This window comes from Solanum lycopersicum, chromosome 2 (genome assembly GCF_036512215.1).
Source record: "Solanum lycopersicum chromosome 2, SLM_r2.1".
Lineage (NCBI taxonomy): Eukaryota > Viridiplantae > Streptophyta > Magnoliopsida > Solanales > Solanaceae > Solanum > Solanum lycopersicum.
This window is the reverse complement of record NC_090801.1, coordinates 57,727,316-57,839,814: the sequence shown is the minus strand read 5'-3', so window position 1 is coordinate 57,839,814 and position 112,499 is coordinate 57,727,316. Positions and strand designations below refer to the sequence as shown.

Below are 112,499 nucleotides of genomic sequence, written 5' to 3'. Positions count from 1 at the left end.
CTCTTCTCATAAAGCAGAAAAAGTTGCATCAAAAGAGATTTATATTATTTGGAGATTCGTATATCAACAACTCTGACAAATGAGGCTAGTTTTCTTACTACAGACAGCAACTCAAAGTACATATTTTGGACCATTACTAAACAATTAAATGCCTAAGTTTATGACAGATTCAATACAGAACTATCATAGAAATGTTTATGAAACAGTAGAGACAAGGAAAAGTAGAATATAATATGTTGGAATTGTTACATTTACTTCAGTTCAATCTTGCTCTTACTGGATTTGAATCCTTCCTCTTCCTTTTCAGTTGATTGCCGATACGCCTGAACCCCTTAATTGATACAAGACTCTCAGTATAGTTGAAAAGTGACAGAAGAGGATTTATTCCCAATGGCCGCATTTGTTTTGTAGTCAGGTTGAGCAAGAAGGGCGTGCGTGGAGCATTTTCAACTACTATATCTCCACCGATAAGACCCCAATGCATTGAAAAGCCAAAATCCGTTTGAAAGGTGTACTTCTTTGTCCATTCGTACTCCATTGTAGAGAAATCGAGTTCAACCATCCAAACGTCAAGACACGCCTTGAATTTTCTGTGTGTAGAGTATGCAAGCAATGCAAATGACCCATGATGGTTCGTGGCCTCAAAACTTTGAGATTTAGTTATCACTTGTTTCGGTAAAGCTATTATGAAGAACTTCTCTTTACTCCAAACAAACGAGGCAATAACAGTACTTCCATTCAAGTCCTCTGCAACCCAGTAAGTAAGCCCTTCAACAATTACATTACAGAAGCAGGTATTCATTTTTAAGCGACAATTAGACTTCACTTCTTTCCAAGACTCCGAATTGGTTGAGTAAATCTCAAGTATAGTCAACGGCCGGCCTGTTTTATAGCTTAGAATCCTCATGACCTTGTAATCATCAGAATCTTTATCATATCCAAAGCCCATACTAATATCACATTTGCGTTTCTCTTGAGGGTTCTCATGGTGCACACGGAACATCTTGCATTGATTTATGGAAGGGTTCCAAAGGAAAATCATTCGACGGGAAGCAATAGTAGTAACTAAACAGATCAAGCCATTGATTGAACCTATAACAGTATAATTGGTGATACAGGGTTCATTAAGCTTTATCAAGTTGCCAGGATTTTGTATACGGATCAAACGATTTATCTCCCCAGTCTGAACAAAGATACAATGGTTATCAGGGTCTGAATTATACCTCTTGTGATGCAGAGTGATAAACCAGGGACTTGAAATGAGTTTGCAGCAACTCTTACTTAAACACTTCAATCGCAGAAGAGTTCCAACTGGTAATCTTGAAAAAATAACCCCAAGAATCTCATTCTCAAGACCCGGAATATTGCTAATTCGTCTTGCATTATTCATCTTATAAGGAAAATGGAGATTCTACTTCTGGTTGAGACAATCAATCAAACAGTTTTGAATGCAGAAAGTAGAGTATAATTCGCCCAAGTCTAACTAAAAATCTTCAAGAAATTACTGTGATTGAAGCACTCACCTTGAAAATCATGAGAGGCAGAAATCCAAAACCCAAATGAAGAAGAAACACCAAACACTTTCTCTCTCGTTTTAACTGATATTTTTGCTTCTCAACTGATTTTTTTCTTTATTTATATATAGGGGTAGAAAAAGTTTTGAGATGATGCTGAGCTACTTTGACATGGAAAGCCAACTAAGCATTTTTTATGACGTTGAATGCCAATTAGGATTTCCGATTCATAGTTATATTTTTGTTTGTTTTATGAGTATTTTCATTTGTATAATTTGCTTGCTAATATACAAACACGATAAGTATATATACAGTATTTATGCATTTAGGAAATTTTTAAAAGTTATACAAATTAAATGTATCAATAGGATAATTATATACAAATTAGGGTAAACATATATAAATTTTGGATCTATAACATTAGAATTTTTTAAATTTATATCATTAGAAATCAAATTATGCAAATTCTGAATTTATACAATTAGAAACCGAACTATACAAAATTCTGGACGTGGCCCGTGTACTTATGATAGTAAGTTAGTGGCAATTGGTAATTTAATTAAATTGTAGGTATATTAACTTATTAACTATCGTATATGTTTGTTTATCCCCATTATTTTCCCTTTTAATTTTTAACCCTTCATTTTGTCACCTAATTAAACAAGTAAAAATCATTTAAAATGACAAAATAAAATAATAATAAATAAATAGAACCCCTATATCAAAATATTTGATATGGGGCTAACAATAGAATTTCAATTGACATTTAACATGTAAAATGTGTTCTTTAAAAAAAATAAATTTTTTTCCTACAGTGAAATGCAGCAGCGCGCTGATATTCTGATAAGAAACTCTCTCTCTCTCTGATGGGAACGATTCATTTTTTATTGAACTTTTTATTTCTTATTTCTCTATTAATAGGGTGCAAAGTCTTATATATTCGTATATGCATCAAATATTATTTGAAAAGTACGTTAAAAATAATAAACAATAAAAATATTTAAGAATTTAATTAATTCTTTAATTTTATGTGTATCAAATAAATTTAAATAAATAAACTAATAGATATTGGTTCTGGGCTTGTCCGTGCTTTTGTATCTACTTTGATACTATCTACTATGTAAATTATCTGGGCTTGTCCGTGCTTTTGTATCTACTTTGATACTATCTACTATGTAAATTATTTGGATGGGCAAATTACAAAAGTCATATTTTAAGGTAAAATTATAATTTATCTCTCAAAAGTTTATAATTAGAGAAATTTTTTAAACAGATATAATTACTGATACATTAAAAAGAGAGGTCAGATGCATTAATAGCCAAAAAAATCAAAGCGCTTATACATTAAAAAGAGGTCGGATACATGCGGTGATACATTAAAAGAGGATCGGATACATTAATCGTCAAAAAATCAAAGCGTTATACATTAAAAGAGGGTCGGATATATTAATGTATTTTTGACTTCAGAAAAAAATGAGGAATTTTATAAAATTTATAGGGGATAATGATAATAAGTAAACTATAAGGTGATATTTCTTTAATTAATTCGATTTTAAAGATAACTTTTTTTTAATGAATATTTACAGCAATATTATGTTAAATCTGTAATATGTATTAGAGTAAATTTTGTATGCAATACATGTGAGCCATAGCTGTTCTTTTAAATATATTATGCTTGTTTGAAAAGAAATTGACACATTGAATTATAAGTGCATTAAAATGTGTGATAATGTATTATTTATCAATAAAACTTATATTATATGTGAATAGTAAAAAAAAAATTGTAATATATCTTAAAACTGAATTATAAATATATTAAAAGTGATCAAATAAAAAAAAATATTATTACTATAAATGATAAATATTTTCTTAGTATAATATATATTTAGGTAAGTTTCCTTTGCAGTACTCATTATGTATAAATTACATCCCAGTAAATAATATTTAGGTATGCATATTAGTCTAGTGTAATATCTGATTGAGAAACTGACAGTATCCTGCAAGAAAGTGCATATTAGTCAAAGAATGATGGCATCATTTCTTCCTCTGTATGAGTTGATATGGCCTGAGTTCAAAAAAATACTAAGTGTGATTACAGATACACCGTACTGAAATGCCAATTGACACACTATACGTTTTACTGGTCGAAATTGTTTCGCCTATCTTACTCAAAGAAGTAAAACACTAAACTCAGGAGATGCAATTCACATTCACTATAAAAAATAGAAGTTCTCTTCTGATCATAGAGCAAAAAAAGTTGCATTAGCAATTGGAAATTCCACCATTGTGACAAATGCACATTAAACTGGCTAGTTTTCTTACTACAGATAGCAACTCAAAAGTACATATTTTGGACCATAATGAGGCCAATTGCTAAACATTAAAATTTCTAATTTCATGCTAGATTCGATACCGGACTATCATAGGAATGTTTATGGAACAGTAGAGACAAGGAAAAGTAGAATATAATATGTTGGAATTGCTACATTTACTTCAGTTCAATCTTGCTCTTACTGGATTTGAATCCTTCCTCTTCCTTTTCAGTTGATTGCCGACACGCCTGAACCCCTTAATTGATACAAGGCTCTGAGTATAGTTGGTAAGTGAAAGAATAGGATTTATTCCCAATTCCCACCTTTGTTTTGTTGTGAGGTTGAACAAGAAGGGCATGTTTGGAGCATTTTCAACTACTATATCTCCACCAGTAAGACCCCAATGTGTTGAAAGGCCAAAATCCGTGTGAAAGGTGTTCTTCTTTATCCATTTACACTGCTCTGCAGCGATATCAAGTTCAATCTCCCAAACATCAATACGCGCCTTGAATTTTGTGGGTGAAGAGTATGCAAGCACTGCAAATGACCCATGATAGTTTGTGGCCACAAAATTTTGAGATGTAAGTATCACTTCTTCCGGGAAAGCTATTATGAAGAACTTCTCTTTACTCCAAACAAACGAGGCAAGAACAATATCTCCATCCAAATCCTCTGCAACCCAGACAGTAAACCCTTCAACAATTACATTACAGAAGCTGGTACTCATTTTTAAGCGACGATTAGACTTCACTTCTTTCCAACACTCCGAATTGGTTGAGTAAATCTCAAGTATAGTCAACGGCCGACCTGTTTTATAGCTTAGAATCCTCATGACCTTGTAATCATCAGAATCTTTATCATATCCGAAACCCATACTAATATCACATTTGCGTTTCTCTTGAGGGTTCTCATTGTGCACACGGAACATCTTGTATTGATTTATGGCAGGGTTCCATAGGCAAATCCATTGACGGGAATCAATAGTAGTAACTAAACAGATCAAGCCATTGATTGAACCTATGACAGTATAATCGGTGGTACAGGGTTCATTAAGCTTTATCAAGTCGCCAGGATATTGTATACGGATCAAACGATTTATCTCCCCAGTCTGAACAAAGATACAATGGTTATCAGGGATTGAATTAAACCTCTTGCTATACAGATTGATAAACCAGGGGCTTGAAATCAGCTCGGAATAGTCCTTGTATAGGCACTTCATTCGCATCAGAGTTTTGACTGGTAATCTTGAAAAAATAACCCCAAGAATCTCATCGTTAAGACCCCGCATACCACCGGTAATTCGTCTTGCATTATTCATCTTATAAGGAAAATGGAGATTCTATTTCTGGTTGAGACAATCAATCAAACAGTTTTGAATGCAGAAAGTAGAGTATAATTCGCCCAAGTCTAACTAAAAATCTTCAAGAAATTACTGTGATTGAAGCACTCACCTTGAAAATCATGAGAGGCAGAAATCCAAAACCCAAATGAAGAAGAAACACCAAACACTTTCTCTCTCGTTTTAACTGATATTTTTGCTTCTCAACTGATTTTTTTCTTTATTTATATATAGGGGTAGAAAAAGTTTTGAGATGATGCTGAGCTACTTTGACATGGAAAGCCAACTAAGCATTTTTGATGACATGGAATGCCAATTAGGATTTCCGATTCATAGTTATAGTTTTTTTTTGCAATGAGTATTTTCCTTTGTATAATTTGCTTGCTAATATACAAACAGGGTAAATATATATATACGAGTTTTTTTATTTATATATTTAGGAAAAATTTAAAAATTATACAAATTAAATGTATCAATAGGATAATTATAATATATAAGTTAGGGTAAGCATATACAAATTTTGGATCTATAACATTAGAATTTTTATTTATTTATATCATTAGAAATTGAATTATGCAAATCCTGAATTTATACAATTAGAAACCAAATTATACAAACTCTCGACATGGACCATATACTTATGATAGTATGTCAGTGGCAATCGGTAATCTAAATTGAATTGTAGGTATATTAACTTATTAACTACCGTATAGCTTTGTTTATCCTGATTATTTTCTCTTAATTTTTAACCCTTCATTTTGTGTTCTTTAAAAAAAATGTTTTTTTTGTATTGTGAAATGTAGCAGCGCGCTGAGAAGAAACTCTCTCTCTGATGGGAACGATTCATTTTTAATTGAATTGAATTATAAATGTATTAGAAGTGATCAAGTGAAAAAAATATATTATTATTATAAAGAAAAATTGTATATAATAACAAATATATATATATATATATATTCGTTCCCCTATCTCCTCTCTCCCCTCTCCCAGATTTCACTTGCCACTCTCTCATATCGCGCTCGCCACCTTCGCCTTTATCGCTTATACAAACAGAAACGAAATGTATAAATTGCGTTTTTATTTGAATAAAGCGAGAGAAAATTGTATGTATTATCTTCGTCCTATACACTTATAATTTATACAATACAAATATTCTCCTGTCCAATTATCTTTTGTCTTTCTCTCTTTCTCATTTTATATATACACAAATTATACAATTGATTAGTATACAACTATTTTCTTTTGTATATGTATAGCAAATTATACAATTGGTTTCTTTGTATATGTATAGCGAATCATACATATTCATGTTTGCTGGAGCATAATAAAACAAACTTTGTTAACATACAAATATTAATTTTGTATTTGCTATATGTGAAAGTTGCTCTACTATAAGTGATAAATATTTTCTTAACATACTATATTATTTAAGTTTCCTCTATAGTACTCATTATGTGTATTTTTGTCAGAAGGTTTCTTATATATGTAAGGCAAAAGATACAATTACTCTTAGAACTTATTCCGAAAAGTCAATTACTCGCTAAACTATTACGATGACCTACTACACACCTAATTTTGTTTAAACTGATATTAATATCCCCTAGAATGTGACATGACAAAGAAAGTGTATTCACCTTCCTTAAGGTGCGTGAGAAGAAAAAATATATGTTAGAATGAAAAATTTGAACATATGACACTATTTTTTGGTCTTTATACAATTATGTATTACAATTTTTAATTTATCAATTATTTCAATTTTCTTTCTTTTTAAATCTTTTTATTGGTGGCCCCAATTTCTTAAAAACATTTGCATTTTTCTTAATTTTGAGTTCTTCTTCTTCTTAGGAATCACTAGATTTATCACCATTGATTGTTTGATGGAAGCACATCCAACACTTTACCCTTAAAGAGGAACTTATAAAAAGAAATAGAAAGAAGTGGAGAATATGATGACTTCAAAAGAAAAGTTAATAATTTTCTTCTTGAAATTCATGATTTTTCCGTTCGATCTTACCGGAGGATTCACAGGAGAAGATTACCGAAAAGTAATTAAGAGAAAGATAATGATTTCTATTGAAAATCTTATAACATTTATGCATAAATTTCATAATTATATTGCCCAAATTTATCAAAAATTCATCGAAGAAAGTGATTTCTCCATCTTTGTCTTCTCTATTCTCGCCGGAGCATTACCTACAATCACAACAATGTCATTTTTATGTCTCAAATCGACAACAACATATTTGATTAATCATTACCCACAAAGAATACTAATGAAATGCTTGATTTACATGTTAGTTATCAAGATTTTTAAATAATTTTACAGATCTGAAAATTTTATTTGTTCCATCGGCAACAATGGTGTTGCCCATCGCCTATCGCCTGCCAACATCTCTCAACTTCATAATTGACTTATTGACTCCTATTTTATCTTCAATTTTTCCTCCTTCAATTTATGAACAATGAAGAAGAAGAAGAAATAGATTTTAAAAAGAGAAAAGTATGGTGTGAGGAGGAAGATGTCCAAATATTCTTTTGAAATATTTAAGAAAATATCAAGAGATAAATGTTTTTAAAATTTAAAAAAAAATGCACAAGTACCCCCTCAATCTATGCCCGAAATCCCAGAGACACACTTATACTATACTAAGGTCTTATTACTCCCTGAACTTATTTTATAAGTAATTTTCTACCCCTTTTAGGCCTACGTGGCACTAGTTTGAAAGAAAAAGTCAACTAGTGTTGGGCCCACAAGATAGTGCCACGTAAGTCGAAAAGGAATAGAATATTATTAATAAAATAAGTTTAGGGGGTAATAGGACTTTTGTATAGTACAAGTGTTTCTCTGAGATTTTGGACATAGGTTGAGGAGGGTTACTTGTGCATTATCCCTAAAAAAATATTATTTATACATGAAAAAGTGTGTATAACACTTCATTTTACAGAACTGAGATAGTTTTTGAAGGGGAATATTAATATCACTTTGAACAAGATTAGGTGTGTAATAGGCCGCCACAATAATTTGAGTATGTAACTGACTTTTCGATACAAGTGGAGGAGGTAATTTATGTTTTTTCCCTATAAGTAATGAGTGGTGCCAATAGTTATATAACAAAACAAAAAATTCCATAAAACAAACATTTTTATATTAATAAGTCATAATAAAAATAGGCAAAATGGTTTGGGACCTTTATACTTGACTCGAATTGTACACTGGACCCTTCTACTTCATATAGTTTCATCTGGACACTTCAACTCAAACAAAATAGAAATTTCAAGCTCCTTTTACCATTGACCATCCTTAGGTGTCATTAATTTAGGGCGAAATGGTCGGATGGACCCTTGTACTTGTATCAGTTTGTATTCTGGACTATTCTACTTACACTTTTGTCATCTGTACCCTTAAACTCAACATAACACAACATATTAAACCCCTCTGACCATTGACCATTCTTATGTGACATTAATATAGATGAGTTGGCAAGAGAGTGTAGTCACGCACATGTAAAAGCTAGTGAACATAATATATAAAATTTTAACTTTAATTTTAAATTATTAAAATTATTTTTTTAAAAAAAGAAAATAATAAGTTTAAAAACAAAAAATTTCATCTCTTCCCCACACTACTTTTTTCCAGCTACTCCACCCCCCCACCCCAACCACAATCCCTTTTTTCTTTCTTACCCACACCCTATCGTTATCGTTATTTTTATTTTTCTTTCACTTCTTTCTTCTTTCCCCCTCCCATCCTCTTCAATCATTGCTTTCCCTTTCTTCCCCTCCCATACCTCAAATTCTCTCTTTCTGCCTTTCCTCGCTCCTTTCCAACCTTTCTTGTTTTTCTTTTTGTTTTTTGTTTTCTGTTACCCCAATTTAAAAACGAAGTTGGGCAAAAAAAAATTGAACATAATCAGCACAGAAAAAATCAGAAAATTAGTGGTGCTCGTCCGAAAATTGGGTATTTTTTGTTATGAAAATTACCTATTCAACAACGGAGGTGGAGATGGTGAGTAAGAGAGTGTAGGTGGGGCAGTGACGACTTTCTTTGATGGTGGCGATGGCCGTTTCATGACGGAAATGGGGAGAGGAGAAGAGGAGAAAGACGACGAGCTTAAGCTTCAGTTCCTAACTTATATTTGAATCCATTTGTAGCTTTTTCTAAGTTCAATCCCGAGGTTCTGAAATCCATGAACTGCAAGAGGAATAATTTGAGTAATTTTTGTTGTGGGTTTGAGTTTTGGGGATTTTCTGTTAGGAATTTTGGGTGGAAAATGCTGGAGGGTTTTGGACGGATGCAACTGTTGCTACAACTGAGTTTAACAGTGACGTTACAAGGAATGATGCTTCTCTGGTGTGATTTCCCTGAAAAAATGGCGACGACGCAGGGTGATGGCTTTTTTTGTCGTGAAATAGTGAAAATAGAGAGAATTATAATGACAATAATAAATTAAAATATTATTATTTTACATTTTATTGAATAATTTTGGTTAATAATTTTTAAAAATTGCTATGAAATAATTATGATGTGGTATTAATTTATCTTATGTGGATATGACTTGTCAATAATATAAAGGAGACTGAGCTATACTAATGCTTGGAGGGGCTTAAAAGTATCATTTTAATTGAGTTTAAGGTTTCAGATGACATAGGTGTAAGTAGAAAGATTGAAAATACAAACTGATACAAGTATAAGGATCACCAGACCATTCCGCCTATTTATAAATTACATCCCAGTAAATATTGTTTAGGTATGCATATTAGTTCCAGTGTAATATCTGATTCAGAAACTAGATGACAGTATCCTGCAAGAAAGTGCACATTAGTCTAAGAATGTTGGGATCATTTCTTCTTTTGTACGAGTTAATATGGCCTTAGAGTTCAAAAAATACTAAGTGTGATTACATATACACCGAGATGCCAATTGGCACACTACACGTTTCACTGGTCGAAATTGTTTCGCCTATGTTACTCAAAGAAGTAAAACACTAAACTCAGGAGATGCAATTCACATTCACTATACAATAGTACTTCTCTTCTGATCATAGAGCAGAAAAAGTTGCATTAACAATTGGAAATTCCACCATTGTGACAATGCACATTAAACTGGCTAGTTTACTTACTACAGATAGCATCTCAAAGTACATATTTTGGACCATAATGAGGCCAATTACTAAACATTTAAATTTCTAAGTTCATGTGAGACTCGATACAGAACTATCATAGGATTGTTTATGGAACAGTAGAGACAAAAAGTAGAATATAATATGTTGGAATTGCTACATTTACTTCAGTTCAATCTTGCTCTTACTGGATTTGAAGCCTTCCTCTTCCTTTTCAGTTGATTGCGAACACGCCTGAACCCCTTAATTGATACAAGGCTCTGAGTATAGTTGGTAAGTGAACGAATAGGTTTTATTCTCATTTCCCACCTTTGTTTTGTTGTGAGGTTGAACAAGAAGGGCATGTTTGGAGCATTTTCAACTACTATATCTCCACCAGTAAGAACCCAAGGCATTGAAAGGCTAAAATCCGTGTCAAAGGTGTTCTTCTTTATCCATTCACACTCCTTTGCAGCGATATCAAGTTCAATCTCCCAAACATCAACACAGCCCTTGAATTTGGTGAATGAAGAGTATGTAAGCAATGCAAATGACCCATGATAGTTGGTGACCACAAAATTTTGAAATGCAGTTATCACTTCTTCCGGGAAAGCTATTATGAAGAACTCCTCTATACTCCAAACAAACGAGGCAAGAACAAAATTTCCATCCAAGTCCTGTGCAATCCAGCAAGTAAGCCCTTCAATAATTACATCACAGAAGTCACTAATCATTCTTAAGTGACGATTAGACTTCACTTCTTTCCAACACTCCGAATTGGTTGAGTAAATCTCAAGTATAGTCAACGGCCCACCTTTTTTATAGCTTAGAATCCTCATGACCTTGTAATCATCAGAATCTTTATCATATCCAAAGCCCATACCAATATAACATTTGCGTGTCTTTTCAGGGTCGTCATTGTGTACAGGGAACATCTTGTACTGCTCTATGGCAGGGTTCCATATGCAAATCATTCGACCGGAAGCAATAGTAGTAACTAAACAGATCAAGCCATTGATTGAACCTATGACAGTATAATCGGTCGTACAGGGTTCATTAAGCTTTATCAAGTTGCCAGGATTTTGTATATGGATCAAACGATTTATCTCCCCAGTCTGAACAAAGATACAATGGTTATCAGGGATTGAACTAAACCTCTTGCTATACAGATTGATAAACCAGGGGCTTGAAATCAGCATGGAATAGTCCTTATATAAGCACTTCAATCGCATCAGAGTTTTGACTGGTAATCTTGAAAAAATAACCCCAAGAATCTCATCGTTAAGACCCGGAATACCACCGGTAATTCGTCTTGCATTATTCATCTTATAAGGAAAATGGAGATTCTATTTCTGGTTGAGACAATCAATCAAACAGTTTTGAATGCAGAAAGTAGAGTATATTTCGCCCAAATCTAACTAAAAATCTTCAAGAAATTGCTGTGATTGAAGCACTCACCTTGAGAATCATGAGAGGCAGAAATCCAAAACCCAAAGAAGAAGAAACACTCAACACACTCTCTCTCCAGTGGAAACGATTATTTTTAACTGATTTTTTGCTTCTCAACTGATCTTTCTCTTTATTTATAGGGGCAGGAGACGTTTTTGACATGGAAAGCCAACTAAGCATTTCTGTGGATTAGTATATATAAATTCTATATTTACATCTTTATATGATTTTTTTTCAAAATTAAATATATTAACAGGATAATTATATAATAAGCATATATAAATTTTGGATCTATACCATTAGAAATTTTTTGGATTTATACAATTAATAGGGTGTACATGACCGGATTCCTTTGAGTTTTTTAAATATCAAATCAAATCATTCCTATAAAATTTAAATTTATAAATCAAATCAAACTAATAAATTCGGATTTTTTTTTGAATTTTTCAATCTCGGGTTGGTTCGGGTTTTTTAAATACCAAATCAAACCATTGTGTCGAATTTTTTAATTTATAAACCAAAACAAACTAATAAACTTCAAAATTTTCCATATTTTTGGATTTTTTCAGTAAGCTTGCATACAAACATATTATTAATTAACGTGTGCTCCAAATATTTCTTTAGTCCAGTCAAAATACAATTATTCAAAACGTTTCTTAAAAAAAAATATGAGATGAGTATTGATGACACAAAAATATTCAATAAAAAAATAATAATGAAATCATCGTATAAAATAAATATTATAAAATCATAATGAAAATAATCATAATTTAAAAGTACTAAATCATGCTAAAATAAATTTATACGTATTAGTTACATTACTAAATATTCAATGTTATTGTCATTCTTAGTGTTGAATTGATTTTCTTTTTTGCATTAGTATTAATTTGATTTTGATTTAAGTTTTATTATAATTATCAACATCTATGAACTATAATCTCTATTCGATCATTCCGAATTCTAAGTTTTAATTTTAAAAAAGAAGATAAAACTATGAAATAGTATAAGAAATATTTTAAAATGATATCAAAATAAATATATTTATGTATAAAATAAAATTTTAAAAATTACATATAATGTCGGTTAATTTGGTCTCGAGTTGTTTTTTTTATTTAAAACCAACTCAACCCAAGTATAGTCGAGATTTTTTCATACCAAACCAAGTCAAACCAGACCATTATTTGGATTTTTTTGATTTGACATGATGTCTGATTTGATTCGATTTTCGGTTCAATTTTGTACACCCCTAACAGTTAAGCATCGAATTTTACAAATCCTAAATTTATACAATTAGGAGTCAAATTATACAAATTATGGACGGGTGGGGCACATAATTATGATTGTAAGTTGATGACGATTGGTAATTTAATTAAATTGTGAGTAGTTATATTAACGAATTAACTAATATATATTTGTTTATTCACTTAATTTTTCCTTAGTTTAATCCCTCCATTTGTCGCCTAATTAAACAAGTAAAACTTGTTTAAATGACAAAAAGGTACTTAGATGTATAGGTGACAATTTCAGTTCATAGAATTGAATTGAAACCATTTTGTTCATATTAAATTAAATGAATCATTCATATATTTTTTTCATTTTCTTAAATGGGTTAATATATTCTTCAACATATTTAAGCTCATACAAATATGAAAAAAAACGAGTTAACATGAGAATCCATATTCAACCCATATAAGTAAAATGAAATAGATTTTTATTTTTAGAAAATAAAAAAATATTAAAAATCGATTGGTGGAAGGTGTGGGGGAGGGGAAGGTGTTGTGCTCGGGGTTCGAGGTCGGTTGGTGAAGGGGGGACGGGGGGGGGTGCCTGGTGGGAGGGGAAAATTTTTTTTTTTAAAAAAAAACAAAATTTTGGATCTATACCATCTGAAAAAATTTAGATTTATACAACTAAAAACGAATTATACAAATTTTAAACGTGGACCACGTAATTATGATTGTAAGTTAATGACAATTGGTAATTTAATTAAATTGTGATTAGCTATGTTAACTAATTAACTAATAAATTTGTTTATCTACTTAATTTTCTCTTAATTTAACCCCTTTACTTTTGTCGCCTAATTAAAGAAGTAAAAGCCGTTTAAAATGACAAGAAGGTACTTAGATGACCCTGGGGCAAATATTTGATATGGGGGCTAACATTAGAATTTCAATTGACATTTAACAGCTAAAATATGTTCACAAAAAAATCGTTTTTTTTCTATTGTCAAATGCAAAAGCTGAGAATGTACATTATATATACATCCTTGATATATGTTGTACATCTACTCATGATTATGTATATTTTTGTTCGTAGGATTTTTATTTTTTTTATATACTCTGGATATGTTTGGTAGATATTAAGTGAATTTTCTATTAAGTTATATGTGGTTTCTTAAAATTATTCAAATTTTCGCTAAGACACCTAAATACAGTCTTGTGCTCATTGAACACTTAATCTTAACAAATTAATATCTAGTTGATACAAAATAATAATAATTTTGTTTTCCCTACTTTAATTAGAAAGCTCATTTTTAAAATATTTGACTAACTAAACATGAAATGATTAAAAAAGAAATTCTTTTATACCAAACACACACTTCATATTCACTTTTCATGCAAACGGTTGAGATAGTAATTTTAAAGGAAAATGTACAGAAGATAGAGATTTTTCTCGCTAAGTATTAAGATGAATATGAATTAGTCAGACCAGTAAATTTTAGATATCGATGATTAAATAGAAAAATAAGAGAAGATATTGGAAGATTATTATAAGCGTGGTTGGCAAGTTGGGTTCTTTTGGTACCCCAAAATTTCAAAATTGGATGGCACCACCAAAGGGAATGTAATGGCAAGTTGTGTATTTCAATGCTCAAGTGAAAAGTTGGCTGCATTTATATAAAATCTAGTAGATCTTGAAATCCATAAAAATAAGTCAATCTGAATAAGATCACATAGCCTAGTGCGTGACCCTACTTGAGTTGAGTTTTGATTCCTAAGCAATCAATGTCTATATGCCAATTATCCTTTTCACATTTACAATTCAGTCCATACTAGACATACGATATAAAATCGTGATATGAATATGAATAAAGTTAAAATTTTATTTAAATATATAATTTGAATTTTTTAAATTATAGAAATATTAAACCTTACAAATTATGAAAATCATCAAAATTTCTTTTAAGTCTTGCAAAATTTTACCAATATGAACAAAATATAGTTCATAAAATATCAAAATATCCTACGGCGTCTCGTTGATTCATCACATATCTTCATATTTCTCTTATAAATAAATATTTGTGTTTATAAACTTTCAAATACACATAATTTTATAAAAACTCACTAGTCAACAATAGTAAATGAAAAAATGCACAAGTACCCCTAGACTATGATCGAAATTTCAAAAACACACCTTAACTAAACTAAGGTCCTATTACCTTCTGAATTTTTTTTTGTGTGTAATTTTGTGCCCCTTTTTGACTTATGTGACATTCAAATATCTCCTACGCACCTCAGTTGCGTGGAGTCTTGGAGTGTACCATATAAGACAAAATATGTATAAAATTACAAAACAAACAAGTTTAGGGGGTAATAGGACATTCGTTTAGTTAATGTGGGTCTCTCGAATTTCGGTTATAGTGTAAGGGTACTTGTGCATTTTTCCTAAACTAATTATTCTTCAATATAATCCTTTAACAATATGAGTTACTCCCTCCGTTTCACAATGAATGATCTAGTTTGACTTGACACGGAATTTAAAAAAATAAAGAAGACTTTTGATCATGTGATTCTAAACTAAAGTTATGTCAAATGTACAAAATTGTTCTTTAATTTTGTGGCCTTAAATATACCATGCGGAAAAATTGTTACAATTACATGATACACTTTTTGAAATCATGATTTAAAATAGTAGATCGTTTTTGTTCGTGTATAATTAGATGATCACAAATCTCATGTTGAAAAGACTGATTTGAAATTTTGTAATTTCATATTGCACAAACTAAAAAAGTGAATGGGAATTTGCTCGTCTCTTTCCTTATTTGTGTCGTGAATCCCTGTTTTATAAAACATTTTCTCCCATTCACTCAGAAAAAATGAGGATTTCATCAATGGAGAAATATCCCTCTTTTCAGCTTCTAACAATTTTGTTCCTTCTTCTTCATGTTCTAGCAACTTGCTTAGCCATGAATATTACAACTGATCAAACTTCTCTTCTCGCGTTGAAATACCAAATCACTTCAGACCCTTATCAAATTATTTCAACAAACTGGTCTTCTTCTGTCTCTGTTTGTAACTGGATTGGCGTCACTTGTGGCTCTCGTCATCAACGAGTTACTGTACTTAATATTTCAGACATGGGATTTTCGGGTACCATCCCGTCACAACTTGGTGAACTCTCTTTTCTCGTTTCACTTGATCTAAGCTACAACAGTTTCCATGGTGAACTTCCACCTGAGTTTTCTCGTTTGCGAAAATTGAGAGCTATTAATCTTAGTTTCAACAACTTCACTGGAAATATTCCTAGATTTCTCGGTGATTTTCAAGACCTTCAGATTTTCAACATTGAAAACAATAGTTTCAGTGGGTTCATTCCTTCTTCTATCTCAAACATGACGAATCTTGGATTCCTGAATCTGAGGTACAACAATTTGGAAGGAAATATTCCAGCTGGAATAGCCGTTCTTCGGAGTTTGAAATGGTTGAGTTTTGGATTTAGTAAACTCAATGGTTCCAATGTGCTCACTATGTTCAACATCTCGATACTAGAATATTTAGATCTCAGAAATGCAGGATTAACTGGTGATTTTCCATCTGATTTGTGTCGTCGCCTTCCAAGATTGCAAAAACTTGGACTTAATTTCAATAGGTTAAGTGGAGAGATCCCAAGACGTATATCAGAATGCTCGCAGCTTCAAGTCTTACTGTTGATGGAAAATAATTTGATTGGAACAATTCCAGGAGAACTTGGGAACTTACAACTGCTGCAACAATTAGCTCTCGGAAATAATAAGTTAGAAGGTATGCTGCTTCCAATCTTAATAATATTGTTCTGAGCCGAGCACATGCATTCCCTTTAATTTCCAGTTTCGACGAGAGGTTAAGTGTTCAATTTTCCGCTCCTAAACAAGCATATGGATGCTTTTGACCTGGTGTGAGAATTTGTTCAACTTAATTCCTTAGGACTTTCATTTGATAATTTTGCATAATGATTTGACAGGTACAATTCCGAATGAGATTGGTCATCTTTATAACTTGAAGCAATTGGGATTGGAACAAAATGCATTAACAGGCTCGATCCCAGTAAGCATATTCAGTATTTCATCACTTCAAGTTTTATCAATGTGGGACAACAAGCTTGAAGGGCCTCTACCAAGAGAGGTTGGAAATTTGACTATGGTTAACGTACTTGATCTTGGAATGAATAGCCTGATGGGTATGGAATAATATGTAACCACATGATTTCAGAATGTTAGTTCTTTCAATATTTCGTCTAATGTAATCTTACTTCTTTCTGCAGGCGTACTTCCAGATGAAATCGGTAACCTTCAAGAGTTGTTGATGCTGAAGTTGGATTTCAATGACTTTAGTGGGTCGATCCCTGTTGGTATATTTAATGGCTCAACTCTTGTATCTATTACACTCACACAAAACCGCATTTCAGGTAATCTTCCCAACACTATAGGCAGGGGGTCACCCAATCTTGAACGAATTTTTCTAGGTGCAAATAACATTGATGGTCTTTTACCTAGTTCCATTTCAAATTTGTCTAAGCTTACTGTACTCGAACTTAGTGCAAATGCACTCACAGGTTCAATTCCTGACTTTCTAGGAAACTTAGGACTTATTGAAATTCTCAACTTGCAAGGTAACTTCTTCACTAGTGACTCTTCAATGTTGAGTTTTATTACTCCTTTGGCCAATTGTAAACACTTAAGAGAACTGATATTGTCTATCAATCCCCTAAATGCAATACTTCCAAAATCCATAGGGAATCTTTCTTCTCTTCAGACGTTTGAGGCAATAGGTTGTAATCTCAAAGGCCATATTCCAAATGAAATTGGAAATTTGAGAAATTTATCTTATTTGAAGCTGGATAAAAATGACTTTACTGGAATTGTCCCGACGACAATAAGTTCTTTGGAAAAACTTCAACAGTTTTCACTTGGTACAAACAGAATAAGTGGTCCTTTCCCAATTGTTGTATGTGAGCTACCCAACTTGGGCTTGCTAAACCTTTCACAAAACCAAATGTGGGGAAATATTCCTAGTTGTTTAGGGAATGTGACTTCTCTAAGGGAGATTTATCTTGATTCCAATAAATTCACTGCCAGCATACCTTCAAGTCTATGGAACCTCAAAGACATTTTGAAGCTGAACTTGTCTTCTAATTTCTTCAATGGCTCTCTACCACTAGAAGTTGGAAATCTCAAGGCAGCAATAATTCTGGATCTTTCCAGGAACCAAATTTCAGGGAACATTCCTAGTACATTGGGAGGTTTGCAGAAATTGATTCAGCTATCTTTGGCTCAAAACAGAATTGAAGGATTTATTCCTGAAACATTCGGGGAACTCATAAGTTTGGAAGCATTGGATCTTTCAAATAACAATATTTCCGGTGTGATTCCAAAGTCATTAGAGGCACTCAAGCAACTACACTCCTTTAATGTCTCATTCAACAGGTTACACGGGGAAATCCCGAGTGGTGGACCTTTTCTTAATCTCCCTTACCAGTCTTTCTTGTCGAATGAAGGATTGTGTGGTAATCCTCAAAAGCATGTCCCAGCTTGTCGTTCAAATTCAAAGAATCATTCCAATTCAAAGAAACGAAGAATAATATGGATTGTAGTTGTCTCTTCAGTTATCTCTATTATAGGGCTTGCTTCAGCAATAATTTTCGTGTTAATGCGACGTCAGGGTAAAGTAATCAAAGCTGAAGATGAGTGGTCTCCTGAGGTAGCACCACAGAGATTTTCTTACTATGAACTTCAAAGAGCAACTCAGGGGTTTGATGAAAATAACTTGCTAGGTAGTGGAGGTTTTGGTTCTGTTTTTAAAGGGACGTTGGCAGATGGGATGATACTAGCTGTCAAAGTTTTTAATGTGCAGATGGAAGGTACATTTCAAACCTTTGATAGAGAATGTGAAATCTTGAGGAATCTTCGTCACAGAAATCTCACAAAGATCATTAGCAGCTGTTGTAACTTGGATTTTAAAGCATTGGTACTTGAGTACATGCCAAATGGGAGCTTAGACAAGTTGCTATATTCTCGAGAGTATTCTCTAAATATAATGCAGCGATTGAATATCTTGGTCGATGTTGCATCCGCTCTGGAATATCTCCATCATGGTTACTCTGTACCTGTTATTCATTGTGATCTGAAGCCTAGCAACGTCTTACTTGACAAAGACATGGTAGGACACCTAACTGACTTTGGCATTGCAAAACTTCTAACAAAAGAGGAATCTATTGCTCACACTACAACCTTTGCCACAATTGGCTACATTGCTCCAGGTGACTTGTAATAAAGTTTTTGATTAACAGTACTTAATCAGATGTATGCCTTATAAGCTCAGTTTCTGACGTGTTTTGATTTTTCTTTTCTAGAATATGGGTTGGAAGGCCTTATATCCAAGAGGTCTGATGTTTTTAGTTATGGTATCATGTTGCTGGAAACTTTTACAAAGAAGAAACCTAATGATGAAATGTTCACGGGCGATTTGGATTTGAAAAGCTGGGTACATAGTTCACTTCCTAATAAACTGGATGAAATCATAGATGCCGACTTACTAACAGTAGATGAACAAAAGCTTAATGAGAAGTTACAGAACGTGTTGTCTATCATGGAGTTAGCCATGAATTGCACAGCTAAATCTCCGGTCGAAAGGATGAAAATGACTGATGTTGTAGCAGCACTGGAAAAGATCAAGCAGCAGCTTTCTTCATGTTACTGATCGAATGGCTTAATGACATGACATCAGGTACTTTTTCCATATCACTTTTGGGAGGTAAAAAGGGAAGTTGTAAAGTTCACTAGTATTGTATAAGTAATTTTTCTTCAAATGCTTTTGCTAGAGACTGTTTGGCTATTGCAATTGTACTTCATTGAGAAGAGTGTACAGGCTATTGCAATTGTACTTCATTGAGATGAGTCTCCTGTACAATGTATTGCAAATTAAGGATCAATAAAATGTAATGCTTCTTAATTTTCAGTGAAGTGTACCTATTCTGGCCTACGTAAATGATCATCCACAAGTGTCATTTACCCGTTGCTTTAATCTTGTATCCAGTGAAATTGCGTGATTCAATCAGCACGACATCATAGAAGAATTGAATCATTCAGCACTACACTCTGTTCAGAAAATAATACAAACATAATTTTTGTATAAAAATGGTGCTGTAGAAACATTTCGGAAAAATGTTGAGATCGCAATTACCTGGTGCCATTTATAGAGTGTCATTGTTTGAGTAATAGATTGATTTGTCGATGATTAACAGTTTGAATACATAAAGAAGTGGAGTTAGTCCACACTACTTCAACAGGAAAAGTAAATTTGGAAATCATAAAGTTCAAATGCCTTAGTAGAATCTCACCAAAAGATTCTTCTTCAAGAGAGAGATCCAGAAACACCAAGCTTATCGATCAAGATAACCAAATGATCTCGGGATTGGACCTTTTAGTCTGTTATTAGCTAATCAAAACATAATGGAACCTGGTTTCTCGAAAGATCTAATTAACTTTTTGGTGACCCTCTAACTTCCCAACTCTAGTATACCAGCAAGAGAACTCGAAGTCATATATAAATATGAAAAAGAGTTATCAAATGGTTTCATAAACTTGATGTTTATATCAATTAGAGGCTCACAATCAATGCAGGAAGAAAACCATTTAAGCGGATAAATGTAGTCCCCAATATCTTCCCAAGAGGAAGCAAGGATAATTTCTAGATCAAAAGTCACTTCATTTACAAGTTCTATTACTGTGATCAGGGAAAAAAAATATGTTGGCGACATCAAAAGTAAGAAGGATAGAACATAAAAAGACCTTATAGAGATTTTGCATCTTAATTTCACCACTTTAACATCTCATTAGCAGTGGAGATTTGGTTAAGTAATTATATGTTCAAGGTCATTTTAGTTACTTAGCTAATAACTTATTACTCTAACTGATTGAAGTATAAATGAAGTTCATAAACAAAAGCAGGCACATGTTGATTGGCAAAACAGCTACAATAAGTTTACTGGGGGAAGATGCTTTTTCATGTGTTAGCATTTATTATCTACCAGATTTTGACTCTTTTTTCTTTTGCAAAAAAGTTCTAGCAAGATGACTTGCACAATTAATTAAGTTAATAACAACTGGGCTGTTTAAAACAACTAAATTATCTTCTCCTTTACTGTAAATCTAGTCAGTTCCAAGTTACAACCAACAAAAACATGTCCTTTCACATTCTATTAACAATGGAGAAAGCCTCGCCTTTTCAGCTTCTCGCATTTTTATTAACATCTCTTCACCTTTTAGCAACTTGCAGCTTGGCCATGAATATTAGCACTGATCAATCTTCTCTTCTTGCCTCGAAATCCCACATCAGTTCAGACCCTTTTCACATTCTTTCGACGAACTGGTCTTCATCTACCTCTGTTTGTGATTGGATTGGAATCACTTGTAGCTCTCGTCATCAACGAGTGATTGCACTGAATATTTCAAACATGGGTTTTTCGGGTACTATCCCGCCACAACTTGGCAACCTCTCCTTTCTTGTTTCACTTGATCTAAGCAAAAACAATTTCCGTACTGTAACTGGTATTCTTGTAATCGGTTTAATAGGTATTTTCTTTTATGGTTCATATTCCGGATTGGGTTCATCCCTGTAGTAATCGAATGAATTGAGTTGTCAACATGAAAGCGTGAACTTCCATCAGAATTTTCTCATTTACGGAGATTGAGAGTCATTAATCTTAGTTACACCAACTTCCGGAGAAATTCAATAGGAATAGCCACTCTTCCGAGTTTGATACGGTTTTCCATGGGATACAATAAATTACTCAATGGCTCCAATGTGCTTTCTAAATTCAGCATCTCAACACTTGAATATTTGGATCTCAGGAATTCTGGTTTAACTGGTGATTTCCCTTCTGATTTATGTCACCGTCTTCCTAGATTGCGAAATCTTGCACTCGGCAACAACATGTTAAGCGGAGAGGTACCAAGAAACATATCTGAATGCCAGAGCTTCAACTCCTAATGTTGTTTCAAAATAACTTTATTGGAACAATTCCAAGAGAAATAGGTAACTTGCAGCTGCTGCAACATTTAGATCTTGCAGTTAAAAGGTATGGCTTTACCATTTTTTTCTCGGGATATTAGATTTAAGTTATTTAAAAGAAATGTATTTTAGAGAGTTGAAGTGTTTGGACAATTTTTGAAAAAATGTAAGTTTAAATAGTAGCATGAGAAGATTTATTTGTTTTCACTAATTGCTCTGTCACTTCTCCTCTCGCTTTGTGTACTTGTAGCCAGTTTGACCAAGCTTCTGGCATATTCATTTGGGTTTAACTCTTGTTAAATATATGGATTTTATGTGATATTTCTATTTAACAATATGACAGGTACAATATCTGATGAGATCGGCCATCTTTATAACTTAAAGAACATATTCATGGATAAAAACTATTTAACAGGCTCAATCCCTTTAACCTTGTTCAACATTTCATCACTTGAAATGCTATATATGAACGATAACAAGCTTGAAGGACCTTTACTGAGACAGGTTGGAAATTTGACTATGCTTACCTGGTTTGATCTTTCCAATAATTACCTGGCAGGTACCCAAAAAAATCTAATTCAAGTCATGTTAGAATTTTTAGTTTTTTGGGATATGTCTACTGATCATAATCAGTACTGAATTTTTCAGGTATAATTCCACATGAAGTTGGTAACCTTCAAGAGTTGAAAGACCTTCCATTGTCTTACAATGAATTTAGTGGGTCGATCCCTATTGGTATCTTTAATATCTCATCTCTTGTAACTATTGGACTTACAGAAAACCACATTTCAGGTAATCTTCCGTCCACTATAGGCAATGGGTTACCTGATGTTGAAAAAATATTTCTAGGTGGAAACAACATTAATGGTGTTTTTTACCTGGATTTGAGTACATGTCAAATGAGAGCTTAGAGAAGTTATATTCTCGAGATTACTGTTTAAATATGATGCATAGATTGAATATCATGGTCGATGTTGCATCTGCCTAGCAACGTGTTACTTGACAACGACATTATGGGACATCTGACAGACTTTGGCATTGCGAAACTTTTAATAAAGGAAGAATCTATTGCTCACACTACAACCTTTGCGACAATTGGTTACATTGCTCCAGGTGAATTCTTTATTTAACTAGTAAAAATGTTATGGTTTAGTGGATTAAAAATGTTGACTTATTTCCTTTTTTCTTTTTAGAGTAGGGTCTGGAAGGCCTTATATCCAAGAGGTCTGACGTTTATAGTTTTGGCATCATCCTGTTGGAAACTTTTACCAAGAAGAAACCCAGGGATGAAAAGTTGGCAGGAGATTTGAATTTGAGAAGCTGGGTGCATAATTCACTTCCTTCCTGATGAATTGGATCAAATCATAGATGCTGACTTACTAACAGTAGATCATGAACAAAACTCAAGTCAAAAAAGCTGCAATGTGTGTCATCCATTATGGAGTTAGCCATGAATTGCACAATTAGTATTCCAGTTGAAAGGGTGAGCATGACTGATGTTCTAACAACATTGAAAAAGATCAAACAAAAGCCTTCTTCCTGTTATTGAACAACATGTCATCAGATGCTTTCTAATATTATTTCTTTTGGAGAAAGAAAAAGGTTTTGAAGTTCAGGACACAAAAACAAAAATAGGTTTTATGGACTCTTTTATCTGTTTGGATATCCACGTCAAAAATTGTTGTATGCTAATTAAATTATTACATATGACTTCTCAAATTTGTAACTCTTTGGGTATTAAAGAAAACTTTAATATTTATCATTTAAATGTTGAATAAAATGTATGTGTATATTATACATAGATAGAGAGATGAAAAGTCTTTTCAATTAAGTTGAGTTATGATTACTTTTAATAAAAGAATAAAATGATTGATCAACTTGTAAAGGATATTTTAGTAATTCAATAGATTTATCTACCCATTGAAATTTTTTATTTCAAAATTTGCATGACACTGTAGCTGTAATTTGTAAATATCAGATTCTGCAGAAATGAATTATATTCCATAGTTGTTACTCTGTGCATAAAATAGATGTAGTAATCATCTTTAAATAAAACTAATACAAGTATATACTTTTATAAACTTTAAAACAAGGCTTAGATTGTTATTAACTAGGAAACTTTTATTTCTATGCAATGAGAAGATGAGTTGTAACCCAAAGCTACCGAAGTTACCAATGTTCTATAAATAAGTTCATGACTAATAAAATTAAAGTAGGACATAGTTATATCAGCTGAAAAAAACTATATATAACAAAGTTCTACAGAGGAGTTTTTACTCCATTTCAAACACATGGCGTTGATGGCTTTCCTGATTACGCTCTTGTTCGTTGTAAGTTCTCATTTATCGTTCATATTAGCTGCTGATCATCTTTCTCAGCAGAGCAATTCAGAAATCTATATTGTTCGCGTTGAGTCATCTGATAATTTACATGACTACCACCAGTATTCATTATTTTCTGATGTGTCCTCGCGTGTAATATATTCCTATCGGAATATCTTCAATGGTTTTGCGGCTAGATTATCACCAGATGAAGTGAAGGGACTGGAAACGAAAGATGGCTTTATTTCCATAAGACCTCAAAGGGTATTACGAGTACAAACAACTCACAGTGCTAGCTTCTTAGGATTGCACCAGAATTTAGGCTTCTGGAATACGTCTAACTATGGTGAAGGTGTGATTATTGGTCTGTTGGATACTGGAATTTATCCGGAACATCCTTCGTTTGATGATGAAGGAATGCCTCCTCCTCCTGCTAAGTGGAAGGGGAAGTGCGAGTTTAACTTCACAGCGTGTAACAACAAGCTCATTGGAGCAAGAGACTTTTTGAGTGTTGAAGATGGGACGCCTTTAGATGAAAATGGGCATGGTACACATACTTCAAGTACGGCTGCTGGAAATTTCGTTGATGGAGCGAATGTGTTTGGCAATGCTAATGGCACAGCGGCTGGCATTGCACCCCGTGCTCACTTGGCTATGTACAGAGTTTGCAATCCAAGTGGCCTGTGCTCAGAAAGTGACATGTTAGCCGCGATGGATGCTGCAATTGAAGATGGTGTTGATGTCATATCCATTTCTATTGGTGGACTTTCTACTCCTTTTTGGGATGACAATGTTGCACTTGGTGCATTTAGTTCTATGGCAAAGGGAATTTTCGTAAGTTGCTCAGCTGGAAATGAGGGTCCAGGTAATGCTACCTTATCTAATGAAGCCCCTTGGATTCTCACTGTTGGTGCTAGCACGATAGATAGACAAATAAAGGCAACCGTGGCACTTGGAAACGGCGTAGAATATGACGGTGAATCAACTTCTCAACCAAATGATTTCCCTCCAACATTACTACCAATCGTCTACCCAGCATTGAACAGCACTTATTATGGTGCTTTTGCTTGTAGCCCAGAATCACTTACAAATGTTGAAGGCAAATTAGTGTTGTGTGGAGCGGGTGGCGCAACAGCAATTGCGAAAGGACAGCCTGTGAAAGATGCTGGTGCTGCTGGCATGATTCTAATGAACGAAGATATTGAAGGTTACACTATACCTGCACACGATTATGTTCTTCCAGCAACACGCATCAGCTATGCTGATGCACAAGATCTCATAGCATATATAAACTCGACATCAACCCCTATGGCCAGTATTTTATTTAAGGGCACTGTAATTGGAAATAAACATGCTCCTTCAGTTGCTTTCTTTTCGTCCAGAGGGCCAAGCAGAACAAGTCCAGGCATATTAAAACCAGATATTATTGGCCCGGGATTCAATATCCTTGCAGCTTGGCCGACCTCCATAGAAAACAATACTCATACAAACTTGACATTTAACATGATCTCTGGCACATCCATGGCTTGTCCTCACCTTGCTGGAGTTGCAGCTTTGCTTAAAAGCGCTCATCCAGATTGGTCTCCTGCTGCTATTAAGTCCGCGATTATGACAACTGCTGGTCTAGTTAATCTCGGCAATAATCCAATCGAGGATGAAAGACATTTACCAGCTAACATCTTTGCAATTGGAGCAGGACATGTCAATCCATCAAGAGCAAATGATCCTGGTCTAATATATGACATCCAGCCTCATGATTACGTGCCTTATTTATGCGGCTTAAACTACACAGATCAACAAGTTAGCGCAATTTTACAAAAGAAGGTAAATTGCACAATTAGTATACCCGAGGCAGAGCTAAACTATCCTTCATTTTCGATCAAACTTGGATCAGAGACTCAGGAATATACCAGGGCTGTGACTAATGTCGGTGAGGCTAGTTCGACTTACACTGTAGAGATTTCACCACCAGAAGGTGTTGAGATAACTGTAAGTCCTACCAGTTTGCACTTCTCTGAAGTAAAGGAGAGAATAACCTATCAAGTAACGTTTAAACGTTCAGCATCTAGTACTGTCAGCAACGCGAACTTTGTGCAAGGATATTTGAAATGGTCATCAGATAAACACTCTGTTCAAAATCCCATTGTAGTTATTTTGGAGTAGTGAAAGCACCATCAGGCTTCTCAATAAATTCCAGAAGATAATTATGTATACCTGCTTGAGATTTGAACTTGACTTGGTAACACAAATTTCCTTTTCTTCTTGCAGCAACTCTCTTTAATAATTTTATGATGGCATAGAGTGAACTTCAATACCAAAATTGAATTTGAAAAACTTAATAAGATCAGTGGGTGAAATTTGAATACAAAACCACCATAATATTATATTAAGTGATTACTTTCCCATATGGTAGGTATACTGGGTAGGTTTCTCTAATTAAAATTGAATTCTCCGGCAGAATTTGATAGTAGTGTTAAGAGTTAATTACATAATATCAGTACTTTTTTTTAATTACAAAAGTTCTTTAAATTTGATGGAATCTGGATGCGTCACAAAATGCCCCTATACATCGTATCTTAATTTTAGATATATCCCTTAACGTCTCGATATATCGCATCTCGATACAATTTGAGAGAGTAGGGATTTAGTAATTTTTTCAAATGGAATTTTAGAAAATAAGTTGTGTATTAGGTAATTTTTTTAAACCGAATTCTTAGTGTTAAGAGCTAGATACTTTTTATCCCTACTCTTTTTCAAATTACAAAAATTTCTTAAATTTGATAGAATTGGAGTACATCCCATAACATCCAAATACATTGCGTCCTGATTTTGAATATATTGTTTAACATTTCATACGTCGCGTCTTGATTTCAAATACATCACTTATACTTCGTATGTGTGTCAATACATTGCATCGGACCTATACATCACATCAGGATATATCAGAGAATAGAAGGGAGTAAAAATTCTTGTAGTTTCTTAAAATGGTATAAGAAAATTGTAAAAAATTTAAGTAATTAAGTAATTTTTCCTCTTAATAAACAAATGGTAGGAAACTTAAAAGATGATTGGACATAAGGGAAGTATGTATTTGTGTGTTAAGGTGATTAGCTTGTAAAAATATAATTCATTTCGTTTCGTCCATTTAAATTTGAGTAAATCATTATGGAAAAATATGCATTTGTATGTAGAGGCCATTTCAGTTTAATCCATCAAAAATTGGAGTGCGGTGTAATCTGAAAAATTTTGTTAAAATATTTATAAAGAAATATATTTTTATTTAATATATTATATATAATTTAAATAAAGAAAAAATAATTTTATTAGATACTAAAAATTATAAAAAGAATAACTTAAATAATTAAAATTTAATAAGAACTAAGCAAGTTGAGCCGCATTTTAACCTTTTTAATCAAACTACTTCTAAACGGGTAAATAATCCATTCATTTATCAATTCAACTTAGTTTTATCTACTCAATTGAGTTAACTCGCTTATTTAACATCTCTATTTATGCTACGTGACAAAAGTCTTTAGCCTGCAAATGATTGGTTTATACAAAACAAAAAAATACTATTAATTTCTAGTCGGCAACCCAAAAGGCTCCAGATGCCTACGCCTCTATGTGGCGTTTATTTCATAGCCCAAAAGGATTTTTAAATTAATCCAATTGGAACGTCGATACTAATTTAAAAAACAGTTACTTTCTCAAATAAATAATAGTAACTACTAAACAAAGAATATATAATAATTATCGTTAAATAGAACACCAGAACAACATCCACTAATTGATGAATGGTTCAAAGTTATAGGAAACCAAAATTGTTAATTAGTAATAATCTTATGTTATGCTTTTTAAAATTAAATATTCAAAAATTATACGTAAGTATTATAATTTTCATTTTTTGCATATTAATATGACAAAAAAATACATCGTAAAATGATAGTCAAAATTATTATAATTTGACTCTGAAATCGTGACAATTAAAAGCAGACGTAGGTAGCTCAAGTCAAAGTAACTTTTGCACTATTATAAATAGACGTGATTTAACATATTACGTTGCAGAGAAAAATTATTGAGTTCAGAAGAATACTTACAGAGTATGACTCCCACAGTAGTTTATCCAAGTGTTGTTTCCATATTTTTCCTTCAATCCTTGGTTATATTTGCTAGTCATGAAAACAACAAAGAGATTTACATTGGAGCAAGATATTTCCATGAATTTGGTAATGGGACGCCACTAGATGAAAATGGTCATGGTACACATACTTCAAGCACTGCTGCTGGAAATTTTGTGGATGGGGCCAACTTTTTAGGCCTGGCTAATGGCACAGCATCTGGTATGGCTCCGCTTGCACATGTTGCCATGTGTAAAGTCTAAATGCTAGTCTTATTTGTTCTGAAAGTGATATATTGGCTGCGATTGATGCTGCAATTGAGGATGGAGTCGATGTATTATCATTTTCCATTGGAAAAAATTCTACAAATTTTTGATCAGAGGTTGTTGCACTAGGTGGATTTACTGCTATGCAGAAGGGGATTCTCGTCAGCTGCTCAGCTGACAATGCAGGTCCCATACCAGGCTCTGTGTTTAATGGAGCTCCATGGCTTCTCACAGTTGGTGCAAGTACTACTGAGAGAAAACTAAGAGCGACCATACGTCTTGGAGATGGTAAAGAAATTGACGGGGAGTCAGCTTTTCAGCCCAAAGACTTCTCCGAGACCCCATTACCACTCATTTATCCTGGAACAAATATCAGTGATCCGACTGCTGAATTTTGCAGCGCGGAGTCATTGAAGAATATTGATGTCAAAGGAAAAGTTGTGTTGTGTACATCTGGTGGTAAGATTACTAGAATTGGCAAGGGAAGTTTCGTAAAGGATGCTGGCGGTGCTGGAATGATACTCATATATAGTGAACCCTTGGGGTTCACTATCTTAGCTGATCCACATGTTCTTCCAGAAGCACATGTCAGCTATGCAGATGGACTAAAGATCAAAGCCTACATCAATTCAACATCAAACCCTCTGGCCACATTTTTATTCAAGGGAACCATATTTGGAGATGATCATGCTCCAGCAGTTGCTGGCTTTTCAGGCAGAGGCCCAAACTTGGCAAGTCCTGGCATTTTAAAACCAGATATTATTGGTCCTGGTGTTAACATGCTTGCTGCATGGCCAAAATCCATTGAGAACAGTACCGACACGAAATCTACTATTAACCTTTTATCTTGCACCTCAATGTCTTGTCCTCACGTATCTGGAATTGCAACGTTAGTAAAGAGTGCAAACCCTGATTGGTCTCCAGCTGCTACCAAATCAGCAATCATGACAACTGCTGATCTTGTGAACCTCGGTGAAAAAACATTTGAGGATGAAAGGGGTGTTCCTGCTGACTTCTTTGCCACTGGTGCAGGACATGTTAATCCGTTAAGAGCAAGTGATCCAGGCTTAGTATAGGACGTTCGGCCCGAGGATTACGTTCCTTACTTGTGTGGTTTAAACTACTCAAACAGAGCAGTTAGTATGTTTATATTGAGAAAAGTGAACTGCTCATCAGCCATTCCTGAAGCAGAACTAAATTATCCTTCCTTTTCAATTGGACTTGGATTAGAAGCTCAAACATATACGAGGACTGTGACTAATGTTGGTGAAGCTATCTCGTCCTATGTTATGAAGATTGTGCCACCACAAGGAGTTGATGTGAGAGTTGACCCTCCTCTATTGAATTTTTCCGAGTTGAACCAGAAGAAAACATATCAAGTAACATTTAGCAGACAAGTACTTCAACCATCAATGCCACTTCTGTTCAAGGATACTTGAGACGGACTTCATCCAAGCACTTCGTTAGGAGCCCAATCGTAGTTACCTTAAAGTAGTGAGGAGGATTAATTTTCATAACAGTTCTCCATACAACAATAAGGAAATCTTACTTCTCTTTCTTAGTTAGTAGATCAGATTTACCTTCATGTACTTTTTGAAGCCACTCAATTTGGTTTCAAGATTTACTTGTCCATCTATTGTACGCCCCTTCGAATGCATATCGAAATGAGTATCTTTTCGTTAAACTTTACTGAAGTGCTGTAAAACTATATACAAATCAATACACGAAAACGATAACTACATGTAAGCTTTGTCATGGGTAACCTTAAAATAAATGGCAAATAACATGATTTAACTAGACAAACTACACCAACAGTGCAACAGCTATTCAAACCTGGCTATTTTAAAAGCCATTCGGAGGTGGATGCAGCTTTAAGTTATTGGGTTCATCTAAATCCATTACTTCCAATGCGGAGCATAAATCTGTGTGCATCCACTAAAATTCCAACAAATTTGTAGAGACAAGCCTATGAGCTTAAATCCTGAATCCGCCTCTGAAGTCAATACCTAGTTATTCCCAACTCATAGATATGATAATATGAACGTTTATCATCACAGACTAAATGTCAGGTGACACTGTAATAGATCATTTTCTAAATATTTCCCAGCCTGGGAAATTAGTTGACAATGAGCTGCCAATGCCTAGTCCTTAGTGATTAATGACACCTCTAAACTGTGTCCATAAGAATATGTTAATTTTAATTGCATAAATTTCACAGAAAAAGGTAGAAAAATTCAATGAAATAGAACCGTTCAAGTTTTAACAAATGTTACTTGTGAAATCTTCCTTTGTGCTTATTGTTTCGTTGGACTTCATGCTTTTGTAATTTCATTAACTCTAATCATTGTGCATTCACATGAACTTATCATTCATAACAGAATGCAAATCCTTTGTTGAAACCGAGCAAACCCCACGAATATTTTACTTTAACCACAAAGCAGAGAAGTGATTCTTGAAGTCATCCACAGTGCTTGTAAGCAAGTCCTTGGATTTATTTCCATCACATAAGATTCCTCCTACAATAAATACTCAGCCTGCAAATCATTGGTTATTCCCAAGTGAAACATGTTAGATAATCAAAATTAGTTTGCAGCCGCCTGGTTGAAAAGATTTTTTAATTGCAATAATAACCAAAACAAGCTCCAAATGGCTTGTCTTAGGCTTTCATTTCTTAGCTCAAACAGAGATTGCCTTTCAAGCCAATTGGAGAATTCAGAACCAATCACATCCTTCTCAAAACTTCAGTGTCACTCAAATTCTTTCGATTACTTGAATACTGAAGACACTATTAAAAAAATGATGACAAAACCAATCATAAGAAATTGACACTATATATATGTGGTTTACAAGAAATGTGGCTCATTAATTAGCACTGATAAACATGGATTTGGAACTTCTTTTAACTGTCATCTTTACTCTCAGTCTTTATTCTTCATCCATACATGCAAGTAATACCAATCAGCAGAGCAACAAATCAGATGTTTACATAGTCCATCTTGAGTCATTTCATGGACAACTTCTCTCTGACTTGGATAGTTTACAAATGTGGCACCATTATTGTCTGCCCCCAAAGAAAACGAGTCCAAATGATTCTGCATCCTCCCACATAGTTTACTCTTATCGCAATGTCCTTAATGGTTTTGCAGCTAAACTAACACCAAATGAAGCAGAGCTTCTGCAGGAGACAGAAGGGATCATATTAGTGCGGCCACAAAGACTGTTGCATGCACGGACCACCCACAGTACTCATTTCATGGGCTGCACCAGAACTTAGGCTTCTGGAAAAGTATAAACTATGGTAAAGGTATGATTATTGGTTTTTTAGACACTGATATAACACCCGATCATCCATCATTCAATGATGAAGGAGTGCCTCCTCCACCGGCAAAGTGGAAGGGCAAGTGTGAATTCAACTTTACTACAGCCTGCAATAACAAGCTCATTGGAGCTAGATATTTCAAGGAATTTGGAAACGGGACGCCTTTGGATGAGAATGGACATGGCACACATGTTGCTAGCACAGCTGCTGGGAACTTTGTCAGTGGTGCCAATGTTTTTGGACTTTCTAATGGAACAGCTTCTGGCGTGGCTCCCCTTGCTCATGTTGCCATGTATAAAGTCTGTGACGCTAGGCTGCTTGTTCTGAGAGTGACACATTTGCTGCTATGGATCTGCAATCAAAGATGGTGTTGATGTAATTTCTATTTCCATTGACGATATCTCTAGACCTTTCTGGGATGACTCTATTGCACTCTGTTCATTTACTGCAATTCAAAACGGCATTCTAGTGAGCACCACAGCTGGATATATGGGCCCCGAACATGGCATAGTAGCAAATGGAGCTCCATGGCTTCTCACTGTTGGTGCTAGCACCACTGATAGAAAACTAAGGGCAACAGTACTGCTGGGGGACAGTGAAGAAATTGATGGTGAATCAGCTTTCCAACCTGAAGATTTCTCTCAAACTCTGCTTCCATTAGTTTACCCTGGAAAAAGTTCTAGTGATCTGATGGCCCCATTCTGCAATGCCGAGTCTTTGAAAAACATTAATGTGAAGGGAAAGATAGTCTTTTGTGAAGATGGTGGTAAGATAAACGGACTTGATAAAGGACATTTTGTGAAGGATGCTGGGGGTGCTGGAATGATACTCATGAATGAGGAACCACAAGGCTTCACTACACAAGCTGAACCTCATGTTCTTCTAGCAGCAGCACATATCAGTTTTATTGATTTGTTTAAAGGAACTACATGTGGAGATGATCATGCTCCAGCAGTTGCAGCCTTTTCATCTAGAGGCCCTTTTCCAGAAAGCCCTGGCATATTGAAACCTGATATTATCGGTCCTGGTATTAGCATCCTTGCAGCATGACCAACATCTGTGGAGAATAATACCAACAAAAAGTCTACCTTTGACACACTGTCTGGCACTTCAATGTCCTGTCCTCACCTTTCAGGAGTTGTAACATTGATCAAGAGTGCACATCCAGAATGGTCTCCAGCTGCTATCAAGTCTGCAATCATGACAACCTCTGATCTGGTAAACCTTGAAAATAATCCCATTGAAGATAAAAGGGGCCTCCGTGCTGACTTCTTTGCAACTGGTGCAGGCCACGTTAACCCATTAAGAGCAAATGATCCGGGACTGATCTATGACATCCGACCAAATGAGTATATACATTATTTATGCGGATTATACCCAAGTAGAGCTGCTGGTTTGATTGTTTTGCAAGAAGTGAACTGCTCATCAACCATTCCTGAAGCAGAACTAAACTATCCATCCTTTTCAATCAGACTTGGATCTGATTTACAAGCATACACAAGGACTGTGACCAACGTTGGGGAGCCTGTATCATCTTATACGCTGGAGATTGTGCCACCCCAAGGAGTTGATGTGAAAGTTGAGCCTTCCACCTTACACTTCTCAGAGATGTACCAGAAGATAACATATCGAGTAACGTTTAACCGATTAATTCCAAACATTAATGCCACGCTCGTTCAAGGATTTTTGAAATGGACCTCATCCAAGCACTTAGTTAGGAGTCCAATGGTAGTTAACTTGGTACCATGAAGAAACTCTACAAGCACCTCCTCACTATTCTGTACTCTACAAGCACCTCCTCACTTGCTTCAGCTATTGTGTTAATGAAAGACAATATTTCCATAGGTTTGTTCTGAGTATATTTAAAAGTTCAATATGGAAATAAGTTGCATTGACTTAACTCCAAAATGAACTCTCCAACAGCCGCTCAAAACGTGGGGAGCATATCCTCAATCTAGATTCTTGTTTATCTCACTACAAAATACTAGTAAGAATCAAACTTCTGCAACGCATAGACCTGTTGTCATCACAAAAGTTCAACCAACACAGCAGAACTAATATGAAAGTTTGTCATTTTTAAAGAATGAAGTTCCAATGTGAAGTTAGTCTAGCTACTTCTAACACAGGTTGTGAACCACCAAGAACTAGTATAATGAATATTTTTGCAACAAAATTTACAAATTACAGTAACTTACAGAGTGCTAGGGCATTGACTTAAAGCAACAATATACTCATATGTATGGCTGAGCTAGATATATCAAGATTGCACGCACGCTTATTATGAGTAGGCCAGTGCAGGCTACTTATGTTATCTGGGTCCTGAAAGCTCAATTGGTTCAAAGGTAAATGAGGATTCTTCATGAATATCACTAAAATTCCTAGAGAAGCTGAAAGCACTTGTTTGACATATGTTGCTTCCACCTTGTGATTCGTCCACATGCCCCATTTGTTCTGTAATACCTTCCAGGATTCTCAAGACTTCCGACATCTTAGGCCGATTATTGGGGTTAGATTGAGTACACTGTAGAGCCACTTCAACTGTTTTCTCTAGTTCCTCTGCATTAAAACATCCTCTAAGATCCCTATCCGCAAGCATCTCCACTTTCTTTTCCTCAAATAAATTCCGGACCTGCAAATTGGACAGGTCGTCAGAATGAATAGGCCCGAATAATAGACATAACAAACTCTGAGCTCTATCATGTTCTGAAAATCTTTAACCCACATAAGACAGCCTGAGAAGGAAGAAAAATCATAATTGAAGAAGCATAGAACTGGTACCTTTTTTCATACATGGTAGTTCCGACTTCATGATAACATAATAAATATCAACCAAATAAGTTAACCAAGGGCTTAAATTATGCAAGTATAACATTATATGTGATAAAAAATCAACCAAATAATTTATATTCGAGGGCTTAAAGTATACAACAATGAGGTAATACACAGCAATAATGTTGTTGCACTGATCAGCAAGTGATTCAAAAACCTTGAATATGTTGTCATAAGCCCTATAGATCATGAACCAGATAATGCAGTCAGCAAAATGAACAAGATTTCGAGCAATGATTCAGAATTTAGAAACCGTACTTCTCTCATAAGATGTGGAGCAACACTAGTTATTGCATCAATTTTAGTGAAAATTTCAAGTCAAATATTGATTATGATTATGACTCAAACAAAATCCTGTTTCAAGATTAGCTATTAACCGGTTGGTGAAATAAAGTTAGAAATTATATGCACAACTATATAAAGCTTCAAACAGTAGGAGGGTCGAAGCTACAAACCCGGTCAAGAATAGTTCCTTTCTGACCCTGACCAATTCCTGCATCTAATGCCTTGTGTCCTGTAATGAGTTCCAAAAGTAGTATCCCGTATCCAAAGACATCCGTCTTCTCAGATGATTGGCCAGTTGATAGATACTCTGGGGCTATATGACCTATAGTACCACGAACTGCAGTTGTAACATGTGAATCTCTACAGTCTAAAAGCTTAGCAAGACCAAAATCACCAACAACAGCTTCAAAACTTTCATCAAGCAGAATATTAGCTGCCTTAACATCTCTGTGAATTATTTTAGGATTACACTGTTCATGCAAATACAGAAGACCTCTGGCAGCTCCAAGAGCTATATGCATGCGCTTTCTCCAATCCAAAAACGGTTTATCCCGTCCATTGTCTGGTAAATAACAAAAGATTATGTGAGAACAGAGCAAAAGATGACACAGTCACTACATCAAGCTAACGTGTTTGCGTTCCAATAATTCCAACTTGATTTTGTGTTCATACACCTAAAAATTGACTTGAATTGGTCATGCTAAAAGTTAATGACAACACGACTGTTACCTTACTGCCAAATAACAATTTATTTTGTTCATGTATATTGTAAGTTGATACCATAATTGACATTAGCGTTTCAGAAGGTGGATAGAAACTGTCACAGAAAAATTAAGCTTAATAACACGTAAGGTGGCAATAGATTGCTAGAGGCATGCCTACTTAGGTAATGCACTACATCAGGAGTCTTAATTGCAATGGATACAAAAAAAATCATATAGTCAACCCCAACTAATTTGGGTTTGATGCATTGTTGATTGAATATGTTGATAATAGATTTCATTCCACTTTCACAAGAAACATTGACAATGGAAATCCAATCTAACTATCTCAGATAATCAATCAAAAGTTGAGGTGTTTAAGATGTACAGTTAAAATATAGCACAAAGTCCTGGATTTCCATAAACCATGACCTTTCAATAGTTTTTGCCAGATTAACATTGAGAGCACTAGGAATAATTGAAATGCATATGTTAGACTTGATCAGTTAAGCATTCCATTGTGACAAGAAAAAAGAATGCTTCAGCAAAAGCACCAAGCAAATATACTTCAAAGCAAACCTCTCAAGCAATCGGCAACGCTCCCATTTGGCATATAAGGGTAAATAAGTAATCTTTCCTCGGGAGTCGTACAGAATCCATACAGACGTAGAAGGTTCCGATGCACAGCCAAGCCTATCATCTCAACTTCTGTTTGAAACTGCACTTCTCCAGTGAAAGTTGGATCTCTCAATCTTTTGACAGCCACTACTGTCCTATTTGGAAGGTATCCTTTGTAGACCACTCCAAATCCACCTTGTCCTAGTATGTTCTTAGAGCTGAAATTTGCAGTTGCAATTTGCAGTTCACGAAATGAAAATCTCTTCAGGTGGCCAGCAGCGAACTCACAATCGTGTTGCACTGCAGATAAAATGATCAGAGACTCAAAATGTATCTAGTCTTAATGTGCAAGAAATCAGAGATGTGTTTCCAATCTTGTAATTACCATATCCTGTGAGGACACGAGATCTGTACCAATGCACCCAACAAACAAGAAGCATGACTGTAACTATGAATGTGCAACTGACCCCAACAATAACAGAAACAACCCATCGATGATGATTGCTAATCCTCCTGTCTGAAGATGTTTCTGCATGGTAAAAATAGAGTTTGATTAAAAAGCATCAGCCTCGATATAATGACAAGTTCTGGTAAAATTTCAACAGTACCATTTACTGCTTTTGGCACACCCCCACAAATTTGTGTGGTCAATGCAGAGCAAAGAAATCTGTTTCCTGCAATACTAAGGCAACAACCAAAATATAAGCTGAAATAGAATACAAAAGAACATGAAAGGTTGCTAGAATGATGCCAAGGGGAAGATAATCAACAAGCATTGCAAGCAGGACAAGAAAACTTCTATAACCAGACAGTATCTCAAGGCAAATATTCTGCTTGACATTAGCATATTAGCAATATAGGAATTATACCAAACATGCATCATGGAAGTTCCATTAGACCAGGTAAGAAGATAATACTTCAATAATAACATTTGAGATATTATTTCTTTTTTTTTTTGATAATGAGATTTGAGATATTACTTTTTTTATTATTATTATTGATAATGAGATTTGAGATATTACTTTTTTTTAAATTATTATTGATGATGAGATTTGAGATATTACTTTCAGGTTTGAAAGAACTGACTGCTGGTTTCCAGTGAAGGGATATACCTCAACAACAAACAGGAATGCAAGATTACAGATGCTCAAACTATAGAAACCATAACTTTATTACGAGAGAAACACTATGTGTGGCACTGCGCCATATGGCATGTCGCAGATGCAACAATATTGAATCAAGCTTCTATTTTGCAGTTAAATTTAAGATTGAGATAAACACCATTAGTGAATAAGATTCTGGCACAGTACTGTGGCATATACCATCCTCCTCACTGTAGAGTGAAACCTGAATTCCTTGATTCATCAAACTAGATACCTGAAGGATTTTTCAGGTTCACCGACAATTGAGGACCAAACATTGAGACGATAGAATAATATTTCCTTGTATCTTACCTGTAGTCTTTGGCCAAAATTTTAGGTGTTGGACCACTTAGGTTATTGAATGATAAGTCCCTACACAACACCATCCACAGTTTATTTAACTCTCATCTAGACCTTGTATTGGACATATAAATGTCATGGATGGAAGACATACAAGAATGAAAGACCTGAAAGGTATGCCACAGGTTTAGGAATTTGACCAGACAATCTGTTCCTGCTAAGCCTCCTGAGAATTTGACACACCAGAGGATTACATACACAGCCAACAAGGGAACTGTAACATACGAGTAATAAAGATAGAACAAATCAAGAGTTTAGCTACACTCACAAGTAATTTAAATAAACCAGGCGACCCAACGCCCTAGGAATTCCTCCATCAAACTGATTACCAGACAAATCAAGGGTCAGCAGTTCAGTGAGCTGTCCAATTTCAGCAGGAATCGGACCAGATAAATGATTATTCTGCAACAACCTACAATAAAACCAATACAAAAATGACTTTATCAATCATATTAAAAGATATTTTTCAATATATCTTACAAATAATAAAGCACTTAATGTGACTCCTAACAGTATTAGTAATTACTAAACTAAGTACTATGTGATTTTAACTTCAAGTATCTCCAAGATATATGTGAGCAGCATCACATCAAAATAAGAATAAAGTGGGAAATTCATGTCAAATTAGTCTTACATCGTCCGAAGATGAGTTAAATTCCCAATACTAGGCGAAAGTGTGCCAGATAATCCCATACTCGCCATTTCACTGCCAAGAATTATATAACCAAAGCATAATAACAAATTATTTCCACAGTAAGGGAAAACAAATGGACAAAATGTAACAGAAAAGGAGAAAACTCACAGAGAAATAACAAAGCCTTCTGAAGAACAACCAACCATGTACCATGTACAAGGATCAACAGAATTTATATCCCATCCATCTAACACATGATATTCATCTCTCATTTTATTCTTCATAGACATCAATGCTGCCACTGCTTACCCCACAATAAATTTAACAAATCTTTAAGTAAAGTTTCAATCTTTACCACTCTAAACTATGAAAACATAAATAAATAAATGCTTATAAACAATGCTAAGCAACAAAGTTTGGATTTTTCTAGTAAAGTTTTAATCTTTTACCACTCTAAACTATGAAAACAAAAATAAACATATGCTTAAAATAGTGGTAATCAACAAAATTTGGATTTTTAACAGCAAAAAGAAAAACAAGAAATGGTTGGATTATAGTAAAGTTTTAATCTTTACCTTCATAGTTGACACCTTTAGGTGAAAGAAAACCCATGGAAACTGGAGTAGTGGCCACCCAATGAAGAAATGAGAAAACGAGTAGCAAAGTTACCATTTGGATCCAAAAAGCTAATTACCCAAAAGAAAGATTTTGGTGCAGAGCTTTCAGAAAAAGGTCCTTTTTAGAATTCATCATTGTACAGCACAGTAGAGTAGCACAATAAAATATATTTCCCTCGAGCTTATAAATGGGTGAAAAGTCTTGTTTGGTTTTTTTAATTTTTATTTAATTAAGAAAAGAGAATCCGAAGTACTAGTACCAATTTAACTATAAAAAATTGTTACTTGTAAAACTCTTCAGATTCATCCTACAAAGAGACGTAAATTTCTACTCTTTTTTTCTTTTTTTCATACTGTCATTTTCCTGTTTGTTGAATTTTTCTAAATGTTGTTGTTGTTTTTCCTTACTGTCATTAATAGTCCATTGAATAAATAGTCCCTCAACAAGCCAAATGGGAAACCCCACGAAATCATTGCAGCAACTAGCACCTTTTTAGTATATCATAAATGGATATGATATGATATGATGGAATTCTATAATTTCAGTTCAAAATCTTAAAATTTGTATTCAAATATGTATAAAATTTAGAACCCAAATTACTAATCGTTAATATCTCTATGATGCAAATTTGACTTATTCGGATAGATAAAATATATTTTCCTCAAAAAAGAAAAACTTTTGGGAGGAAAATAAACCGAAAATAATAGTCTTACTCATAATACAAGTAAATTGTAATACGGTAAAGATATACGTTTGGACCTAACATAACTTCAAAAAGCTAAAGATAAGCTACTAAATATATGACGTCTGAACTTAACTTATGAGGAGAGGTTAATCCAAGTCTATATAAGGAGATTATTTTCCATCCCTTACTGATGTGAAAATTCCTCGACGAGGATTCAACATCAGTAAACAATCATGTAAAGATATAGCAATCGAACTAATTCAACTTCAAATATTATCTTTTAAATCATAAAAAAAAATTGTCTAAACTCGTATAAAAGACGTCCTCTACCGGCGTGAAAATTTAGTAGTGATTTTAAAAGTGGGGTTGGAAAAGAAAATTAAGGCAAAGTCTTGAGATCTGGGGAGTGTCCCCTTGTCTTCCGTAAGAGGAAATCAATAGTAGTGTGTTTTCCGTATGAGATAAGCAACACTGTAAGGATAGTAAATCATTGGTTGGGACTGTATTTTAACCAATTAAAAGAGAAGGTATTGTGGGGGAAGAAGCACCGAATCATTTCATATAATATAAGTTTTGAAGTGCGAGATACTTTGACCTTTACAAAATGAAACAGACAACTAGTACGGAATCCCATACACACCCAAAAACTATTTCTCGTTAAATATAATATACACCATTAGAATATGTATCATAATATTTATTTCCTTTTTAACAACATAAAGGATCATATTTACTCTTAAAAATATTTTTAATTATACTTATTCAATATATTTGTTTTTTTATCCAACTTTAGATAGATATTTACCTTGTTCTTGAAGAGCTAAATATTACTCCTCCATTTTTATTATTCTATGGTGACGCTAACATATGATTGGTTACTAGTGTTCCCCTGCCGCCAAGCCAACACCAACTCTATAATGCTTTGACTTGTGTTCATCGATGGTTGATAAGAATTTCATGTGAATTGAACGGTAATTTCGAAAGGATAGCTACGGGATTAGGGTTTACGTATTTTCACATTGGGTGGGTCGGGTTTTATTTGAGTGGGTTAGGTAAAATGTTAAATAAAAAGTAACTTTAATTATATTAAAAAAAAATAGTAAACATGTAAGTGCCACGTAGGATAATAAAAGTGGTGGCATAATACTTAACTCTCCCGGCAAATATGTGACCAGAGTAGATGGTAAGAGCAAACATATCAAAAAAGTATAACTAAGGGTAAATATAACTCTTTTCTAAGAGTACAAGGACAAATATGATCCTTTATTGTTTTAACAATAATTTATTTCTCATTACATTAAAGCTCAACTAATTTGTTGCATCTAGTAGATCTTGCTCAACAATCATTACATATAAGTTTTCTAGTGCTCGCTATAGGTGTTTATTGTGGGGTTAGTTTGACCCTTACAAAATGAACCACACGAATATCATTTTTTGATTCTTTTACGACTATACAGACCCATACAAACCCTTTTATATCGTTTGTGCTTAACTATGATATTTGACTATTGTATTTATAGCTTATTTTCTTTAATTTCATAATAATATTGTAAGTAGGTATATTGTATAGAAAAATAAGATACTTCCTCTTATCTACTAATAGTTGTCCACTGTAAACTCGACACACTCAGTCAAAAAACAATAAATAGTAAAGAATAATATCACTATAAGTTTGTCATGAAATGAAGAGTAGAAAGCATCAAGAATTAAGGTTTAAATGACAAGATGCAACAAAATAGATACGTTTGATTGATCATAATCACATAGAGCAACTGTAACACAAATTTGCTCGCAACTCTTTTCAAAGTAGACTGCTAAATACAAACTGAAGTGAGATATAAACTTACGGGAAAAAAAAATACTGCCCTTTCAAGTCCTGGCAATCCTTTTGGAGCCTTGCAACTTGTCCATACATATTCAAACGTGTCCCCGGAAGCTTTCTGGTCAATTTACTACTAACAAACATGTACAAAAACATATTTCCTTTTCACTAGTTGGCTACTAAGATGGGAAGACTTTGAAGAGTGGAACAAAAAAGATAATACAAAGTACAGAACTAAAATGCACTGCAGCCCCATTACATTGTCCTTTTCGACCAGGATATACTGTCGCTGTCATGCTGGACTCCTCTGCTCTGGAAGGGGTGTCACTTGGATCCCTTCATATATAGATCATAAACTAGTATACTTCACTAAACATATACTTCACGTCATGTCGCCGTGGGATGCAAAAAGATGCAGGCCCATCTGTCTTTTTATATGGTCTGGTATCAACCTGTTTACGAGGTCCGGAGAGGCACCAGATAACTGAAACCAGGAAAAATTAGGGGGATAAGCAATAGAGTTAAGTCAAGAAAGGCAAGTACAGAATGCGTAACTTCATAGCAATACAGTTTTTCAATATTAATGGCCTTGACATGCTTCTAAATTCTAATGGACAATTGAAGATGGCAATTCCTGCCAAAGATATGCATAGTTAAGTTGTGCTTTTCGTAAAAATGCATGCTTTAACAATTTTCCGCGTCCTTGTAACTAAAATGCTGTTGTGACTAATATCTCCTTCGTAACCAATAAGAATGAAGATAACTGAATAATGAGGTTATCCTTTACAGATACATATTATCGCGTCTTTCAACCAGGCCCCAGCAACTTACAAAGATACTATTTTTCGAGGGAGTTCAACTCTTCAGGCTTCTCCCTGGCCCTCTTTTCAGTAGATATGGAACTAGGATGAAAGGGCCTTCTTTCATCAAGACTCAGTGACAGTGCATAGCTTCTTTAACAATATACGCACCTCACTTAGTTAGATCCTGTTATCTGACATCATGGTATTGGAAAAAAGGGCATTCCTGTAGTCAAGGTGTAATCTCAAACACCTCAGAGTCAATCCACCCCAATAAATATACTGACACAGTCCACCAGAGATGTTTCTCACCACTAGACTAGTCCACTTGTTCTCATTATTGACACTAATTTAATCATCAGAACTTCTTAGCTAGAATGATTTTCACCCAACCTCTAACATAACTTTCTAATAAAATCACAAGAACCTCAAAGGCTTGTTTCAAAGAACAATACAGAAGGACCACCATTAATCCATTAAATCCAGTGGTATTGTTATGTTGTATAAACCTTAACGTTATAGTAGCCCAACTTATTCTTGGTCAATTAAGCATTGGTTCAGTCCATTTCTTAGAAGCCTAATCCACCCCAGCTACTAACAAAAAAAGAAACAGAAATACTCTGATGACCAATGGACCCCCTCTTCTTTGAGTTCGACGAATGGCTGCAGATCCTTTTATCAATCATCAGACATAAGGATGCCTGTGAGTTTCTGGCTTTTTGTTTCTTCTCCCTTTTCTACTTCTGTTTTCTGTCTCAATCTCCATCTTCGTTGTACTCTCAATTATGCCTTCCTTAGTCAGGGAACCATTATTTTTTGCCAAATCCAGAATGAGTATGTCATCGTGTCGTATCAACACCAGTGGCCGGCAATATCTCTAAGAAGCATAAACTTATGACATGCTAGATTGCATTACCCTCATCAAGCTTGCCATTCCAAAACACCAACTTTAAACATGAGGCCCTGTATAAAGATAATTCATTGCATAACGCATCCATGCTCTAGAAAAAGAATGTGCTCGCATTCATTTTCCAGTGCACACAATGGACTTGGATCAATAATCAACTATTACTACCAGCCACAAGGTATCAGAAAATGTCTCCGCCTTCCAGTGGGTTGATGGAATCAATCATTCTAAATCTTCGTTAAGTACCAAACTGACTTCTGGCCTTTGGGTAATCTGAAGAATTTAATCACATTGAATGCCTACTGTGACTACCCAGGAGTGCTCTTCAGCTGAGATCCGGAAGAATGAAGCATGGATGGTACAACCTTTAATTTAAGAATAAACACATGAAAGCCGTACCTCCTGCTTAAAATTGAAGAGAGGGGGCAATGGGCGACCATTGGGAAGCCGTGCATTTGGTTCACGAAGTTCATCAAAGAAAGGATGAGCACATGCTTCAAGCTGCAAAATGAGAAGCGTATTAATTGAATAGATTTAGAGATTCACTGTTCAATAAACAAAAAGACAATGAATGAGCTGAGCAATGGTAACAAATCAGTAAAAACAACACAGAGATGTGGGAGCATAAAAAGGACCACAGAAATGGCCACCCCGAATGGAGACATGGTAATCGTGCTACAGGAACTGTTGTTTAAACGAATTACATCAGGAAAATAAAATTGAACTTACTGCAGTGCAACGTAGACTTGGTGAGTACTGCAGTAGCCGAGAAGCAAGGTCAATTGCTTCAGGAGGCATCCGTTTGTGGAAAACCTGAGACCAGACATAACAAGTAAGTTAGCAGCAGATCATGATGTACACGAGCTCGGAAACAACAAAAGAATTTATTTGCATTTTTGTCATTAACATTGTTTTGCAAGAATAAATTACAGTCATCAGGATGCAGAGGACAAATCCACTAAAAACCCGACTTCCATTGGTATTGGCTTTCAGTATCTATTACTTTTCTAAGGTTTACTGATATTAAGTCCTTGGTATTTAATAGATATGCTGCTTAGCAGAACGAGAACTCTTCAGGGAAGCCAATCTAAGGTTATAGCTGCTTTAGAACAAAGTCACTAATCAAGACTATTTCCATACTCGAGAGTATGAACAACTCAAGAAATGCCTCGTTTCTGGTAGTTGTTGGGGTATTGACCTCTATAACTTCTTTGTCTCTCAAGCCGCAACTAATGGAAAAGCATATTCTTCTACAGGACTAAAGGCTTGGATTCATAGCTTTTGAACCCAAAATGATTAGGAAGAAGCAATAAATGGAAAAACAAGAAACCCAAGCTTAATAATGTGACACAGATTTATAACGAATTTCAATTAACAGAAACTAAGATATAACCTCGAGGGATCTCTTCTTTTAGAATGAAAAAGGAACCTCGAGGGATCAATAAATAATTACATTTTCAAAAAAAATCCCATCAACAAGCCAGCACCTATATTCTTTAGGAGAAAGCTTATACAAACTCGATACGTCAGAGAAGCTCGCTCCTTTTTCTTTCCTTTTTGAGCCTCTTATCAACTAAAAGAATATCTGCTTTTAACAAAAAACTCCCTTGACAACTTACTTCAATCTCAGAACAAAATTCAACAGGAATGATACACACAGCAAGCAGCAAGACAACAAATTGTTGTTCCACGAGGTACGACTAAAGTCAAGTGAAAGCATACCTTATGCCAAGGGTGTGCTTTGATTTGTGGAAACCTAAAATCAGTATAGTTTGGATTCATACAGCGAATTTCCTCCCTTGTCGGTGTTCCAAGTACCTATAAGATGAAGCAAATGACACAAGAATCAGTAAGCTATAGAAGTCTAGATCACTGTAAACCTGCTACAATATTTGCATCAGTAAACAAGAATTTATCACACAGCACCTTGATTATCTCAACAAGCTGGTCCACAGCATTTTCTCCAGGGAACAATGGCTGCAAGAAGATTGCAAAAATTGGTTAGAAACTGGAAAAGTGCACCAAAAAAGTCCGCAGAGATTTCATGGACAGTATGTAAGCTATAGAACTCTAGATCACCACAAACCTGGCCAAGAAGAAGCTCAGCAAGGACACAGCCAGCTGACCAGATATCAATTGAAGTAGTATACTCTGTTGCACCAAATATGAGCTCAGGAGCCCGATAAAACCGCGAGCAGATGTATGAGATGTTAGCTTCTCCTTTAACCTGAAAATATATGGTACTTCCATAAATATAAGAACCAACCACAACCTTAAAATCGAGTAATTCTCACACAAATGAAGCTTTTTGAAATGACATAGTCTATACCATAAGCTTGCAATAGTCAAAATTAAGATAATGAATTCACAGTCATGGGAAGTGGACACCTATTGCTTTCTTATTTAAAGTCACTGAAAAGGTGAAAAACCCATCAAAGGTATTCATGGCATGATTATAAATTTCCACATGTCTGTCCTCCCAAGAAAAAAGAAAAAAAATTACATTACGAATTTTTCAGTTCATGGGATATGCTAAGGGAGCTTAGAACTATAGAACTGCACCATGGTTAAATAGCAAACATCAACTAACTCCAACATGGTAAGACTCAACTTACATAAAACACAACACCTGAAAGTGGCAACAAGATCAACAAACAGGTGACTCTACAGAATCTGACCAATCACAAAATCATGGTTAACAGGATCTTATCCTAAGAGAATTACCATGGCCTCAGAAATATTTCAACAATAAGTATTTAACTACATGTGTTATCTGGTATTCAATAACAAATGTACGAAGAAGTCAAAATATCCTGGACATCTAGAAAGGATCAATTTACAGTTGACACAAACATTAATCAAAAAAAATGAGGCCAAACGACCGCCTACTTAAGTCAGAATTATTACTGACCAAGTTCGAATTAAAAACAGTGAACACATCTCAGGAAGACAGGGATCATATCCATAATCTTTAGTACGAAAATGAGAATAGCCACAAAAACTCTTATGATTAACACTTACCAGCACTTTCGCGCTTCCAAAATCGCAAATCTTTACTTGGTGAGTAAGAGGGTCTACCTGTGACAGCAAACAATGACATAATTGGAAAAAAGCCATAATTTGCAATGCAAAATTAACAGCTTGAAAGATGCATTACCAAAACATTCTGAGGCTTCAAGTCCCTGTGGCATACGCCAGCAACAGTATGCATGTAAGCCAGCCCTCTAAATACCTGACCACGTCTAAATCTTAGTAAGGCTCAAAGCTTAGGGAACAAAAATACCACTTTGTATTGTTCAAACTAAGGAAACAAAAAATACCACTCAGGAAAGCACTTCACTCACTTGATAGGTGTAAAGCTTAACATAGATGAGTGGCATTCTCTGGTTCATATTGCTATAATGCTTTAGCACTCTATACATAGTTTCTGGAACATATTCCATGACTAGATTGAGAAAAAGTTCATTTGTACTCGTAGTTGAATAGAAGCAGTGCTTTAGGCAAACAACATTTGTGTGATCCATAGTGCGCATTAGCTGCAACTCACGATTCTTGTATCTACGGTCTTGCAGAACCTTCTTTATTGCCACAGTCTCCCCATTTTCCAGGCATTTTGCCTTCATAAGAGAAGCATAACGTCAAACAAAAAGTTTATTTTAAATTATATTGTTCTTAAAAAAAAGGGAATCAAAACAAGAAGATACATGTTCATATACCTGAAAGACAATCCCAAACGATCCAGTCCCCACAACACGTTCAGCCATGTAACTAACTGTCTGCACCAGATCATATTGAAAGGGCAAACAAATTTTCAGTTTCATGTAATAAATCAGTTCACAAATGCTCATGATTCAATATGAGACATGCAAAAGTGTCAATTTAAAGAAAATTAAAGGGTAAGCTATTTGTGCCAATTTACAAAAGTGTGCAACATGCCCTGACTATTTTGATCATTCTTCGAGTGAAAAAGCAATATATAGTTCTATTGTTTTTTATCAATATGACAAGGGAAACCCGCAACCGCTACCCTTTGGGTGCGCGCAGGGTAAAACCTCGCTCCTAAGAGTAACCCGCACTACGCAAGCCCAGTGCAACAAGCTTGACCCAGAAGGCAAACCCTTTGCTTTTGCTGGCAAGGAGTTCCAAACTTGAGACCTCCATCATGGGAAGCAGAACATATAAATACATCATGTCTACCTGCTTTGGCTCGCCATTCTTGCCTCCAATGGTTGTGGAAATTATATGACCAGTGACTGCATCATTCCCATCCATAACAGGAGCTGACATCTCCTACAGTCCCACATCAAACATACATCTCAGACCAGCATTTTCAATACATAAGACACAGTATATCACACAAAAACAAGGAAGACTACACCATCACCCCTTCCAAACCCCCAAAACTCTATCCTATTTACTAAAATCATAACTCAAGTATCTGATAAGAAAACTAAGCGAAACCGGATGGCTCAATCAAGTACTTAATAGCAACGGATCATGGATGGCTAAGATCAGATCTATAACAACACATTCAAGTAGATTAGAGACATTTCTATGACCAAAAATTCTCCAAAAACAAAACAAAAACTCAGGTAAAATAAACGAAAAAGACCAGATCCTGCACAAATAAAGCATCCTGAAGATGAAAAGATCAACTATTTGAAACTAAAACTAACTTGAGGGGTCCAAATTATTAATTTCAGGCCCAGGTATCCTAGACAAAGATTTCCTTTCATTTCAGAATAAGATGAGCAAGAACATGCAACAAAGAACCATCAACTTTTCTCAACTAGAAACCACAACTAAACCCAGATTTGTACTCAATAATAAAAAAAAATACAACAGATTTGCACAGTGCTACTATCTGAACTCAGATGGGCTAAACAAAAATGATCTTTCCACACAATACACACTGATTCCAAGAATCAAGAATCCCCATATAATTCCCAAAATAAAATCAGCTTTTAACAAGTAAAGAAATGAACTTTTTCTTCAGACAAGAAAAACCCACAATGCAAATCCATACCTTATCATCAGCCATTACTTGTCCAGCTCAAAATCAACAGAGAAAAGGGGATAAACAGAAATATTACAATGAGGAAGAAGAAGAACAATTCTTTTCTTCTTAGTTTAAGATTCAAAGATCATAATTGTCGGTTAGGTGAAGAGAGAGAGAAAAAGAGGACCCATTAGTAAATCAGCCATGTGAATCCAGCTATTCCTCTTTTGATTTTTTCTCTCTCCCCCTATAACTTGTTCATTTCTCTTCCTCTCTCTCTCCTCTTTCAAATTTTGGTATAGCCCCCTACATTAGTAGGTAATTGCTAATTTTTCCCAGTCAAATTTTGGGGAAGAAAAAGATGAGCAGGTAGGTAGGGTCATTGAAGGTGGACTGGAAAGCCGAATTTGACTCGCAGACAATGTAATGTTCACCCTAAACACTTTTTCACTTTTTTTATTCCCCTACTTTTTCACATTTTTTCTCGAATATTAAATTTTGTATTTGTAATACACTTTTTTTAAGACACTTCGATAGATAGAATCGACGACGAAATATTAAGATTCGAACATATTAGCACTAGCTTATTCAAGGTGCTGAAATTCATTCAAGGCATTTAAAATTATTAAATTATAACAACATGTTATGTTAAAAAAATTTAAAATATGTTATTGAATAACTTTACGAATTATTTTACTATAAGAATGATTAAAAAAATCGGACGAAGAGTATCACATTGGACACCCTGAAAGGCATGTGTCTCCGCCCCTATCACAACCCTTAATTATACGTATAAAAATGTTATAGATATATAAGTGTAGAGGTAGATAATGTTATCAATCATTGAGTTAGTGAACCCACACCACTACTTTATGTTTTCAAATACAGTATTAAGGCCTGTTTGGATGGGTTTAATAAAAGTAGCTTTAAAAAAATACTTTTAAAAGTGCTGAAACTTATTTTTAAAATAAGCAGTTATGCATTTAGATAAAAGTGTTAAAGTTGTTATGTCAAACGTGAAAAGAGAAAAATGGAAGAAAGAGATATTAGGGTTATATGGGTAATTTGGAGATTGTATAAAAATATTAAGGGCAAAAAGATAAAAATATAGTCAACTTAAAACATCTTATAAGTTAAAAAAAAAATAAGCACTCCTACCCCATCTTGCTTACCCCGTCTTTTTAACTTTTGGCTTAAAATAAGTTTTTTTTAACTTAAATTAAGTTATTTTGAGTATTGCCAAACAATTAAATAAGTCAAAAACCAGCTTTTAAGCTGAGCCAAACAGGCTCTTAGACCTTGAGTATTAGTTGAGCAAGCAAAGTTTGTGTCATAAAGAAATTTATTATCAAGTATCATAAAGGAATTTAGAAATTTTGCAAATATGTGTGTACATCTAAAGAAAGAAGTAAAAGTTTATTTATTTGCTAGAATATTATAGATATATTATAGGATATGACTAAAATGTTGTTATCTGATTATAAGCGTAAATAATGTTATTATGCGTTGAGTTAATAAATTACGTTACTATTTCATGTTTTCAAATACAGTATTAAATATTGAATATCAGTTGAACAAATATTGTTAATGTCACAAAGGGATTTATCGTCAATGTTATAGAAGGATTTAAAATTTTATATATACGTATTTAAATCTAAAAAAAAGAAAGATGAAAAGTATTAAATGAGATTTAAATATATTATTTTAAGCAATAAATTAGTATCTAATCAAGTATACTATTTTATTTCCTTTTAACATAATGTTAATAGTCAACACATGCTGTCAAATTAATTTTATGAAATATGTAGTAAAAAAATATATATTATGAATTTACACGCATCATAACTATTTGGACACTAAATCTATCCGTAATTAAATATTCTATAATCTTTTATCCAACTTAATTGTCAACCATCGATTTATTTTGTTGAATGAAAATACCTATCAAATTATATAATACTAGCTATATACCTTTTCTAGATCAATTTCAAATATTAATAATACAAAGTTAGTCCTTACCAAAAACAAGTTGAACCAACAAATATTCCTTTTCTCTTAAAAAAAATAATTATAAATGATAATTTGACGTTTGCAAGAAAATTTTTATCACTTGATAATGAGATGTTTAGCAGGCCAATATTTAAACACATTATCTATTTTATTAATTATGGTAAGAAGCACAATTATGGGATTAAGTATCATCTTACCGAGATTAGGTCCTTAAGTATAAGATTAATATATTGTACCAAACTAGTAATGAATGAGTCTATGAGATAAAGTAGAAGATAATACTCCCTTTGCTTTAATATATTTGTCTTATTTTAATTTGATGGATTCTAAAACAATAAAGATTTTTTAAAATTTATTTTAATTAAAAATATGTCAAACAACAAAAAAAAAAATTTACAAAAGTATCTTTTAATTTTATAATTTTATTTTTGTCAAGTGAAGAGTTAAAATTAAATCATCGTTAAAAAGATGAAGACTTTTTGAAAAAAAAAATTAACTAAAAAAACATAGAACAAACAACAATTAAAATAAATGACTTAGAAACAATCTCAAGTCCTAATAAAACAATTTAAGCTAAAATTAAATATGATATTTTGAAATTGAATTTCTCCTATACTTCTATTTCCGAGAATAAAATGGGGTAGTAACCTATACAATTAATAAAATAATGACGTTAATAGTAGAGTTGTCAATATAGATTGTATATCTCATTCAGGCTTTGAAAATTTACTGATCAGGTCGGGTTAGCCCATTTTTGTTGTGGGCTAGAAAATAGTCGGTTCAATTCACAAGTACGTAGGTTATGGGTTGCTCGAGTCAACCCTCTTTTTCTAAAGATATAGTTTTTATAATTTTTAAAATTAAATTATAATTTAAAAGTATCATCATAAATATAAACAAGACAATAAAATACGGTTTTAGGTCTCATTTGCACTTAATAGAGGTCTGAATCTTAATCATTCAGATTCAGCCCATTAAGTACATTTGGTTTTTAGGTCTGAATCTAAGTGATTCAGATTCAACCCATCAAGTTCATTTGTTTTATTTTTTTTTTAAAAAAAATCTTAATGAGTCTGAAGAGGTGTGAACAAATGTAAGAGACTCTTAACAACATTCAGACTCATTTAACAAGTTATCAAATAATAAATTATAGTTTTTTTGCTTTGGGCGTGTCTTTTTGTCACATAACTAAAAACTCTCTTTCTCACTTTTTTCAATCAAACACCATTTTTTCCCAACTGATAAGTTTTCATAATCCTTTCAAGTTTTTTTTTATATTAATAATTTTCTTGTATTAATGTGTGTCAAGAACACTGGTTGCAATAATATTTTTTGTGTATTGTTGTTTGTTAAGGTTTTTGAATGAAAAATAGTACTCCAAATCATGATTATTAAAATTTTTAAAACTTCTCTTCTTTTTTTCTTTTAATCAAAAGTGATATTTTGTTGAAATGAAAATTTTATAATATATTATTACTATAATGTTCAATTTCACTTTTACGTTTAGATATTGAATAGACATAACATTAATTATTTAGTGTTCTGATTTAGACACCAAAATCTTAATATTCAGATTTGTATTCAGATTAAAACAGCAGATCATAATGCAAATCTTAATATTTTGATATGTATTTAGATCGAGACCTCTTAATCTTAATGGAAACAAATGAGCCCTTAGTGTTACTACTTGTTAATCAAATCCACAAATAAAATTATATTTATAATATTTATTAAATTTGATTTCAAGTAAAAATATAATTAGCTAAATAAAAAATATTAACCTAATTGTTTTCCAATGATCATAATAAACCCAAAAACAATGACAATATTCCATAGGCACGACTTATGTACTGATCTCGTAGAAATTTCAGGGAGTTTTATTTTATGTAATACATATTTTATAAACATAATTTGTATTTTTAAATTGTAATATTTTAAACTTTAAACAAATTTTGAGTTTAGACTCTTATTATTTCTAATAATTTGTTTTATTTTTTTTATTTTTAATTTAATATTTATTTGGCCCACGAATTGACCTTATTTATATTTCTCAAACCCCATAAATCGATAAACATATTCAGATTGGTCTAAAAAACCATTTTCTTATATGAGCTACAAAAATCACAACTTAGCTCTATCAAATTACGAATTAGACAAGATCAATTTAACAGTCTAACCCATATTAACGGCTCTAGTTAAGAGTATCAAATAACTTGTAAAAATTCAAGCAAATTTATAGCCCCACCAAACTTCCGTGAAATGTATTTTTTTTTAAAAAAGAGAGAGAGAGTGTGCGTGTGTTTAGCTTTTTCAATTTTATTTTGTCAAACAACTCTTTTTTACCCAAAAAAAAAAAGAAGAGAAAAAAGCATTTTTTTAAAAGAAAATAAAAACGATTGATTTCTCAAAAACTTGACCAAACAATATTAACTACTCTTGGAACAAAGAGCTATCTTGGCATGTTTTAGGCAACATTTTTAGCACCATCTATATTCATAACGAAAGCTTAATGCACCGAGCTTCCCTTTATATTTATGTGAATATTAAGGCTAACAATTGTATGTATTAAATGAAATAAATTAGGAGCTATAGTAAATCAACTTTTAATTATTTTTCATATAGAAGACGAACACTTAACAGATAAAGAGTAAAATTCAATACCACTAGAACATTTTATTTGTTTTGTACAAAACTGACTGTCAGCTAACTTATGTATATTAGTTTTTGATATTTTAATTGATTGACTAACTGAACTTTCATGTTAATTGTATTATCAACAGACCTTTATAATGAGCCAGTGAAATGTACCGTTCAAATTACATAGATCACATTGCAAGAGCAGAAAATTGGTAGCAACCAAGAGACTAATAGTACGTAATGTTAATACATTTACTTACTGTTGTTTCATACTTTATTTCTTACAAATATCATATTATCATAGAAAAGAATCCAAACACTTCATTATTTATGCAAAATTCAAACATTGGGATATTTATTTAGTATTGTAGTAAATTATAATTAACTCCTCCCAAATCTTGAAATGCAATCCTAGTTCCTCATTATTTTTTTTGACTATGGAGCAGCCCCTGTCTATTATTCAAATAGCTGATATTATAGTAATATATATATATATATATATATATATATATATATATATATATATATATATATATATATATTATTTATTTTCTTTAACCTCATTCAAATAGAAGAAATTAAAAAAATATTGTTTACCTTCTTACATTTTCTCTGCTAACTTTCACATTAATTTATTCTTTTTACAACAAGCATATTAAGTTGGGAACCAAGTTATCAACATTTTGGATTAAAATCTATGATTCGATCTCTTATGTTTATTTTAAATTTATTTTTTGTTACTTGCAAAATTATGTTAATAGTTCATAGAATAATTATATTAGTGAAAATGTTTCTCAACGAGTCAAGATTGAATTGATGAAATTTTTATGTTACATTAATGATTGAAAAAATAAATATTTGAAGAAATCATTAATAAAAAAATATTAAGTAAATAATTTGCATTTAAAATGTGTAAGAAAAGTAAATTTTAAATATATTGATGTTTGTTTAGGTTTTTGAGGCATGCTCCGATTTTAGGCTTCTAATAAAAATTTCAGTTTGAGCAGATTTTTTTTTACGTAAAAAAGGTGTTTTTTTTGTTTAAAACTATGTATAGATTTAAATGAGAAAATATCACATTATATTAAAATGCTAGTTTTTTTTTTCATTTCACAATACTTGTCATATATATTTTTTTTCTTGAAATCAAATGAGATGAATTTTGATTAATATTTTAAGATATATTTTTTTATTATATTATTATAGAAAAAATATAATTTACAATACTTTTCTATATTTTTTAATATTCAAAATATAATTTTAAAATATCAAATTCATTTAATCAAATTTAATTTGTTAAAATTAGTCAAAAAAGCGAAAAGTAAAACTATTTTGAACCAGATAGATTAATGAATATTTATTAGCCACTTTTGAGTCACGACAGGTAATAAGCTATAAAGGTTTTTTGCATTGTGAATTAATAAAAAATTTATATTATAAGATATGATTTCTCAATAGTCATTCCACAAAATCAGCTTTATTTGAAGAACGCAATGTGAAAATAGATATCATTGAATTACTGTAAACTTTTTTAATTTTTCAATGCGAAAACACTCCCGTTTTTTACGCTAATTCCTTCAAAATATCAATGTAATAACTCAACATTTTTCATTGAAAAAATATATTTTTTTAAAAAATATATACATTGCATATTTATTGAAAGCACGAACGCACATCATAATAGTTTTGCTTTTAAAAATTGTTTGTTGTTGCACAAAAATAAGAAAGAAGAGAAAATATATCAAATCTCCTTTGAATTTGGTATCAAAATTTACTTTAATACGTTAACAATACGAGCGTTTAAATACCCCTAACATCTTTGAAGTGAATTAATTGTTGGGTTATGGGTCTTTTTTCCCTTCCTATGTGGATAAATAAAAGCCCAATTTGGACCAACCCATTTTTGCCCATAGGCCCATTCTTATGAGGCAAATATAAGCCTATTTAGGTCTTATTTTCAAATACACAGAGAGTTTTTTAGCGGCCAAAAAGAGAGAAAAAGAGCAGATTTTCGCAGTCAAAATTCAGCCCTAACAGCCAACTTCAAATTGCGATTCCCGCTTCGTTTCTTGTCCGATTGAGCTGATTTTTGGACAACATATTATCTTCATCTCAATCTTTGATTAGGAACTGACAGAGTTGGATTTGGTGGCCTGCAGCTTCAGTTTTGCTGTCGTGAATAGTAGCTGCGAAATTGGTGATTTTGCTCCTTTAATTCTCTAGATTTGGTGCAATCTTATTTTGTTGTTGCTCGTTGTTTGACACTTGTTTTGTGGCCAATTTTGGAGAACAATATTGTAACTCTTGGTGATTATAGTGGAGCTTTTGGTCCTGTGGTTTTTTTACTCTTCACATTAAAGGGTTTTCCACGTAAATCTTGGTGTCTTGTGTGATTGGTTTATCATTGCGTTGTTATATTTGTTTGATTGAATTACTTGCTGCCTTACTATCATATTGCTTGTGGTTGTTTGTCTTCTCTTGGTTCAAATCGAAAAGGGAAAGTATAGACTTGGGTATTCTTCCGCTGTTATCCTGTCAGGCATTCTTTGTTAGTGCCTTGTCTTTCCCAACAAAGTGGTATCAGAGCATTGGTTATTGTTGATTGTCGTTTTGAATTATGGAGGTAAATATGAGCAAAATGGTGTGTTTAAATGGTAGTAACTATCATATTTGGAAAGACAAGATGAAAGATCTTCTATTTGTCAAGAAGATGCATTTACCTGTGTTTGCTTCTAATAAGCCTCAGTCTTTGAATGATGAAGAATGAAAATTTGAGCATCTGCAGGTTTGTGGCTATATTAGACAATGGGTTGAAGATAATGTTAGAAATCATATTGTGAATGAGACACATGCCAAAAGTTTATGGGACAAGCTCGAGACACTTTATGCTTCGAAGACTGGCAACAACAAGTTGTTCCTATTGAAGCAATTAATGAATATCAGGTATAAAGAGGGCACTCCTATTTCTGATCATATTAATGATTTTCAGGGTGTTCTTGACCAACTGTCCGGAATGGGTGTAAAGTTTGATGATGAGATACAGGGACTTTGGCTTCTTAATACTCTACCAGACTCTTGGGAAACTCTTCGAGTTTCTTTAACTAATTCTGCTCCCAGTGGTGTTGTAACCATGGAATATACTAAGAGTGGTGTCTTGAATGAAGAAATGAGAAGAAGATCTTAAGCCTCATCTTCTTCAGCTTCACACTCCGATGTTTTGGTTACTGAAGATAGGGGGAGAAACAAGTCCAGAGGTCAGAATGATAGAGGTAAAAGTAGAAGCAAGTCAAAGTCTAAATACAAGAATATTACATGTGACTATTGCCACAAGAATGGGCATATCATGAAATATTGTTACAAGCACAAGAGAGATATGAGACAACAAAAGAGAGAAGGCGATATTGAAAATCGTGTTGCTGTTGTTGCTAATGATGATCTTCTTGTTTCTTGTGATGCAAATGATATTAATCTTGTTCGTGATGAGTCTAGCTGGTTTGTGGATTCTGGTGCTACTTCTCATGTCACGCCAAAGAAGGAATTATTTTCTTCTTATACTCCAGGTAATTTTGGAACGTTGAAAATGGGCAATAATCATGAAGTTGAAGTTATTGGCATTGGGACAGTTTGTTTGGAAAGTAACAATGGTTCCAAACTAGTTCTTAATAATGTCAAGCATGCTCCAGATATTCGCTTGAATTTGATTTCTGTGGGATATCTTGATGATGAGGGTTATGTTAATACACTTGGTGCTGGCCAGTGGAAGCTTACTAGAGGTTTGATGGTTGTGGCCCGTGGTGACAAGTTGTCTAACTTGTATGTATTTCAGGGCTCCATGTCCAGAGACTCAGTAAATTTGGTGGAGAATGATACTTCATCAGAGTTATGACATAGAAGACTGAGTCATATGAGCGAGAAGGGGATTGATAGTTTGGCTAAGAAAAATTTGCTTTCTGGAGTGAAACAAGCAAAGTTGAAGAAATGTGTTCATTGCTTAGCCGGTAAACAGAAAAGAGTTTCTTTTCAGAGTCATCCGCCTTCAAGAAAGCTCGATTTGCTGGAGTTGGTACATTCTGATTTGTGTGGTCCTTTTAAGGTAAGATCTCATGGTGGTGCACTTTACTTTGTGACTTTTATTGATGATCATTCTCGCAAACTCTGGGTATTTCCTTTGAAGTCCAAGGATTAAGTACTTGATGTGTTCAAGGGTTTTCAGGCCTTGGTTGAAAGACAAATAAGGAAGACATTGAAATGCATCCGCTCAGATAATGGTGGTGAGTATATTGGTCCTTTTGATAGATATTGCAGAGAGTAGGGTATTAGGCATCAGAAAACTCCTCCAAAGACTCCTCAGTTAAATGGTTTAGCAGAGAGGATGAACAGAACTCTAGTTGAGAGGGTTAGATGTATGCTTTCAGATGCTAAGCTGTCAGATTCCTTTTGGGCAGAAGCACTTAATACTGCTGCTTATGTTATCAATTTATCTCCTGCTGTTGCTTTAGATGGTGATGTCCCTGACAAAGTTTGGACTGGTAAGAATGTTTCTTATGATCATCTTAGAGTCTTTGGGTGTAAAGCCTTTGTACATGTTCCTAAGGATGAAAGGTCAAAGTTGGATGTTAAAACTAAGTAGTGTATCTTCATTGGTTATGGTCAAGATGAATTTGGCTATCGTTTCTATGATCCTGTTGAGAAGAAACTTGTTAGAAACCGTGATGTTGTGTTCTTTGAAGACCAAACAATTGAAGATTTTGACAAAGCTGACAAGGTTGATTTTCAGACTAGTGAGAGCTTAGTTGATGTTTATCCAGTTCTTTTGACTATTGCACCGGAAGAAAATCTTCATAATGATGAAAATCAAGTTGATAATGAAGATGGTGATCATGTTCAGAATGACCGGCATGATGTTGTTGATGCTCCAGTGCAAGATGATGTGGTTGTCCAACAACCAATTATAGATGCTCCAGAGAGTTCTCTCAGACGATCTAGTAGAAAGAGAATTCCTTCATCTCGTTATTCTCCCAATGAGTATGTACTCTTGACTGACGGGGGAGAACCTGAGAGTCTTGATGAGGCCATGGAAAGTGAAGAAAAAGAAAGGTGGTTTGATTCTATGGAATATGAGATTAAATCCTTGCATGATAATCATACCTTTGATTTGGTTAAGTTACCTAAAGACAGAAAAGCTTTGAAAAACAGGTGGGTTTTTTGGGTGAAACATGAAGATGGTAATCCAGTTCCACGGTACAAAGCTATATTAGTTGTCAAGGGATTTAATCAGAAAAAAGGAGTTGATTTTGATGAGATATTCTCTCCAGTTGTGAAGATGTCATCCATTCGTGTGGTTTTAGGCTTGGTTGCAAGTCTAGATTTAGAGGTTGAACAAATGGATGTTAAAACTGCTTTCCTCCATAGTGACTTAGATGAAGAAATTTATATGGAGCAACCGGAAGGTTTTGAAGTCAAGGGTAAAGAGAATTATGTTTGCAAATTGAAGAAGAGCTTGTATGGTTTGAAACAAGCTCCCAGGCAGTGGTACAGGAAGTTTGGTTCTTTTATGAGTCAGCAGGGCTTCAAGAAGACTTCTTCAGACCATTGTGTTTTTGTGCAAAAGTTCTCTGATGATGACTTTATTATTGTGTTGCTTTATGTTGATGACATGCTTGTTGTTGGTCATAATACTTGTAGGATTCAGAAGTTGAAGCAAGAGTTGAGTAAGTCTTTTGCTATGAAAGACTTAGGACCAGCAAGGCAGATTCTTGGCATGCAGATTGTCCGTGATAGAAAGGCCAAGAAATTGGTATTATCACAAGAGAAGTACATTCAAAAAGTTCTTCGCAAATTCAGCATGGATAAAGCTAAGGTTGTCAGTACACCTTTAGCTATGCACTTCAAATTGAGCACGAAATAGTGTCCTTCTAGTGATGATGAGAAGGAAGATATGAAGAAAGTTCCTTATGCTTCAGCTGTTGGTAGTTTGATGTATGCGATGGTTTGTACAAGACCGGATATTGCTCACGCTGTTGGAGTTGTTAGCCGTTTTCTTTCTAATCCGGGAAGAAAACATTGGAATGCTGTGAAGTGGGTTATGAGATATCTCTGTGGCACTTCTAGTCTGAGTTTGTGTTTTGGTACAGAGAAGCCTATTCTTTGTGGTTATACTGATTCAGACATGGTTGGTGATGTTGATACTCGCAAGTCTACTTCAGGGTACTTGGTTACTTTTGCAGGGGGAGCTGTGTCTTGGCAATCTAGGTTGCAAAAATGTGTTGCTCTATCTACTACAGAAGCTGAGCTTATTGCTATCGTTGAAGCTTGTAAAGAATTGCTTTGGATGAAGAGATTCTTGGGGGAACTTGGTTGTGCTCAAGAGAGGTATGTGCTTTATTGTGACAGTCAAAGTGCTATACATCTTGGCAAGAATTCTACGTTCCATGGTCGGTCTAAACACATTGATGTGTACCATTGGATTCGAGATGTGTTGGATTCTAAGTTGCTTGAGCTTGAAAAGATTCATACAAATGACAATGGTTCCGATATGATGACTAAAGCTTTGCTAAGAGGGAAGTTTGAAGATTGTTGCATGGTCGCCGGGATGGCGGTCTCCTCCACATACTCGTGAGGGGGAGAATTGTTGGGTTATGAGTCTTTTTTCCCTTCCTATGTGGATAAATAAAAGCCCAATTTGGACCAACCCATTTTTGCCCATAGGCCCATTCTTATGAGGCAAATATAAGCCTATTTTAGGTCTTATTTTCAAATACACAGAGTTTTTTAGCGGCCAAAAAGAGAGAAAAAGAGCAGATTTTCGCAGTCAAAATTCAGCCCTAACAACCAACTTCAAATTGCGATTCCCGCTTTGTTTCTTGTCCGATTGAGCTGATTTTTGGACAGCATATTATCTTCATCTCAATCTTTGATTAGGAACTGACAGAGTTGGATTTGGTGGCCTGCAGCTTCAGTTTTGCTATCGTGAATAGTAGCTGCGAAATTGGTGATTTTGCTCCTTTAATTCTCTAGATTTGGTGCAATCTTATTTTATTGTTGCTCGTTGTTTGACACTTGTTTTGTGGCCAATTTTGGAGAACAATATTGTAACTCTTGGTGATTATAGTGGAGCTTTTGGTCCCGTGGTTTTTTTACTCTTTACATTGAAGGGTTTTCCACGTAAATCTTGGTGTCTTGTGTGATTGGTTTATCATTGCCTTGTTATATTTGTTTGATTGAATCACTTGCTGCCTTACTATCATATTGCTTGTGGTTGTTTGTCTTCTCTTGGTTCAAATCGAAAAGGGAAAGTATAGACTTGGGTATTCTTCCGCTGTTATCCTGTCAGACATTCTTTGTTAGTGCCTTGTCTTTCCCAACATTAATACAATCCACTCTCATCTGCCACATTACTGCCATGTAAGCACCATGTCATTAATTTCTTTTATTGCTTATTCACCCTTTTTCTTAAATATTTTTTTATAAAAATACATTACACTAATCAATTAATTTAAAATGTATTTTAAAATAAAAAATTGTCTCACCTTCTTCCACCCATTCTCTTCCTACGAGAAAAAAAAGTTGATGTGATTCTGTACAAGGGAATCCAACTCATTAACAAAAAAATTAAAAAAAATAGAACAAAAATGAACAAGAAGAGAATAAAAATGAAAATGAAAAGATTTAATGGTGTCTTATAAGTTGATGAACCATTGTAACTTCATTATTCTTTAAATTTATGAGGAAATAAATTATTGATGAAATTTGTGAAATGTACATATATATATACCTTTGGATCGGTAACAAATGTAAACTTTCATGCATAATAGCTAATTCTTGATATTTAGTTGTTTAAATTTATTATTTGCAGTACCAACATTGTGTGAAATATTTTAGGATAAATATACAACGCACGTTCTTGAAAACCAATTTAATATATGTGACTTTTTGGGTCTTGATTTTTTTTTTTAATAAAAAAACTGGACATTCTTGTTCTAGTCTTTGTTAGGACTACGATTCTGGCGATGTATACATAAATCAGGTAGGTAGAAGCACAATAAATGAAAAACTTTGACTTAACCCCAAATATATATCAGTTATTTTCAAACAATCTTGCAATAACTACTACTTACGACTTTTGGATCTTTATTATCCATTGTCTATCATGGGATATGACTTTTACACATAGACTCAGGAAATTGTGCCCTTTTTGTTGACTGAACATTGTTAGTCTTTTGTATTTTATTGAAAAGTTTGGATCTATTTTTATTATGAACACAAGTAGGTAATTTGCAACTGCCCAATTATTCAACGACCATCAAGATGGTTAGTTGACTTAGAACGTCATAGCTATCAATTTTATCAAAAATAATTCTAATGAAAAACATTTTTTTGTGATCTAAATATATCTAATTAATTGCACAATTAAGTTCAAATGCATAACACAAAAATATAGGTTACTGAAGTTTTTCACTATCACGCTAAGCGCGGAGCACTTCACTAGTATTAAAAAAAATGCATTTGCAGAAGGATCATAAAAGAATTAAGAACATAGAAGGATTTGTTTAATAAATGATGGAGAACTCATTTCTTGTGACAGCCATTTTACATTTTTAAAATGCTATGCGGAAATATTTGTATTGGACTTGTGACAGAGTACCTACTAGAAGACCATGTTATGTATCCTTGGGAATGTGATCTATGCTTTAAATGCTTAACAGTTACATTATACGACGCCTTCTGATTCAACCCTGAAAACTTCAAGGTGGTTGGATTGACGGCTACCTTAACACCGTTGAGTCCATACACTTCAACTGTGTAAGTTGAATTAGCTTCTCCGACATTAGTCACAGTCCTTGTATATGTTTGAGCCCTTGATTTCGAGCTAATAGAAAAAGAAGGGTAATTCAACTCTGCCTCAGCTATGCTTGATGTACAATGTACCTTCCTTCTCACAATTGAACTAACTTGTTGATCTGTGTATTTCAAACCACATAAGTAGGGGATGTAATCCTCGGGGTGAATGTCATAAATGAGTCCTGGATCACTTGCTCTTGATGGATTCACGTTTCCTGATCCGATTGTAAATAGATTAGCACGATTGAGTCTTTCGTCCTCTATTGGATGTTTTTTAAGATTGATGATATCAGCAGTGGTCATGATTGCGGATTTAATTGCAGCTGGAGACCAATCAGGATGTGCGCTCTTTAGCAATGCTGCTACTCCTGCAAGGTGAGGGCAAGCCATCGACGTTCCAGAAATGATGTTAAACGTTGATGTTATCATTTCACCTAGAGAGGTTGGCCATGCTGCAAGGATATTGACTCCGGGTCCACTAATGTCGGGTTTTAATATGCCTGGACTTGGCAAAAATGGTCCCCTAGAAGAAAAGGAAGCAACTGTTGGCACGTGTTTGCTTCCGAGTTCAGTTCCTTTGAATGATATTGTTGCAACAGGGGATGGTGTTGATTTTATATAGTTTATGATCTTTAGTCCGTTAAAATAACTGACATGTGTTGCGGGAAGGACATGAACATCTGCAATTGTTGTATAGCCACGTTTTTTTTCGTTCATGAGTATCATGGCAGCGCCGCCAGCATTTTTCACTGCTTCTCCTTTTTCGATTCTTGACAAGTCACCACTGGTATCACACAACACTATTTTCCCCTTCACATCAATTGTCGACAACGATTCACAACCGTTAGCATTTACGAGTGGCAACCATTTACCTGATAAATTTGTTGGTTGATAGGCAGATTCGCCCACATATTTAGCTCCATTGCCTAAAACTGCTACCGCTCTTATCTTTCTATCCGTTGTAGCAGCAGCAACAGTGAGAATCCACGGAGCTCCATTCTTTAAAGTACCAACCTCCGGTCCTTTATTTCCTGCTGAGCAACTAACAAAAATCCCCTTCTGAATCGCGCTAAATGCGCCAATTGCTAGAGAATCTTCATAAAAAGGAACAGGCGTTCCTCCAAGAGAAATAGAAAGAACATCTACGCCGTCTTCAACGGCAGATTCAAGACCAGCTAAGATATAGGATTCCGGACAAACACCGTCATCACAGACTCTGTACATCGCCAAATGAGCACGGGGTGCAATGCCAACAGCAGTGCCATTAGCATTACCAAGCAAATTAGCACCATTCACAAAGTTTCCAGCGGCTGTGCTTGAAGTATGTGTCCCATGTCCTTCTACATCCAAAGGTGATGCAGACGTCGTCACAAAGTTCCTTGCTCCAATAAGCTTGTTATTACAAGCTTTGGAATTGAATTCACATTTGCCTTTCCATTTAGCAGGGGGAGGAGGCATTTCGTTGTCGCTGAATGAAGGATGTTTTGGAGTTATTCCAGAATCTAGCAAACCAATAATCACACCTTCACCAGAATTCGAAGTATTCCACAAGCCAACATTCTGGTGCAACCCTAGAAAACTTGGAGTGTGTGTGGTATCCAACTCCACTATCCTTTGGGGACGCGCAGACACAAATCCTGGTTTCAATTCTATTTCTTTCACTTCATCTGATGACAACATAGCAGCAAATCCATGAAACACGTGGCGATAAGAATAAATAATACGCGATGAAAGATGAGAATTTGCTGAAGTTGTAGGCAAAAATGACTGATGCCAGAGGTGTAAATCATTTGTATCAGATAAAACTATATCATCAGGAAACTCAAGTTGTACAATGTAAGTATGTAGATCGCTTCGATTAGTAAAATGGTCACCAAATGTTTTTGATGAATGAAACAGGAAAACCCAAAAAAAGATTAAACTGATCAATTTCAGATCCATATTTTTTAGGTGACTAACACAATTAGCAAGATGTGTAAATATATATTGTGATGAAGCTCAGTTAAATATGTGAGATATGTAATGGAGGTTCAAAACTAGGATCAAATTACACTAATTACTGCTTACCAACTAATTATTATAAGTATGACCACTCGAAAATTCTCTTCCGTTATATGCAATTAGATTGGACCAGATTTAATAAAGGTTATCTTAATTAACTATCATTTTTTCTCTCTAAAAAGTCCTTTAATTTTTTTTTAAAAAAACTCAAAAGTCATCACCTTTTTCTCAAAAAATCACTCAACTTTAATTTTTAACTCAATAAATTTAACAAATCCAAAAAAAATTACCCCTTTAACAAATAAAAAAAAAATTCTTTTGTTATTACAAAGATAATGTCACCTGGGACTAGGTTTTTGAGTAGAAGTCTATTTGTATTTATTTACTGGTTGTTAGAATCACTTTAGAAGAAGTTATGTAATTGTATGCAAATTAGGAGTCCTTAGTCGTCAACCCCTGTATAAATTATTACTGTATAAATTATTCTTAGGAGGATAAGCGTAAAATAATAACGTCAATATTTTTTTTATATGGTATAAATAAATATTTTTTTATTTCTTAAAATTTTGGTTAAAAATAAAATAATTCATGTCATCAAATTTTAAATTTAGAAATCAATTAAATAAATAAATGACTTTTGAGTTAAAAATTAAAGTTAAATGACTTCTAAATTAATTGACTTTGTGGAAAAAAAGTCAATGTTCATTAACTTTAGAGTAAAAAAAAAATTAAAGCTAATTGACTTTTGCTAAAAGAGTCAATGACGAAATTTCATCTAAGATATATTATCTTATTTTCTTAGGTCAGTAAATCAATTTTTTTTTTTGGCCAAATATGTCAGCCTTTTATGTCCCAAAATTTGGATCAATGATTGATTACTTACCTTATAATAAAACTTACTGTAATATGATACAATGAATTTGCCTCCTTTTATATACCACATTTTTTATGGTTAGCAACTCAATTATCTCCCAAATATCTCTATATTAATTAGCCTATTCAAATAAGACTTTGATTAGGAAAAAAAAGAAATACTCTAATCGTACCGACTGAAAAGATATAAATAAGATTTGTATGAAAGATATTACAAAGAAAGGAAATATTTAGATATTAAAATGGGAGGAAAACTTTGAGTCTGTTGCATTTTGTATCTTTAATATGCTTCTTAACTATAACTGTTACAAATAATTGACTCTAAAAATATAAATTAGTGGCAGTAGAGTTATTATGCTAAATATATAAATAGAACTCATGTTAACAAATAACCCTTGTACTTTTATTAAAACTTGTTCCTGGTTTGAGCCTGTCCTAAGCAATAAATTAGTACTGTATAATATTCTTCTTACTTTGCAAATTTTGAAGAGGCTAATAATTAATATGCATATTTAATTGAAAAAATTGATTTACTGTCCATATTAATGCATGATCAAATTAAATCACATTTAGACATGACATAAAAGGAATAAACTTTGAGTGTTTACATAACAAGTAACAAGTTGTAAATTGATCCAAGGAAAATACATAGATATTAAATTGATCTTCATAAAAATAACACTAAATTAAGAGATTTGGTATGAAAGCACATAGGCAGTGGAATATATATTTTAGGAAGATGTATATATTTATTGAATAGGGTAAATCTCTTAATACTATATAATGCACATATTGCTGAATGTGATAATCAGAAAAAAAAAGAAAAAGAAACATGGATCTCAAATTAGTTTCAATCTTTTTTTGCATTGTTATATTGCTTCATTCATCAAAAATTACTTTTGCTGATCATTCTACTAATCAAAATGATTTAGAAACTTACATTGTGCAGCTTGAGTTGCCTGATGATTTTGTTTTGTCTGATTCAAAAGATTCATACCTCTGGCATCAATCATTTTTGCCTAAAACTTCAGCAAATTCTGATCTTTCATCGCGCATTATTTATTCTTATCGTCATGTGTTTAATGGATTTGCTGCAATGTTGTCATCAGATGAAGTGAAAATGATGGAGACACAACCAGGATTCGTATCTGCGCGTCCCCAAAGAGTGCTGCAGTTGCATACCACACACAGTCCAAGTTTCCTTGGGTTGCACCAGAATGTTGGCTTGTGGAATGCCTCAAATTCTGGTAAAGGTGTGATTATTGGCTTATTAGACTCTGGAATAAATCCAAATCATCCTTCATTCAACGACCACGGAATGCCTCCTCCTCCTGCTAAATGGAAAGGAAAATGTGAGTTCAATTACAAAGCTTGTAACAATAAGCTTATTGGAGCACGAAACCTTGTGAAGACGGCTGAGTCACCTTTGGATGGAGATGGACACGGGACACATACTTCAAGCACAGGCGCTGGAAACTTTGTAGGTGGTGCCAATTTGCTTGGTAATGCTAATGGCACTGCTGTTGGTATTGCACCCCGTGCTCACGTGGCCATGTACAGAGTCTGTGATAAAGATGGTTGTCCTGAAGTCTTTATCTTAGCCGGTTTTGATGCTGCCATTGAAGACGGGGTGGATGTGATCTCCGCTTCTGTTGGAGCAACGGCTTTACCTCCTTATGCAGAAACCATGGCAATTGGAGCGTATAGAGCGATTGAAAAGGGGATTTTTGTAACTTGCTCAGCTGGAAATAGCGGACCATTTAGTTCTACTGTAGAGAATGGATCCCCATGGATTCTAACTGTTGGTGCTAGTTCAACAGATAGAAAGATCAGCGCGGTAGCAGTTTTGGGTAATGGATCTGAATATGAGGGTGAATCAGCCTTTCAATCAACAAACATGTCACGAAAATTATTGCCCCTCATAGATGGTGGTGATTGCGAGTCATTAGCTATTATTGATGTCAGAGGTAAAATAGTGTTGTGTGCAGCTGTGGGTAGCTTGTCTGGAATCGAAAAAGGAGAAGAAGTGAAAAAAGCTGGTGGCGCTGCCATGATTCTCAAGAACGAAGAAGAGCAAGGCTATACAACATTTGCAACTATTCATGTCCTTCCTGCAACACATGTCAGTTACCTCGACGGACTAAAGATCATAAACTATATAACATCAACGTCAACCCCAGTTGCAACGATATCATTTAAGGGAACAAGAATTGGAGACAAGCACGCACCAGTAGTTGCTTCCTTCTCTTCCAGGGGACCATATACCGTAAGTCAAGGCATATTAAAGCCTGACATCATTGGGCCTGGAGTGAACATCCTTGCAGCATGGATCAAACCCCCTGCAGGGGTGATACCATCTGCTACATCCACATTCAACATTATTTCTGGCACGTCGATGTCTTGCCCTCACCTTGCAGGAGTAGCAGCCTTGTTAAAGAGTGCACATCCCGATTGGTCTCCAGCTGCAATTAAGTCTGCAATCATGACGACTGCTGATTTAGTCAACCTTGGCAACAATCCGATTCAGGATGAAAAACTCAACCCTGCTGATCTACTTTCAATTGGATCAGGGCATGTAAACCCATCAAAGGCAAATGATCCGGGCTTAGTCTATGACATTCAACCCCAAGATTATGTGCCTTATTTATGCGGCCTAAACTACACCGATCAACAAGTTAGTAGCATTGTGAATAAGAAGGTACATTGCACGTTGAGCATAGCTGAAGCAGAGTTGAACTATCCTTCATTTTCAATTGATCTTGGATCAAGTGCTCAAACGTACACAAGGACCGTTACTAATGTTGGTGAGGCTAATTCGACTTACACAGTTGAAGTTATTGGAGTTGAAGGTGTCGCGTTGAGTATTAAACCTAGTATCTTGAAATTCTCAGCTTTGAACCAGAAGTTGTCCTATGAAGTAACATTTAAGCGTTCAACTTCAACAGATTCTTCACAAGGATACATAAAATGGTCTTCAGCCAAGTACTCTGTTAGGAGTCCAATATCAATTTTCAAATTGCACTAAAGATGAGTTTGGAGTATATTAGTTATGACACTTCCATTGTTTCCTACAGTTTTGTTTGATTATTAATAAATATTTGTTCATTAACTTTAATTTCTCATTTTGCCTTTATTATCTCTAATGACATTATTTAAAATTAAATATCAAAAAAATTATTTTGCCATAAAATGTCACTGAATAAATTAAAATTAAAGGAGTATTCAATTGACTACTTGAGCTTTGACCTTGTGTAAAAAATTTAATAGCTTGACTACTTAAACTTGGATCTTATTGTTAAGATGCATTCCCTGCCATAAAATCATAATTTGAAATTAAATTAATTTTGTTTTGGAGATTGGAAAAATTTAGAATTTTTTTTTCGTTTCATCAAAAATAACAAAACAATATTTTGACTTCTTTCACTCTAAACTTACGTGCATAAAGTTAAAAAAACAACTCCAATTTTTAATTATTTTACTTTTTTAAATTTTACAAACAAAGATGGTCATAATTCCGGGATCCAAAGTGAATCCACTTGACTACTTCGTCAACCCTATCGACCAGCACGTATATATATATATATATGCAGAAGAGTACAAATCGGTTGACACCAATGTAGGGAAACTTGGTAATTTTCATAGCAAAATTATTTTGATAGATTCACAAAATATTAAAACCGTTGTTTTTTTAATACTATTTGTATGGATCTTTACCTTCTTGTATCTATTTTCTCACTTCCCAAATTGGGCCCACTAAATCCTTTGAACTTCAATTTAATCTTATCTTAATTTCTTGTCGATTCATTTACCCTTTTCGTTATTTGGTTGATTGGAGTTGTTTTCTTGAAGTATTTTGAATGAGATTTTGCGAAAGATTAACGAAAAAGTTATGGATAAGGAGATCGATGCTCAGAATCAGAGAGTTGTAGAGACAGTAATTACAATCAGATTGGATGAAACTGTTGAAAATAGGGACTCTGGGATTGGTGGGAATGAGGTGAAAGGGAAGGTTTTGAAGAAAGAGAGTTTTTCAAGTGTGATTGATGTGAAATATGTTGATGATTTCGAAAAGGTGTGTAGGATATGCCATTTGGATACATATGAAAGTGGGAAGAAATTTGTGGATTTGATTGAGATTGGTTGTGGGTGTAAAGGGGAGCTTGGATTTGTTCATTCTCATTGTGCAGAGACTTGGTTTAAGCTTAAAGGAAATAGGTAAACTTAACTTTTCTCCCCTTTTTCTTGTCTTTACTTGTCATTGTTTATTCCATTTGTTATTTAACTGATGATATTATCTATATTGCTTTAATCTTATTAAGGAATTAGAATATCAACTAAGGTGTGTCAAAATATAAAGAAATAAAATAGTGTAGAAAGCCAGGAAGTGTCAATACTTAATATATAACTACCACTTCTCACCTACAACAAGTATTGGGTAACTCTGTCCACCAAGGCTAGGACCAATGGGAAGAATCACTTACTGTTTTTGCCTCTGTTAGGATTTAAACATGAGATTTCATGGCTCTCAAACCACTTCATTCACCACTAGGCTACATCCTTAGGTGCAATTTGTAGCTCTTTTGCTTGCATTTAACATACTGTGTGTACTCATGTCTTGTTAAAACTTGGTATTTACTGGACTTGGTGGCCATTAGGTTTAAAAAGTATTTGCCTTGCCAAATTATGGCATTGTTAGTAAGTCTTTGTGTGCAGAGTTATTGTTTGCTATGTTGGTGGGAGGTAGCAGCTACCCGGTGGAACACTGGAACAGTCGACACCTTTGGAATTGTGTTGCTTAACAGACACAAAGATTCAGTTTTCTTCTTCTGGTTCAGTTTACTAGGTTATTTTATGTTGCATAAGAATTATGTTGATTAGTAGGGCAAACAAAAACAAGGAAAACTACTTTCTCTGGCTTTAGTGTTAGTGCTGCCTGCTGTCCTGCCCTTTGGTAGCATAGCATGCTGGATGATGCATACCTGGATGATTTCTCTGGGATCTATCACTTATGTTAAAAGGTTAGGTCAAATAAGAATTTCAAATTCCCTGTAACAGTGTCCTTTAAACCGTAAACCCCTCTTCTCAAGCTATTAAAGCGTAGAACAATCACGTGTTTCAAGAGCCAAAAACTTTGTACTTAATTGTTCAAAATGAAATTTATCCTGTCTTCTCTCCTGGAGGGTATGACTTGTATATGCCTAATAACAGAACAAGAGGAAATATTAGATATTACTGCAGTGGATTCTCCATCCCTTGAAGTTGTAGGTTTCGCTCTCAACAATACTGCCATCAATGCACGGGGAATAAATTTTTGTGCTTCAGTATCCATATGTTTGTCTCCCCTTTGCTTCCAACTCTAAAGGATATCCTTTCTTGTCTATGATAATATCCGTGTAACTTTATGTTTTGAATGACATGTCATAGATGGTTTGCACTCTGGCATGATAGCAACACGATTATTACCCTACTCTCAACTCCTTGCGCAAGAAATAGCTAAGATGATTTCTTATTTTTATTATCGGATCGACTCCTGAAATCAAGAGCTTGTTATATGTCCCTTCAGGAAACTACCGTTGCTTAGTAGAATAAATGAATGACAGCATGTTCCTAACCTGGAAAACCTCTTCAATTGTTTAGAGCGAAATTCTTAAAGTGATTGAGTTGCTTGGTAAGGGTAATTTAGCGTAAACAGTAATACTGAAAACATAGAATTCAGTCTTTTGATGCTTGTTGAAGTTGAATTTCCAAATCAAACTTTGTTAGATCATTCCTGTATTATCGTGCAGATTGTGTGAAATTTGTCGGAAGATTGCAAAAAATGTGACAGGTATCAGCGACAACAGATTCATTGAAGAGTGGAATGAAGCGAGATATATTGCAGGTGGTACTGGTTCAGCAGGACAGGATAGAGGATACTGTCGTGGACAGCCATTTTGTAACTTGTTGATAGCATGCCTGATAATCGTTTTTTTGCTACCATGGTTTTGCCGTATAAATTTGTTTTGATGCGGTAAATAGAGTCAATAGTTTGTAGCCTCAAATCTTATTCTGTGTCTTGCAGATAACAAGGTTTCGAGTGTTTTTAGTAAAACAAACCAGCACAACTTATACCATTGCTGTGTCTTTTCACATTATCTGAGCCAAATTCTTGGTTGATTCTAGATAAGTGGGATTGTATACTTCATTGAATCTCTATAATTTATTTTATTTGGGTAGATTATATTGTATAAGATGACAATCACTTTTGCACCTTAAGATACTGGAGTGGCATGATTCTTACAACATCCATGAAACTTTCCTTTAATTTTATAAGAGATTCTGAAAATGTTCTTGAGACATGATTTATATAATATGGCATGATATGAGCTACATTTTAGTTTTCTTTCTTATTTGATACTCCTATGTGATATCTGCATTGGTTATATATTTGAAAGTGCAAGCCAACTAAAATGTAATTGACCAGCCTGAGCATATGGATAATTGAAGCAACAGGATATATCACTGTAGAACTAGTGTTAGCCACTATAAAATGTCAAAGTTGATCGCTATCTTCGACTCTGTCTTCTATTTTACTCTCCAAATATAGAGTTGTCTATTTTTTCAGACAATTAATTCCAACCCAATTTTCTATGTTACACTTTAAAAATGAATCTTTTTCTCTATCCTCAATATTATATTATTATTTCTATTTCATTCTTATTTTCTTATTTCATATTTCTTTTCCCAATAATTATTTAATATAAAATGATATTTTATAAATTTTTAAATAACATAAATTTCAAAAAAATATGCTATATAGTATACAAATTAATGGACAAATTCTAATAAGATTGAAATACAATTACATAAGCACTTAATTTTTGAAATATTATTATGTTGTTTCTATAAATGCTCTATTAATGCATACGGAGTTCATAATGAGCATTATCGTCCTTAAATTTTTTTAATGTATGGCTAAAATTGTTCAAATCAAAGATTTTCATCTACCACCATTTCCGTCGTTGGAGTTGGAACCTCTACGACATCTTGAATTTGTGCATTAATATCGATATCATGTTCACCTTCAATTATCATGTTGTGCAACATAATACATGTAGTTATTATTCATGTAGCACTTCATTTCCTCAAAAAACATGACGGTTCTGTAATAAATTGCAAAACGAGATTGTAAAACTCCGAATTCACGTTCAACATCTTTTCGGCATGATTCTTGCTTCATTTCGAATTAATTATTATGTTATGTATTGTATTTTATCTTGTATTTAAATCATAATATTATGTATCGTATTATAATGTTGTATTTAAATTATCATATTACGTATTTTACTTTTAAAAATTAAAACTTTCATCTTATCATTTTAATTGTGTTTATTCTATATAGTAAAAATTAAAAATCAAATCAAATTATATCACTGATGAAAATTAGAAAAAAAAAAATTAAAATACTATTAATCTGGGATGAAAGTACTATATATTAAATGATATATTTTTTAAAATATTATGTTACATTTCAAAGAAGTATGAAGATTAGATACTTAATTGATGATATTATATGCATAATAATATGTTAATTAGAAAGTAATAAAAATAATAATAAAATATTCAAAAAGTAAAATAGAGAGTGTAAATAGTAGTTCTCCAAAGGGGGATTGAAGAGTCCATTCTCTATTTTATTCTCCAAATATAGAGAATGGAGGGTAAAATAGAGCTGAAAAATTGCTTTGGAGCTAGAAAAAATTGCTTCCGATCATTTACGTGAAACAATTTGGTAAATTATAATAAATAAATATTAATTAACAAGTCTGTTGTAGTCTAGTTGGTCAGGATACTCGGCTCTCACCCGAGAGATTACAATTAATTGTTCTAATTAGTTTTGTATAATTGATGGAACACTAATACTTAAGTTCCCTGAAGCAATCTGTTACTGGTACATCTAATAGGCTTTGAAGTGATTATTCACACTCACTGCTTTATTGTAAATAAATTTCTCAACTATAGTTTTGGGTGGAACTGGGAATGAATCCAACAGAGGGAGTAATCGACTGTGTAAAAATGAACCAAAAATAATGAGTCTTAAGCCTAAAAGGCAAAAATAATTGTCAAAAAAGATATATCAATTTTTTTTAATTAAAAGGGTAAAATCGTTGACCTACCAGTAATTTTGTCCGAACTTTTTTCACTTTTACAAGAAAATCGCTGTCCGTACAGTGTTTTCATTGTTTTTTTTAATCGCTACCTAGGCAACGATTTTAGAGGAGAATTTTATTTTTATTTTTTTTTGAAAAATCTTTGCCGAGGCAGCAATTTCTGTGAAACTTTTTTTCTTTCTTTTTTAAAAATTTGGTTCCATGGCCGCTAGGCAACTATTTTAGTTAATTAATTATTTTTTTAAAGATATTGCTATCATTTTATTTCTTATAATCGTATTATGTGAAATCTTTATTAAAAATTGTAATGCGATTTTTCTTTTGACCAAAAAATAAATTACCAATATTTAATCTGATCTTTTTTTAAAAAAAAATTGGCAGAAAATTAAAAAAAAAACAAATCACTTTTTTTTTTTTAAAAAAAAGAAATCATTAAGACAGAACAAAAAAAAGTGCAGAAATCACTGTAAACACCGATTATTCAAAAAAAAATAATTTTACGCGATTTTTAAAAAAATATATTTTATTTTTTTTATAAAAATCCTGTTGTTGCAGCGATTTTAACTCTTTTTTTTAAAAAAATCGCCAAAAATGTTGCATTGGCAGCGATTTTCTTTTTTTTTTTATATAAAAAAATATGAACAAATAAAAACTAAATCGCTGCATCAGTAGCGATTTTACCCTTTTGGTTAGAAAAGAAATTGATATACCCATTTAAAATTTTTGACAATTTTTTTTTTGCACTTCAGGCTTCAGACTCCAAAAATAAAGACCATGTATAATTCTCATCTTCACCAATTTGTTATTGCAAGCCATTTCCCCAATGGAAAAGATGAAGTCTTGTTTTTCGAGGTCCGGGCAACACTGATGCATGGCAAGTGAGGATCTTCCAACACCAGGCTAAAAGACCACATCAGATATATATAAGAAAACAACAAGGCAGATTGGAGGAATAGTAACCCCTCTTTCAACCATTGAAGTAAGCAAATAGTTGGGGTATGGAGAGGAGGAGAAGGTAAGCAACTTGAGAAAGTTATCATTAAGGCAATGAGACTTTAAAGACAACATATGTTACAAACCAACAAACAAATGAATGTGTTAAAACTCACACAGTACTCTGCCCTTTCATCTTGTTTCTCCGTGAAAGAAAGCAGATACGAAAAAAGAGACGAGTCCTGCAGTTAAACTGTCAAACATGTAAAGCATTGGATGGATGACTTGATCATCTTTGCATTGTCTCAACAACCAATGAGTAATTCCACTAGTTCACTTTTCTTCAGTTTTGAATAACCCTTGAGTCCTCTAGATTTTGCCAGTTCTTTAAGCTGAGGAAGTTTCATTTCTTCAATTTTGACTGCTTCACTTTCAACATGATTCTCCAGTGATGTCTCCATCTTGAGCTTAACTTTTTCTTTGGAGTTAAATGGGGATTGTAGAGGCGATCTTTTCACAAAGCTTGACCGTAGGCGTGTTGATCTTGGATCTGCTGTTGGTGAATAGTCTGTTTCTGGTTCTTTTTGATCTTCTTGATGAGTCGAACCCTTGTCATCCTTTGTACCTGCAGAAGAAAAAAGATATTATCTGACTGAGGTATCATCATTTGCATTGGGATAGAATTTTGGGAAGAGTTGGACGACTGGAAACAGGCCTGTATTAAACTGAAAGAAATCAATACCTTTTGCTTCTGTCTTTGAATGTCGAAGGATTTCTAAGACCGAATCAATAGCAGGCCTCTCTTCAGAAGACTTAGTACTTCTTTTCTTGGAACTTGTAGAATCACCTTTTGAAATTGAAGATTGTATTCTCTTGAAAAGAGAAATGATCTCTTCCTGGTTCAATGAATTTGGCAATTTACTGTCGGGGGATGGCTGTATATTGAGCTCACTACCTTTGGATGTTTTCCCTGGTGTAGCATCTTTTGAAGACTTTCGTCGCCTGATCCCATCAGCTCTTATGGTGGAGAGAGTTGAACAATGAAAATCCCTACGATTTGTACTCAACGAAAGCCCATATGTAATCTCTGCCAAATTGAACAAGCTGCATCAAAAATCAATACCTCAGTTTAAATTTCCAGAATTCATGCTATCTATCTAATATGATGCATACTCATCCTGATGTCTGGATGAAAATTGAGGCTTACCGATGACGCTGGGTGTTATCATTTCTAGTAGACTAAAATAAAAAGTATCTAACCATACATAATCGATTGAATCACAAGATCCATATACAACCGCATGTCCAATACAAACATTATCTCCAAATAGAAAGCGGGGAAAAACAGATGGCAACGAAAGGAGATCACCAGGGGTTCAAATATGTCTATGCCAATGCTGGAGGTCAATTTCGAACAATTAGAGCCAGGCTACAAAGTTAATTCTATTTCTTAGCCCTGATGTGCATGACTAGCCAATATCAGACTCTTGAGGTATATTAGTCTCATTGTGTGAAAATCATATCAAAGATGTCCCTCATGTTAAAATCCTCCTCCACCAAAACCTCGTCCCTCTTCCCCCACCCCAACACACAAACCAAGAATGACAAATTACAAATAAAGAGTTCATGTTGTACTCCCAAGCACTCCTTCCTACAACTTACAAGTCATGGTGATTATAAAATAGGAAAAAAGGACAAATGTACCCGAACTATCGTAAATGGTATGCAGATACCCTCCGTCATACTTTTGGGACATTGGTGCCCTACCATCTAAAAACTAGAGAATACATACCCTTTATACTAAGAAACATCAATGTGTCATAATCATATCCACCGATCCAACATTTATTATCAACATTTATTATATATAGGATCTATCAATAAGATTGTGCCACATGTGTCTATTTAATCTACCATTAGAGTGAAGAGCATATATACTCTAATTTTTGGATGACATGAATCCAACAAATATAACGGATGGTATCTGCGTATCATTTACAATAATTCGGGTATATTTATCTTTTTTTCTCGTAGAATATACCAAATTCCTCTACAGATAACAGAAAAACATCCACAAAGTTATATGGAAATGCAGATCTAGCTACAATAGGCATACTAAATCTCTTCTTCTCATCTACTTGACCCTTCTTGATTAACAATCAAATTCCACATTTTTGATCCATCAATTGCATAGACTAGCTAAACATTCATCTTTTAACCTAGATCAATGTTCATAACACAGGTAAGTTGAAGTAAATTGGGTGAACAATTCTTGCTTCCAATTCCAGTAGTAATAAATAAAACTCAAGATTTTCGCAAGTAACTTCCCAATTAAATTACAATTTTAATTTCAAGAATTCATAAGAACACAAATTAATCAACTCATTTCATGGAAGATTTTCATAATTAAAAAAAAAAAGTACCTTTTGGTATTCGGATCCCCAAGTTGGGTTTACATAAAGCAGAGAAGGAGGGCAATTGAGATATGGAATTTGAAGAGAAAACTGCAGTTGCTGTTGCACCCATATTTTCTTGAAAATCTATTTTTCTTTTTTCGATTCTTAATGAAATGACTACATATATCGTAGACTCTATTTTTAGTTAAATTAAACACAACACCCAATACCACATAAAATAGTTGACGTGTATGCAGGCTGACCACAAAAGCCATGTACACATTTTTTGTCTCATCATCACTTATCACACGTGCTACATACAAGTAGAATATGGTTTTGGATGAGAAAAGGATTGTTTTTTTTTTTATAGTTAGATTAAATTTGATTCACATTAAAAAATATTTTATTTTCCTTAACAAAATCTACATTCATACTCAAGGTATTTGAATCTGAATCTCTAATTAAAGATGGAAAGATAATTATTACTTAATTTGATTTTTGTTTCATTTCTTCACCAATTATTATAGTCACTCTTTCTGAATATTCATTTTTTGTAAAAGGAAAATGAAAAAACAAAGCAAAGTAAACGAATCCTTTTATCAACATGTATAGTCAAATATTGTAGTAAAAGGACAAGGTCAGATCTTGATGAAAACAAATTTCTATGTGAAACATAGTGTAACATAGATTGGAGTTCAATTTATCCTTCTTTTCAGCAATTCAAATATGAGCTTCAGAGTCGTCTTGAACTTTTCTTGACCCTTTGTGAAGTTAAAGAGCCATTATGTTTTGTCAAATTAAAAATAATCTTGCAAAGAATCAGGAGAGGCATGTTCCTTTTGTAACAAGATTGGAATAAAAAAACCAACCATGAACATAGTAAAAGCTGACATATTTGATCTTTTCATTATTTATCACTCATGCTCACAGAGGACCCATGATAACATCTTTAATTATAGCTCATAGCTCATATCATCATTCATTAATTACCAAATATCACTCACTATAAAAAAAAAAAAAGGGAACAGATCTTATAAGATTGACTAGACTATAGAGTATATAAAATACTCTCGCAGAATATATAATTATATTAACATTAGTTGAAACGTATACGCAAGCTTGTTCATTTAAATATTTGAGTCTGAGCTAGAGAGTTCAAAGTTCCGTTTTAAGAGGAATGATCTAGTTTTTTTTTAGTCTACTTTAAAAAGAATTATATTTTTTTTTGTAACACTTTAATTTTCATGTGACATGTTTAAAATTATAACATTAAATGATATTTTGATACATTTGACATAACTTTAATTTAGAATCACAACATTATTCTTCATTTTCTTAAACTTCATTCCTAATCAAACTAGATCATTTTTTTTAAACGGATGGAGTACTTTTGTTTGTGAATCAATTTCAAGAAATACTAAATGATGAACATAAGCATACTTTCAAAAGTGTAAATGATTCATTATTAACTGATCATGCTTTCAAAACTCAAAATTCTAACCGGACCAAGAATTTGTCACAATTTACAGTGATGATGATCATTTACAACATTTGGACAATAAAACCAATAAAATAATCAAAAACACAATGGATGAAAGTCCAATAGCCACACCAAAAACAACTCTGCTTGGTCCATGTTCATGTTTAGGTGGTGGAGTATCATCCTCGGCAGTATCATCACTGAAATCTTCCTTAGGAGGCGGCGGAGACACTGGCAATCCATGTTTATCACAAGCTGCAATGCCAAGTTTTAGTTTTGAAGACAGTGTGGAATGATTGTAGCAAAGATTTGAATTTTCTCCCACTTTGAACACAACTAGTTTCTTGATGAAAGAAGCATTGAATGGCAAAACCCCTTCGAAATTGTTTCTTTCAAGATTCAAGTATTTCAATCCCTTCATATCTGATATGAACTTTGGAACAGTTCCATTCAATTGATTTGATCCAAGATCAAGATGGACTAATCCAGATATTGCAGAAATCGATTTCGGAATACTTCCAGACAGAGCATTTGAAGCTAATGACACATTTCTTAAAGAAAGTAAGTTACCAAATGAATTTGGTATAGTCCCATTGAGTGAATTTGAAGAAAGATTCAAATGCAAAAGATTTTCAAGTTCAGTTAAAGAACTTGGTATTTTCCCTTTTAGCTGATTCCCAGATAAATCAACATAAGTAAGATTCATATGCCATTTTGTAGGAACAACCCCTTTGAGATTTGCATGAGAAATTGTGACACTCTGTAAGTTCTTGATACTGTTCAAGATTATAGAAGGGCCACTAGCAGAAACAGGGACATGTGACACCGTTAAACTAACCACATTGCGCAATTGAATTAGCCAAACGCTTGTGAGTTTCTTGAGAGAGTTGATGCAAGTGAAGGATTGGAGACTGGAGGAAAGTTCAGAAGGGAAATGAACAGGAGAAACAGGGCAGTTGATGAACTGTAAGTCTTGGAGAGTGGAGAGAGTTTTGAGAGATGATTGGGATAATGTAACATCAGTTGAACAGTTTATGAGTTTGAGAGAGATGAGATGGTGAAAGGGAGTGGAAGAGTCACAAATGGTGGAATTGTGAAGAGGAGAACAGGGGTCTTTTCCTGTTGGTACACTTAGTGATCTGAGAGCTTTGAGTTGGTTTGGGTCAAGATTAGTGGATTGAGATGATGATTTTGTGGAGAGTAGAAAGAGTAGAAAGGTGAATGAGAGGAACAATGGAGCCATAGTTGAAGAAGGAAAAGAAGAGAACTTCTTGTATGTTGGAGTTTGTACAAGAAAAGGATTTTGAGAGTGCTGAGCACCGTTGTGCTCGAACCCTATTGCACGAGATGAGGCGCTGTTTACGAGTCGAATCTTAGTGGGTGCCTTGCATTGTAAAATTATTACACAGTTGGTTGGGTCAAAAAGGTGTTTACATAGTTAAAAATTATTAGTGACTATGTTTAGACTTTTATACAGTAACAAAAGTCCAAATTGATGGTTAATAAGATGGGTGAACTCCTTATAAAATTTGAGCAATCTTCCTTCCTTTGAGTTAGTTTTTGGGGTTTTAGTTAGGCCTAAAAGCTAATTTCACATTGTTTTAGAGCAGGGTCCGTCTCACTCGATGTTGGAATCACCAAAATCAAAATTATCCAGGCACCAGATGCTGAGAACTGGGTCTGAAGTGGGTATTACCAGATGCTGAACACTGAGAGTGAAGTGGGTGTATTGGGTCCCAAGATCAAAATTATCCAGACACCAGATGCACTTGACATAAAGTGGGTGTTACTAGATACTGAGCACCGGGCGTGAAATGGGTGTTAAAGAATGACTATTGAGTGCGATAAGTATTTATCATTTCAATAAGCTTATAAGCAAAAACTTGTAAACACTTTGTTGGGGTTATTTTGTGTTTGAAAATAATATTTTTGAGTTACATATTTAAAGTCAAAAGTTATAAATTAATCGCATTCTACTTATTTTATCAAATATTTCTGTTTAAACATAAACTTATTAATAAAGTTAGTTTCAATACTTAGTGTGTTTCACCACTAAAGGTATATCCAAAATCTGAACTTTATAGTTCAAGCTTCAGATCAATTTTTTTTATTTTATTTGATGATTTTTTTAACCATACATACAAAATCTCAACCCCAATTACTGATTTCAATGAACTTATAACTTTGATCTCTTGTTCAATAATTAATATTTATCACCTATAGATTATTTTTAATCCGTTAATCTACTCGAGTTCATGTTCTAAATCGTTCGTCTCTAATATTAGCTATTTATTATTAGGACAACACATATTAGCCATCACATGCAAAATAATTTTTAAAATGTACGAGAAATATTAGCCATCACATGCAAAATAATTTTTAAAATATACGAGAAAATTGTTTTGATAAAGTTAAAAGTCGAAATCGCGACTTCCAAAAATTGATAAGCAATATTATATTTTGTAAATTAAGTGCGAAGCAACGGACATTAAAAAACAAATGTTGATGGTAGAGATTATTATGTTTATTGAGTACGAAAAGGACATTATATTATAATAAAATAAGGCTTAATCAGAATCCAAGTATTTTCTGCTGGACTCAGGTGCACTCCAACTTTTTCTTAAAAAAAATTATAGTATATGCTTTTTTCCTCGTACCATTCTTGGCCCTTTTTATAAACACATTTTTTCATAATTATTCTTTGCTTGGAATACTAGTTTTTTTTAAATCTTTATGTGATTCTATCCTTTGAATTAAAGTATTGTGGTCTACACAACTTGGAAATTCTTAGCTTTGTGACAAAACACATTTCACCTTACACTAACATGGATCAATAAAGTAATAATTCAAAGAACTTCTTTTCAAGGCTAAATTAAACATATTAATGACTCTTACATATCAATTTCTAATACGAGCCTTGAGAATAGAGTTGTTCGTATTTTTATTGCTGAATAAAATGTTTCAATGCAAATTTAGATTGATTGGACTTTAAAGTGGGTATTAAGTATACAAGGTAAACAAAAAAGTACTAGTGATATAGTTACCTATGACAGAAATTGAGAATATTGTGATTTTTCCAAAATTTTAGTTTGCCCCCTTTGAAAGACTTCCTCTAAATAGACCTCTTACAATTTACAAAGGTGTCTTATTAACAAAAGACTGAATAAGTAAAGTTGTCCTTTCTAACTTTATATGTTATATTACTTTCATTTCGAGCATCGGTAGGGACGGACCCACCTTATATTAAGGGAGTCAGCTGACACCGTCTTATTGAAATTTATTAATATATATAATATTAATCTGAAAACATAAAAATAAACGTATAAATATTAATAATGACACTCCTTAGATAAGGGAGCGCTTTGGCTCGTTGGTCAGCGCAGCGAATGAAGAGAGTTTATAAGAAAGATTCGAACCTCCAACCTCCCTATTCCTAGTTAAATTAGGCTAAAACAAACAAGTTGAACTAGAATACAATATAAAACCTTCTATAAAAATTTTATTACTTAATCAAATCAGAATTGAATACAATAATATGAAAACTCGTTGAGGATTGTTTTAGTAGTTTACTTGATTTTTTTTTTGTAGTTTACTTTATTTATGTTTTATTAGTACATTTTAAATAACATTTGTTGATTTAATATTTTTATCAATTTATTTATTATTAATTTATTTGTAAAATATCGACACTATTTACGAAAAATCCTACTAACGCCACTGAAGATCAGAGATAAGATACGGGTACCCCTAAATTGTAATCGAAATTTCAGAAATACATTTTAACTAAACAAAGGTCCTATTACCTCGAACTCATTTTTTTAAAATAATTTTGTACACCTTTTGACTTCCGTGACACACTCTGTGACTTCATGCAATTGAGGTGCATGGTAGTATTTGGATGTCACATAAGTCAAATAGGTGTACAATATAACGAAAAAAAACTTCAAAGTAATGACACCTTAGTTTAATTAATGTGTGTCCCTCAGATTTTAACGTGTGTACCTTTTTCCCAAGGATTTTGCTCTTAAACTTAATTTTCAAAAGCTTAATCAAACTGCTTTATTAAAGAATGAATAGCACATTTTGAGTCTAAATTGTGTTTACCTGTTCTGTTAGAACTATGAGAAAACTCAAAAGACTAGATAAGAAATCCATTAATCTCAAGTAGCATAATACTTTTCATTATCAGTTCAACTTTACCTTTGTAATTTCAAAAGTTTCAACATTCTATTTCCAAATAAAACTTCTACTGGAAAAACTGATACAAGCTGATCAAACTGTGCTAGAAATTGAAGAGTTTTCACCTCCACATTACATGAAAAAGAAGCCTACATTATCAAACATGCGGTATGGTTCAAGAAACTTGTTCGAAGCTCAACAATCCATGTCGATGCAGTTCTGAACCATGGCTGAAGGGTCATCTTTGCTGACAAATGGATTTATCTTGACCCATACTAGTGAGAAAACAGAAGCCAACAGCACAGACCATAGCACAACAATAGTTGGAGTTCGATTTTGGCGTCCCATGAGACCTTTGAGGAATGGATAAAGATGAAGGATCACCCAAAATGAGAAGAACACTTTGCCAAATAAAGGACCCCAAGCCTCATATCCTTTGTTGAGTGCATCAGAGAAACCAGCAACAACACCAACTAAGTTGACAATGAGAATTGTGGTGGGAGGGATCAAGACTGTTGTCCATTTGAATAGGTAGAGATCGGCAAACTCTCCATCGTCTGCAGCTTTGGCTGTCACTGTGAAGTTTGTGTCTATACCGGCAAGCATCTTGAGGAATCCTTGGAAAACTGCAAAGAGATGTGCAGAGACACCACCAATCACCCAGAACTGCTCGTTACGCCACCAGTCCTCTATGCCTATACCACTCCATCGTAGCTCAAGCACACTTGTTACAATGATGGAAAGGAAAAGACCAAGGAAGAGTATACTTGCAATGTTCGATAGCTGCATAGAAGGCACAAGAACTTCACTCAGTAATTATTGAAACTAAAGAAAAGCAGCCTTAATACCAGCTCCTAATGTGCACTCATTTGAAAAATCTTTAAACAGTTTCGAAAGTTGCAAACAAGTCAGAGACGTGGAAGCATTTACCGTAGGGATGATGAATTTTCCTGTAAGAAGGCAAACAGCAGGAAGAATACAATATGCAATGAGGGGAAGAGAAGTGAAAGGATAGACAATGGTGTTGGTGTAGGCAAGTCTTTGGAGCCATTTGAGACGTCCGCCTCCAAATCCATACCATAAAGGACAATGCCTACTCAAGAAAATCTCAACCGAGCCAAGAGCCCATCGAAGAACTTGGTGCAACCTGTCTGACAAGTTGATAGGAGCTGACCCCTTGAAAGCAGGTCTCAATGGCATACAGTATATTGACCTCCATCCCCTGCACTGCATCTTGAAGCCAGTCAAGATATCCTCTGTCACTGAACCATAAATCCAACCAATCTGAAAAGGATATACAAAGAGAAAAGAGTTAGCCCCTTCTTTCCATAAGTGAAACCAAAAGAGAGAGATTCAATTTTTACTTCTTTTCCCCATGCTGTCTTCTCTTCATAACCACAGCCGATAACATGAATTGCTTCCCTGATCAGTGTCGATGGATTAGCAGAATCAGGTACTCCTCCATTTTCCATCAATGTAGATTCGATAAACACGGATGACATGCCAAAAGTTTTCTCAAAACTCATCTGAGAGATAAGCAAGGACCTCTCATGATCGTCATAATCTGAAGACACCAAAATGATAGCTCCAAGGTTAAATTTCTAAAGATAATGGAGGCCAATTTCTCACTAGTTCCAAAGATAATAGAAACTCACTTTCAATTTCTCTTAGGTTGAAGATTGCGGAATTCAGATCTTCTCTTTTTGCCTCACGATAAACCTCAGTAAGATCCTTCTCTTTGGCTGGTTTCTTGCGGCGACAGCAGCAAGAGAAAGATGAAGAAGATTTATGTATTGTAGGCAGATTAGAAGGGCTGTAACCATAAAGTGCTTGCCTATTGAAAACAGTTCCTGTACCGACATATACAGGTCCTTGGATGCCATCCAAACCTTTCATGTTAACCTGAAAAGATGATAAAATCCATCTTAATCCAGTTGGCAACATACTTATATCAATTTTAGTTGCTCACGATACTTACATCAAAGAAGACTATGTTTCTGTTGGCATATCTGTCACTTTTATCAATCCCGTCAAATCTCTGAGGGAACTGCACATAACAGACATCTCTGCCGACTTGTGGATCCATTAGGAAACACATAGCCTCACGAATGGCTTTGCTGTTATTGACGTAGTGATCACAGTCAAGATTGAGAATATAGGGTGCATTTGTGAGAACTGCAGACACCCGTATCTGAAATAAAACAGTAAGTTTGTAAAAGGAATTAAATAAAAATAGTCTAAGATCAATGCTAATAAGTTGCATCTGAACACACCAGAGCATTTTCAGCACCAGCTTTTTTGTGGTGTTGATAACCAGGTCTTTTCTCTCTTGAGACGTAAACGAGACGTGGAAGTTCATTTCCTTCAATGTCATGGACACCACTATGTCCCAAGAAAACCTGCGAAGAAGAAATATTATGGTGCTTATTTGAACTCCAAAATGCTTCTGTTGAATAGTAAAGTTGCACAAATACTAGAACTTCAAGAAGCAAAGTGATCCGAAAGCAGCGAGTACAAAGATTGTTGCAAAATCAATGACCACTTACCTGAATCATTCCAGGATGATCACGTGAGTTGTTTCCTGGCCAAGGGGTTCCATCTGCCATGGTCCATCCATCCTCCGGTGTTTTCTGAGCCTTGGCAACTAAAGCATTTACCCTTACTTTATACTCTTCATATTCTCTCTGCAATACCAAATAAAAGATTAAACATCCAAACAATGCAGCCCAATTCTTGAAGCAAATGTTTAGTTCATACAGAATCCTACTCTTACCTTCATTGCTCTGCGCTCCTTGACGAAAGAAGGCTGCACTTTGTCTTTCAAGTAATCAAACTTTTGCGTGAAGTAGAACTCAGGTGCACGCGGTTCAATTGAAAATTTCTTGCAGAATGGTACCCATTTCCTTGCAAAGTCAGAAGTCTCAGCTAGTGACTCAAATGTAAGCATTGAGCCACCATCATCGGATACATAGCAAGATACTTTCTCGACGGGATAGTCAACTGCAAGGATTGAGAGAACAGTGTTGGCAGTAATCAATGGAGGTTCTTTCATGGGATCGACCGTACTGACAAAGAAATCGACAGGTGCAAGCTGACAAGGCTCTCCCTCCCTTTCATACCTAAAAACGTTCAAACAAAGTTAACTTCAAGTGACAAAATGCAAAGAAGTTTGCATATGTTCTATTAGTAATGATATGAATATTTGTGAAGAAGATTTCTAACCTTGCAGAAAGCCTGTCAAGATATGTCTCTCGGTTGATAGGAGACCATTTAGGGAACTGATCCAACACCCACGAGAAAGCGAACCAGATCTCACAGAAAACAGAAATAAACCACAGGGGATAGGCACTTTCAACTGGATGTGTTACTCTATAGTGGAAGAAAAGGCAGAGAACTATCAATCGAACAATAATTACAATCCTGTATGGAGTAATTTGAGACTTTGGCACTGGAATGATTCTTGAAAGTGGCTCTGCAGCATCTGCTAACCTGCACAAGTTATATTACAAGAAATTAATACAAGCATGATAAAGGTAGAACAAGTTCAAGATTCAAAATCACTGAAGGTGGATCAAACATCAATCTTTTATAAGTAAAAATTCCTTCTTATCATGGTAGTTATTTAGACATCTAGACAAAAGAAAGAAAACTATGAAATCAGACAAAAACTGCAATACTATTTGTAACATGGTTACTTCCCAATTTCACGAAATCTATCGCCTAATTAAGTTGCTTCCACAAAAGCCTACTTACTGTGGCTTTTCTTCCATCTGCTGCTCAGGTGGAACTTCAGCAGCTTCTTGTACAACAGCTTTACTTTGGTTCTTCTTTTTCTTGTTTTTCTTTTCCTTCCAACTTTCCACTCTATTCTTCCATATTGGATTCCCAGTATCATCATGATATTCTTCATAAGGAAATAAAACATAATTTAATATAATGTTATCTATTGAACGTAGACTAGAAACAGCTCTTGTGAATGTTGTGCAGCAAAGCTTCCATCTACTTACCGCTGTCCACAGTTGAAACAAAACTAACAGTTCTAGCATGAACTCCAGCATCCTATATTGGAAACAATAATTTGTCACCAACTAAAATTCAATTTGTAGACTATAGATGTGAAGTTTCACCAGACATGACTTAGTACCTGTGCAGTATCAGGATGAGAAGCCACTATAGCATGGTTAGTAGATTCTTGCTCATTTTCTGCATAACAACAAGCATAGTAATATGTTACACTTCCTTAGGTATTTTATATACAAATAGCTATATGGGATCAGAAAGAAAGCCAAATTCTCAAATATCAAGCTTTAGTCATTAAAGAAAACAAAATTTACTTACCATCATATGGAGTTGCACACCGTAGACATGCGTTGCGTCCTTCTTTGATCTCATAATCTATGCAAGTCTTACAAACAGGATAGTTACATTCATGACAAGCCACAAAGACTTCACCATTAGTATTAGCTAACCCCACTTGTTCGCCGCAAATGTTGCATATTGGAACCCCTGACTCCATCATTTTTTCCACTCACAGAAACAGTGCTAGTCACTAGTACTCTTGGCCACAGTTAGCACCAAATGATGGTTTTCTCCTGTGTCAGTGGCAAGAATATAAAGAAGGAATGTATTCACTGACTTGAAAAGAGCCAAGGAATGAGAAATATTATTGTAATGGTGAAGGAAAGTTTGGAGGGTGGTTACAAGGCCTTGTAGGTTGAGAAGTTGGTATCAAAGGTATAATTTTCAGAGAAGAAAGCAATGTGTGGGCAGATTTTTTAAAAAATAATTGCTGAAGTTTGAAGGAATGAGTATGGTTGGAGTTTATACATCTTAACCAACTTATTGTACCAAACTTCAAGTCAGGCTGCAGCTTCAAGGCTGAGCCACCCTCCACACCTCATTTGACAGATTTAGTCAAACCACATGCCTTCTTTTCTTCTTTTTTTCCTTTGGATTCAAGTTATATATATTAATAGTGTATAAAATCTTTTATACACAAACTTATAATATGTTAGTTATCATTTTTATTAGACTAGCAAATAGTAATACTTATTGTAGAAACTTGTTTGTAGTAAGTGTATAAAAAAATTATAACACCAATGCATACATAATATCTTTTCTCTGATAAGGAAAATTCTCTCTTTAGATCTATAGATTTACTGTCAAAATCTAAGGAAGAATAAAAGCTTCTAATATGAAATGATGTGATTCAGCTAATATCTTTTTTTTTTTTACCTCCCTTGTGTTTTCTTCTCTCTAAGTTAAATAAATTTTTTTTGTAAATATTGGGTCTGAATCATATATTATTTCAACCAATTCTACCTGGAATAGTAACTATCTCAATTTATTCATCTTTTTATGCTCTAATTGAAGATTGCCTAATTTATATCTCGCGAATAAGATTATTCTCTTCACAAAATATACGGTAATACAATCACAATAACAACATAATCACAGTTCGACTGTCTAACATCATTCTGTTCACATTAACAAAATTAAAAAAATTTAACATCAAAATATGGAAACTCGCGATAATCAGAGGTGAAATTCATGTTTACCTTTACATATGGTGATGTAAAAATAGATGTTATACATACCATAAAGTTCAATATCAATGTTTTAAAGAGGCCCACAATTAGGTATGCAAGTCTCCAACAAATAGGTAGACCTCACAATTGCATGCACACTACTCAAGCACACATGCAATAGACATCTTCATTCAGAGAGGTTTTTTAATTATTGTATTGCTGCTTACAGATTAAGAGAATAATATACAAACAATATCGCATTAATTAAGTATTATCAATTTCTCAAAATCAATGTCTCAGGATCCAAATCCCAATCCCTACCAAAAGAAGGGGAGAGAAAATGGAGACAAGCTCAGATTCTTGATATCTTAGATATCTTTTTGCAATTACATCAGAAAGAAAACATCTAATCCTACAGAAGCACAAGCATAAGCCAATATCATTGTTGTAGCACCTAGTTGTTTAGGTCACAACCCTGTAGGTAGAACCTTTGTTTGGCAAAGCCATGCCTGTCCAGTTTAGCATACAAGAGAAAAGACCCAAAAACTGGCATATTGGGAGCATAACTTTCTATGAGGTTAACATCATGTACAAGTAGCAATATCTCAGCTCAACCTGTGCTGCTTCACCCGATGTTGTAAACCTTCACTATCTTGGACGTATCACAGACAATTAGGTTCTCTGAGTCAGTAGGAGTTGTGCACAGCCAATTTACCTAATTCGTGAGACAAATATACTAAACAATTGAGGCATAAAGTTTCAGACAGAGAGGGCATAAAAGGCAATGAAATGAAACTCACTTTTCTGCTCAAACTCAAGCTAGAACAAAGGAAATCGGTGCCACTGCTAGTCTCACCAGCCATGAAAAACTTGGACCAATCCCATACTTTTACTTGTCTGTCATTTCCACCTGAAATTATGAACTTCCCTTTGTCCCCAAATGTGGAGAAAGTCCTAATAGAATTTCAGCAGATTAGTGCTGGCTGGTGGGGTAGATTTGAGCCTGCTACGCTAAGAAGATAACTTACACACAAGATACAGCAGCAGTGTGTCCTCCCAAAGAGTGATCAAGGTGCAGGTCTCCTCCATTTTGATTCTCAATTTCAGGATCAGCAGAAGAACCACCAACTTTAGGGGTTGACTTAGAACCTTTCTTGGGTTTAGCCGAACTCTTAGACTTGACAGTATTGAGCTCTGACTCAACGTTTATTATAGAAACAACTCCATCACCCCTAGCCACAGCACACACCTTCACAAATCTATCCACCACATCAACTTCGGGAAGAGCCAGAGCATGAACAAAGGCAGGGTTCAAACATTGTCCCGTATTCCCTTTATTTCCTGCGTCAAGTGTGCCTGCACCAAACAAACAGAACTTCAACAGCCAATCTAATAAGCTAGATATAGCAACACGGAATGTTCTAATACATTAGCTGGGCTATGAGTACTGGATGCATATATGTATCTGTCACTGCATTCAGCCATTCTAGGTTTTGTATGCACTGTGAAGGATCCACTGGAAATGCCCATGTCTATCCAAGATGAGTGAACTTATGTAAAATGATGAAGGGGGTAGCATAGATGTCGCAGAAAGGCTGCGTTAGATTCTTTTGAAAATGGCAACGAGAGAACCAAATTAGATGTCACTGGCAGAAAGCAGCAATCATTTTTTTAGGTCTCACGTGACTTAACTGAGGAGTAGGAATTTTGAGCATTTAAGTAGTCAGATCCCGCTAGAGTAGTCCTGAATTTCTTCTGGTCAATCTTGCTAGGCAGACAACTTGAAATGTAGAAAATCACTCTTGCAAAAATTTATACACACCAAGCTAAGAGCTCTAGCTTAATATTTAAAATGGGAGGAATACTTAATTCAATCAGTAAAAATGGGAGGAAGATAATAGACTATCTACTCTCACTTCCCCTTTCTCACCAACAAACTGAAATGTCAGTGATGTTTCTAAGCAAGAGAGGATACTTTTAGATAAAATTCTAAATGTGGACCATTCCATGCTCCAACAATTGACCAATGACCAATAATCTGATTAATAATTTACTCATTGAGTATTTCTTCTGCCACATGGCCAATACCATAGACAATATTAGACACTTGACTCATGCTCCTGAAACTTATCTCTCTGAAAATCCATGTTTGCTTATAACAATATCATTTTATCTATTTAGACTTGTGGGGAAAATATTAATACTTACACATATTCAAATATTACATATATCCTATTTAAACCACTATATGAAATATTCAAAAAAAAATGTTGCTTAATTAATTAACTACTATAATCGAACGGGAGGATTGGGAATTCTTGATTCTTTTACTTTACATTGTAAGAAGGATAAGTCACTAACCTATTTACCTGATATTAAAAAAATGATTTCCACAAAGGTATAAACTATCACTCTCTATGTTTTTTAGTTAATCCCCCGCGATCAAAATATAGGGAGATAACTACTAGATATTCTAAAACTTAGTGATTTCGCTCCTTTCCAGATAGCATAGTAAGGCAAGCCTATAACTAGGTGGGTATGTAACTAGTGTAGTAAGGCACACCTACAATTCAGATATGCAGTTCTGCTGTAATAAGGCATGCCTAAACTTGAAGGTACATATTACCAAAGTAACTAATACTAGAAATTGCAGATCTAGAAAAGAGTGCATAGTAGAAGGATTAACATACCGAAGTCCCAAATCTTCCGCGGCCGTCCCTTGGAGAAGTCCCACAGCACAAATTTTGAATCAAGACCCCCAGTAATGACTGAAAAATGAGACAAAAAAATACAACATACTGTCATCATCAGCTTATAAAAAACATTCCAGGAACTTTTAGCTAGGAGGCTGACTTAGCAAGAGCTTTAGCAGACTGACAATATATAATTTGGCATAGCAATTGACAGTAAACATTGTTCTTCAAACATCATCAGAAATTAAATAATATGTAGCAGGCTGTCAAAATTTGCATGTTTTACGAAAACCTTATTCGCCACAACTTCCATGTTTTATGAAACCTTATGTTGCCATCCCATATATATTAACCTGGTGATTGGTTGCACGAGGAACCCTACAGCAAGATTCTCTTGTAAAAACTAAAGGGCCAAAGGATGGCATATACTGTGTGTCTGAATCTCTCTTTGAAGTCTCGCTCTCTCTGTCTCTCTGACACGCACACAGCAAGAGAGAGAAGCAGAGAGACTGCAACTGTAAAAGAAGACTTAATTGATTTCAGTTATCAAAACACATAACTTTATTGCAGATTGCAATCACTTGTATATCATTCTAAAAATGGTATTATTCTTTACAAGATTATGACTAATTTGTCACATTCTAGCCAATGCAAACCTTCATAAACCTACCAGCTTAAACTCACAAAGAGACTAGAAAAGTACAACTTAGAGGAAGAGTCAGTTTCTCCACGAAAGCTGCATTCTACGTATAAGTAGACATCGTATACCTCTAAAATAACAGTGGATAAAAACATTATCATACTTCTTATGGTACTAAAGTTTCCAAGTGTGCCTGGTTCATGCATTTATGTAGGCCAATCAGTTCAACATTTATGTGGGTCATATGTATATCTAGAGGGGAAAGGTCAGTGTCACAGAGAGGGATGTAGGAATTCCGAAAATTTTAGTTCAAGAAGTACCTTCCCACGGTCTCCAAGGGATGAATTGAACACTGCTACATATCTGATAAGATAGTGAAGGTCACAAATGATGATAGGTTCGGAATACAAAAATAGTGCCCTATGAGAAGTTGGGGGAAGAAAAATTGGAATTAATCTTCAGAGCCATAATACAAATAGGACTTCACATGCCAAAAAGATAATACAAGAAGGGCAACAACAAATAAATAGAATGCAGAACAGAATATTTTAATTAAAATGAATGACATACAAAAATTAATATGTTTCTGGGGGAAAGTACAAACTTATTATAGCAACTATATAAAAAGGATACACTTGTGTGGCCATCTCTCAATGTTTTGTACATGCGATTTTGGCGGATGTCAATGATCTGCAACACAAGTAGCACTCAGATGTCCAACACACTTATGGAAACAGTGGAACAGTTTTTATCTTTTAAAAGTTTCACAACTCATCAGTTTTATCACTGATGGGAACAGCGTAACAGATGTCCAACATACTTATAGAACAGAGGAACTGTCTGTCCTACCTTGACATCACCACTATCATCTGCTGCAGCGAGGAATGATGACTTCGAGCTGCAAGCAATCTACAAAACAGAAAGGTTAAGCACACAGAAACAGAATAGGCATTGTTTGAAGATATCGTACACCTAATTGAGGTACCTGAAATATGAAAGATAGGAGAAATCATAAGAGATTAAAATGTTGAAGGGAAGATATTTAAACATCACAAAATTGAATGGACAAATCCTAATACATACCCGAATGAACAAATACAGAGAAAAATAAAAAATTTCTGTAATTAAGCCTGTGCAAGGTAACTCTGTTGGACATGATATTTAGACTAGAGATTAACAGAGAATTGAGAGCACAATTGCCTAATAGAAACAAGGGAAGCTTCTCGAACAAAACCCTAAATTTTATCAGAACTTTCAGAGTTCAGATTTGTCAATGCTGAGGTCTGGTACAGTTTATTGCAGAGCAATCAACCTATTAGCTTGGTGTTGAAGCAAAGGGATTTTACAGAATGAGATGGACAGATAAGTAGTAAATTTTCCCTAGTTTGTGTACCTAGTCCTGAAATTACATCAACATGTACCACTATTTGGGTTTGAAAAGCAAAGTGATCCATAAAATTTACATGTGTGAACAGGCAGGTAACTACAGGAGAAACCTCCTAAATTGATTCTAGCTAAACTCCTTAATCTAATGCTAAAAAATAAAAATCAAATAAATGGATCAGGTTAAGAGATAAGAATGGTAAATAACTGTTACATTTAGCTGAAGTTCTTGGAATCGAAGTCCCAAAATACTCACAAGATGAGAGGCTCAAGACCACTCCCTTTGTCCCAATTTATGTGGACTTCCCATTTTCCGAGATCAAACTATGTGAACTATGACCAGCATTTTAAAATGTATTTTTTATCATATTTTCATGAGAACATTGCAACTTATAATACTTCTCTTATAGTTTTTGAATATCTAAACTTTAATTTTAAAACATTAAGTTGATCTAATCCAATTTAGTTCAATGATTTAGTCAAATTAACTCAAGGGAAACGAAAGCATCCACATAAATTGGGACGGAGATAATAATAAAGAAGATGCTGAAGATAGCAAGATATTGCATTGCAAACTGAATTAATGATCGGGCATACTCCTGATAACATGACAAGTGGAAAATAACAAAACGAGCACATGGCAGATTTTATACAAAGAGGAGAACAATGTAAAATTTATAGTGCAAAAATCCATTCTTAAAAGGTACGGACAGTGAGAGAAAGGAAAAACTATAAGGATAAAAAAAGAAAACAAACAGAAATCATACCTGATTTATCTCATCCTTGTTGTAATTGTAACTGTGCAACAGTTCCGACGCAGTAACCTTGAGATACAGTTAAATTGGATTAATAAAAAACTTCTGTGCCCAAAAGTGATAAAAGAGAATAAGTGGAGAGAAGCCAACTCAAACCAAATCACAACATAAAATTAAGGGAAAGCACTTCATTCAGAGAGATGCCGGTAAAGGTCTAAATTTAGAAAATAAGTATGCACATCAGCAAAGAGTGCTAAAGCCTTTACCGGCATTAGTTAATTGTCATTGGGTTCAATGTCGCTACAGGCTTTATAGACATTTACAAAGAGCATTAATTGCCACTAAAAAACATATTTAGCCATTTGTGAGGTACCATAATCACACAAGATGCGGTAAATTCTAAAAGCACATAAAACAAACAAGTTTAAAAAAAGCACGAGAAAGTAATGGAGGAACAATATAACATTACCATATTCACATCAAAGCATTTGACTTCACTTCCCAATGAGACATAAACAACATCTTCATTTCCTGCACCATGGATACCATGTTTGAAATTGACGACTCTCACTAATTTCAAAACATGCTATCAGTTCCAGCGGAAGGTTATCATCCCTCCAACTAACTTATTACAGTGCAGAACTAACAGAGAACTCAAAATCAGTAGTCATTCAATTCTTAGTAACTGTCCTAAAATAGCATATTTAGCAGCATGTGCTTTTAGTTGGAATGTTCTTTGTTAGTGTTAACAGTATTAGAGTTGGAATATTATAAGTTCTAAAATTATACTGGTATATGCCATTTACTATCTTTTCTCCTTTGTTTTAAAAGAATATGGTTTGTGCATTATGTTTGACATATATAATTAGGTGTCTTGCATTCATCAATTATCAAGCCATCAATACAGTCCATTCCTGTTCATATTTCTCACAGGTATCAGAGTTGTACGGTCATACTAGAAACTTAAATAGAGTCTCTACACCATAGTAGATAATAGAGACCTAACTAGCTTTTATTTCTTTGCATAAATAGTTTTACTATCCTTATTTCCTTCCCATGACCGTTCAACAATACCGTGTCTATTCTTGGAGACAATTCCAGTAACACTACACCTCAGTTGAGGCACCTGTTTTGGCAACATCGTGCCTCTTCCCAGTTATCATTCTGATGGTGCTGCGCATATTTCTTGTTACTATTCCGGTGAAAACACATCTCTTATCCAGTGGCATTTTTGGCGATCGTTGTGGCAGCTGTGTGAAACTACCTTTGTCACCAATTTTATTTTATTGATGAAGTAAGGACCTCTGTCACCACTTATATTCCATAAATTTTCAGTGTGATCTTCTGACAAAGTTTATGGCATGTTTCTTTGGCAATTCTCTGGAAACTTACTTTATTTTGTTATCAAAATAACCAAATATGTCTTCTCACCTTGAGTTTGAGGGAGCAACTTATTATGTGAAATGCTAGCGTTGGAATACCCAGATTTAGAACATTAGAACTGTAAGTTTTTTTAGTATTGTCCCTCATAGTAGTATATTTAATTCTTGACATCTATAAATAGGTGTCCATTGTATTCATCAATTTTTCAAATCATTACATTTTTCTGTTGCTATATTCAGGGGCAGATGAAGCCTTTCGTCTACGGGTTCCTCTGAACCCTTAACTTTCAACACAGAGAATCAAGACATTGTTGTCTTCCAAGCTCATCTCCTCTCCCACTCTATAAATAATTTGTTCCAACAAGATTTGAAGTACTTCCATTTAAATTTTTAGTATTCAGACTTCTCAACTCCATAGCATGTATAATCATAAACATTGTCAAAGTGCCAAACAAAAGATACATAGTTTTTTATATAACCCAAGTGGCGCACAGTTCAAAACTCGGTGGATAACACATCCAACACTCTCCACTTAAATACCGGGAATTTTTTTCCTGCAGAAAGATTCGGACCTGTGACCATCCCACACATCACGTGTTTTGCTCTCACCACTAGACATCAAACAACTATACCTCAATTCTAGTTGGGGTGGGTTTTACATGAATTCCCTGCATCCATTAAGCCCCATTTTGGTCTAGATTTGTTAATTGCAAGGCTGAGTCAAGCTTTAGTCATAACATACAGAAGAAAAAACAAAGGACCATGTAACAAATCTGGATATGATGCAATTAACACAAGGACAGAAACACTAGTGGTCTCTCAAGGATGAAATGGAATCCTCATAGACACCAGCCCCCTGTATTGCTCTGTCCATCATCTTATGGTTCTCATTTGGGAGTACATAGATGCAATAAACCTTTATAAAGTACACACTAGTTATTTTGTTTAATCACACAAAACCAATTAAATAAGAAGAACCAGTGAAGGAAAAAAAAAATACAAACCTGGCTTGAAACATATTGATGAAACTGGGTTACCATTTCCAACATCCATGGTAAAGATTTTATCTTTGCACCTCAAATCGAACCAGCACACACAACCATCCTATTATTTCCCAAGAAAAAAATAAAAAAGCAACAGTCGAAAGTAATGCACTTTCAATAAAAATTCAATCTTTTTAATCACAAAATTCAAGATTCAGCAGTCAAAACTACCCCTCAAGACCTATGCTTCATCTGGGCGTCTAATGAAACAAAAAAAAAGGTTCTAGAAATGGAAAGTGAGATAGAATATGGAAAAGGGTTCACCTCGTCTGCGGTGGCAATAAGACCAGGGCGGTTTTGAGAGGCGATACAGCAGGTGGTGCTGGCTTTGTGACCTTTGAGCTTTCTTGGTTCCTCCATTCGTTGCTTACTTTGTCTCTACCAATAAAACCCCTTTTATACCCTATTGTAATTTGTCAATGTGTTTTCCCCTTTCGCATCAGAAGATGTGTCGTATTTGTTAGGAAAAATGTACTCCTAAGTAATGAAAATGATATTTTAAGCCAGAGTCTTATCTTATACAAAAACACATCTTATGATACATGCAAGAAACAAATCTTAGCCTCCTTTGGCCATTGATTTCCCGGATAATATTTGATAAATAGTGTTTATCTATATAATTTGTTATTATTTGATAAATATTTTAAACTTTTAAATATTAATTTTTTTAGTATTGATCAAATCTCATTATTTGGATTTTTTGAAATAAAACGTTCTCTTTATAGTAGTTGTATCCGTCGTATTACATAATTTTTTATGAAAACACCAAATTACTGATGAAATATTTAGTGAATATCAAATGAGGATATGGTTGTTGATCAAAATAATGAACAATCGATTCAGGATAACAAAATCATGTGTTTTGTCTACTTCACGATGTATGAAATGATAATTGTTGTACTCACTTCAAACTATCACATTATTGCAACGAAGATCCAATTGACTTATAATAGAAACTTATGGTTAGTTTTGATAATTTTTAAAATTTATGGGTATAGATCATATTTTTCTAAAAAAGTGAAATATATTTTTCAAATACTTTGACCAAATACATAGTAAAACTTCACACAAATTCAATTTAAATAATATTTATCAAGAATATTTCAAAATTTATGATCAAAATGACCCTATAAAATGAAATTCACTGCAAAAATTTTGGATTGGATGATAGGAAAAATTGACTTACATAACAGGTGAATTGTAATTTACTCTCTTAGTTGAACAATATTTGTTCGTTATATTAAGGCAGAAGTATTCATCATCTCAGAACTTAAAACTTTTTATTCGGTGTACACCTAAATTATATTTTATTTTAATTACCCTTCAAATTTGTTTATTCCACCATCATGTACACTTTTTTTTGTCCACTGCTCTTTGTGATTACACGCGCGCAACAGCTGGTAAAAGTGGTGATGATATGGATCCACCTGGATAAATAATAGTCACCTAGATAATTAAAATAACAAAGAATTCATATTCCAACAACTCTGGAAAAAAAAAGCTCTGTTCTTCCGTGAAAACTTACCAATCATGAAGTTGTCATGGTAATGGTTCCACTACCAGCACAAGGCCATTTAAACCAAACTCCTCCACCTCTCCCGCCTATCACCTCCCACTCCACTCTGTCGGAACCATTGTCAAGCAAAAAATCGCATTCATGGATGAATCCACTCTCCACCTCACTATCAAATTTCATGAATTCTCAATCCCAAATTACGAAACCCCACCTCCAAATTCAAATTCCACCACCAAATTTCCTTCCCAATTGATGCCCTTTTTTCAAGCCACGAGTCATCTTCTTCACACGATTACTTCTCTTTACAGAAGAACTATCCATAAATGTATGGAATTGGCTTGATGAACAAGAGCCAAATTTTGTACTATTCGTGTCTTTTGGGACGAGGACTATGTTTTTCTGATGAACAGATTAAGGAATTAGTAACTGGGTTGGAGAAAAGTGAGGAGAAAATCATATGGGTAATGAGGAAAGCTTTAAGTTTAGGGGTAATGAATACTTTTGACAATATTAAATGTTTTTTTTGAGATTTTATGTTTTTTTATCATTGTAGCTTTATGACGTGGCAAATAATTATTTTCTTACGCGCCTATTAGAGTGTGATTTCAATTTTTACGCCATGTGGACAGAAAAGGTGCATGCGTTGGATGAATAAACAAGTTCAGATGGATAATTCAAACGAAATAAAATTTATGTGTTCACTAAATAAAAAGCTTCAAGTTCAGGGAGGTGATAAATATTTTTGCCTTATATTAAAACTAAAAATAGTGTCCGATATATTTATGAAATTCATAGATAAGTTTACACTTCACTCCATTTCATATTATTTAATTTTTAAGGCATTTTTTATTTTTAAATTAGCTTAGTTGTTCGGTTTTCAAGACTACTTTTAGAGTATTCTTTCAATTGTACCTTAGTTATTTTAATTATAAATTTGACAATAATTTTCAAATTTATGTCTTAATCTACTTTTCTCAAAGAATTTGAAACACCTCAAAAAATAAAATGAATATGAAATAGAGAAAGTATATTCAAATGATAATTATCTTTCTATTTATAATTTATCAAGGGATGTATTAAGTCAATAATTGACAGGTATTATTGAACAAGAAATTATTTATTAGACATATTTTATGTGGCTCAATATTTGTTATCCCTAACACTATGTTTGAATCATTGTTATCCATTGTATTGTATCGTTATTATACCTATAATGTTTGTTTTGATTGTTATTTAAAATGTATTGTACTGTATTGTTAAATTTCGTTGTTACGTAACAATGAAAATCCCTATTTTATGGAATAACCAATTTGGTGTTTTCCCATTATTACTTAATTTCTTTTTTTAATTATATCTTAACATAATATTTCAAAATACTATTTACCATTTTACTTTAATTATTTAAATCTAGTCAAACCTCATACCCCAAAATAATTAAGGATATTTTAGTAAATTTATAAATTACAATGCAGTACGATACAGTCAAATCAAACAACTAAAATGTTATTAAACAACAACAAACAATACAGTCTAGCCAAATATTATATCTACCATAAAATAAAGTATAATATAATATAATACATTATAAAATAATGAATAACAATGATCCAAATAAAGTGTAAATATGCATCCGAATGGAAATTGTTTTGAAGTTCATAAATTGAAATTGTTTTGAAGTTCATAAATTTTTTCTTAGTCCAATAAATTCAAAATTTACCTCCCTTTTGTACTTTCACAATTTTCTATTCTCAACAGATTCTTAATCCTCATGTCATTATAAGTGTGATTGCGTAATAAAGAAAGGAAATTTTTTTTGGCTAGAAAATTTAATCGGAATTTAATTTACATATATTATTTATTTTTTAAATATTTTTATCCTTTTAATATTAATATATTTTAATTAAAAATGAAAAAAAAAATTAAAAATGTTACTCCCTCTGTTTCACTTTATGTGCCGTACATTGACTAAAGTTAAAAAAAATGAACACTTTTAAAATTTGTGATCTAAAATGAATGACAAAACTTGTATGGTTATAAATCATTTCATTAATGATAAAATAGAAATTTTATAGTTAAATTATTTACATGTATCATTCTTTTTGAAACAGACTAAAAAAAAGAAAGCAAGTAAATTGAAAAACTTGCGGTTTAAGAAGTCTTCGTTCTAGTTAATTACTTCTTTCAAAGTTAAACTTCACTCGACGCTCATTTGACGTGTCTTCCTCAAACAGTAGTCAATGAATCAAAACAAACAAAAGACGAAATCTATGTATATTTTAAACAGTAACAATGATAAAACATGGCTGACTTTTAAATTTTATTTGAAAATTGCTATGTTACAATTGTGGCTTAAAGCAAAAGAAATATCAACTCCTGAAGCCAATGCGATTGAAGCACCGAAAGAACAACAAAAGGTTGCAAAGAATGTGAACAAAGGCCGAGTCTAATAGAAAGATTGATATGCTTCTAGAATTTGAGTTGATAAATTTCTATAGAATCGCGTATCAAAAAGAAAGAAAAAATGTAAAAAATTGTACAAGACATAACACAAATATAAATGATACGTTTGCTTTTGAATTTTATTACGGCATAATCCAAAAGATAACTTCGTAAAATTTATTAGGATAAAGCTAACAATGTGTACAAATTGAAGCTTTAAAGAAACGTTTTATTTTGCAGTAACTTTATTTATTTCGACAGCATTTTTTTTTCATATTATACATCTGGAAGGAACAAAACCTCTTCTCCACTAACTTCACTCTCATAGAATTCAAATAGCTGAGAATTCTCACAACTTTATAAGACTGGAAATGTGATCGAAATCAGATCCAACTGCAATTGTGATATTCACTTAAAAATTCACATCAAGTTTGAGCAGAACAATGTATTAGTCTGTATTATATATACAGATATTTTAGAAACACGAACTTACGGCGATCATCAAACCATTTGTTGAACATACAACCCTCAAATTTGAGTTGTCAACAACACCATTTAGCGGGATTGTGTCAACTTCATTAAAAAGTTGTCACTTCTTTTATTAATAAAGAATTCTGTTTAAAGATTGAACCAAAAAACGATTCTCATCAGAGTTGTCAAAAATAAGTTGGAGAACTAAATTTTAATTATTTTTTATATACACGAGATTCAAGTTATTTCTTTCTTTTAAACAAAAAAAAAAGTTTTATTTTTTTTATGTTTTTAAACTAAAGCTATATATATATATATATATATATATATATATATATATATATATATATATATATATTTTAATCTTGTGTTCTTAAATATATCATGTAAAAGTTAAATTTAAAAATTGATCTAGAAAAAAGAAATCTTTTTTAATGTTCCAAAACAAATTGTAATATTCTTTTTTTTTCATAAAAAAACTTAAGATAATTTTATTAATACTAAAAAATTTGACCCTTCGATTTTAGGGGCCTGAGAGATATGCCTCATTTTTAAAGGCATTTAGTCACCATGTTTATTTCAATAGCATTCTTGACAAATATGTACATTAAAACTAAATACAAATTAGAACTTCGATATCGTTGAATATTCTCAGTTAGGAATCCAAAACTCACTACGGAAAATGGTTATCTCTTGTATTCAGATTAACAAATCAAAAACAATAAAAGATGAAAATAAAAAGAAAAGAACTATACGAGTCCACAGAACTCGCCTTGTATCCTGAAGAAATTTAATCCCCTCAAGTATTTGAGGTTGTAGATTAAATCCTCCCAAGATAAAATGAATTAACCATTAAAGAACTAGCGGTACCTCAATATTCTATAATTTCAAAGAACTCAAAATTACAATAACGAATCACACACAGACTCGATTAATTTTATATTGTAAGAAATGTATGCAAAAGAATAGAAGAATTTGATGCAAAAAATGAGAGAAAGTCTTTCTATTTATAGTCAACAAAGGATAAAGATCACAACTCTTTGGAAAAAGACAACCTTTCAAATAGTCACAACCTTTCATAAAGTTCATATCCCTTCGGAAAAATCACAACCCTTCCAAAGAGTCACAACCCTTCCAAAGAGTCACAACTCTTCATTTCATGTTCACACCTTTAAAACTCAATTATCCCCCACATGAATAGGGAATGACTTTTTTTAAGACATGCATGAAAAATTATGTGATTCGTAAGTAAATTGATTGCATCAAGATAAGTGGCTTTGAACTTTCCATAGTGAATATATATCGGATATACTTGGTCAATTGATAGATTTGATATCATTGAACCATCGAACTTTGGTGTATACTTAGACAATATAAGTCACACAATCAACCCTTGAACTATTTTTTGTTCTCATTGTTTTGTCCATTTTAGCCATGAAAACATTTTAATTTACAAATGCTTTGCCAGATTCTTTTCAGAAGAACCTTTCAATAACATTCAATCTTTTATAGAATTACCCATGGCCATAGTTTCATCGGTCCAATAAGGGCAATATAACTCAAATGTTTGTTTTACAACACAACCATAACAGATCAATTTTCACCAATGTTCATGTCTATACAAATAAATTAATTCTAATACACATACCTTTTCATGAAAAAATCACCATATTTTAAGTGACACTTTTTCATCAAAGAATACAATTCTTTTGAACGAGTAACATAAATTTGTGATATTATACTAGTCATGTCATATACTAATAAAGAGAGACTCAACGACCACAATATCAAATATACTTCAAGAATAACATAATACAAGAATGTCATAAATTTCATATCTTGTACTTTCTATTTTAAATTAGATCATAAGTCTAATTTTGTCTTTATCACAAGTAAAGGATCCCCACATTTTAAATATGTTCTCAAAAATATTTTTCAAGTATTTGAAATTATTCTCCACATTTTTTTTCACATGTTTTCAAATTGTATATCATGAAAAAAAATACATATTGGCAAGACGAATCTTTCTTTTGGAGATTTAATCCATAAAAACACCCATAGAAAGACATAAAAATCACTAATTTTATGTCACTAGTGTTTTTTTCTTTCTGACACACTTAGACAGACTTCTTAAATATTTAGAATACTAATAATAAAGATTCAATCTTCATAAAAACTCATTTCTAGTTTAATGGTAAAGTTATTATGTTCTTTTAATCATTAACCGAATGAATCTTGATTCTGATGAAGTTTTTATATTTTTCGAATCAGTTTCACATTCAGACAGAGTAGTGAACCAAAAAGGTTTTTAATCTCCATAAACTTCAAATACAATATTGTTTCTAGCTAATGATAAATATTTTATCTTTTTCAAATCATTTAGCCTTAATATTCTTGACTAAGATTTTGTACTCTTCAAGTCAGAATATTCATTCAAACAGAACATTTAACAAATTGGTGAAGTTTCTATATTCTTCAAACCAATGCACAATTTGATTTGTTCGTGAAATTCTTATATTCTTCAAATAAAAGGAGTAAAATATAAAAATATATTAGTCTTCAAAAGTCAGACACAATCAAATTTCACATGAAATAGAAAGTTACAAAAATTTTCTTTTTTTTCTCCTCTAAACAAAATGCATATTAATAATAATAAATATATATCGTGAGATCATCACATAATGACTATTTATCCTAACATTTATGAAATAAATCTTATGACTTATAAAGGATAGAAAAAAATTAAGAGAAATAAAGACAAAACCTGATTATTACCATATTCTATTTGTGAGCAATGAATCCGTCCAAGTCATTTTTCTTCTAATTTTTTTTCCTTCTTTTTCAGTTTTCATCATATTCCCATTTTCTTTAGAAGACATTAAATTTCAACGAGAAACTAAACTCATGTCCAAATATTGTTAGAAGACAACATCAATTTATTTACTTCTTCTCATAGTTATAGAAAAATAAGAATATATGAAAAATAATTTAAGTGCACATCTTAACCTTTATGCACAAATTAATTTTTTCATTGAAAAGAAAAGTGAAGGGGTGCAATGTTTGAATGCAATTGGGAAAAATAATTTTACGCATCCAAAATAATTCATCCCGAGTCTCTTTTATCATATGAAAAAATAATTCTCTTTCTTTCTCCAATAAAAAGAACACAGAAAATAAAAGTGATTTCCTTATCAAAGAAAAAACCAACAATATAAATTTGTTAAGTTTGTTATCTCTTGTATTCAAATTAGCAAACAAAAAATAATAAAAGATGAAAAGAAAAACACAAATACTATCTGAGTCCACAGAATTCACTGTGTATCCTTAAAAATTTAATCCCCTCAAGTACCGAGCTTGTAAATTAATTCTTCTCAAGATAAAGTGATTGACTATTAAAAAAGTAGCGATACTCCAAACTTCAATAATTTCAACGAATTCAAAATTACAGTAACGAACCGCACACACAGACATGATTGATCGATTTTATTTTGAAATAAATGTATGCAAAAGAAGGGAAGAATTGGATGCAGAAAAATGAGAGAAAGTCTCAAATTTATAGCCAACAAAGAGTAAAGATCACAACTCTTTAGAAAAAGACAACTTTTCAGAGAAATCACAACCTCTTGAAAAAGACACAAATCTTTCATAAAGGTCGCATCCCTTTGTAAAAGTCACAACCCTTCATTTCCTATTCCACGCTTTTAAAATAGGAGCGACCCACATACACCCGATAACTTTTTTAAAAATTCGTACATATATAAAGTTGGTTAAACGATAATAACATATAACTCTGCATCTTAACAACCAAAAGTTGGTGTGGATGCACTGGTTGAAGACGCCTCTATGAAGCACAAGAGCGCGGGACCGAATCCTTCAGGTAAGCAAATTATTTTACTTTAAATTCATTTTTTTCTCTTTTAAAAAGAAGACTTGTTCCATTGTCCATTCATTTCTTAATTGAATTGAAAGTCCACTCCCATTATCTCGCATAAATTGATAAGTTCTTCTTTATAAACATATTTATTTGTTAGATTTGTTGTTGATTCTTGTGATTTGAAATAGATAGATTTTTGATGAAATATAATTTTTTTAACCAAGTTCTAATTTTAGAGATAATTCTTAGCATTTTATAAATGAATTTGATTTGCAATCATTTAAATCAGATCCTGAATAAAGAATATTCATTAATAATTATAACCCTAAAATACGAGATAAAATGACAAGACGTTATATTCAACAAGACCCATTTCAACTCAATATTCTTGATAAAAGGAGAATTATACTTCTTTTAATTTATTTTTTTTAATTATAATGTTCAATATTATTTAAAATAAAACAACTAAATTCACTACTAAAATTTATTTAAAACTCAAAATTTTGGAGGCCTTAGCAGATGTTCCTCTAACCTTATTAATAAGTAACTCCTATCTTTACCCTGATTCACTGTTAGTGTGTCCCCCTATCTTCAAATCCCGTGTTCGCCACTGTTTTAAAACTCAAACAAATATAATTTTCTCATACTTTTATGAAGAAAAGGTGTTTGCCCCATTCCTAGTTTAATATACATAACACTGCAACTCGAAGCTCAACAATGTGAGTCAAGAAGCAGAAAAAAAAGAAGATCAAGAGGCTAAATTTACTCTTCTTATACATTTTGTAGAGGAAAAAAAAAAGGAGTAAAATTTACAAAGATTAGAAGTTTATGCTTTTACTGTGGAAGCAACAGTATGAGCCCATAATTTGAGATTATGTTTGAGGTCAATTTCATTGCTCATGACTGGTACCTTCCAATTCATCAATGGATTCATTCTCTTCTTCTTTTCAACAACTTCCCATGCTTCAGAAAGATAAGGTCTTGCTCTTAACTCATCAGATTTCTCTACAAAATTCAGTTTTTGATCATTGTCCCTGTTTTTGCTTAATTTCTGTAAACCTGGAAGAATCTCAACCAAACTTGAATTTACATCATCTTCTGAGAATTCATATCCAAGATCCATAAACCCTTTTAGCTCTTCATATTCTAGCTCCGATAAGCTCTTGCCAAGACACTTTTCTCTTCTTCTTCTTCTACCTTTTACTTTCTTTGATTCTGCATTTTTACAGAATGGTTGAAAATGGGTTACTGGTAGAACTGTATCTGGTGAAACAGAATCCGAATCGTAGCTCAAATCATCACTCTGTGACTCTGTTTTGATTTCTAAATTTGGTGAATCATATACAGATTCTGTTAAATTTTCTTGAATTTTGTCATCTGGGTTTTTCTGGTAATTCGAAAAAGGGGTTGAATTTGAATGATTATTGAGAATTTCGAGATTAAACCAGCATGAATCGAAGTGGGTAAGAACAGCTTCAAGGTCCATTAATGGCTGAAAGAAACTTGGAAATTATTAAACACACAACTTTTATTTTTTTTGTTTTTATGGAAAACTGAAGTTGTGTGTGGGTAAATATATATATTGATTCTGGTGACCAAAACACCCTTCTTTATTCCTTATATTACAAAAAAGCTTCAACTTTATTTGTTTACACGTTTTGCAGAGTCAGATGGAGTATTATTGTAATCAGAATTAGAAAAATGTCACTGTACTTAAAATTTTCCACAAAAATTATTTTAGTTGACAAAATTACGTAAGATCTCCAGGTTTAGTTCCACATTTATCTTCTTTCGTGTTACTGCATGCTCTTTACTTTTAAATTGGGATTTGTTAAGTGCACATCGAAAATCAATAAAATTTATGGCTCAAAATTAATCATCTCTCTAAAAAGGTCTTAAATTTATTTATGTGTCGGTATATGAACTGTCTGGTATTGGTATGTATCTTGATCATCACGAATCATCTTGTACAGATTTTGGTCATTCTCGATTTTCTATTAATTTTTGCAAAAATGTGTTTTAACTTAATAGTAAAAGTACTAATACTAAATACAAAAATCATCTTTTTTTAGTTAACTTAAAAAAAAAGAAGCTATCACATATATTGAGTTTGAGTTAGAAGAAGTAATTAATTAAGTATCCAATAAAATAATTGATATTTATACGAATTAACTTGACTCCACAATAAGCATTAAAAAGGCAGAATATATTAACACGTGAATAATTGTTTATTTCACTTAAATATACGATAAAGTATTTCTATTAGACATTTCTCTTTCAAATTTAGAACAACTTTCCTTGTGTTCTTATACGATTATTACAAAAATAAGTTAATTATATAAAATATATCATTTTCTTTAATTATATACTTCATATCAATATTGGTCAAAACAGATCAAGATTTTACATCTATTGAGATAAATACAAACAAAGATATATTTTAAATGATTTATTTGCCTACATAATAAATATATATATTTTTTTAATTTATTATATAATGAAATCTAAAAACAAATTTAAAAGTTTATCGATATACTGAGTCTACCTAAAGGCAAGACAATGGAATATAGAGGATGATGATAATGGCTTAAAAGGAGAAGCAAATCATTGCGTGCGATACTGACTGAAATGTCAATCTCAATAGGATGCCATTACCACAAAAGTTGTGATCACGATGATGCTGAAACATGGCTAAATTGAGGCCTCACGTATTGGAGTGTGGCATGGCCTATGGCCGGAGGTTGAGTTAGCTAGGGCGTGTTTAGTTTTTTTCGTAAATTTTGTATTTATATAAAAATTTATATATATTAATTAATAAAAAATTTAAGAATATTGATTGATAACTTAATAATAAAAAATATGATAAAAATACTTTTTACATCAATTGGTGAATTTAAATTTTACTATCAATTAAAATTTCTCAAAAAAATATTTTTATTTTATTTTTCTCCTCTATTCTAAAATCATAACTCTGACTCCGCCTCCGCACATGCCTAGCACCAAACTCAAACCATCATGTTAGTGAAATTACACCTTAAATTCAATGATGACTTTTTCATGCTCTTGTACTACTCATAGACAACGAATCATTGAAGGGCATCAATCCAACTACATACACACAAAAAAAAGGTTAAATTTCACTTTCTATTACTCTACACCCTAATGATTCTTTACTTCCAATCAAGAATCAATAATGGAACTTCTTAACATCCTGGTAATTCAGATAATTTTAGATTAATCTTTAGGTAATTGATAATGACGCAATATACGATATGTATCAATAATCTTTTTTGCGTAGGGCTTACTTATTTCTATACAAATAGACATTCTAAATGCAAAATGTTTAAAATGTGCATTATGTACGTTATAATGAATTTGAGAGCTTCTATTAGTGAAAATTAAATTGTAAAAAAGGGAAAAGGAATAAAAGAAAATAAGGAAAGGGAATAAAAGAAGGGAAATTGGCAAATTTGTGCAAAAAAATATTAGTACTAAATGTGTTTGTGTTGATGTTGAAATTAGAAACTTCGAATTTTCCTTTTCTTTGCATAAAACAATTTTTAATTTCCCTTTCAGAAATACTTCTCAAGCCATGTGAAGGGTAGTGTAGTAAAATACAACCACCTATCATTTTTATACACCAATAATCATGGGAAGTCAAATACCAAAACCTCACGTGTCAAATACCAAAACGCACGTGGCTGTTAATTACTGAATAGTGTAGTTTAGTCACGTAACAAATCTAGATTAAAGTTTTTTCCGTCTAATCTATAAAATATATACGTGTATTTTTTATGAAAATCATTCGTCCGTCTAATCTATAATATATATATGTGTATTTTTTACTAACATATAAATTATAATACGCATCATTATACACTACATACATACTAATATGATATATATTTATTATATTGATAAACTAGTTAATCAAACAATATATCTTAATAATTATTGGTTTAGATATTAATTCCGTGTTTTCATACACGCAATGGGAATGATATAACATTATAACCTATGGTCCTACCGACCGTTATCTTTGTAAATATAAAATTTATAATTTGATTATATTTAATTAGATTTTAGTCAATCTTTTTCTAGTGAACACTGCCTCCTCATGTTGATAAATATAGTTAAAATGAAGTGAAACGTGGCACTTCAAAACTTTATTCTTGTCTTGTTAAAATAAATGCTTCAACTAATTTGGACGGAAAAATAATATAAAAAGAAGAGAGAAATCAAAATAAGTCGCATAATTAATTACTATATGATAGTTGACACTCTTCTACTTAATTTATATTTCTTAAGATAAGAAATTAATATTAGTTTCTTGCCTCTCACTCTTCACAAATGTTTTGGCCGGTTTTTTCATTCTAATATTTGGTCTTTGATATATGTGGTTCTCAATTAATGTTTATTATTATATAATATAATAATGTTATTTGTGATGATCATACCACTTCTTGAAACTTTATAATATATGCAATAATAATAATAATAATAATTTGGAGGCAAGAAAAGAAAAAGGACGGTACAGGGAAGAGTATGTCAAATTGTATTGGAATGGAAAAATAGATTGACAAATATATTTTATGTCATGTTTGGTATGAAGGAGTTGTTGTTAGCCCAAAATTCACACTTTACCTATTAATTTTGAAAATAACATGCTTAAAAATATACTTGTATAAATTTTTTATTGATTGACTAGACTTATAACCTTGAGTTTGATTAAAACAATAAAATTCATTTATTCAATGTATTCGAAATTGTTATTTTAAAAAAATTTAACACTAAAAGCTGAACATTGAAGATTCGTCTCCTGATGTATATGTTTTGTGAGTTATTTTCCAACAAATAATTTTCTATTATTTACTAGAAAAAAAAATATTTTTATTACTTTTAATGTCATATAACTTGTTCCAACCAATCATAAAAATGACTTCGCTGGGTTGATTTCTCATACCAAGATAATATATATGGATTTATTACTAAAATATTTACTGGTTTGGCTTTGGAAGACTTATCAAACAAATAGTATTCCCTCCAATGTCGTTTCATTTTTAATTTAAAATAATATTACCTTACAATAACTAAACAATTTAGCTTGAAAATTCTGTTTTTATTATTAATAAAATTATTTATAATCATACAAACATCTAATAATTATTTTAGATCATAAATTTAAATTATTTTTTTATTTAAATATTTTATCAAATTAAATAATATAATTATGTGAACGAAATATATAAAACAAAATAAAGATATTTTTGACTCGAGCTTGGAGATCAATTTCCTTAAGGAAAAATAATACTATAATATATACACTATTAAAGATGGACTCATTCTTCGTCGTTTCTCGACACATATCTAACTTCAACTTTATCCACACATTACAACTTGCATCGATAGTTCAATGCAAATTTCAAAAATCAACTACCAATATACAAATTTTATTTTCTTTAGAACAAAGGGAATTTACTTTTGGATCGCAACTTCAAGCTCAACAATGTGAGTCAAGAAGCTAAAAAGAGTCTATGTAAATATAACGTTCTAAATTTTACTAAATATGTTGTTGTTGGTGGTGGTATGGAGAAAATTTCAATTCTAGGTTATGTTGTGTTGTTTAACAGAGGAAGCAACAGTATGAGCCCACCATTTGAGACTATGTTTAATGTCAATTTCATTGCTTGTTTCTGGTAATTTCCAATTCATCAATGGCTTCTTTTTCCTTTTCTTTTCAATTACTCCCCATGCTTCAGAAAGATAAGGTCTGGCTCTTAACTGATCAGATTTCTCAAAAAAATTCACTTTTTGTTGATCATCATCACTATCCCTGTTTTTACGTAATTTCTGTAAACCTGGAATAAGTTCAATCAAACTTGAATTTACATCTTCTTCTGAGAATTCAAATCCAAGATCCATAAACCCTTTTAGCTCTTCATATTCTAGCTCCGATATACTCTTGCTAAGACCCCTTTTTATTCTTCTCCTCAATTCCCTTCTTCTACCCTTTGCTTTTTTCGGTACTGCCTTTTTAGTATCCGATTGAAAATGGGTTGCTGGGAGAACTGAATCCGGCGACAATGAATCTGAATTGTAGCTCAAATCATCGCTTTGCGACTCCATTTGGATTTCTAATTTTGTTGAATCAAATACAGTTTCAGCTGGTTTTTCTTGAATTTTGCCATCTGGGTTTTTCCGTGTTGGATTTAAATGGTTTTCAAGGATTTGGAGATTGAACCAACATGAATCGAAGAGGGTAAGAACAGCCTCGAGGTCCATTAATGGAGGCTGAAAGGAAAATTGGGGATTTTGGTGAGACGATGATTTTAGTTGCGTGTTGAGTATATATATAGAGATTCTGTTCACCAAATTACCCTTGTTTAGTTGCTTATAATACAAAAATGCTTCAACTTTGATTGTTTACACGTTTTCTAGTGTGTACTATTATTTTATTTCGAATATGTTGTTCTACTTATCAAAATGGTCATGCCAAAGAGGGTTTCATAATGAAGTAGCTGACAAAAGACTATTCTTCTGCTACGTAGGATGAGATAGATAAAAATAAAATATTTCATAAAGTGTGATGATAATGTGATTAGCTATTCTATTATTTATATTTAATAATTAATTAGCTACTTTAATATATTTTATTAAATTGTTGTTTCTAGCCATCTATAATGTGAGATAAAATAATTTTATAAAGGGGGGGTAATAACTTAATGTGTTAGGAATTGTTTGATGCGAAGGATGACTTCAAATAGTCTTGAGATTAGATTATATTTTCACTGAATTTGTTGTTTGCTTTGCAAGTTTGGGATAACTTATCTCGAAATTAATAATTCGTATTGGGATAGATAATTTCTTTTCTTGAATGATATAGTAATTTCGAAATAACTTATCTCGAAATAAAATAACTAAATGACAAAGTTATCCTTTTAAACACTTTTTATACAATACTTTTCACATTCATCACTCGTATTTTTGTAAACATATATATAGTTCTTAAGATTTATTATTTTTCTTTATAACAAATCAAACACTCAATAAAAACTAATTTTAACATAATTTATCCTATCATAATTAATCTCATTCACACCAAACGAATCCTTAAACCTTTAAATTATCAATGACCCTAGCTAAATATACGAACATGATTAATTAATGAAATTGCCCCATTTTTTATTTAACAAAAAAAGAAGCAAAGAGAAGAGAATATGGAGAAGTGATGATGTGGCCTTGAATTAAGGGAGGGCATATGATTGCGTGTGGTATGAAAATATGACTTGTTGTCAATCTCATGTAGATGCCCTTTTTAATTATCACTCCTGGATCCAATAATATTTGTTCATTATATTAAAAATAAATATTTAATAATATTTATTTATTTTATAAAATTTATATAATTTTATATTTAGTTCATAAATTATAATTTATTCTTATTATTAATTACAATCATTTTTTAATTATATTTTTCAAAATATAATATTAATTATATTTAAAAAGTGATATAGTAAAACTATCCTTTAATTTATAATTTCTTAAAGAATATGTCAATTAAATAGCCGGCAATTATTGTTGGATAGAAAAATTAAAGTATCAAGGTTATGAGAATGCTAGTATGGTATTAATTGGGGTGTGACATGACCAAGGAGATCATAAAAGAGAAGCACCAAACTCATAACCATCATCATGTTTTGAAATGACACCATAATATAAATATTAAATGAAACAATAATGGTTTTTTCTTGCCACTTTTACTACTCACTAACATTCATCGAACCATCCCAACTAAAGGTGGGTCAAATTTCAAAATCATATCCTTTACGGAATTCAAATGATCAAAGGAATAAATCATGTCGTACCATTGATTAATTATTCTCATAAGCATTACCTAATTTAGATAAGTTTGGCATGTCTAAGATCTAATCTCTAGGTAATTAATGGATAATGACTTAGATATAGATTACCCATTTTCTCACTAATAGAGAGAGTAGTACCCTGAAAAATTATTGCAATTTTTATTTTTAACGTATTTTGGACAAATTTTTACCATATGAATTAGTGATTGAGTTACGCTTAATATCTATTCCCTCTGTTCATTTTTATATGTTATATTGTGTTTTTTTAAAAATTAATTCACTAATTTTCAAAGTTATATTAGATTACATTAATTCGATATTTTAAATAAAAAATCTAAATATTCAAAAACTATACAAAAAACACTATATATTGCAATTTTGTGCATATCAATATGATAAAAAAATATATCGTAAAATGTCAGTTAAAATTTTTATAGTTCAACTTAAAAAATAAAAAATATAACAATTAATAATAGATAAAAGGAATATTTACTAAATTCAACAATGGAAAATGTTAATTTTTTTTTTGTATTATATATTAAAAGAGCATATCACATAAGTCTTGATTTTGAAGTTGAAATACGTGCTATATTCATTTTTCATACCAAAAGTTTTTATTTTGACCTCTCTATATTATATAATCACACCACATAAGTTAGATTTTTGACGTATTTTGAGATTGAGTTACATGCTATATATTCATTTCCGTATCAAGTTTACCCCCATAAAGATATTTCCTTTTTGTCGGTCTTTTGACAATTTTTCATCACTATTTAAAAATTAAAACAGTCAAAAGTGTCAATTTGGAATATTGTTCGCTGCTAAAATAGAAAATTGAAGGTTCAAGTAGGATTGTGTATTGTTTTGATTCATCAATATTCGATTTTTAGACCTGTTTATATCATTAAAGGGATAATGCACAATTATCCTCTCAATCTATGTCCGAAATTTCAGAGACACATTTATACTATACTAAGATCTTATTACCTTCTGAATTTATTTTATTAATAA

General features: G+C 33.1%; 16 protein-coding genes and 2 pseudogenes across 17 annotated transcripts; 7 read left to right on the top strand and 11 right to left on the bottom strand.

Moving 5' to 3' along the window:
• Positions 1–453: 453 nt before the first annotated feature.
• LOC104646040 (F-box protein At4g22390-like) lies at positions 454–1,390 on the bottom strand. Its single transcript, XM_069294376.1, has 2 exons — positions 706–1,390; positions 454–590 (listed from the first exon to the last, which is right to left on the bottom strand). The coding sequence occupies exons 1-2, from the start codon at positions 1,388–1,390 to the stop codon at positions 454–456; spliced, it is 822 nt and encodes a 273-aa protein (XP_069150477.1).
• Positions 1,391–3,757: 2,367 nt separating this feature from the next.
• LOC104645861 (F-box/kelch-repeat protein At3g23880-like) lies at positions 3,758–5,456 on the bottom strand. The gene has a single exon (XM_010318533.3). The coding sequence runs from the start codon at positions 5,142–5,144 to the stop codon at positions 4,008–4,010; it is 1,137 nt and encodes a 378-aa protein (XP_010316835.2). The 5' UTR covers positions 5,145–5,456; the 3' UTR covers positions 3,758–4,007.
• Positions 5,457–10,452: 4,996 nt separating this feature from the next.
• Positions 10,453–11,589, bottom strand: LOC104646041 (F-box/kelch-repeat protein At3g23880-like). Its single transcript, XM_010319037.1, has one exon. The coding sequence runs from the start codon at positions 11,587–11,589 to the stop codon at positions 10,453–10,455; it is 1,137 nt and encodes a 378-aa protein (XP_010317339.1).
• Positions 11,590–15,674: 4,085 nt separating this feature from the next.
• Positions 15,675–19,950, top strand: LOC104645862 (probable LRR receptor-like serine/threonine-protein kinase At3g47570). Its single transcript, XM_010318534.4, has 4 exons — positions 15,675–16,734; positions 16,934–17,149; positions 17,234–19,228; positions 19,322–19,950. Exons 1-4 carry the CDS (start codon positions 15,810–15,812, stop codon positions 19,666–19,668), a joined length of 3,483 nt encoding a protein of 1,160 aa, XP_010316836.1. The 5' UTR covers positions 15,675–15,809; the 3' UTR covers positions 19,669–19,950.
• A 1,225-nt stretch (positions 19,951–21,175) lies between these two features.
• LOC138342171 (LRR receptor-like serine/threonine-protein kinase EFR) lies at positions 21,176–23,329 on the top strand. The gene is made up of 7 exons (XM_069294375.1): positions 21,176–21,542; positions 21,638–21,918; positions 22,042–22,048; positions 22,325–22,540; positions 22,630–22,773; positions 23,011–23,094; positions 23,190–23,329. The coding sequence occupies exons 1-7, from the start codon at positions 21,176–21,178 to the stop codon at positions 23,327–23,329; spliced, it is 1,239 nt and encodes a 412-aa protein (XP_069150476.1).
• A 760-nt stretch (positions 23,330–24,089) lies between these two features.
• On the top strand, positions 24,090–27,046 carry LOC109118719 (subtilisin-like protease). The gene has a single exon (XM_019212279.3). It carries the CDS (start codon positions 24,273–24,275, stop codon positions 26,463–26,465), a length of 2,193 nt encoding a protein of 730 aa, XP_019067824.1. The 5' UTR covers positions 24,090–24,272; the 3' UTR covers positions 26,466–27,046.
• A 1,331-nt stretch (positions 27,047–28,377) lies between these two features.
• LOC104646043 (subtilisin-like protease 4) lies at positions 28,378–30,373 on the top strand (annotated as a pseudogene).
• A 1,194-nt stretch (positions 30,374–31,567) lies between these two features.
• On the top strand, positions 31,568–33,754 carry LOC104645863 (subtilisin-like protease; annotated as a pseudogene).
• A 306-nt stretch (positions 33,755–34,060) lies between these two features.
• On the bottom strand, positions 34,061–39,597 carry LOC101246206 (probable LRR receptor-like serine/threonine-protein kinase At5g45780). Of its 2 annotated transcripts, XM_010318535.4 has the most exons (11): positions 39,150–39,597; positions 38,743–38,875; positions 38,575–38,646; positions 38,209–38,352; positions 38,035–38,106; positions 37,893–37,952; positions 37,047–37,120; positions 36,824–36,967; positions 36,400–36,738; positions 35,290–35,681; positions 34,061–34,634 (listed from the first exon to the last, which is right to left on the bottom strand). In XM_010318535.4, the coding sequence occupies exons 1-11, from the start codon at positions 39,244–39,246 to the stop codon at positions 34,314–34,316; spliced, it is 1,848 nt and encodes a 615-aa protein (XP_010316837.1). In that variant the 5' UTR covers positions 39,247–39,597; the 3' UTR covers positions 34,061–34,313. The 2 variants fall into 2 exon arrangements, with proteins under 2 accessions (XP_010316837.1, XP_025885148.1); XM_026029363.2 differs by lacking the exon at positions 37,893–37,952.
• Positions 39,598–41,583: 1,986 nt separating this feature from the next.
• Positions 41,584–48,718, bottom strand: LOC101249039 (GSK3 kinase BIN2-like protein). Its single transcript, NM_001356270.1, has 12 exons — positions 48,433–48,718; positions 47,604–47,696; positions 47,123–47,182; positions 46,751–47,023; positions 46,564–46,638; positions 46,428–46,484; positions 45,493–45,633; positions 45,333–45,383; positions 45,129–45,224; positions 44,136–44,219; positions 43,806–43,907; positions 41,584–42,183 (listed from the first exon to the last, which is right to left on the bottom strand). The coding sequence occupies exons 1-12, from the start codon at positions 48,445–48,447 to the stop codon at positions 42,082–42,084; spliced, it is 1,149 nt and encodes a 382-aa protein (NP_001343199.1). The 5' UTR covers positions 48,448–48,718; the 3' UTR covers positions 41,584–42,081.
• Positions 48,719–61,579: 12,861 nt separating this feature from the next.
• Positions 61,580–64,001, bottom strand: PHYT6 (aspartate-specific protease Phyt6). Its single transcript, XM_010319039.4, has one exon. The coding sequence runs from the start codon at positions 63,832–63,834 to the stop codon at positions 61,642–61,644; it is 2,193 nt and encodes a 730-aa protein (XP_010317341.1). The 5' UTR covers positions 63,835–64,001; the 3' UTR covers positions 61,580–61,641.
• Positions 64,002–65,475: 1,474 nt separating this feature from the next.
• On the top strand, positions 65,476–67,831 carry LOC104646045 (subtilisin-like protease 4). The gene has a single exon (XM_010319040.4). The coding sequence runs from the start codon at positions 65,600–65,602 to the stop codon at positions 67,790–67,792; it is 2,193 nt and encodes a 730-aa protein (XP_010317342.2). The 5' UTR covers positions 65,476–65,599; the 3' UTR covers positions 67,793–67,831.
• Positions 67,832–68,295: 464 nt separating this feature from the next.
• LOC101255853 (uncharacterized) lies at positions 68,296–71,049 on the top strand. Its single transcript, XM_004233023.5, has 2 exons — positions 68,296–68,982; positions 70,554–71,049. Exons 1-2 carry the CDS (start codon positions 68,657–68,659, stop codon positions 70,771–70,773), a joined length of 546 nt encoding a protein of 181 aa, XP_004233071.1. The 5' UTR covers positions 68,296–68,656; the 3' UTR covers positions 70,774–71,049.
• A 2,881-nt stretch (positions 71,050–73,930) lies between these two features.
• LOC101255261 (SAP-like protein BP-73) lies at positions 73,931–76,445 on the bottom strand. Its single transcript, XM_004233021.5, has 3 exons — positions 76,271–76,445; positions 74,590–74,934; positions 73,931–74,472 (listed from the first exon to the last, which is right to left on the bottom strand). Exons 1-3 carry the CDS (start codon positions 76,371–76,373, stop codon positions 74,153–74,155), a joined length of 768 nt encoding a protein of 255 aa, XP_004233069.1. The 5' UTR covers positions 76,374–76,445; the 3' UTR covers positions 73,931–74,152.
• Positions 76,446–77,680: 1,235 nt separating this feature from the next.
• LOC104645864 (receptor-like protein 51) lies at positions 77,681–79,126 on the bottom strand. The gene has a single exon (XM_010318536.4). The coding sequence runs from the start codon at positions 78,964–78,966 to the stop codon at positions 77,782–77,784; it is 1,185 nt and encodes a 394-aa protein (XP_010316838.1). The 5' UTR covers positions 78,967–79,126; the 3' UTR covers positions 77,681–77,781.
• Positions 79,127–81,877: 2,751 nt separating this feature from the next.
• Positions 81,878–95,839, bottom strand: LOC101267672 (cellulose synthase A catalytic subunit 8 [UDP-forming]). The gene is made up of 24 exons (XM_004232976.5): positions 95,591–95,839; positions 95,288–95,387; positions 93,371–93,432; positions 92,914–92,970; positions 91,613–91,672; positions 91,397–91,453; positions 91,084–91,126; positions 90,121–90,198; positions 88,459–88,786; positions 88,231–88,384; positions 88,058–88,145; positions 86,241–86,429; positions 86,047–86,105; positions 85,910–85,961; positions 85,656–85,806; positions 85,125–85,391; positions 84,676–85,021; positions 84,449–84,586; positions 84,176–84,301; positions 83,881–84,093; positions 83,558–83,804; positions 83,267–83,466; positions 82,833–83,186; positions 81,878–82,685 (listed from the first exon to the last, which is right to left on the bottom strand). The coding sequence occupies exons 1-24, from the start codon at positions 95,684–95,686 to the stop codon at positions 82,098–82,100; spliced, it is 4,053 nt and encodes a 1,350-aa protein (XP_004233024.2). The 5' UTR covers positions 95,687–95,839; the 3' UTR covers positions 81,878–82,097.
• Positions 95,840–104,452: 8,613 nt separating this feature from the next.
• On the bottom strand, positions 104,453–105,112 carry LOC104646046 (uncharacterized). The gene has a single exon (XM_010319041.1). It carries the CDS (start codon positions 105,110–105,112, stop codon positions 104,453–104,455), a length of 660 nt encoding a protein of 219 aa, XP_010317343.1.
• A 4,118-nt stretch (positions 105,113–109,230) lies between these two features.
• LOC104646047 (uncharacterized) lies at positions 109,231–109,908 on the bottom strand. Its single transcript, XM_010319042.1, has one exon. It carries the CDS (start codon positions 109,906–109,908, stop codon positions 109,231–109,233), a length of 678 nt encoding a protein of 225 aa, XP_010317344.1.
• Positions 109,909–112,499: the final 2,591 nt, after the last annotated feature.

What these genes read in the sequence shown, in the direction of transcription:
- LOC101267672 (XM_004232976.5), bottom strand. Translation starts at nt 95,686, where the DNA reads ATGGAGGAACCAAGAAAGCTCAAAGGTCACAAAGCCAGCACCACCTGC. An exon ending in ACTGCTGCTGTATCTTGTGT is followed by an intron (nt 88,385 to 88,458) that starts GTAAGTTATCTT and finishes AAATTCTATTAG; the next exon opens with GACTTTCTCCACATTTGGGG. An exon ending in CAGATGGAAGAAAAGCCACA is followed by an intron (nt 85,392 to 85,655) that starts GTAAGTAGGCTT and finishes TAACTTGTGCAG; the next exon opens with GTTAGCAGATGCTGCAGAGC.
- LOC138342171 (XM_069294375.1), top strand. Translation starts at nt 21,176, where the DNA reads ATGGAGAAAGCCTCGCCTTTTCAGCTTCTCGCATTTTTATTAACATCT. An exon ending in TACAGAAAACCACATTTCAG is followed by an intron (nt 22,774 to 23,010) that starts GTAATCTTCCGT and finishes GACATCTGACAG; the next exon opens with ACTTTGGCATTGCGAAACTT. An exon ending in AATTGGTTACATTGCTCCAG is followed by an intron (nt 23,095 to 23,189) that starts GTGAATTCTTTA and finishes AGGGTCTGGAAG; the next exon opens with GCCTTATATCCAAGAGGTCT.
- LOC104646047 (XM_010319042.1), bottom strand. Translation starts at nt 109,908, where the DNA reads ATGGACCTCGAGGCTGTTCTTACCCTCTTCGATTCATGTTGGTTCAAT.
- LOC104646040 (XM_069294376.1), bottom strand. Translation starts at nt 1,390, where the DNA reads ATGAATAATGCAAGACGAATTAGCAATATTCCGGGTCTTGAGAATGAG. An exon ending in TATTGCCTCGTTTGTTTGGA is followed by an intron (nt 591 to 705) that starts GTAAAGAGAAGT and finishes CTCTACACACAG; the next exon opens with AAAATTCAAGGCGTGTCTTG.
- LOC104646041 (XM_010319037.1), bottom strand. Translation starts at nt 11,589, where the DNA reads ATGAATAATGCAAGACGAATTACCGGTGGTATTCCGGGTCTTAACGAT.
- LOC104646045 (XM_010319040.4), top strand. Translation starts at nt 65,600, where the DNA reads ATGGATCTCAAATTAGTTTCAATCTTTTTTTGCATTGTTATATTGCTT.
- PHYT6 (XM_010319039.4), bottom strand. Translation starts at nt 63,834, where the DNA reads ATGGATCTGAAATTGATCAGTTTAATCTTTTTTTGGGTTTTCCTGTTT.
- LOC101255853 (XM_004233023.5), top strand. Translation starts at nt 68,657, where the DNA reads ATGGATAAGGAGATCGATGCTCAGAATCAGAGAGTTGTAGAGACAGTA. An exon ending in TTTAAGCTTAAAGGAAATAG is followed by an intron (nt 68,983 to 70,553) that starts GTAAACTTAACT and finishes ATTATCGTGCAG; the next exon opens with ATTGTGTGAAATTTGTCGGA.
- LOC104645861 (XM_010318533.3), bottom strand. Translation starts at nt 5,144, where the DNA reads ATGAATAATGCAAGACGAATTACCGGTGGTATGCGGGGTCTTAACGAT.
- LOC101249039 (NM_001356270.1), bottom strand. An exon ending in AGAATGGCGAGCCAAAGCAG is followed by an intron (nt 47,183 to 47,603) that starts GTAGACATGATG and finishes GATCTGGTGCAG; the next exon opens with ACAGTTAGTTACATGGCTGA. An exon ending in AGCTTGTTGAGATAATCAAG is followed by an intron (nt 45,225 to 45,332) that starts GTGCTGTGTGAT and finishes TTCATCTTATAG; the next exon opens with GTACTTGGAACACCGACAAG.
- LOC104645864 (XM_010318536.4), bottom strand. Translation starts at nt 78,966, where the DNA reads ATGGCTCCATTGTTCCTCTCATTCACCTTTCTACTCTTTCTACTCTCC.
- LOC109118719 (XM_019212279.3), top strand. Translation starts at nt 24,273, where the DNA reads ATGGCGTTGATGGCTTTCCTGATTACGCTCTTGTTCGTTGTAAGTTCT.
- LOC104646046 (XM_010319041.1), bottom strand. Translation starts at nt 105,112, where the DNA reads ATGGACCTTGAAGCTGTTCTTACCCACTTCGATTCATGCTGGTTTAAT.
- LOC104645862 (XM_010318534.4), top strand. Translation starts at nt 15,810, where the DNA reads ATGAGGATTTCATCAATGGAGAAATATCCCTCTTTTCAGCTTCTAACA. An exon ending in CGGAAATAATAAGTTAGAAG is followed by an intron (nt 16,735 to 16,933) that starts GTATGCTGCTTC and finishes ATGATTTGACAG; the next exon opens with GTACAATTCCGAATGAGATT. An exon ending in TGGAATGAATAGCCTGATGG is followed by an intron (nt 17,150 to 17,233) that starts GTATGGAATAAT and finishes TTCTTTCTGCAG; the next exon opens with GCGTACTTCCAGATGAAATC.
- LOC101246206 (XM_010318535.4), bottom strand. Translation starts at nt 39,246, where the DNA reads ATGGTAACTTTGCTACTCGTTTTCTCATTTCTTCATTGGGTGGCCACT. An exon ending in CTTTCAGGTCTTTCATTCTT is followed by an intron (nt 37,953 to 38,034) that starts GTATGTCTTCCA and finishes GGTGTTGTGTAG; the next exon opens with GGACTTATCATTCAATAACC. An exon ending in TGTGCCAAAAGCAGTAAATG is followed by an intron (nt 36,968 to 37,046) that starts GTACTGTTGAAA and finishes TTTACCATGCAG; the next exon opens with AAACATCTTCAGACAGGAGG.
- LOC101255261 (XM_004233021.5), bottom strand. Translation starts at nt 76,373, where the DNA reads ATGGGTGCAACAGCAACTGCAGTTTTCTCTTCAAATTCCATATCTCAA. An exon ending in GGGGATCCGAATACCAAAAG is followed by an intron (nt 74,935 to 76,270) that starts GTACTTTTTTTT and finishes TCAATTTGGCAG; the next exon opens with AGATTACATATGGGCTTTCG. An exon ending in TTCAAAGACAGAAGCAAAAG is followed by an intron (nt 74,473 to 74,589) that starts GTATTGATTTCT and finishes TTTCTTCTGCAG; the next exon opens with GTACAAAGGATGACAAGGGT.